General features: G+C 43.7%; 3 protein-coding genes across 6 annotated transcripts in view; 2 read left to right on the top strand and 1 right to left on the bottom strand.

The window, feature by feature from the left end:
- Positions 1 to 45,062, top strand: part of EEPD1 (endonuclease/exonuclease/phosphatase family domain containing 1) — a 76,056-nt gene extending 30,994 nt beyond the window's left edge. Inside the window, exons 2-7 of the mRNA XM_053261330.1 lie at positions 12,427 to 12,478; positions 32,468 to 32,578; positions 34,795 to 34,929; positions 37,128 to 37,260; positions 43,620 to 43,814; positions 44,582 to 45,062. Coding sequence (XP_053117305.1) covers positions 12,427 to 12,478; positions 32,468 to 32,578; positions 34,795 to 34,929; positions 37,128 to 37,260; positions 43,620 to 43,814; positions 44,582 to 44,781 — 826 coding nt within the window. The 3' untranslated portion in view covers positions 44,782 to 45,062. The remainder of the gene's footprint in view (positions 1 to 12,426; positions 12,479 to 32,467; positions 32,579 to 34,794; positions 34,930 to 37,127; positions 37,261 to 43,619; positions 43,815 to 44,581) is intronic.
- Positions 45,063 to 57,352: 12,290 nt separating this feature from the next.
- On the bottom strand, positions 57,353 to 94,583 carry MATCAP2 (microtubule associated tyrosine carboxypeptidase 2). Of its 3 annotated transcripts, XM_053261331.1 has the most exons (8): positions 94,210 to 94,583; positions 82,075 to 82,281; positions 73,825 to 74,519; positions 66,281 to 66,424; positions 64,496 to 64,628; positions 62,565 to 62,870; positions 59,344 to 59,453; positions 57,353 to 58,143 (listed from the first exon to the last, which is right to left on the bottom strand). In XM_053261331.1, the coding sequence occupies exons 2-8, from the start codon at positions 82,097 to 82,099 to the stop codon at positions 57,982 to 57,984; spliced, it is 1,575 nt and encodes a 524-aa protein (XP_053117306.1). In that variant the 5' UTR covers positions 82,100 to 82,281; positions 94,210 to 94,583; the 3' UTR covers positions 57,353 to 57,981. The 3 variants fall into 3 exon arrangements, with proteins under 3 accessions (XP_053117306.1, XP_053117307.1, XP_053117308.1); XM_053261332.1 differs by lacking the exons at positions 82,075 to 82,281; positions 94,210 to 94,583 and adding an exon at positions 80,278 to 80,763; XM_053261333.1 differs by lacking the exons at positions 82,075 to 82,281; positions 94,210 to 94,583 and adding an exon at positions 80,278 to 80,699 and having other exon boundaries at positions 59,356 to 59,453.
- A 7,292-nt stretch (positions 94,584 to 101,875) lies between these two features.
- Positions 101,876 to 143,017, top strand: ANLN (anillin, actin binding protein). 2 transcript variants are annotated; one of them, XM_053263227.1, is made up of 25 exons: positions 101,876 to 102,076; positions 106,213 to 106,360; positions 107,247 to 107,507; positions 109,209 to 109,546; positions 110,244 to 110,448; positions 112,002 to 112,192; positions 112,305 to 112,412; positions 113,848 to 113,983; positions 114,860 to 114,976; positions 115,702 to 115,931; positions 116,165 to 116,313; positions 116,652 to 116,799; positions 117,932 to 118,067; positions 119,057 to 119,239; positions 119,685 to 119,811; positions 121,067 to 121,115; positions 121,200 to 121,256; positions 128,378 to 128,416; positions 128,649 to 128,670; positions 129,732 to 129,844; positions 132,401 to 132,454; positions 137,149 to 137,235; positions 138,763 to 138,870; positions 139,191 to 139,363; positions 139,893 to 143,017. In XM_053263227.1, exons 1-25 carry the CDS (start codon positions 102,059 to 102,061, stop codon positions 140,014 to 140,016), a joined length of 3,321 nt encoding a protein of 1,106 aa, XP_053119202.1. In that variant the 5' UTR covers positions 101,876 to 102,058; the 3' UTR covers positions 140,017 to 143,017. The 2 variants fall into 2 exon arrangements, with proteins under 2 accessions (XP_053119202.1, XP_053119203.1); XM_053263228.1 differs by lacking the exon at positions 132,401 to 132,454 and having other exon boundaries at positions 101,877 to 102,076.
- The last annotated feature ends 1,162 nt before the right edge of the window (positions 143,018 to 144,179 follow it).

Here is a 144,179-nt window from a genome sequence, read left to right as displayed (position 1 = left end):
CTTCCTCTCTCTGCTGACCATCACCACACAAGCGTTGGGGTTTTTTGAGTTGCTAGGCTCCTCTGCCATCATTATTTGTTGAGAGGGTGACTGTGATATAATAGTTGCTGTTACTTTAAGAGCATAGATTCTTACTGAACTGTGACAGCTGCTGTGTAACTTAACATGCCTTTGCTCTCATAACACAGTAGCTTTATTAAGTTAAGTATAGTTGTTACTTTGATATGGAGATGCCGCATAGCAACACAGGAGTAATTTACATGTGTCTTTCTTTACTCTGATAGCTTATCTGATTGGGTCCCTTTGTAACTGTTACCAGAGGGGATTCTCACCCCCCTACCCCCCCCCACACACACACTTTCTTGCTGAGATATAGTAAATGAAGAGTGAGGTTGAATGAATCACAAGAGCAGAGCACAGGTCAAGGGTGTATCTGTGCTACACATTTATATTGGTTTTGTAACAGCTTAAATTTCATGGCTCCCCACCCAAAGAATTCTGGGAACTATAGTTTGTTGAAGGTACTAAAAGTCTCTTTGGAGATCTCTAGCTAGCCAACCTTATTGTTGTCTGTTTGGATTTCCTGGGGAGAAGGAATAACTTTTAAACTGTTTTAAGTTTATAATGGAAAAGATATTTCCCAAGTGTGTGAGAGCTTGAATTTTGGTCTGGAATCAACTTAACCTTCTCCAGGTAGCATTAACATAGAAGTGACTTGGAACCAGAGAGATTAATGCTGTCCTACAAATGGACTATGAGAAAAACATTACAGATTTGCGGGGGTGGGGATATAAAAAGACATAAAAACAATTCAAAACTATTTTAAACCAATTAAAATACACAAACAATTTACAAACCTTGGAAGGCCAGGCCAAACTAGTACAACAGCAACAAATATTTATATACCGCTTTTCAACAAAATTTTCCAATGCAGTTTATACAGAGATAGATAGGTAAGTAAGTTTTTAAGACTCTCTTAAAGGCCAACAGCGAGTACCGGTGGTAACTGGAGAGCAGTGTTCTCTCTAATATTTTTCCATCTGTGTGCGGAATGAGTTTTGTTTTGGGCGGCTGTATCAAGGCAGTGTGCGCACACATGCATTCAGAGTGGGGCCTTCCTGATTCAACCTGAGCGGGAACCAAAATTAACTGAGCAGGCATCAGAAAATGTGTGAGCGCACGCACATGCGCATGCCTTAGAGGGAATAGTGCTGGAGATGGACCCCTCCAGATTACCTCAACGTGCGATGGGGATCACACAGTAGGCAGTACTCTCTAAGGTATCCAAGCTGTTCAGGGCTTTAAAGTTAATAAACAGCACTTTGTGTTTCGCCCGGAAACATATCAGCAGCCAGTTCAACTGTTTTAAAACAGGCATAATATGGTCTCTATGGGTTACCCCAGAGACCAGTCTGGCTGCTGCATTTTTAACTAACTGAAGTTTCCAAACTATGTACAGAAGTACTTATTGCTGAACTACTTACGTTGTACAAGCCAACTCTAAAGGTACTACATGAATGTTAATTGTTTTTCCCAAATGGTCTTTCTTGAACACTTATTCAAAGAGAGCCGCCCATCCCCTTACCTTTTTCTCCTTGCACATTCAAATCCTAGTCCTCTTGTGTATACATGCTTACCTCTAGAACCTTTAGGAATATGCCCATCATCCTCCCTTTTGCTATATACCTCTAAATGTGCATTTTCTCTTTATTTTATGTTAAAACATCTGCATTCCACCTTTCTGTTTGGTTTACTAAACATCTATCTATATAAAAAGTCACAAAAGAAGATGTATAGCAAACAGGTCGATAGGCACAACTGTCCAGAGAACACCAATTAAGAGCAAGAACAAAACCAAGGCCCTGGCAGCAAGAACTGGATTTTAGTCTACCGTGAGTGCCCTCTGAAACCACAAAATGACAGAAGACAAGAAACGAGTCAAACAAGCCTCCTGGAGAAGGACTAGTAGACAAAAAGCCTGTTCCACAGACCCACCTGCTTTATCTCAAAAGGTGGGATGTGGGGGTGCAAGGAAACAACAGTGCCTCCGCCAAAGCTGTCAGTCAGCAGGTAGGTTCAGATAGGAGGAGGTCCTTAAGATATCTTGGCCTCAGCAGTAAGTAAGTAAATTTTATTTACAGTCTTAGATCAGTAAAACAGTAAATATGATAAACTACTTCACTCAGCTGGCACAAATACAGAACAATTTGCCATTGTTAACGTTGCTGCTATATCTAATCACTGATTTACTATACCCACATTCTCAAATGTTACCAAGATTTGTGGCTAACTCACAATGAATTCTACAGACCACCATGCAAAAGGGCTTTCATGGCATTTAAAGGGATTTAAATTCCCTTTCCCTGCTAAGGGCAGGAGGACCATTCTGGAAAGGTATGATAGTACTCGGCACGCCGCTTTTAAGATTGTAGCCAGTAGCTGCCACCCTGGAGACGTGCTGACACCTTGCTCACAGTCTGGTGACATGAGCACTATGGAGCTTGCTGGGATGTGGCTTTGGTGGACCACGGAGAAGCTCCTCTGCCCTGAAAACAGATGTTGACGGACCACGGTTGGACTAACGACTGCGATGTGATTCACGGTTTGAAAAATTAACCACAGGTCCAGCAATCTCCTGTTTACTGTTACGTGTGAATGTGGCCAGTGTTTGAAATGTGTTGCCTGAGGGTCAACCTAGCTTGCTCATATCCCAGGGCAGTCAGGGCTTCAGGGGGATATCCACATGCCTGAAGTTTTCTACTATAGCCAGTTTCCAGATTATTTGTAATTCATCGGCTAAGGTCATTGGGGCAAGACCAACAGGGGGAGAAGATCAACTTCAACCAAAAGTTAAAGATGATAATCCATACCCTAGTCTCTGTCTTCATTGACCCGGGCTTTAGCCGCAGGCCCACCTTTGGTACACAGCAGAGGCACCTGTAAAATATTTTTGCTCTCAAAAATTTCTTTTGTGTGACCTCCATTGGATTAAAATTAGAATATGTCCCTAGTTGAGTTCCATACCGAAGCTGAGAAAGAGATTTCGCCTCAAATAATTTGATGGCTGCAGGAACACAATGACCTTCTCTGGCTCGATAAAACCTCAAAATGACCGCAGCACGTTTTTGGGCCATCTGTACTACATATTCACATTGGGCCTTCTGCCTGCTGGTGGCATGGAAGACCACTCACAGGTGTTTAAAGCACTCAACTTGTTCTCTCCATTTTGGGCCTTTCCTCTTGTGATACATTCAGCCCTGTAGAGCCAGTGCTATAGGCCATCTTGAGTGGGGCGTGTTCAGTCCATTTTCAAATTTGAGGTGAGGCTTTCTCTGGCAGCCATACATTTTTCTTAGCATCTGCTTGCAGTGGGTGCAACTGCACAGATTTCCTCACCGGTATGTTGCACCTGGGTTTGTACCACCACTATAGGACCAAGCAGAACTGATTTCTTTTTAACCCTCCAAACCTCCCTTCTATTCTCTCAACACTAACCCCACCCCCCAAGTTCATTCTAGTCCTCTAAAGGGAATTCCTGACTTATTATGTAGCTGCTACGTCAAAGATCCATTTATTCTCTATATTGATGTCTATAATGTGCTCCCCAGAGAGGTGTGTCCTGGATTCTAGCAAGTCCCTTGGATGTTTCTGTGCATAAAATAGCTATGGGGGTGGGGGATCCCTTGAGATTAGATTTTTCCTGCACAGTTGCATTTGTGCTGCAGTGTAAGTTGGAGTAAATTGTATAATATGTAATTGCTGTCAGGATCTGGTCTTAGGATCAGGATCTGGTCTTACAAGACTATCTAGAAAAAGATGAGGCTATTCACACGGTCATACAAAATCAGGCTAAGGGAGCCTAGCCCGATTTTGTATGACTGTGAGAACCACCAGGCTCGCAGCCGAGCCCAGTCTCACCAAAGCGGGTCACCCGCTAAAACTACCCTCCCCTAAGCCCAGGTTAGTGGAGCGAGCGCTTCGCTAACCCGGTTTTTTGATCATGTGTTGCAGCAGCGCAGGTCCGCGCCACAGCAACTCACGAGTACACCCCCGACCGGGAGGCTTAAAAGCAGCCTCCCGCCTCGGGGGTCTCTCCAGCAAGCCCTGCGCGCTCACGGCCCCTGATCCCCGCGTGGCCCCAGATCCCCCCCCCAGCCCTCTCTGTAACAGAGCCAGCAGTTGTGTGGGTGGCCAATCCAGCTGCCCAGGGCTGCCTCCCTGCTCATCTGCGGGGAGAGTGGGCTAAGAGCGGGCCCGCTCTCCCTGATAACCCTCTCGAGGCTCACTGATCGTGAGACCCGCCTCAATGATGTCCCCCAGCATGCATGAGAGAACTTTGGCTTAGTTAGTAGAGACTCAGTCTGTTTTGTTGGCTTGTAGAACGGGGAGAAAATTGAATGGTACTCTTGGTTAGAATTACAGAGATAGCTGAACTATTCCTTGAACGTTTAAATCAAAAGTGCTTGACATTTGGCATTTAAAGCAGTGGTAATGCTTGTGTGCAGTACACAGAGCAATGTCTGTCTGAGCCTACCACTATTGGCTAATCTGAGGCTTGATTTTCATATATCAGTACCATTAAACTCCTCATTGGGGGCGGGGGCGGGGGCGGGTGGGAAACAGCAGCATCCCAATGGGCAAATCTACTTGTTTACTTCGTGGTTTTTAAACATTATAAAGGGGCATTGAGAATGGGCTGCAAGCTTAATTTTCCCCACTGTGGTTTTTAGCAGTCATGCAGCTCCTCGCATAAAACTAATAAGATGCTTGTGGAATTAGAAAGTTCTGTCTAAAAAACACTCATTAAAGAATTGGCACATGGGGTTCTGTTCCGACTACTTCTTTCAAGTGTCTGCAGGTATGAGGAACAAACGGATTGGGGTTGGTTTTCAGCTTCTGATGATGTTCCAGATAAACAGGCTAGCATCAATACTGATTTTATGTTGACTAGGGACTTGCAGCCTTCCTTATTTATAGTTTTATGTTGCACTTCGTCTTTCCTTCAAAAAGCTCAGAGCAGCATACACAGGGTTTTCGGGCCTAGCCAAACTTGGATCAATGACAGTTATATAGAGTCTTCTGGGTCAGCCAACCATACCCCTGTGGTTCCTCAGGTCACCTGGGCTGAAAGGTTACGGTACTGCCTCTGGCCATGATGTGGCTTGCCCTTCGCCGAACCAGGCCCAGTTTGGCAAGGGCCATTTCAGCCCATTTTTGGGACATTCAGGCCCTTTTCCTGGTGCTGATGGCCATTTTGGAGGCCACCAAGCATGCTCCTTGGCCATTTGTGAAATGGTCCTTACAGAACCCGGGGGAGGCCAGTTGGGGGTGGGAGTTGTCAGTGAGTAAAGTGTGTGTGTGTGTGTGTGTGTGTGTAGTTTTTTGTATCTTCTTTTTAGTTTAGAACCCCCAAACTGGCTCAAATTTGAGCCAGCCTGGGGTTAGGATTCGGTTCCACAAAACTGAAGATGCCCACTTCGGACTCGAACTGAACCAGGCAAACTGATTTTGTGCAGACCTCTACTCCTAGCTTAATTTATCTTGGGCTTGCCACCTGGCCCTGCTCACAGATGATACAAGCAAATCAAGCAAGTAAAGCTTTTGCTATCATTTTATCTCCCTGATGGAAAGAGCTTGCTCAGTTTATTTATGCCAGGCTGCTATTAAAGACACAGGAATCTGGTAAATAAACCCACCCACCCACTCCAAAACCAAGTAGTTACAGTCATAACTAATCTGCCTACTTTTCTTTCACTGTCCTTACAACTGGACTAAATTTGGTCCGGATCAATTAGGCAGTTCACAAGTTAACCCACTTGAACCTCAGACGTTTATGTGCTCGACAACTTGAATTGGGGTGGAAGACATCAGCACAAACTATGCCTTTGAGGTGTCCCTATGTGTCTTTACAGCTGTACCAAATTTAGTCCAAATCGGCCCCCATTTGCGCCTCAAACGTTCATGTGTCCACCAAATTGATTTGAGATGGATGACATCATTACAAACTATGCTCTTGAGCCATCCCTATGTGTCCCTACAGCTGTAGCAAATTTAGTTCAAATCATGCAGTTCATAAGTTAGCCCAGTTCCATCTCAAACATTCAGGCATTCGCCATCTTGAATGGTGTGGAGGGCATCGCCTCAAACTGTGCTGTTGAGGTATCCCTACAACTGTATCTGATTTGGCCGATAATGGTTTTGGCATTGTGATGTTGATTGGCGGGGGAGCACACACATTCACACTGACAGGTGATCTCATAAGCTTACTTAAGGTAAGTAGGCTAAAAAAAAGTAGCAACACTACTCTAAAAGTGGCTGTGAGGGCAAATGAAATACAGGAAGCACCTAGTGCACTAAAAAGTGGTAGGAAAATAACTAACAAGTTGGTGTTGATATTCATCATGCCTAATTATTATAAATATCTATTTAGTTCTATGCTGAGACTGTAGCTCCATAGTAGTATGCATTTGTTGCATACAGAAGGTGCTAGGTTCAGTCCCTGACATCGCCAGGTAGGGCTGGGAAAGATCCCTGTGTGAGACCATGGGGAGCCACTGCCAGTCAGTGTAGACAGTACTGAGCTAGATGGACCAAGGGTCTGACTCAGTTATGTGGCAGCTTCCTGTGTTCCTGTGCTTAGAAGCAGTAATGACTATAGCTCTGCCCTGTGTATACACAGGGTGAAAGCTGCACATCTGTCGTCAGCATATTTATTTAAAACATTTATACCCTGTTTCTCCAGCACAATGTTGCTCAGGATGGCTCCCAACAATATCTCACAACGAAGCAATATACAATAAAACTAAATGAGCAGCAACACAGTATAAATGTTGGGCTAAAGCTGGCTAAAAACGGGAATCCCAATTAAAATTAAGTTTAAAACTCAAAGATTGGACTAGTACAGACAGTAGGTTAAAACACTGGAAAGGCTGCTTCAAGAGGAGAGTCTTTAAATCCTTTTTCAAAAATCTGAAGAGAGGGAGGCTGGTGAAGCTCCTCTGGGAGAGCTTTCTAAAGCTGAGAGGTCACAGCCCAAGAAAACCATGTCCTTGGTCCCTGCCAACTGAATCTGATGCAGAACTGAGGGCCATGGCAGACTCCTATGGGCAAATGCAGCCATACCTCAGTTGGAAGAGCATCAGCTTTGCATGCAGGAAGTGCTGAAAGAGACCCCTGCAGGAAACCTTGGATAGCCGCTGCCAGTCAGTGTAGACCAGGGATTCTCAGCGTTGGGTCCCCAGATCTTATTGGACTTCAACTCCCGTAATCCCCAGCCCCAGTGGCATTTGGTTAGGGATTATGGGAGTTGAAGTCCAATAACATCTGAGGACCCAACGTTGAGAATCCCCGGTGTAGACAATACTGAGCTAGATGGACCAATGGCCTGACTCAATATAAGGGAGCTTCCTGTGTTCCTATAGCCCCAAGATGTGTAGGGCTTCAAAGTTCAAAACCAGGCTTTGAATCTAGCCTGGAAGCAAACTGGTAACCAGTGAAGCTGCCACAAGGTGGCTGTAATGCTCATGAAGTGATGATGGTAGCCACAAGCATCCTTTTCGCAGCATTCTGAACCAGGTGAAGCTTCTGAAGCTTCTTCATGGGCAGCCCTGCACAGAACATATTGCAGTGATTCAATCTGGATATAACACATCCGTGGGTGGCTGAGGTCAGGTCCAACTTCCCCAAATAGAGCCATAGCTGGTGAAAGACTCTCCTGGACACTGATGACCAGCGAGCAGTTTTATATTTTGTCCTACATGGAAGTTGCTTTGGTGTGTAGAAATCTGTAACATCTGAATTGGCCACAGTGTGGGGTCCTGGGAGACACATCTTTAAAAGACTGTGATGTAATGCGTAAGTGGATCAAAAAGGCACCTTAGGGAGCAAGAAACTGTTGGGAATTAATGGGAGATCAAAGTTTTCTCACTGAAAGAGCTGCATAGGATTTGACTGGGGCAGTCTTTTAAAACAGGGAATTAAAAAACACCTTAAACTACGTTTGATTGCTTTCAGGGTTTAAAGCAGTTTCGCAGGGATGCAGAACTAAGCCCCTCAGATTACAAATCCTGAAGAAAAACAATCCCTGCTGTTTCTGAGTTCCTCCCACAGCCCCTTAATTTTATTTTTCACTTTGTTTGTGTCAGGGAATGATGGTAAGTCATTGACTCTTTTTTATTTGCACATCCTCAACAACAACAAAAAAGTCACAATTTAATAAAGGGCTACCAGTAATGCAGAATCAGATGGAGGAAAAGATTCTTCAGAAGTATGTAAAAACAATCCATGAGGGAAATTAGACGAACAAAGCAAAGGAGCTCAACAGAAAATGTTATTTATTTGCAAAACAGTGTTCTATATTTGGAAGTCGTAAGCCAGCTATTGTTCTTACGCTCTTTGATTGAAATGCTGGCCCTTTTGCTTCCACTATGTATGATTCTTTTTAAATCAGTTAAATGAGTCATCCAGATTCAGTTTCTGTAAAGAGACACAGACACACAAGGCGCTTGCACATGATCAGAAGGGGGTGGTTTGAGGCTTGGATGAGTCCTTGCCCTATACTGGATAGACGAGCAGAGCCTTCTGCTCCCAAAGTGCCACGCCAACGAGCTTGGATCAGGGAAGTCCCTCCAAGGACCAGGAGAACCTTCCCACAATGCACTGCACAGCCAGGAGGCAGGGACCCCCATGACATCAGCAGCCATGTTCTGATTGGCCATGAGGGGACAGGAGGCAGGCCCAGCCCTATTCAAGCCATTGCTAGCACAGGTCCATAGAGTGTGCTATGCAAAGTGGCATATTCACAGCAAACAGCCCCTCAAGCTGCAGCACTCTTACAAACATGGCGACCAGCTGTCAGGACCTGAAAACACCAGGAACATGATTGACAAGCCTACGTACCGGGGGCCCTGCTCTTCACTAACCTGGGTTAAGAGCAAGGGTTAGAAGCAGGGTTACCTAGATTTGGACTACTAGGCCTTGGGGCATTTGTCCTGGTTCACATGTGCATGCAGCCCTGGTTTAGAGGCAGATAATCCAGATTTAGCTGCTTGTGTGAAGCGGTTTACAGACTGTTATTCCCAGTCTTCCTTGTCTGGCAAAAACTTCCAAAAACTGATGGCTCCTGTATCATTCATTCCCTGATCGTGGTTGCTTTTGTTGTTGTTGTTGTTTTGTTTAATGGAACATGTATAACACCGTGTATTTTCCATAATTAGAAATTATTTTAACTTCTGTAAGATAGGAATGCCCTTTATTAAATTAATATTAATATAATAAGTATGTGTTATTACAAATGCAGAACTTTCATAAAACAAAGTTCTACTATAAATTGATTAAATTCCAGTGCAGATGTAATGCTGGCTTCCTGCAAACAGTGGTTTGCAAATCAGGAGCCAGTCTCGGGAATGCTTGATCCTCCCACTCCGCTAAACCATGGTTAAAGCCCACAACAGGGCTGTTGAGTAGTGGAATGAGAGGGTAGGGCCATGCATTTCCCATGGCTGGTTCTTGGTGTGCAAACAGCATTATATCTGCACTAGGCCGGTGACTGCAGTTCCAAACTCACTCAGGAAGGAGCAAGTCCCATTGAACTCAGGGAAATTGAAAGCTGTTGTGTATGGTGGCTAGAAAAGACTTTAGCAAGACCATCTTATTTTGCTGGTTTCCAAATTGTTGTGTTTTTCTTTGATCATCAAACTTCATGCTGGTGACTGAGCAAAGAGGCACCTTTTTCAAATGATGATTCTCTTATATTTAGCAAGGGGAGAGCAACTGGCCCTGTCCAGCCCCAGCACAGCACCCTCCAGTGGCTGTTGCTGATGTCTGCCTTATGTTCTTATTTTTAATATTGTGAGCCCTTTGGAGACAGGGAAGCAGCTCACAGCATTCAGCAGAAAATCAACAAAACAAATGCAATATAGTGGGCCTTGACAAACCTTATTTGGCCCCAGAAGCCAGCTCAGAAAAAATTTAGGTGCCAAACTGCCCTCTGCTCTGTACGAGTGGATTGGACTCAGTGCTTGCCCCCATCAATGCCTTCTGCTGTGTGTTTGAGGTGGGGGAGCAGACTCCCTGCCTTGCTTGCTCCCTTCTCCTCCTGGTCACGTTCATCTGGCCCAGGCAGGCAATGGATAGATGCATCCAGGATGAGAAGGGAGCAAGCCAAGTGGGGCAGGTTGTGCCTTCCTCCTCCTGGTCATCTCATCCATCACTTGCCTGATCAGGAGGAGGAGAGAGCAACCTGCTTTGCCTTGCTTGGTCACTCCTCCTGTTTTGCATCCATCTGACCTGGCAGGGTGATGGATTGAAGTGACCAGGAGGAGGAGGAGGAGGGAGCAAACCCACTCCCACCATGCTTGATCATTCCTCCTGCCAGTTGTATCCATCCATTGCCTGGCTTGGGTGCCACACTTAAATTTTCAAGTGCCATGGCAAGCTGGTTCCTGGGAATTGTTGAATCCTGCAATACAAATGCAAACAAACAAACAAAAACACAAACACAATAAAAGGTCATATAAATATTTCCAGAGAAGCCACTCTCAAATACCAAATTGTACCTAAAAGACTGGTGGGATTTGGAGAGATGTATGTATATCCTAGTTTAGGGAATTCTACAGTTAATGTTTGGGATTAGAGGTATGAGTGAAACAAATTTGCTGTGGATGATTGATGTTTCTGTGGAGTTTGTTGTACATTCAAGGTTCCTTGGTGGAATGAGGCAAACTGCCAAGAAAGTGTGGATGGGTTGGCTTGGCTAGGACATATTACCCCAGTTCAAATGTTAGACAGAACCATTGTTTAATCCTGGTTCCTTGCAATGTGCATGAACCTTGGGCTTGTGTGCCCCCCAGCCACTTCTCCTACGAAGGACGTTTTGTGCTTCTGTTTTGATGAAGCCGGGATTTTCTGCGACATTTGAATTCAGCAAAGTCCAGATTAGTATAGCCAAAGTTTCTGAACCGGTCAGATATGAAACTGGGATCAGCTACTGGTTAGAACAAACCAGGATATGATATGCTGAGTTTGTGGATGTCACAGCAAATCCTGACTCGTCTTAATTGGGATGAAGAGTTACAACTTGCTCTGACTTACTGGTGTAAAGAGGCTTCTTTGCCAGCATGCCTGGTCTTTCTGCAGCTCCCTCCTTTTGCCAGAACTCACTCTTACCCCTGGACTTCTGGGCTGAAGTCCAGGGCCTCCACACCCCCTGGGGCCCCCCAAATCCTTTTTAGTCTGTCCCAAGAGCTGTGATTGCATTACAAATGTGTTTAAAATACTGTGTGGGTGGGGCCTCCAAAGGCCATTAGGTCCAGGCTCCAAAATTACCTAGGTGCACCTCTGCTTGACAGTTCAAAACACACTGCAGGCTTGTCTCCTGGCCCCTGTGTGATATATGGATGATCATTTTCCATGGCTGGCTATATCACGGGCACTAAACAACTTTTTTTTTTTTTTGCCAACCTTTGTAGTCCTTGGAAAAGTATAATATATTGGACAGCCAGCAATAACTGCCTCCTATTTTTAGATCAATTGCACTGCAAGTCCTGTAAAAACCACTGAAGATGTCCAATCAGTTCGGCTTTCTACATGAGGCACTGGTGCCAGGTTGCCATCTGCCATCTAGATATATTGATCTCTCCTTCACCATGCAGTGCTATAAATCCTGGCTTGGTGATCGTGCTTCTTTAAGAACCTCATGCTTTCCATGAGTCAGCACAAAAGCCTGGCTAAAGTTAACAGATAGAAAGGCCATCTTATTTCTTGTCCTCTTCTCTCTCTCTGCCACATTTTACAGCATAAGGCTATATTAAAACACTGCCAGACTAAAGCTCTCAAATATATTTCAAACAATCTACATAAACCTGTGAACCAACTTATTTAAAAGTCAAATGTCTGCCTGCCCCACCCCCACCCCCGTCTCATCCTGTATGCAGGTTTTGCTCTATGGTACAGTCTGTGTTTCAGCACAGAAGCATTTGAAGGGTGACTTGCATATTTATCAAATCTACATTTGTGAAGGGTGGGACTGTAGCTCAGGGGTGAAGCACATGCACATGTTTTGCATGCAGAAAGTCTCAGATTCACTCCTTGGCATCGCCTGGTAGGGCTGGGAAAAGATGCGTGTCTGAAAGTGCTGCCAGTCAATGTAGATAATACTGCTCTAGATGGACCAATAGCCTGACCTGATATGAGGCAGGTTCATATGTGTTCATGTGATGAGGATGATTACGCCATGTCACAACAAAATGTCGGCAGACTTAACTTGGTTATTAGACAGCAGTGTAGATTGGCTTATTTATTTTTAATTCTGATCTAAATTTTAAGAAATGATTTGCTTGATAGGAAGGAAGGAAGGAAGGAAGAAAACATCGATTTTTATCCACCCTGACTTTAAATGACACATTTTCTGTACTTCTCTCCCTATAGCATCAAGCTTTTGGCTGTGCAGGAGTTGGTTGACCGAGATGCACTGGAAAAGGTACTTTTAAGTTGTTCATAAATCACAAATCTGGGCAAGCACATATCTTATTTTAGCAGCAGGATTCCATATTAGCTGGGAATCATGTAATATAAATGACTGCCCCCCAACCCCTCCCCTGCTACCCTGCTTTGTATTATGCAAAATTTGTTTCCAACTTTAATGTGCTGTCTTTCTCTTCACTACTGTGCGGCAAACAAAGAATAAGTCCTCTCTTTTTTTGTTCTGTGGACATTTTCAAAATCATTATTAGTAGCCACTAGATTATGTCCTGTACATCTGCATTTTCAATAGGCCATAGGGTTGCAAACTGACTGAAGCTATTCCTGAAGATTCTCCCCTGTCCAATATTTTGTTCCAATATTTTTCACATTATCTATCACACCGCTAACTTTCCAGGATTACTTTCAGCAGTTAGCTGGAAATTGATGCTGATTCCTGGAGACTCCAGATCAATCCTGGAGGGTTGGCAACCCTAACAGGCCAAGATCCAAAGAACCATGCAGCTCTTTCTGCATGTTCAAGGAACTTTGAGCTTTCGTTTCTTCTCCCCCATGCTACATGGCAAGCCACTTTTAAAGATGAAATGAATTTCAAAGCAGTTTGTGAAATGACTGGGTTGTGTTTGTGCATGCATGTGTAACAGTGACCTGGTTCAGACATCCTCTGGAGCCATGGTTTAATCCTGGCTCTGCGTGATATTCATGAGTCGTGGGCTTGCTCATGCTCACTATCCATTTCCCTTTGTGGGTAAGTGAAAGAAATTTTAATCCCTGTTTAGAACAAACTGGGATTTATTGTGATGTCTGAACCCAGAAAATCCTGGTTTGTTCTAACCACAATATGAAAACAAACCAAGATGTAAAATTGGGATTCAGTATCATATCCTGGCTTGTTCAGATACCTTGGTTTAATTACACTTAGTGATGTGGGTTTCCCCAGAAAATTATGAATTATAAGCTTTTCTGATGACCTAAATAGATTCTGTTTAACTTATCACGTTTATTTTATATAGTAAACAAAACTAAAGCACACCCCTGGTTAATGTTATGAGCTATATAAATATCTCACAATTGTTCTTAATAGCCACAAGTACTTGAATTAAAATATCTGATTAGAAAAGAAATCAGTAAAGCACATTTAATGTTCAAAGCTCTATATGAAAAATTTTATTGTAATGTTATTTATTAACTCCGCCATCCCCAAATTAACTCACTCATTGGATCCTAGCCATAACAATGTTTTAAGTCACTTCTGTCCACTTCAAATGGTGTCATGTGAAAACCAACTTTTTGGTAGCTTCCTGATTCCTCTAGCTTTCTGCTTGATTATGCAAAGTACCCCAGAAGCCATGGTTGAGCCATACGTGTCAATGTATACAAATCTAAACTGATGCATGTAAGTTTTACAAGACTTTGAAAATGCTGTATTTTTATTACATACCTCATATTTTTTCCTCTAGCCTCATAAAATATAGCATTAGAAAAACAAGTTGAAGGTGTTTTGTTGTTTTCCCTTCTGTTATAATTTTCTTCCTGGCATATCTGGCATTGAATTGGGCAGCCCCAACTGCGTGTTTGAAAAATGTACAGTACAAATGCATGGCTTGCAATGGCTTTCTCTCTCTATTTCTCTCTCTTTTCCCACCCCAGTGAGCTTTGGAGTACATTTTAGCCAGATCAGTACTTTATCGTATTAAACCCATTGTTATCTTTGTTAGTTCTAAATCACTTTCATAGCAAAACAGACTGTTCATGAGATGACTGTTAAGCAGAAGAGAGAGTTATGCATTGCCCCCAAAATTTCTAGTTTCTGTTGACTTAAGTGAAGAGGTGGCAGTTCCTCTGCGAAAGACACTATTAATATGTACCTTTTTGTGCACAATCCATGCTGTGTGCAATATATGTATCACACATATATGCACAAATTAATAGGGATTGTGATCAAGTTTAAGTGGTGTGTAGCTGGGTGCATACTATCTATAGTATTAGGAGTGGCTTGTTGATCTTGTTACCACAGTAACTTGAGTTTATTACAACTTTTTTTTTAATGATGCATCTAGATGTGGAAGGGGAGATTGAGGCATTCTTAACCCCTGAAACAAGTCAACTTCGCTTTCAAGACAATTGTTTCAGTTAGGTCTTGTCAACTTTTCAACTTGTCAACTACCACTGACCCCTTTTCCTGAGAGCTGACCATGGTTGGATGGTGTCAGAGCCAAGCTGGTGTTGTAGGTGGCCATACTCAAATCTAGACTCGGAAGGTGCCTTTATAGCTCCTGAGGCCAGTGGCTGGAACGGAGAAGCTAAAGCAGGAGGAAGGCCAGGCTCTGAATATTTATACTAACTCTGGCCAAACCAGAGTCACCTTACTGCCTGTCAGTTACAGGAGCTGTAATGGACTATTCCCATTCTGTGTGTGAAGACATCTCTAAGAGTTGCTCATACATGGCCCCAGGTAGCTCACTAGACTAGGTCTCAGACAACCTAGGACCATGAGGCTTTTTGTTCAGGTTCTGAAGTCCCTGCCATGTACTGGCTTCAAACATATTCTGCGTGAACCTTTCCCCTCCCCTTTAGATCCTTTTAATATGCGGTGCCAGGAATGTAATCTCTGTCCTTAAGCATACAAAGTGTGCACCCTATGGCTGTAGGACTACCCATTTCCTCCCAGATTGCTAAACCATTCTTGCTCCAAATCCTCTATGAACAGATGTCATTTTACTCACTTAAAGCCAGCCACATTTACACACATCTAGGGCTGCGTAATCTTGGTTTCCCTCAATTCATACAACTATATTAAGGGGAGGGAGAAGTATCCCCCCCTTCCTTTTATCATGACTTAATATTATTTCTGCACACAGAGGTCCAAGTTAAAATATCTTTATCTTGGCAGTGCTGTGGTGGACAAATGACCTTGGCTCACACCATTGTCTTAGATTTGTTGCCAGTTGCTCTCTGAATACATAATTTATTTTAGATTAAAGCAGTTCTTGCATGGTATGAATGCAGTGCTCAGAGAGAAGATTTGAGTCAATACTGTGAACATATCTGCTAAGCTGCATTGCCATGTACAAATATGATTAAGATGTTCTGACTATGATTGAAGCCTTAAAGTATTCCAAAATAATTAGTAATTGTAACAAATGATTGGAATTGCATAACATCCAACAGTGTTTCATTATGAAACGGTTAAACAGGAAATTACAGTTTGAATGATATTCCAAAGCAGGAAGGCATAAACCATGTTCTGGAAATCTATGTTTAGCTGCTACAGAAGTACCTGATGTATTTCTGCTGGACACATTTGTACAAGGCATAGTGCTTCCCCAAAATGCCCCCAATATGGCCTTCCACAAATGAACAGTTTTTACTGTACAGTATTTCACAAAGCTAACCTGGGGATTGCATGACACTGCCTGCCAGAGTTGGTCAGGTTGATGATCCTATTTTTATACTTTTATGATGAAGGTTGCTTCATTGCCCTTTACAACTTTAGATAAAATAAATGTGTGTTATGACTTTCCAGTTACTGCGCAGCTAGTAGGAGGAGGGGCATAGCTCAGTAGCAAAACACATACTTTGCGTGCAGAAAGGCCAAGGTTCTTTGCCTGCCATCTCCAGGCAGAACTGGGCAAGGGCCCTGCCTGAAATCCCGGAGAGCCACTCCCAGTGAGAGTAGGCAGTACTGATCTAAATGGACCAATGATCTGACTCAGTAGGAAGCAGCTTCATGCATACCATGTATCTGTATGTACTGGTATAGCATAATGACTATTCTGACACAAGCTGGGTTGCTGGTTCCAGCAAGGGCCTCAGAAATACAGGAGAGGGAGGTGACTCTTTCAGTTCCTCTTCCTGTTGGACTTACTTCACCCTGACCTAACTTCTCTCTGGAGGTCCCAGACCCATCCTTTGTCCCATCCATTTCACCCCCGGCCTTGCTGAGTGAAATCAGAGCTGTACATCCTCCACACCCCTTGAAGTGCCTTCCAGGTCCCACCCCTACCACTGACCTCATCCAACTCATGCCAGACCTCCCTGTCTCTCTTGACCCACCCACTCCCCTTCTGTCCTCATCTCCAGCTCTCCCTCTGGGTCTAGTGGGCCTAGAAGACCACCTGCTTCCAGCTGTAGGCAGAGGTGGGATCCCACTTTTCCCAACACTGCCTTGTAAATCAGGCGTTGGTGGCGGTGCAGAATCCTGACAATGATTAAGAGTGTTAACCGGCGGGGGACTGTCCAAACCTTTCTTTACGTAATGTGTGTAGTAGATGACCTTAAGTAAGCCCCTGTCCTCAGCCCTTCATCTGCAATAGAAGGATAACAGCACCAGCCTGCCTTATAGAGCTGTTGTAAGGATGATTGAGATAATGGATGTGAAGTACTTTGAACCATTGAGGTGCAGTGTACAAATGCTGAGCAAAGGTCTTTGCTTAGTTCTATTTATTTTCAAATGGTTAGCTTCATATATGTATGTGACATGCAATGTTCTCTCTAATTTTTTTCCATCTGTGTATGGCATGAGTTTTGTTCTGGGTGGCAGTATCAAGGCAGTATGTGCACACATGCATTCAGAGTGGGGCCTTCCTGATTCAACCTGAGCGGGATCTAAAATGAACTGAGTGGACATCAAAAAAAGTGGGAGCGCACGCACATGCGCACGCCTTAGAGGAAACACTGGTGGTATGCTGTGCCCCCCCTAAAGTGCTATATCAGGGTGACCAACCTGTAGCTCTCCAGTTGTTGTTGGACTACAACTTTCCATCACCCTCAGTTGCAATTTGCAGTTGGGGATAATGGGAGTTGTAGTCCAGCAAGAGTTGAAGAGCCTCATGTTGGCTACTCCTGTGTTATATAAAAGTATATCGGCCTGTTGTCTGAGCAATTGGCTTGACACCAACTGGCCAGAATGTCTTGCTTATTGAGGATGCTCGGAGACATCTATGGGAAGATGTGTCTCAAATTTTACAAACTGTCATTTCTCATAGAAGCTGAATGCGATAGTAAGGTGGCATTTCAAATAAGAAACAAAATCCCAGGTGGATGGCAAGCATGCATTGACATTTTTGAGTTGGATTCCACGTAATTTAGAATGAAACTATTCTTGCATTTAAAACAAAATGCCAAAACGTTGGTTTGCCAGCAGCAATTCTCAGTATTCCTTCCAGGCTAGGTCTCTTGTCTTATAGGCTGGTTTTGTGGCCATCTGTCACTGAGAGAGAATGAACTGTGAGGGACTGAAAAGGCACCTTTCAGTATTCTCCCTGCATAAAGGGGAGGAAAGGATGTGTGAAGAGAAAGGAGCTGAGGAAGGGATTTAAGTACAGTTCCAGCATATTTCTTCCTTGATATTTGTCAAGGATGACAGCTAGTTTTACCAAGGCATTGTAAGTGTGTTTCTTGGGAATCCACATATAAGTCTTCCCCTGAAAAGCGAAGTGCTCTTTTGAATAGGGAGGGCAGACTTTTATTCCTGGAGGGGAGGCCTCTGGACAGTGGTCCAAGAGACAGAAGTGTATTTTGCCACTCAGTTCAGCCCCTACTATGTGAGAACTACTTAGTATCAGGCAAACCCCAATCTGAAACCCTGGAGAGCTGATAGTCAGGATAATGGGAGTGGTTGTCCAACAACATCTGAGGAACCCGGGGTTGGCACCCCCTCATAATACTGAGCTAGGTGAGCCAATGGCCTGACTCTGTAGAAGGCAGCTTCATGTATTTCTGTGAGAGCGAAGCCATATTCACTTAGGTTCAGCTCACTGGTAATTTGTGTGCAGGATATGCTCTTAGAGATCTGTACACAGATATACAGTTATTCACACATTATTTTCACACATTATTTTCAGTGCACATATAGGATACTTTTGAACCCTGCATTTGCTGCTCCAAACAACCTCACAACTCCCCCTCACTTTCACTGGGTGTCTCAGTGGAGGGGGAAGGAACAGAAATTCATAAAGGAAAAGGAAGGGAAAGGGAATGTTTCTTTAACTATAGAAGTGCCAGAGTGCTCATCGATTCTCCTTATCAAATAGCTGCATTCAGAACCAGAAAGGCACTCTCCAGGACTTGCCCCTCCCAAAATTGGTTACAGAGCCAGTAGCGCACCTCAATAATTTTGGAGCCCCGTCCTGAAGGGCTTTGGAGACCGCCACCCCCCCGGATTGAGGGGTGATGGGGGGGAAAGTTAAATCTTTATTTTAAAAAAACCTTTTTCAGATGCCGCAGGGATGTGAAGACAGGTGGCAGACGCCTTTGCGCATGCATGCAAAGGCCCCAAATGGGCCGGAAACGGTCCTACCATTTGGGCGGCAGGTGTGTTCAGGGAAGGAGGTCTTGCCCCCACCTCAGTCTGCACCCCGCCAGCTGCCCCCTGTCTCTGCTACCATCCCCACCGTACAGCGGCAGTTGAAACAAGTTTTTTTTTAAAGATTTAACTTGCCCCTGACCCCCCTCCTGTGGGCAGCAGTGGGGCAGGGCAGCGGCAGGCTCTGGGGATGCCTCCAAGAACATTTGGAGGGCCCCCCTGGAGACAGGAGGCCAAGGACCAAATCCCCAAGGTCCATGGCAAAGTGTGCCTCTGTTCAGAATCCTCAGTTGGCAAAATTGCTGATCCGTGACTTGTTATTAGGGAGACTTCAAAGCTAATAACTCAGGAAATACTGGATGGATACCCCTCCCCCCACCCCAATGCAGGACTATGCTTTGATGTATACTTAATTAAAAAACAACAACATTGAAAGGGATACTAAAAATATTAGAAGAGATGGACAAAAAACATTTTCTAAAGTTTGTCTCAGTTTTGAAAACTGTTGCACCTCAGGCATTTTACTTCAGAACTGCACCAGATTTGGAGGGGTGATGTTATTTGCCACCTATTGATGTCTGGAAACTTTCAAGCAGATTGAACAGATAGTTTTAGTTTTCTAACCCATAGAATGTTCAGAGCTTACAATGGTAGAATGCTGAAACAACTCCTCATCCTAACTATACTGGCATTACCATGCCAGTACAGTATAATGTTTAGCAGAATAATCTGTCATCTTGTGCTCAGGTTAATTGAAAGGTTTGTTTGGTGTTTTTAAGACAAATTTGAAAACTTGCTCACATCAGCTGTAGTCCCGTATAACTCATTTAGGTTGCTTGTATCATCAAGCCAAGATTAATTGTTTAGCCTTCAAGCCCAAACTAACTGAATTAGTACACATTGTCTCTGATATGTGCAATTTGCTGGTTTATCAGAGTTGAAGCAAATTGAAATTAATTAAACCAAGCTGACCTGAGAAAATTGCACAGTTCCAAATGTTCTCATAAATCTGTGCTTTAATTTAATGCTTGAGCCTGACTTCTGCCAGCAAACAAATGGGTTGTATAGACTGCTGTTGAAGCAGAATATTGCAGACAATGTTTAATGGGAGTGCAATTGTGTGAAAAGGAAAGATAACCATCTCTAAGCTGTTCTGTAACCAGTGAGCCAAAGATTTTTCTTTAATTCTTTTTGATGGCTGGTGACTACAAGAGGCATCTGATCTGCTTGGAGAAGAGCTGGTGACAAGAGAGGGGAGCTGGTCTTGTAGTAGCAAGCATGACTTATCCCCTTAGCTAAGCAGGGTCTACCCTGGTTGCATATGAATGGGAGACTTGATGTGTGACCACTGTAAGATATTCCCCTCAGGGAATGGAGCTGCTCTGGGAAGAGCATCTAGATTCCAAGTTTCCTCCCTGTCATCTCCAAGACAGGGCTGAGAAAGATTCCCGCCTGCAGCCTTGGAGAAGCCACTGCCAGTCTGTGTAGACAATACTGAGCTAGGTAGACCAATGGTCTGACTCAGTATATGGCAGGCAGGGGTATAGCTAGGGGAGAGGGGGCCGGTGTTCATCCCTCTCTCTGGCGTCCCCCCCAGAGTGAGGGAGATAATGAAGGAAAATAGGGAGGGATGGACCTGGAGGGCCCTCAGGAGCTGGGGGCCCGTGTTCTTTGAACCCTTTCGCTCAATTATAGCTACGCCTAAGCTCAGGAGGAAAACTGGAAGTCGGAAAGTGGAGACATAAGTCTGGATTTCCCAACTGAGTGGGGAAAAACAACCTGGGCTATATCAGTTTGGGAGCTGATGTTGCTTTAAAGCCCAGCCATCTCCAAGTCCTTGCTTGCTCAGCTGCCCCAGTCCAGAGAGGGCTGTGCACATATAAGAGCAGGGCTGTTGCCTATCCCTGTTTAGCAGGAGAGGGAAAATGTATGTGCAAACAGAAGCTGCATGTATGATTGCTCTTTCAATTCCAAAGCCAGAGCTGTGCACATGAAACCTTTTAAACACAGCTGAAATCCTACTGATTGACAGTTTGGGAGGGGGACTGAAGTGCTGGATTCAATGTCTGCCCCTCTCCCACACCCAGAACTCTGATCATTCCACACACCCCTTCCGCACCAAACTGCTGATTAGTGGATTGGCTATGCACATGTTGGCTGTGTCGTGTGTGTGTGTGTGTGTGTGTGTGTGTGCGCGCGCGCGCGCTCCACTGGAACAAAGCCAACCTGTATATTTGCAAATAAACGCATAAAAATGTATTAAGTCTTTGCTGAAAGGCATAATCTCATACTGCGTGGGAGGAGGCAATGGTAAACCCCTCCTGCATTCTACCAATGAAAACTACAGGGCTCTGTGGGCGCTAAGAGTCAAAATCGACTTGACGGCACACTTTACCTTACTGTCTCTTCAGAAAGAAACTGATCATATAAAACAGGGGTTCCCAACCTGAGTCACTCTAGAAGTTGCTGAACCACAACTCCCATCATTCCTAGCCACAATAAATTGTCCCTGAGGATGATTGGAGTTGTATTTCAGCAACATCTGGAGTACTACAGGTTAAGGAACCCCTGATATAAAAGATTGCCACTGAAACCTCTTACTGTTCGGGGAAGTTAGAGAGTGGGATGCAATATTTTGATGAAAATTGTGGGGTCATCATCCCAGTATTGTAAGCAGATTTTGTAAAAAATAAATCAGTATTTAGAACTGATGCCTCACGTGCTTGCTCTGCAAAGTGTGATTAGTGCAATGTGACTTGATTTATATGTTAATGTGTCTGCTTCTTCATCAAAGCCACTGTCACATAAATGGACTAATATATAAAATAGTTCTTTTGTAAATATTTTTCCATTCACTTTGTTGAACAGAACACAGTTGCCCAGACTAGTGGCCTCAAGGTGATGGTTTATGCAGTGCCTTGAGTGTCAATAGCACTTTATAGACTTATAGAAGTAAAGCAAAACAGGCCCTGCCCCTGAAGAGTTTACAGTCTATATTTCAACAGCTGGGGAGGCAAAAGCAGGAGGAAAGGCAAAGGTAACAAAACAGTGAAACTGGAGAGGCAAGAGTAAGGTAGGATGAAAAGGAGCTAATGCAGATAGACATACCTAAGCTTCTCTTCAGTTGCAGCAAAGATGAGGAGTTAAAGCTATGGAAGATTCTGAGGGATTTTAAGTAGATGAAGTCGTGGAAACTCTGAGTGGGAATTCCAGGCATAGGGAGAATGATATATTTATCATATTTATATACCACCTGAATAAATAAATATATGGGGGGGGGGCAGTGTACATAATCCAAATTACAATATAAAAATAAAACAATTAACACAGAATAACAGTTAAAACAATTTCAGAGTAAAACAATTAATCAGTTTCAAATTAATTTTAATTAAAAGCCTGAGAAAACAGATGTTTCTTAAGGATCTTTTAAAAAGCAATCGGAGATGGAGAAGCTCTTATTTTGACAGGGAGTGCATTCCAAAGCCCTGGGGTAGGGGTGTGCACAGAAACGGCGGGCCCGGTTCGGTCCGACACCCCTTCAAACCCCCCCAGTTCAGTTTGGCCCGGGGGGGATTCATGGACCTTAAAAAATTTTTTTTTTTACTTTACCCCCTTCGGGGGAGTTGTTGGAGGTGGCAGGGGGTTCTGTGGAGGTTCCCCCTCCCCTCGCCGGCCTCCCTTACAGCCCAAACTGGCCCAGTCGGGCCTTTCCCCTCCAGCATGGTGGCCATTTTGGAGACCACTGCATGTGCAATCGGCCTCTGCATGATCCAGGCCACACAGAGGCCAATTACACAGGTGCGGTGGACACCAAAACAGCCGCCATGCCGGAAGGGGAAGGCCCGAATGGGGCGGTTTGGGCTGTAAGGGAGGTCGGTGGGGGAGGGGGGACCTCCACAGACCCCCCTGCCACCTCCAACAACTCCCCCAAAGGGGGTAAGGTAAACACATTTTTAAAAATAAAATAAAAAATGGTCCAAGAACTCCCGAACAGTCAGGGTTGGACTGAACAGGGGATGGTTCAGTTCGACCCCGAATCATCGAACCCGTTCGACGTCAAACCTGTTTGCACATCCCTACCCTGGGGCATCCACAGAGAAGACCTGGCCCTGAGTTGCCACCAGGGTGGATTTGATTTAAATCAAACTGATTTAAATCACGATTTAAATCACTACCAGGGTGGATAAAAATCAATGATTTTTTTAAAAAAATAAAAAAATGGATTTTTTTGATTTAAATCAGATTTTTTTGATTTAAATCTGATTTTTTTATTTAAATCCAATTTTTTTGATTTTTTTAAAAAAATCATTGATTTTTATCCACCCTGCTAGTGATTTAAATCGTGATTTAAATCGTGATTTAAATCAGTTTGATTTAAATCAAATCCACCCTGGTTGCCACCAAACTGGCAAAAACTGTAACCAACCAGACAGGATTGATGACAAAGGAGGCGTTCTCTTAAGTACCCTGGACCTAAGCCTTTCAGGGCTTTATCAGTAATGACTAGCACTTTGTATTTTGCTTGGAAACATAGCAGCAACCAGTGCAATTCCTTCAGAATCAGTGTTATGTGGTCCCTTCAGGTTGTCCCAGAGACCAATCTGGCTGCCACATTTTGTACCAGTTGTAGTTTCCAGACTACATACAAAGGCAGCCCCATGCAGAGTGCATTGCAGAAGTCAGGCCTGGAGGTTTTAAGGTCATTTACCATAATATTTAAGGTATAGAAATAGAATAAATAAATAAATTTATTTCCAGAAATGGGCATAGCTGATGTATTGGCCAACACTGATAAAAAGCAGTCCTGGCCACTGCCTCAACCTAAGAAACCAGAGGGAGTTTTGGATCCAGAAGCACGCCCAAGCTATGTACCTGATCTTTCAGGGGGAGTGTCTAAACTATCTCAGGGAGAGCTAAACTATCTCTCGGGTCTTGACCCACGCCCAAATCAATACCTCCGTCATACTTTGATTCAACTTCAGTTGATTCTCCCTCATCTAGCCCATAACTGCCTCCAGGCAGGCATTTAGGGGAGTTATGATATTTCCTGATGAACTTGATAGGGAGAAATAGATGTGGGTGTTATCAGCATATTGATAACACCCTGCACCAAATCTCCTGGTGATCTCTCCCAGAGGTTTCATGTAGATGTCAAAGAGCACGAATTGCTTCTTTGCCATGCATATTGCCAGAGCATAGATCTTCAGATGTGCTCTATGTTGTAATCTGTGGATTCAAGTAGAGTCTTTCTCAATTTGCACTCTAGTTGTCTACCTCACCACTTCAGCTCCCGTAATTCTTCCAAATACTACAGGCTAATTTTAAAGCAGGTCAGAGAGGACACTTAGGAGCAATTGTGTCTACTTCTCTGGTGAGTTTGTTATTCCAAAGTTTGCACCAGAGCATCGACAGAATCATTGGCAGAGCCAACTCGAAACCCTTCCAAGGCTTCTTGGAATCCTTTTGGATCCAATAATCTTCTTGAGTGGACCAGCCTAATAGGTCCTTCATCCCTGCAGAGGTGGGTTGTCATTGCAAGCCCTACCTTGGTGGTCCAGCTGTTACAATGGGGAAATAACAGGAGCCCCTACCCATGGAACCCCACCCTGATCAGAGCAAAAGTCCAAATTGCATATGTGACCAGCAACATGCGCAAGAAATCCCTTAAAACCTATTTGTTTGGTCTGGCCTTCCAGGGTTTTTAATTGTTGAATGGTTTTAAACTGTTTTAAAATTGGTTTTGTATTGATTGTTTTTAAATGACTGATTCACGGGTTTTGGTTTATTGATGTGTACCACTCAGAGCCTTTTGGATAGGACAGTATAAAAATGTAATAAATAAATAAGCATGTATCGGTTCAGAGACTACTTGGGATAGGTCCATAGCAGTCATGAACTCCTGAGCCACTCCTAATAACCCAGTCCCTTTGTAAACATTGAAGCCCCTCACCACCAACAGTCTGGGCAACTGCAATGCCAGCCCTGCAACCAGGGACTTTGTTGAACAAGCGGGGTGATCTGAACACCAAAAGTGGTCCCAGTCTGTCCTTGGTCCCTAGGTTTAGGTACAGATACTCTATATGGGTCAATTCCCTGACAGGGAGCCTGGTAAGGAAGACAGTGTTCACAGCCACACCACCTCCACACCTATATCCTCTCACCTGCTCCATCACAGAGTATCCTGCCGGAAGAAGCTGGGACCAGCCTGGACCACTAGTTTCGCCTGACCAGGTCTCCGTAATGCATAGCAGGTCAGCTCCATCCAAAATCAAATCATGGATAATCTCCAGTTTGTTTTGCAAAATGAGGCTCTGTGGGAGATTGGCACTGCTCCCCAATATCAGAGAGCTGGAAGGAAAAACAGCTATCACGTTTCTGATTTACCTTCCCCTATAATGGCCCGCTGACCTACGTAGCAATGCCATGTCTTCACTGATTTCCCACCACCGCTGGAATGGCCACTCCAGAGTCACCTCCCATCTCTGGGCAACCCAAGACACAAACCTTTACCAGACACAACCAATAATAAGGTGACAATTCACCACTATCAGGAAGTCCTGCCCCAGCCCTCAGTCCCACCACCAAAGGCCTCCACCATGGGATGGCTCCCTTTGGCTGTGCCCCTGGCATGGCTCTCCTTTATAAGGGCCAAAAGTTAGCAAAAAAAACCCACCAGGGACTTCTACACACATGGCTTTTAGTTCGCATCCCCTCTGGAATGGAGGGTGTGAGTCTACATACTGTATCAGCTGGATTTCCCCTGAAGTCCCTGCGAGCTATCAGGGACCAGTACACACCCAATTCTGCTTTTCCCCAAATTACTGCTGCACATTCTAGCTTCCTCTATTTGCAGCAGCTTTTTGGGGGGGTGGGGGGCGAACCAAGCTTTCTGGTGTGTCCCGCCGCTTCTCCCACAATGTGTCAAGGGGCCATCATTGCCAGTAATTTGACTTTTTTCAAAACTTGCACTTTCGCAAGTGAATGAAGGGGAGTTTGACAGCTGTGTTGGTTAGGGTCTGCTCTGAGTGATTTTCAGTTGTGAGCGATGCGGGGAGAGGGTTTGTGGCAGATTGGTGAAATTCTGCGAAGAGGAGTCCAGAAGGGGAGGGAGAAATTCCTGAGTTACACGCAAGCCTTGCTATTACTGCTACTCCAGTCTTTATGAGTCTCTGGCTTTGTCTTATTGAAGCCTGGTCACCATAGGAACATAGGCTTTACATATGCCGACATTGTTGGAGGATGCCTGGAACTTAACAATGAAGAGCACAGGTTCGAGGTAACCTGAGCCCTTTGTGTCTGAGCTGATTCAGTGAGGCTGCATTTTTCTTCATCACGGAGAGAAAGCAATGATTCCTACTTTAAACTTCCATGGCCTCTTTAATGGTCTGGGGTGGGGTGGGGGGACATGAGGTGATGAAGGCAGAGTTCATTATAAAAATCAGCAAAGATCTGGGTCAGATTTGGCAGGTTCGGGTTAAGTGTTCTGTTGTTTGATCCGGATGCTTGGCAACTTGTCTTGCCGGTCTTCCACAACTAGCTGCCAAACTAACAAACAACAACAAAAGGTCTATTGCCACCTCCTCTGGGATGTGATTGGTTGGAGAAAAAACCTGGACCGAGCTGTGGGAATACACACAGGGAAAAGATCCGCAGGGAATGCTGAAAAGCACCGACCCTATATGAACAGCCCATCTAATCACCCAAATTAAACAGCTGCGAATCTGCTCTGAAGCAGATTCGCTCTTTGGATACCCCGAAGCATGAAGCCATGTCTGACTATCTCCCAGGTGACTCCCACTCAGTTGGCCCAAGTGCTTGATGTTAGAGCAGTTTGAAAGAGCAGAGCAATCAATAAGCAGCCAAGAGGGAGGCTGGGGCAGACTAGCCAATGATGGCAAGAATGAGCCAATTCTTAAAGTTAAAAAAATGTAGAGTAACAAAATCCCAGACTGTGGATTGCCAGATTAATGACTCTGTGGAGCATGGTCTACCAAGGAAGTAGCAGTAAACTCTGAAAAGCAAAATTAAGAAAGAACACCAGAGAGTGAGAGGCCTTGTTTCACTTTTGACTTTCCAAATAAGAACAAACGTTGCTTGAGCTTTAGTCAATTATTGAAGGGCACTTTCCCCAAACAAGTCGGATTGGTTGCAATAGATTGGATTTTACTTTGTTGTTGTTGTTGTTTCCTCATTAATGAATCATTAGCTGCCTCCAGGAACTACTTCCATGTATTATTTAGAATACTTCATATTGATTACCCACACCCTCATGTTCACAGTACAGTTTACATAGCAGAAGGAATGAGAAGATGGTTCCCCTGTCCCAAAGAGGCTCACAGTCGAAGAGAAACAGAGAAGCAACATCCTCTGGATAAGTTGCTATGCTGGGGTGAATAGGGACAATTGTTCTCCCCCTGCTAAATATAAGAGATCCACCACTTCAAAAGGTGCCTCTTTGCCACTTAGTAGGAATTGCTGCTTGTGACTAGATTACCATGTAATTTATTTATTTATTTATTTTATTCAATTTCTATACTGCCCTTCCAAAAATGGCTCAGGGCGGTTTACACAGAGAAAGAAATAATAAATAAATAAATTGAATTAAATGGATCATCTACAGTTATGCAGTGGCAGTTGTTCACTTGAACAACAGTGCCATAAGTTCCTCATCAGCCCAAACCTGTCCAAATATCAGTGCTTTCAAAACTTTATGGGAAGTCAACTGCTTTCTCATTGAATCGTGGTGTTTTAGAGTTGGAAGGAACATTAAGGGTCTTTTAGTCTATCTAGCCCCCTGCTCATTGCAGGGGATTTCTACAGCATATCTGACAGATGGCTGGCCAGCCTCTATCTGAAAACTGCTAGAAACGAAGAGCTCAGCACTGCAGGAGGCAGACTGTCCCACCTTCAAACAGCTCTTGCTGTCAAGAAGGCCTCCAAATGTCTGGGCTAAATCTGTTTTGCTTGCCATTGCAACCCATTGGTTTTGGTCCTACCTTTGGTGGGAGCAACAGGGAGCAAGTCTGCCTGTTCTTCTACATCACAGCCCTTCAGATATTTGAAGATGGTTATATCCCCCCTTAGTCTTCTGAAAGTGTTAACCAACCATGTGCCGTGGATGGAGAGAAAAAGACAATTTAAGCGAAGCAAGTGAAGATTCTTTACCCGTGATGTGTTCCTATACAAGTGTCCGTGGATGTAAGTGGAAAATGCTTACCATCATTTGTGAAGATTCATTCATTCATTCATTCATTCATTCATTCATTCGATTTTTATACCGCCCTTCCAAAATGGCTCAGGGCGGTTTACAATTTAAAAACAGAAATCATTAAAACCAATAACAATTAAAACAGAAATATGAATATGAACACCATTTTTAAAACATCTTAAAAAACAATTAAACTATCAGAACAATTAAAACCCTGAAAACCAGGTTAGCATTAAAACCTAATTAAAAACCCTGAAAGGCTAGGCCAAACAGATGGGTTTTAAGGGCTCTCTTGAAGGTCAATAAGGAATGAAGATTGCGAATTTCTGCTAGGAGTGCATTCCACAGCGCGGGAGCAGCTACAGAGAAGGCCGCCTCTGAGTCGCACACCAAATGAACCAGTAGTAACTGGTTTTGTTAATAATAAGATATATGATTTTGCACATACCTTATTTTACAATATGGGAACTTGATGGATGTGTGTGTGTGTGTGTGTGTGTGTGTGTGAGAGAGAGAGAGAGAGAGAGAGAGAGAGAGAGAGAGAGCGCGCGCATTGCACATGATAGTGTATAGTGCTGTATATATTCACTTAGAAAATGTATCTGGGGCCAACCAGGCACCCCATAGCTTGAGATCAGCACCCAGTCTAGACAACCTGTTTGGGACTGTTTGTGCTCAGGCCTCCAGACTCTTTTCAGGCACAGTATGGAGAAGAGATATATGAGACCAGTCTCTGCAACTGGCAAACAGTATGAAGGCCAAACCTGTTATAAATACTAGGAGTCTGTCCTTCTGTCTTTGGTCAACAGAGCAGTATCTTCTTTTTCCTGCATTTCAGCCCCCAGCCCTTGGCCTCACTCAAGGTTTGGATTCATTTGTGGCTGAAAGTGGCTCCAGTGTGGCCCAGAAAGGAAGAATTTCATTTGTGAATTTGCCCTAAGATTGGTTTTGAAAATGAAGGTGCCTTTGCTGCTAAGACATGGCTATCTGTAGCAAGCCAGTAGCACAATAGTCTATTCTCTTTGATAGTATCCAGTAAACCTTGATGTTCTCATCCTGAGGAGCCAAGTATTCTTTTGTCCTATTATTTCTATTTGAGCAAATCAGTCTCTTTAAAAAACAACAAACCATCCTGTTGTTCAAACCAAGGCCTTTGGCACAGCATTCTGCAGGTGCTCTGCTTAGTTGTGATGGATTGTGTTAACCAACAAGCAAACAGCACTATCAAATGCTGCTCGGTTTGTATTCTGGCTTGCTGTTTCAGAAGCCTGTGCCATAAAGATAAGTGCATTTCTTGTTCCAATTTATCACTCAGCTCCCCGATCTCAAATTGTGTTTCTTTTGATCAGTGTGCTATAAAAATATTAGAGGGGTGCTTCTGGGCCAAAATGATACTGGATGTAATGCCAAGGACAGCTCGCTCTATCTGTCTATCTATCTATCTATCTATCTATCTATCTATCTATCTATCTATCTATCTATCTATCTATCTATCTATCTATCTATCTATACCACCTGATATGTACATCTCTAGGAGATGTACATCTCTTTACCAAAAAAAATCACGAAACTGGGAGCTGCAGAGTATGTGATGATAAAGTGCTAATAAGTCTCCCAGTGTCACCTCTCCAATGAGATTGTTGAGCCCTTAACATCAGCGTGGGATACTTTTTTGAAGGTGGAAGGAATTCATAGAGTCATAGAAGGGATGCGGGGGGCAGTTAAGAAGGCAGCAGGTCATTCCTAGCAATAGGTTGCATCCGTTTCCCACAGAGGGGCTCTTGCATCCTAAGTTGCTGCAACTCCTGCCCAGCCACCTCCTTTCCAGTCTCTGAGGTCCTATTAAATCATTATGGAATCTACAGGTGCTGTACTGGTGCACGGAGTTCCCAAGAGCACACTGACAAGCCCCGTCCCAGTGTGCTCTGAAATCCGCCCCCCCCCTGCCACTTTCTACTGTTGCAGCATTTACAGAGACAAACATGGAGATACTTCCTGTGATGGGAACACTGGGGCATCCCAGCGTTCTGATCGTGGGGAGATTCTATAAAAACTGAACAGGACTTTTGTGTCGCAGTAGCTTGCTTGCTCTTCTCACTTTTGGCTGCACTGACATGTGTGCACGCACAACACATGCGTGTGTGTGTGTGCGCGCGCACACACACACACACACACCTCTTTTGCAGGGGAGGAGGGAAATGCAGACCAGCTTTCTATGAGTTTCTACCTGGAAGCAGAAAGCATGTAACTCTCTCAGATTTCCCTGTGGTGTCATCTTTCTCTCCAGGATGGAAGCTGTCCAGGATTGTTCCTAGTTGGGGGATGGGGTCATAGCTCAGTGGTAGAGCATCTGACCCAGTCTCAGGTTCAATCCCTGGCATCTCTAGATAGGACCAGGATTAGGAAAGGATCCTGCCCGCCGCCAATCAGTGTAGACAATACTGAGCTAGATGGACCAATGGTCCGACTCCGTATAAGGCAGCTAATCAACAGTGATTAACTTACAGATGTACAACCAGCCAGCTAAGTACCCCAAATTCACAACAATATGAAACTTTATACAAAACAAATTAGGGTACAATCCAGCCAAAGTTAATATATATGTTTTTACATTTACAGTGAGAGAGCACATGCTTAACTTTGGCTAGAGCTTGCTGTTTGGGTAACCTTATATTTATCGTATTTCCTTTAGCCTTTTAAGAGCAGTAGTTGACTTAATCTTGCTTCCTGTCTGTGTGTACAGATATTCTGGGTGTGTACTCTGAATTCTGCACATGCTGGTGGGGGTGTTGTGGAGGGGGAAAGAATTCAGTATTGGATGTACGATCCAGCATCTTGAATTTCCTCCTCATTTTAAAAAACGTGTGTTTCTAGCTGTCCTTATGGATGCAGAACAGGAGCAGCCATGTATGAGAAGAGTGTTGTTCAAGAGGATTTCCAAGAGTCAGGAGGCTAGATTTAACGCCCCCTGCATAGCTCATTGGCTCTCCTCATGACTTGCAAAGGCAGAATAAATTCTGTAAAATAAGCAGATGCCGATAACTTTGCCCAGCTTACTCAGGTGGTGGAACTCTGCTTCCCCCGCCCTTCTTGTTATAGAATTTGGCTTTCCCCCTTGGTGCAGAATTATTTATTTATTTTTTAAACTCGCAGCACATGCTTCAGAATGCTCCCCTCACTTCATCCTCCGAGGAGATCACTTACTGAATCTGCCTGAGTTGCTGCTTTGTAAGTCGTCTGGATTGGAAGAATGTATGTGTTTGCATAGGGATGTAGCAAGTAACCTTCTTTAAGGGTGGGTAATTCTGCCACAGTTCTGTGCTGGGCCATGCGGTCACTCCCACTGCAGAGCAGACCCAGCAGAATGACTTGGCCTCCTAGGAGGGCTGAGAGCCCCATGGGAGCCTTTACGTATTTGTTTAATGCACTTCCCATAGCATAAAAGTGCCATATGAAGATAGCAAGCTGTTTTAGATCAAATCAGATGGTTGGACAACCGGGGTCCATGTTGTCCACACTGACTGGCAGCATCTCTTCAGTGTTTCAGACAAGGGTCTTTCCCAGGCCTACTTGGAGTTACCCAGGCACATGAATAGAGATGTGCTGAACCGGTTTTCTGCCTCCTTAGGGAAGTGCTGTACTGGCTTGGGTGCCCACAGCCAAACCACTTGGGTGGGGCGGGAAGCAGTTCCCTTAAGAAGCAGGTCCTTACCTGCTTCGCTGCCACCCTGCTGCTTTTCTGGGCGCGGCAGTCACTCTACCAAAGGCCTTCACATGGCTGGGGCGCTGTTCCCTGAAGCCTGCGTGTGGCGCCGGCACGCACATGGCACCATTAGGTGGCTATATTGGCAACACCATGGGAAAGAACTAACAGACCTATAGGAGGACTGTTTTAAAAGGAAGATTTTCACCTGACTACAGAAGGCCAATATAGCCACCTAATGGTGCAGTGGGGAAATGATTTGACTAGCAAGCCAGAGGTTGCCGGTTTGAATCCCCGCTGGTATGTTTCCCAGACTATGGGCAGCAGCGATATAGGAAGGTGCTGAAAGGCATCATCTCATACTGTAGAGGAAATGGCAGTGGTAAACCCCTCCTGTATTCTACCAAAGACAACCACAGGACTCTGTGGTCGCCAGGACTCAACAGCACTCTTTACCTTTACAGAAGGCCAATAGAGAGAGCATGGTGTGCTTTCCTCAGTAGGCAGCTCCATAGCCAAGAGACACGCCAAGAAGGCCCTCTCAGTTGTTCCAGCCAAATGTACTACAGATGTTCGGAACAGCAAAGCAGCAATATGAATGCACTTTCAGGATGTGTAACAATTCTTTTGAAATATTTCTCGAAGGGGAGGGGTATGAGTCCTGTCCTCTCTCATATGCAGCTTAAGAGGATGCTTTTGCTTGTTTTGCAAAACTTATATATGTGTCCCTATGTAATGGCTGTTGCTTTGCTTTTTTGTCTCTTCACAGTTTTGCATGGAGTTAAACCAGCCAACTCTGCCAAACATCCGCAAGTGGAAGGGCCCTCGGGGGTGCTGGAAGGGGGTTGTTTCGGAGAAGCCCTCAGGTCAGCCGCAGAAGGTACCCAAACTCTTGTCCAGGCATCGTGACCTTTTACAAAGTGTTCTTTTCTTTTTGTCCAGCCAAGGACATAGTTGTGCTAGTTTCAACTATAACCTACTGCAGTTTTTCATTAAGGGCTGCATTTCCTTTCTGCTTTGAGCTGACTTCTCATAACTAGCTTTCCCCTCGACTCTGTTATTGATTTGGGGGATACATTTTTTTGTCAGATTGCGGCAGGTTTTGTGCCAGGAAAGTGAAGCGTTTTATCTAAATGCATTTTATATTTAAAGTGCATACGTGTGTGATATTTTCCTCTAGGTTATTTATGTCTTTATGGATTTTTAAATCAAGTCCAGAGACGCAAGGTAATTCATACACTGACTGACTAAAAATGCTGATGGAAATTGCCCGAGTGTAAGGAGACTCTCTAGAGATGTAAACACACAGTGGCCAACATCCAGAGCAAGGGACCGCATGTGGAACAAGCACCATTCTGCTAGCGCAAGAGGATGGCTTAGTTGCGCCATTGCGCACTTGTGCAGAATAAACGAAGCAAGCCCCCATTGCACAACACTACTCTGGAACATGAGCTCCAGGTGTCGTGCAACGGCTCTGCGTGTCGGCCAGTATTCTCGTGGAGCGCCTTACAAAGACACATATGTCGGGCGGGGGGGGGAATGGCAGAATAATTCATTACAATTCTAAACACAATCACACCAATTCAGTTTCTCTCTGTCACAATTACAGATATCAAAAGGCAGAATCCAGACTCAACGAGTTATGATGAAGCACTTTTGAAATCAGTGAGTCAAATTAGTTGTGACTTAAGTCCCATTCATATCAATGGGACTTGATCATTACTAACTCAGTCTGGATCCTGCTCAGAGTCTTTTATGCAAGACAGATTTAGTTCTCGCCGTGTTGACAGGCTCCCAGGCTAGTGCTTATCTCAGCATATGCCTTCTTTATAAAAATCCAATGAAATAATCAATTTAATCCTCAGAAGTCAGTTGGCAGCTATTTAATGTAGCAATAAGTAAGTCAAACAGCGGAGATAAGATGAAGTTCTAGGGCTGACCAATTAAAAATGAACAACGTGCTAGTCTGGATGGCACACACTTCATGATTTTAGATTTGTCCCTATACGTTGTAACATACTTAATTTAAGAAGTAGTTAAAACTTTAAAAATAGAATTCTTTTTTTCTTTTTTTTTTAAGGGACTTGAAATGTGAAATTATTGATCTTCTAACAACAACAGGCAACATTGCTAAAACTGGAAGTTTTTCACATGGGGCTTTTAAAGCCCTTTAACTCGCATCTCCTCCGGAATGGAGGGGGTGCGTTCACATATCAGGCAGATTTACCCCGAAGTCTCTGTGAGTTATCGGGGAGCAGTTCACACACAATTCAGATTTTTCACTGCACGTTAGAGTATAGCCCGACTGATATCCAGGGTTAAAAAATCCACAATTTGTGTCGATTTGGGGGGACAACTTTGAGTTCGCAGCAAAGCCTGCGGTGTGTAAATGTCCTGCTAGTCTTATGGCAGTATTAGGAGGTAGGGTGTCATTAGAACACCAGCTTTTAGAGATCCAGTGGGATTATTGCAGGCCTTTGCTCCATCGAAAGCAAAGGATTTTGAGGTGGTGGGGAACCTTTACAAGGAGTAGGTCCCCTGAGCTGAAGCTTGAGACAACATCACTGAGAATCTTGCTCTTTTTTTGGCAGTCCACAGTCAAAGTGAGCGGGGGTGGGTGTCACAGTGTAAGCGAGTCTGTGAGCCCTTTCTCACGGGGCTGCTAGCACTTACCTCTCTGCGGACAATCCCTCTGTCTTTCCTGGGTGGGCAGATTGCCTGCCCAGACTATTACCAGCTGCACTCGGCAGTGCATAGTTTCGGGGGCTGGCAAGCATCACCCTGCCCACCCCAGAACTCCCATAATGCACTGTGCGAGTGCACAGTGCATTATGGGGATTCCCCCGATGCCAGCTGGGAGCCCTGCAGTCTCCCAGTGCCAGCTGGCAGACAATTAAAAAAACCAGGGCTAAGAGAGAGCTAGTTCTCTTAACCCCATTTAAGAGGGTGGCCTCTTTGCAGGGTTCGCAGCCGTGCTGTAGCAAAGACCGGGGCTTGGCTTTCCTAGCCCAGTATTGGCTGATCGTAAGAACAAACTCTGTGCGTTTTGGAATGGCAAGTTGTCTGTCTTTACTAATTCTTCCCTTCTCCCTACAGGGCATGGAATATTCGGGCTTCCTGTGGGATACGACTGCAGGTATAGAGCTGAAGGATGTTGCCTCCTACGAGAACACCCACACAAATGGCAATGGGAGGCAGACGTTCCCTCCCCCTTGTGTTGCACACTTGAAGGTAACACTCAGTGCACAAGAGAGGCTTGCCTGTCCTGAGTTCAGGGCTTGGGAAACTGGATTATTTTATTTTATTTTTAAATGACATTCTTTAATTAGAGTTCTTTAATGTTTTAGTGGCCAATTAAAATAGCTGAGCAGTGTAGCATCTTAGGTACTGTTATCGGGTACATCCTCATAGCACATTATAGGAAGAGATTTCTCATAATCGGAACAGGCTGAAGAGTGCCACTGGCTATTAATAAGAAGGTCACTTTCTCTTTGCACATGCCAGGTGACAATCTTGATGTCATGTGCTGGACAGAGTGAGCAAGAGGGAGTTTTAATAAAGGGTGCCATGTTTGGCATCCTTGCCCTTCTGGTATACTGGGCAGTGACACTGATCACTGATATTTGCTGGTGCATACACATTTCCTAATAAGAGTGTGTGTTTGTGCAGTGTGCTGTCAGTATTTATGAGAATCAGGTTTTAAAACAAACAAACCTGAAATGGTGAGCCTAAATCTTGCCACTTTTTCATGGAAGACATGAATATTTCATTTTCCCAAGGTGTGGTATGCATCCTCCATTTTATCCTCACAACAGCCCTGTGAGGTCGATTAGGTTGAGAAATAAGCCCTCTTCAGGCGGATGCACTTGCGTGCAGTGTCTGCCTCCTGAAAGCATGTTTGCAAGTCTACTTCTGGGCTGATATACTCCAAAGCCGCCACCGCTCACTGTCCACGTTTCCAGCATTTGAAGAGGCAAGTGCCCCATCCTTTCAATCATGGCAAGAGACTGTCTCCACTTGCAGTGTTTGTTTCTACAGACAAATACTGTAAACTTGTTCGGGGGGGGGGGCGAGGCTTCTGAGCATGGCCGCATGGGAGCATCAGAATGCTGCCTGTGAATCCAGTGTCCTTGCTTTTTTTTAACATCTGAAGAAGGCAGTTGTGACTATCTCAAGGCCACCCAGTGAACATTATGGCTGAACAGGGGCTTGAGTCCGAATCTCCACAGTCCAAGTCCAGTCCACTCACTCCACTACTGACTCTCTTCAAATCACCTAAATGTAAAACCTCTGGATTTGAAATTTTAACTTATTTGATTGATAGTCCTTTTCAGAAAATGTTGTTTCTGTCGGTAAAAAGAATTCTTCATATGTAACAGAGTTGTGCATTAGAGGAGAGCTGGTCTTGTGGTAGCAAGCATGACTAGTCCCCTTTGCTAAGCAGGGTCTGCCCTGGTTGCAAATGAATGGGAGACTAGAAGTGTGAGCACTGTAAGATATTCCCCTCAGGGGATGGAGTCGCTCTGGGAAGAGCATCTAGGTTCCAAGTTCCCTCCCTGGCTTCTCCAAGATAGGGCTGAGACAGATTCCTGCCTGCAACCTTGGAGAAGCCACTGCCAGTCTGTGTAGACAATACTGAGCTAGATAGACCGAAGGTCTGACTTAGTATATGGCAGTTCGCACATTTCTAACTCAAGCCAGACAAGGCAAAAATACTGTTGGTTGGTAGTTCGGAGAGGAGAACTGGTCTTGTGGTAGCAAACATGACTTGTCCCCTTAGCTAAGCAGGGTCTGCCCTGGTTGCATATGAAAGGGAGACTAGAAGTGTGAGCACTGTAAGATATTCCCCTCAGGAGATGGAGCCGCTCTGGGAAGAGCAGAAGCAGGGGCGTAGCTAGGGGAGAGGGGGCCCTTGTTCGCCTTTCTCCCCAGTGGCCCCTGAGAGTGAGAGAAATAATGAAGGAAATAGGGAGGAGTGGAGCTGGGGGGCCCTCAGGAGATGAGGGGGCCTGTGTTCTTTGAACCCATCCACTCAGTTATAGCTACACCCATGAGCAGAAGGTTCCAAGTTCCCTCCCTGGCTTTTCCAAGACAGGGCTGAGAAAGATTCCTGCCTGAAACCTTGGAGGAGCCACTGCCAGTCTGGGTAGACAATACCGAGCTACATGGACCAGTGGTCTTACTCAGTATATGGCAGTTTCCTATGTACATAATTAAAGCCTATGCTGAGAATATATGGTGTGATGTTTGTGACATACTTTGCAGGAAGGTTCAGGGGGGATTTTTCTTGTACTGACACAACATAACAGAGGCTGAGGGTTAAATGTTCTTATAATTTTGTTATACTATATGCGGACACTCCCATTGAAACATTGCCCACCTTTTGAGCTACTAATCCTTTCTTTGTTACATTGCTTCCACCTGTCTAGGTTGGAATGAATGATCTAACACTAGTTAACCTTCATCTGGCTCCTTTGCCCTCAGTGGGAGAAAATGCTGTGAAAAACCATGATAGCCACAAATTAGCAGCATTTGCACAGACTCTGCAGGAAACTCTGAAAGGTAAGACACTGTTTTTGTGTGTGCATTTACAATGAATAAAACTAGCATGTGAGTCTTAGATCCATTTATTTTTTAAAACCCCATCAACGCTTGGCAGTTTTGCATATCCCAACATTGCTCTAATTTGGCTCCACACTTGGCTTCTTTCTCCAGGGAATACACAGCATGGCATTCACATAATCAGAAAAAGCACAATCAGCTGTTAAGAGCAGCTGTCACTTGATTAAATACAGCTTAATTAATCATATACATTTTAGTTGATTGATCCGTCCATTGATTTAATTGTAAAAGAATAGTTCAAAAGGGGGGGGAAGTGCTTTCTTTTTAGATAATGCCTCTTTTAAGATGATACTTGCCATATATTTAATATAAGCATAATAAATAAATACATAAATAAAAATCTAAGATCTGCTGATCACTTAGTTGGGGCATCTTTTTTTAATGAATCAAAACATTTGATTTTGATTCGTTTGAACCGCCCAGAGACAAAAGTTTGGGGCGGTATACAAATTTGAGAAATAGAAAATAAATAAATTGTATCTAATTGGTTAATTGACTAAATATTGCAGCCTTAGTGTCAGGATGGCATCTGAGTGCTGGGCAGGGTAAGAAATGCTGCTGGGACCGGTCAGGCCTTTCCCACCATTCAGAGGCTTTGGAGGAATGAGTGGGTAGGTTTAGACTTTGAGCTGTCCAGAGGTATGAGGATGAGGGTGGGCTTGGCCTGTCAGTTAGCAGAGTGGCATGCAAAGAGTTTTGCAGTCGTTGGGCAGTGGAAGATAAACTGTGCTTGGCCTATAAGTCTTGGGGCAACACAGAGGCTCTAAGTATGTTTCAGAATGAAGAGGAGTAGAAGAGTTGAACCAATCCACGTGTGCCTGTGAAATCTGTGTTCTCCTGTGACTGCGATACTTGTCTTTTGTGTGCCATCAAGCATGATCTGTGCTTGAACCTAGTTTGTAAGGTCCACCCATAGTGGGTGGTGTTAGGCAGGGTGCTGATTGAGTTTGCATGTGTTGAGCTGAACCTCTGTGGGGGGCATGATGAGTCACTGGCAAAGTGTGAAGTCTAAGTTGCTCTTGACTTTAAAGTACTCTAAGGACTGCTTTGGAAGGACATTTGTCTTGTCAGAGTCTGTGTATTTTGATGCTCTGCACTAGATATGCACAAAGCACAGCTGAAATGGGTGTTTCCAGGAGCATGCTTAAAAATAACACACTGGTGCTGGTTTGGTGATGTCTGTAAACATCCAACCAGAAATGATGAGAAACACATGCTCCATACATGCAATGAAACTGAGTGTAGGGAGCATTATGCATACAACTACCTATAGATTCTGATGTGATAAATGCACCCTAAGATTTGAGTTAAGCAAGGCATTGTCAGTTTCAGTGGAGCTATTCCATGACGTGTATGTGTTTAGCAACATACCATTTAGGGGCTCCCGACTGCCCTCGAGAGAATGGAGTACACAAGCTCTGGATTAGGTGGAAACAATTCAATTTTGCAGCGGTGGTCCCCTAACCATCATTTGGTGCCGTGTCAGGATGGAACGATACAACTGGTTTCAGTATTAGGAAGCAATAAAGATGAAGTACATCTTTATACAGTACAGCCAGCATAGCGTAGTGGTTAGTGTGTTAGATTAGGACTGGGAAGACCCAAGTTTGAATCCCCATTCAACCATGAAACTCACTGGGTGACTCTGGGCCAGTCAGGTATCTCTCAGCCTAACCTACCTCACAGGGTTGTTGCAAGAATAAAGATAACCAGGTATACTGCTCTGGGCTCCTCGGAGAAAAAGCAGCATATAAATGTAAAAAATAAATAATACAATAAGTAGTTTCAGGACCAGGTGGGGCTGTTGCAGAAACTACTCAGGAAGATCAAATAATCTGATGCATTTTGCATATCATTCTGAAGCTTGTTATAAGAACTGTAGTGGGGCTGTAGATTACTAAATCAGTCTGGTTTTAGACGGGTGTAACATGTCTAGAAATTTGAGTGTGTCTGTGTGCCTGTTGACTCAATTTCTAATCTTGACCCCACGTCCTGGCACTTAGGGTTAACTGGTAGGTAGATTCCTCTGATACCACTGTGATATCACCATAGTTCGTATTGTTACCGGGCCCCTAACGGGAGATAGGAGTAGCTAGTAGCCAGCCCTTTGTTTACGGTTTAACAAAGGCTAAAAGTGTTGCATGCTATCAGTGTCGGATGACTTCACTCAATTTTTCAAGGTCAGCAGCTCAAAATATTCTGGATCAACACCCATCTCCAGTTTCAGAAGAGGTGTGTGGAGGGGACACTTAAACATACAACCTACTGTTTTGGGTTGAGTTCCAAGGCACTAATCACATTTTGCTGACTTTGATCATCCTGTCATAAATGTGGAAAGAAAGTAGAGCAAGCTTCATAGGCCCAATTCAGACATGTCAGTCCTTTAAAACGACTGAATCTACTGGACTGAAGCCAGGCAGGCTGGGTCAAAATCTAGTTAGTGCTGCCTCCTGCTTTTTAAAAATGTGTATTTTCAAGTTAGAAAATAGCTTCTGGAGTGATTCTCTCCTTCTCCATTAGGCAAGTATTGATTTCTTCCTGGTTCAAATGGAGTTGAAAATAGCATTGCCCTTTCATTTAAATGGAAGCACTTTCAGCAACCTTCTATGATGCAAAGTGATCTTATGCACATTTCCTCAGAAGTAAGTCCCACTGGCTTCAGTGGAATTTACTCCTTAGAAAGCATGTATTACGGTTTAAAGTGAAGTGTGCCGTTGAGTCATGTCAACTCCTGGAGCTCACAGAGCCCTGTGGTTGTCTTTGGTAGAATACAGGAGGGGTTTACCATTGCCTCCTCCCGTGCAGTATGAGATGATGCCTTTCAGCATCTTCCTATATCGCTGCTGCCCGATATAGGCGTTTCCCATAGTCTGGGAAACATACCAGCAGGGATTCGAACCAGCAACCTCCTGCTTGCTACTGCCCTTCCATGCTCACAGACCTACCTGGCCATTTGCAGTTCCCTATGGCATCTCTTGCTCATCACGTCTGGGGTCTGACTCCTGGTTTTCACATTACTGGATCCAGCACGGTCAGCTCCCACACCATTCTGGCTGTTCTTTACATCTTCTGTCCTTGTGCTTGGGGCAGATTGCATGGTGATGTACCACTCTGGCAACACACACACACACACACACACACACACACACACACACACACAGCATGTGTGCACATGTGTGTGTTCCAGATTAGGCACAGTTAGTAAGGGCTAGCCCAACTGCATCTTCTCCACTTACAGCATCAGGAACCCATTCAATGCCATGGGGCTATGCCCAATGAGTGACCTGGAAAGAGGAAGCTCACCGCCCTCCTTCAGAATAAGAAGCCTCGGTTCTTGCTAGTCCTTGTAATACAATTTTAAACAACTCTGTGTTCAGCTCCAAGCCTGATGAAACCTGGCCTTAGATCTGGACTCTGATAACACTTCCTGGAGAACTGCCAAAAGCTCCCCAAAGGTCCAGCCTGCAAGGGCTTCACAGCCCCGAGAAGCAAATCATTTCTGTAGATTATCGTCTCGCATGTAGGAGGCAGCACAAAATGGGTGTGGGTGGACGGTGGCAATTGTATATGCAGTAGCTTCATGGTCAACCCCTTTGAGAACTGCTGTGTGGTTCCACTCTTATTTTTCATCCTTGTGATGCTTACAGTACCCTACATTTGCTTTTCCTACTGCTTATTAGTCAAATATTAATTTTGCCTTGTCCCCACAGCTTTTAGAGTGGGATCATTTTGGTATGTCATAGTTGTTGAAATTGGAAGTTACTTGGGGTTGTCTCTTTTTAAAGGCCCACTTCTTCTGCAAAGATGCATCCATGCCATACTAATTAAAAGATTGTGAGGATTTGCTGTTGAATGTGAGCTCCCTCTACTGACTGCACAAGTAACTCTAGGCTTATGAGTCAGAAGTAACTGTTTAAAATATTTTTGCTTCAAGCAGTAATAAACAACAACTCAAACAGGTAATCCATTGTCTGTTGGAGACAGCCACCTGGTTTTGTATGAGGTCAACATTTGTGCTGTGTGAGTACATCTCTAGCCTCTAACAGCTTAAAATATTATGGATTCTTAGCAAGTTAATTATTAATTTAATCAAATTTTGAGGCTTTGGTCTCCGTCAGTAAATCAGCATCATTGAGCCTAACATTTTGAGTTATCTGGCAGCTGAGCACAAGGATCGCTCTTGCTGAACAGATGGGCAAAACTGACCCCTCTGAGAACAAATAAAGAAACTTGACCAGAATTTATTTATATCAGTATCTCACCCTTCTGCCAAGGAATGTACAGCCCATGGTTCTTCTGTCTTCACAACAACCCTGTGAAGTAAGTTAGACTGAGAGAAAGTGGCTAACCTAATGTCACCCAATGAGCTCAGTAACTATGTGGGGATTTGAACCTAGGTTTCCCAAGTTCTGCTCTGGCACTCTAACCACTACTAGGGATGTGCAAACAGGGTCGGAACCGAACCATTTCGAAGGCTCGGGGTCGAGTCAAACCACCCCTGGTTCGGCTCAATCCTGGGCCGAACCCATTTGGGGGGTCCGCGAACATTTTTAGGTTTAGAATCCAGGCATCATGTTGCAATTGAAGGGATGGAGTGGAGTTGTTCATAGGAATTAGTAAAAAAGCTGACTCCTCTGATCTAAGAAAAATTACCAAAAATTGAAGTATCAAATGCCTTTGATAGCTGTAGAAACGTTAAGAATATTTATTGGATCGTTATCTGAGGGGTTTGTGGTGGTGGTGGGTTTTTGTTTTGTTTTTTACACTAGTAAAAAAAACCAAACTCTGCCAATATCCTCACAGAAGAAGCTTCTGCCATCCAAACCGAGGACCTCCTTTGGGGAGGCAAAAGTACATTACCTTTCTCCCTTGAATCCAGCTTGAGGGAGGAGAAGTATGCAAAACACACTATGGCCTTCACCCAACCAATATATGGACTCTGTGATCGATGCAGAGTGCAGATATCTGCCTCTTTCTCCTGAAGGCAATGCCCAGTGGAAAGGGAAGGGGTAGTGCAATTTCAGCTCTTCACCCCCAACCAGCTCGGACTCTCTACTAAAGAACTACAGCCACGTGTTCCCCTGATTATGTGGAATCAGTTTGTGAAGCTTTGTCCTGGCTGCATGTTCTACAGCAAATACACATTGCTTCCTGCTATTCACAATCTGTGTGTGGACATTTTACCCCCAAACCCAATCAATTATTGCCTTCCCTGCACTAATTATTGACAATGTATGACTGACCCTTCCTCCTCCTAGCTGTTAGAATCTGAACATTGTGACATCACAGCAGCTGAGCTCAGGGGACAGGAAGAAGCATCTAAGTTTTCTCAGGATGCATTATTTGCCTGTCCAGCTTCTTATATTGCTGGTTATGAGCTGTTTCCCACAGCTCCATTTGCATTATGTCAGCTTCCATTTGCATGGGTTTTTTCCCCTGTACAGTGCCCCCGCCCAATAGCTACGAGGTCTCTATAAAACTTTACGTATATACTCAAAGTGAAAAAGAAATCTAAATCATTAACAATATGGTGTTTAATTGCAGGACAATGAACAACCTAAGGAAAGCATTGTAGTGAGAGATTTGAAGCCAATTGTATCCCTTTATATAAACCCAGGGACCATTGTGATGCCTTGTCCGTAGCACAATTGAACTTTTTGTTATTTATGCAACTAGGATACATGTGCAAAAAAACCCTAAAGTTGGCCACTGCCCCCAAGGAGCTTACAATCTAAAGCAGACAGACAACAGAGGATGGGGAGAGAGAGAGGAGGGTAGGGTAGGATGAATGTGAGCAAATGCAGTTACCCATACGGAAACTCAGCTACAGTTGGGAATGCTGCTTAGGGGTCAAGCCAAAGGCACTGTAGAAAAGATGGGCCTTGAGAGAAGTGATGGCAGCAGTGTTCCCTCCAACAGGGAATCCCAGATGTTGTTGACTACACCTCCCATAATTCCCAGCCAAAGGCTATTGCAGCTGGGGATACTGGGAATTGTAGTAAACAACATCTGGAATTCCCGGTTAGAGGGAATGCTCTAACAGTCCTGCATACATCTTGTAGCTACTTATATATTGCTCCTCATCAAAAAGTTCTAAAATTGCAAAGCCAAAAGAATGAGAATATTAATAAGAGTTTCATGATGGGGCAGCAAGGGAAGACATACAGAGCTGTATTAGCAAGAGATTTTTGGGCAGCTGCTGGTGGGATCATTGGAGGAGTGAGGGTCGTGAATTAGCTGTCTTCATGTCATGCCCCACATGACTAATCCTCCATTTTTATTTTTACACCTTCTCCTAGGGGAAAAAGATGTGATCATTTTAGGAGATTTCGGCCAAGCACCAGATAGTAGCGACTATGACCTGCTGAAGAAGGAAAAATTTCACCATCTGGTCCCTGCCAATACATTTACGAACATCAGCACAAAGAACCCTCAGGGTTCAAAGTCACTGGATAACATCTGGATCAGTCGTAGCCTAAAAAAGGTTTTCACAGGTAAGGTTTCATTTCCTTCTGGAGGGAGGTGAACATTCAGAATCGATATGCGGTCGGGGTTCGGCTGTGTAACTTGTGCTTATGAGAACTGCCAGCTCTGAAACAAAATTTTGAGAGAGAGAAAAGAAAGTTCTCTTGTATGCAGAGTTGTTCAGCAGATTTATGGCAGCATTGCAAATGACATGCTAGTTTCCCCAAGTCTGTTTCAAACTTTACATGGGCACTTTATACACCAGTCAAGTTTACTGTGTTGTTTGCTGCAACAAGTAAATAAAGAGGAATCTGTGGCTCCAAACACCCAGTGTACATGCAGCAAGGACCTGCAGCCAGTCACAGCTCCTTGGGGCACGTTTACCACATGTTCTGAGTGTTTTGGGAATGCACTTCTCCCACTCACAGTTTACATGTATTCTTTCTCCAAGATTTCCCTCAGTATCATGAGAACTAGAAACTTAGTTTTTAATAAAGCCTAGAAATTCAGTAGTTGCCCAGGATGAGACAGTGATACACTCACAAATTTATTTAATATTGTACTTTATATTGTTCTCTTCTTTCAAAATATCACTTGGGTTTTCCCAGTGGTGCTCCCAGGCTCCAATTAGGTGTCTACATCCACTTGTAGTACCACAGCATCAGGTGCTCTTAGACCACCCTACTCCCTTGTTAAAATTAAACAGCCAGTTAACAGCTTTCTTGTGTCGCAGCTGCTTTTCCCCCTCCCAAGAATTTATGCTCATTTTTCTCCTTTGCAATATTTATTGACACAGGTTATTGGGCAGTTGTGAGAGAAGGCCTTACCAACCCGTGGATCCCTGATAACTGGTCGTGGGGTGGAGTAGCATCAAGCCATTGCCCGGTGTTGGCCGAATTTTACACGGAAAGAGACTGGAACAGAAAGGATATGACTAAAAATGGAAATGGGGTGATGGTGGAGCGTAGTGACTCAAATGCGAAACATGAGCGATGATGAACAGACATGCAAACCGCCATTCCCTCTCGTGGAAGGGATGGTCAGAAGATCCCTTTGCTTAAGGCCTGACTGTGAACCAGAACTGCCTTCTTTCTCATTTAAAAAGAATCAGCTTCTGCTTTTAACATCTCCCATCCCCACCTCTGTGCTCCTTTGTGGATGTTTTAGGGTATCCTGTTGCCATAGAGTGGTTTGTGACTTTTTATGGAAACATGGTGGACACTTTTGTGCTTGGATACCCGGATAACTGCAAATAAAATGCACTTTTTAATACAGTACATTCATGATTTCCCTCTCTGATTCCTGTAAAACACCACAATAATGGATTTTTAAAAAAAGATGACCAATCCATACAACTAATCTTTAAAACATTATGTGATTTTGTATGGTATAAATGAGACATACATACATATATATACCATAAGAGAAAATAAGTCTAGTGAGTTCTGTGACATAAGATGTCAGGATATCAACCAATCACACCCTGTAGAATTTTGGAGTTGGGGCACAGTGCCTGAATACCTATCAAACAATTCCCAAAATAAGTAAACCCCCAAGACCCTTGAAGAAACCGTTTTTTAAAAATCCATTGCGTTAATTGGCATTAAGGCACTGGAACTGCTGAATGAAACATTAAATTGAAAAAAGAATTAGATTAAGTATCACAACCTACCCCCGTGGCCAAGACTAAACACCAAGTGAGACGTACTTCTGCCCATTGAAACCAGTGAGTCGAAACATGCCAAACTCTTTGCTGGATTGTGACCTATATGTGCTGTTGTACACTATATAGTGTTGTACACTATAGCTGAACTGAGCCCTTTTCAGCCCCAGATCCAACATCTTCATGTACTCTTGAGGATGATGGCAATTACCCTGTCCATCTTTACAGCTTCACATAAGCAACTACTCTTGGAACTTCTCCCATCAACGTCCAAAATAGAAATCTGGGCAATCACTCCCTCTCCAGTTAAGTGCCCCAGTCTGTTTATAATACTCACTTTTTACTTCTTTAAAGTGTCAATGTAAGGAGAACCTTGTCCAATGAGTCAGTAGCTTTACTTCCACGAGAATCTCTTCAAATGTTCTGACATTAATATTCACCATGCATCATGTACTGCTCACACTGTTCTGTGTGTGTGTGTGTGTGTGTGTGTGTGTGTGTATAAACAAACAACCTTGGGTACCTTAAAGAAACACATTCGAAAACACAGAACTGTTTCCACAGTGTATATAAAGTTAGAATGGCCTAAAAGAATAAGGCATGCTGGCTGACATCTGCAGCGTACTGTCACCGGAATGCTCTGTCCTGGAGCTGCCAAAGACATGCAAGGCAGCCCCAATGCTTCTGAGAACCAGCAATTGCACAATCAGCGCTGTCACAGTTTTCTCCATTTGTTGCAATGCAAACAACTCAGCAATGCTGATTGTACAATGGCTGGCTCTCAACAGTGTTGGGGCTGCTTATTATTTATTTCTTTAACATATTTTTATACCGCCCAAAACTTACATCTCTGATGCTGTGCATCATGTTAACCAGTGTATATCCAGGAATGCATTCACATATACGAACCCAACAGTTTCCCAAGAACTGTAATGGAATCTTGGCCCATTGTTCATTGATTCAGGATGCTATACAGATGGGGATGAGGGCTGGATCCTTCTGTGCCATGCCTCTGGAACTTCCATATAGAAATCCATCTGAGTCGTTCCTGATATGCTTGTAGGAAGCAAGTGAAAACCTTTCTTTTTAAATCAGTATTTGGGCTCTAGTATAGAGTGTTAAGTATTAGAGAAAACAAACAAATGGATCATAGAACAAATCAATCCAGAATTTCCACTCGAGGCACAAATGACCATGCTCAAACTATCATACTTCAGACACATTATGTGAAGATCCAGCTCCCTTGAGAAGTCCACAATGCTGGGAAAGGTTGAAGGAAAGAGAAGAAGAGGATGATCAGCAGCAAGGTAGATGGACTCGATTACGACAGCAATGAATGCACCACTGAGAGACTTTAAAGGCCAAATTGAAGATAGATCATCCTGGAGAAAATCTATCTATGTGGTTGCTAAGAGTCAACACCAACTTGATGGCACTTAATCAATCAGTCAGACTGTGGTGTGGTGTTGCTTTTTTGCTTTTGTTGTGTATTGCTTTTGCCAGTTTTCCTGGGAAGTTGATAGATCAGACAAATAATATATAAAATGATAGATAAGACCAATACATACATTTTAAGGAGAGAGATATGCCCTTCAAAAGTACCTCTTAGCAGGTACACAACACAACTCTGTAAGACGCATCTGTTAAAACTGTAATACATGAAGGTGAACAGAATGCAGCATAATTTTCTGAACTGTAGACTAAGGTCTCCTCACAAACCCAATTGCTGAGATAAGACTTCCCATTTTAGCAAAGCAGCAGACGTTCTGGAAAAACAACCTAGACACAGACAAATAGAGATTTTCCTTTCTAAATATCTGCTATAAATTTAGCTCAAGATAGCCATCTTGTGGCTACTGAACAAAATGAAAACCCCAACTATACATGTTTTCACTGTGCTTGATAGTTTGCAAAATACCGTTCTGGGAAAGGCCATGAATGCTGAGGTATTTTATGAAGACAAAGTAATGTGAGAGGCCAAGATACCATCTTGACATATGATATCCAGATGTCAATTGTCTGTTGTTGGTCGGCAATTTGTCCCAAAGAAATATTTTCAAACAAAAGACTCCTTGTCTCATACAAACACTTGGTGAGGAAGGTGCTCCTGAAGTTTTCATGTCTAACAATTGTAACAGGTCGTAAACTAAAATTCATGGCTGACATGATAAAAATTACTCAAAAGTAACTCCATTGAAATTAAAAGGCCAAGTTAAGCATTGCCTGACTACATATCCTTTTATTTTCAACGGGATGACTTTGAGTAATTGTCCTCATAATTAAATCTAAGTATTTCGGGTTAACCCTTCCTTTGTCAGGAGCTACATTATCTAGCAGACAAGACTGCAAAGCATGTAGATAGATATATGTTCTCTGAGCCACCATGCTTCAAAAAGACAGTATCAGGATACAGAAGTGGTGTAAATCTAAAGACTTGCCATATGTAGCTGGGATCACAGATACCCATGTTTGTAACAGATACAGTAGAAAAACTCTTTTGGTTTTAACGACACCTCATTAGTATCATCAGTTGTTTGCATTTTTCACAGCTTGATCAATGAATACCAAGTGTATTCATCTGTCTTAGCAGTTCTCCAGAAAAATCAGTAAAGAGGCTCGGTCACCCGTAGATTTGCTCTCAAACTCTGAAAGTTGAATGGGAGCGCTAAGCTGATTAGCTACCAGCCATTGACTGCTGATAACTTTGGCCCTAACAATCTGTTTAACACTAAACACGCATTAATCCAATAACAGGATTATTGGAGACAGTTCCAGTCACTGTTCCCTCTAACAGGAATTCACAGATGTTGCTGACTACAACTCCCAGAATCCCCAAGCACAAGCCATTATAGCTGGAGATTCTGGGAGTTGTAGTTAACATCTGGGAATCCCTGTTAGAGGGAACACTGGTTTCAGTGTTTTCCTAAAACTGAAATACAGAGGTGCCTTGGGGCAGGAAGGCTGTGTCCATTACATACTGGCCGACATATTGACTAATGCTACGTTTTGCACAATGAACCCAGGTGTGCTAATGCAAGAAGATCACATTGCTGCACTATATAATGGTGGGGTGATTTTTTAAAAACAAAAATTTTAATTGTGCTCTTGCACAAAGGTACCTTGTAAAACAGGGATTCTTAATGTTGGGTCCCCAGATGTTATTGGACTTCAACTCTCAGTCGCCAGCCCCAGTGGCCTTTCGTTGGGGATTATGGGCGTTGATGCCAAACAACATCTGGGGACTCAAGGTTGAGATCCCCTTATGTAAAACATATGAAAGCTGTCACAGGTTGTGCAAAACTGCGAATATGTTTGCACTAGTGCAATACCCGTCTGAAACACAAGCTCTAGACTTGGCACATGTAACTAGTACAACAGCTTTGCATTTTTGCAATATCCTTGCACTAGCACAGCATTAGAATTTTGACCATTGTGCAGCTGTGGAGATTTCTGGATTAAATAGAAGAACTAAATTCAGAGGCTGAGAGAGTTTTCTGTAAAACTAAACTGCTGCTTTTGGATACTAGGACAGGTAAGGATATTAGATCACTCATTTTTCTTACTATGGTTATATTAAGATTTGTTTCTAGTCAATCTTGTTTTTCATTTTTGAAGGGCTGGGAAATTAGATTCAAGTCAGAACTGGGGGAGACAATGACAACTAACTTTCACACAAAAGAGTTTTGTCCTGTGAGAAGAATCAATTTCCATTACAGATGTCAAGACATAATCCAAAAGTAATGCATGACTTAAAATGTAATAAAAAGGAACAAGAGAGATTATTGTTGACAGAGGTGCCACTTCAGATTTTGATTGGGGAGAGTGGGGGAAGATTCAACAAGGCCCAACGCCTGATCTTGGATATACTCAAAGCTACATTGAGAACAAGTGTATTGAGAGCATTACTGTAATTATTTTCTGTCTCTTTAATGCATCAGAATATCTATAGCAATCTAAGCAACACAGGACAAATAGGCATCATCAGTGAGAAACACAGGAATTTCCGTCTTTGGCAGGCATGGTGTTCTGACCCAACCCACCGTCTCTTTTATACACTCTGAGCCCTGAGCCAAAACAATCTGCCCAAGAAGCCTCCCAGGCCCTGAATTTGCCAGATGGAGTCTGAGGTAGAATACCCCTTAGAGCTCTCCAAAGAGGAGGATGAATTACCATGTTCGGAACTCTCTGAGACACATCTCAGATCTTTTGGAATCTGAATTGAGCCACTGTCCCACCCAAGATGGTTCACTTACCAAGGGGTCCTTGGTGGGAGGGGCAATGGGAAAGCACTCAACTCCCTGAGACTCCACTTGAAGGGTTGGGTTCTGGCAGTCATCAGGTGAAGGCCTCCCTTATGCTCTGGAGTCTGTGGGTTCAGTATTGGTTTCCCTGTGAGTGCTCATAGGTCCTGCATGAAGAACCAATTACTCTGTTGGAATTTTTACTCAAGGCCTGTTACTGCTACTGGGTGACTTCAGCTGACAATCAGTACTTTTGCACATTATAGGCTCAGAGCTCATCCAGAACAGTACACACAGCTAGTATGTGCTCATCCAGAACAGTACACACAGCTAGTATGTGCGCTCTAATGCTTATAACCACCACCCCCACTCAGTGGACAGAACCAGTGAGAGGGCCAGAGGACAACTTGCTCCGGAGGTATAATTACATTTTGAAATCCTGGGGTAAGAGTAGGGGCTGCCACCGTAATGGTGTACCTGGTAACCTGGAAAATAGGAATGTGCACGAACCTCAGGTTCAGTGCCAACCGGTTTGTACCAGTCTGAACTGTTTTGGCACCATGGAGAGGGGAGCAGCAAGCAGGATATTTTAAGAGGAGGAGAGCAGGTCCTTACCTATGCTCTACCATGCATGCAGCTTCCTGCTGTGTCAGCACTGCCCCCAAGAACCCGCACATGGCACTGGCACACACACGACATCCGCTGCATGTGTGGCGGATTCCTCCTTTTTAAAGATCCCACTCGCCGCTTCCCTCCCTGTGGCACAGAACCGGTTTGGACCCCATCCAAACCGGTTTGGACCCCATCCAAACCGGTTTGGCAACAAACCTGTGCATGAACCTTGGTTTGTACACAGTCCTACTGGAAAAGACCTTGGAAAGCTGCTGTTAGAGTAAAGAGCACTAGACTTGATAAATATTGTTTTGGCAGCACAAGCTTAAATGAAGAACATGTTGGTATAATTGTTCTATTTATTTAAGGAATTACAGATTTGTTAAATTAAGTGATACATAAACATCATGAGACTTTCTAGTAAGACCCATTTGCATGCAGTATCACCCTTCAACTTCATAATTTAACTAGTACAACTTAATAACAAGTGTATCACAATAGAAGGAATCCAAAATGTTTACAAAAACCACCATTACGAATCTAAAACTCTTGTATAAAGAGAGGACAAAGTTGAACTACACCTATGGGCTAGACCACTATGTAGTGAATAGTAAGCATTAAATGGCACCAAATGTGGTTTGCTTTGTTAAAGGCCCACTGTCAACTCCAGTTTAAGACTGTTGTGTTTCCAACATGAAGTGGATCACAACATTTTAGGCTGGATTTGCACACACACGTACCATAGTTATTCTGTGTGCATTTAATGGTAATCTGTGACCCTGCCCACAAATAGCAGCACACAATCACGTGCGTCATTTAGTAGCATGCCAACTGAAATGTAGACTATGGTCAACATACCACACAGTGGAACACCGGTCCAGCACTGCCTACACTGCTGTGTGTGTATAAAACCACACAGGTACTTTTGTGGAACAGGACAGTTCTGTTCCGACTTAAAGTTGCACAGACACAATTGTGCGACATGACACCCAGTATTTCCAATGGGCATTACCTTGCACAACTGTGTTTGTGCAGCTTTGAGCTGAAGTGGGACTGCCCTGCTCTGCAGTGGGACTTTACACACACACAGTAGTAGCATGGGCAGTGTTGAACTGCCTGTGTTTCACCATGTGGTATGTGCACCAGTGTTTGAGGGGCAATACAGTAATGTCTGACTCAACCCCTGGTGAGCAAAGAGTGCTTTCTGTAGCTATCCAAATAGAAGATGACTGAATTTAAGCTAAACCCCTTAACAAATACAAGTTAAATATAGATTAAACCTGCATTTACCCAAGGAAGAGGATTCTGAATTTAAGATGGCTCCCAATTTCTATAATCAAAGAACCTTGGTTAAAAAATATTCTTAGTTTCAGGTAAATTCAGTAAGACAGAAACAGGCAGTCTGTTTTACTTTGTTTGTAGGAACCTCTGGGCTGGTCAAAAATACTGATGATTACTTACGATTCCTACTATTTACAGAAGGGATTCTCAGTGTTGGGTCCCCAGATGTTATTGGACTTCAACTCCCATAATCCCCAACCAAAAGCCACTGGGGCGGGGATTATGGGAGCTGAAGTCCAATAACATCTGGGGACCCAATGCTGAGAACCCCTGATTTACAGTATAGAAGAATCTGCTTGAGCCAAATTGATGTAAGCAAAACCAAGTTATTTAGTTGAATCTCTGAATCATGAACTATTTAAAGAAAAACTGCATGGTTGGCTTAATATTTCATTGATGCAAATCTTAATTTTCAGTGGCTGTATCCATTTAAAAAAACGTAGCCAGCTATTTTTGAAATGAGCCTAAAACTCCATATGATCATGCAAGTTATTGCTCCAATGAAGTGTTAGTGAAGTGGGGGGAAATGCACACTGCTATCACCCCACCCCCTTGGCTTTTTGCTCTCTGTCTTCTAGACTTTTCGAAGAGAAGACCACTAGGGAACTCATCTATGATGACATGAAAAATATGGTAGAACAGGGTTTCTTTAACCTTGGGCCCCCAGATGTTGATAGACTACAACTCCCATCATTCCCAGCCACAATGGACATGGCTGGGGATGATGGTAGTCCATCAGCATCTGGGGGCCCAAGGTTAAGAAACCCTGTGGTAGAACACTGATACAGTAGTGATTGGGGAGTGTGAAAAAAATTAGTTTATATATGCATTGCCCTCATTTCTCCATTATTGTTTGTCGTGAATCAGGTTGAAAAGAAGTACCTTAGTCCTTTTGAGCAACACTGTGGATGAACAATACATTACCCATACTGCTAAAACCATTAAATACTGAAGCAGTGGCTTATACCTTGCTGGTGCAGGCTCTGTTTCAATGACTTGTATGTGTAGAAGGCTGCTGGTCTATTTAGGTGTATCTGTAGTGATTGAATAATGGAGCATTCATTCAGTTATGGAATTGGATTGAAGCACGAAAACACAAAGATATCTATGAGGAACAGGTGATAGCCATATTTTCAAAGCTGAGCATTCAGCATGTGATGCTGAGGCACTGACTGACATCAATGGAAGCCTCCTTTTTTAATTCAATGAGTTCAAGTGTATCCTAACAGTTTAAGCTTTAAGTTGTATTAGCAATAAAAAAAATCCAGGCTACTGTATGTGTGTTCTTAGTCCACATTTTGTAAAACACTTTGGTCAAAACTTTAATTAATTATCCAAGCACATGAAGAATGCTATTTTAAAACAGTTGGCTTGGTGGACTATTAAATGTTTCCCAGCCCCCTTGCTAAGAGAGTTCTGTTACATATTGTCACATTAAATTGTACTCGCTTTCAAACTGGGATGAGCTTCATTGTGCTTGAATCCACTAAGAGTGGGTATTACTTTACTGAATCAACCAACACAGAGGGGCCATTCACACGACCGGGTAGGACGGTGGGTTCAACTCACCTTCCACCAAGATGAGCGCCTGAATGTTGCTTGGAGCAAGGATCACACTCCCGGATTATCTGTGCTGTGTGGCGCAGTGTAGAGATGTGGAGGCCAGGACGACATGTCTAGGCCTCCAGATATCCCACAATGCACTGCGCAACATAAATCTAGGAGATGGGTGCTCTAGAACCCCATCTCTGTGTCCACTGGGGATGAATGCAGCCCCAGCAAATACACTACCCCAGAGGCCAGTTTCAGGGCTCATTTGAACCCTTAACCTCGGCTAAGAGCCAAGTTTCAAAGCTGGACTAGGTGGTGCTGTCCCACTGGGATTGGGCCCGATCCCAGCAGTTCTCTCTCACGGCCTACCCCAGACTGGGCTCCGTAGCTTGGGTTAGGGTGCGTGTGAAAACAGCCTCAGATTATTCAAAATCATGCAAGCAACTTATAGAATCATCATCTTCATTAATTATTATCATTATTATTGGAAGGGTTGGGGAATTCCTTCTAGAATTCTTCAGTCATTGTGGCAGCTCACTCTAGCTCAGTATAGCATTTAAAACCGTTTTTTAAAAAATCCTCCAGATGATGGTGTGCTCTTTGCTTACTATGCTACCTGATCAGTAAATTAAACATGTGCAAGAAAAAAAGAGCTCTGCTGATGTAGTGCTCAGACAGCACCAAATTCCTAACAAGAAAACCCCTCTCCACCTACATTCAGTCAGTCTTGCATAACACTCTGATAGTGCAAATCCCATTCACGTTAAAAGATCCACCCACCAGGTTCAATAGGGCTTAGATGAGCATCACAATGTAGAGGAGGCATGCACAGAAAGCTGCTTAACAATGTGTGCCTCAACTGCTGGATTGGGATATTCGTCCCTTTGCCACCAAGTTTCCATCCTTGCATTCAGTGTCATTTAGTAAGTGCTTCTTACAGGATTGCCTCATTCTGAGGACACATTTGAAAGTAGTGCTAGTTCAGAAAAGGGAGTGAAGGCATGGTGAATCAAATGTAGACTATTTGGAGCTAAGGGAACTCATCTGAGAGGCAGTACTTGAGCTACCTGCTGGGAAAAGTGGTGGTGGGGTTTGAAACTTGAAGGTTTCTTCCTGGTTGGGTAAGGAACACATGTTGCTGGTAAAACCACTGTCAACACAATTTTAAAATTTCTTGTCTAAGAGAGGTGTGTAGCTAGAGAGGACTGTGTATGGCCATTTACTTTTTAGCTTAATATTTTAATTGTGTAGTTTTATAGTCTTGTTTTAATTTTTCTGTGAACCACCTTGGGATTGTTTTAATGAAAGGCAGTATATAAATTTAACAATAAAAACAAATATCCATACGCAGGACAATATAGTTTTTATCTTGTTTTATAATTGTGTTTTAATTCTGTACACCACCTAGATATGTACATATCCAGTGGTATAAAAATATGATAAATAAATAAAATTGTTAAACATATAGAAGAACGGGGCTTGCTGAAGGAGAACCAGCATGGCTTCTGCAAGGGCAAATCTTGCCTCACTAACCTTTTGGAGTTCTATTTTGGAGACTATTTCTTTGTTCTTTGAGTGTCCACAGGCATGTGGATAAAGGTGATCTGGTTGACATAGTGAGGCTCTACACACGATTGGTCTAGCCCGCTCTCCCCACAGACGATCAGATGTCGAGCCCTGGATGGCCAGATCAGCCACCCACACAACTACCAGCTCCGTCATGGAGCTGGTAGAGGTGGTGGGAATCGGGGGCTGCCTGGCCCCCAGAGGTCCCAGGAATCCCCACATGAGTGTGTGAGGCATTCTGGGGGGATCCCCCAAACCAGGAGGCTTTTTGTTGCCTCCCGGTCAGAGGTCTACTCATGTGTTGCTGTGGTGCAGAGCCACTCTGGCACACAATCACCAAAATGGGGGTAGCGGAGCGCTCACTCAGCAAACCTCGTTTAACCGGGGCGGGGGACAATTAGGCGGGCTAGCCACTGGGATTTGCCCGGTTTCCTCCATTTGTATGAATAGCCTCAGTATAGTTGAAGTTCCAAAATGTTTTTAACAAAACAAAAGGCCCATCAAAGGCTCTTGAGCAAACTTACCAGTCATGGAATAAGGGGACAGATTCAACTGTGGATTGGTAACTGCTTGAAGGACAGGAAACAGAGGATAGGAATAAATGGACAGTTCTCACAATGGAGGGAAGTAAGAAGCGGGGTCCCCCAGGGATCTGTACTGGGACCAGTGCTCTTTAATTCGTTCATAAAATTATCTAGAAGTTGAGGTAAATAGCGAAGTGGCCAAATTTGCAGATGACACCAAACTATTTAGGGTAGGAAAATCCAAAAGAGATTGTGAGGAGCTCCAAAAGGATCTCTCCAAACTGGGTGAGTGGGTGACAAAATGGCAAATGCAGTACAATGTATAGAAGTGTAAAGTGATACATGTTGGGGCAAAAAAACCCAACTTCACAGATGCACTGATGGGGTCTGAGCTGTCAGCGACTCACCAGAAGAGAGATCTTGGGGTCATGATGGACAGCTCATTGAAAATGTTGACACAGAGTGTGGCAGCTCTGAAAAAGGCAAATTCCATGCTAGGGATCATTAGGAAGGGGATTGAAAATAAAAATGCTAATATTATAATGCCCTTATAGAAATCTATGGTGTGTTCACATTTGGAGTACAGGTGGCCCTTGTTACCAGCAGGGGCCTTTCATACCACAAAATTATAAGAGCCTAGTACCTCTGCATGTTACATACACAAGGCAGAAAATTTTATTCCAGTAGTCATCCTCCCCTCCTTCCTGTTAGAATACTGCCATGTAAGATCAAAAATAAAATAGAGAAAGAAACATTTTCCTTCTTTGGATTTATATTTCCTGAAATGTACTGAGGGACAGAGGTAACTTACGCTATTATTGAAATACAGATGGGACAAGTTACTGGCCAATCTACTGGCATCAGTCGGACTATCCCATTATTGGGAAATTCCTGCAAAGCTATAATCTCCATACCACTGAATTCTGGAACAATTCAATAGATTCCAGCAAGAGTTTCAAGTATAAGTAATTTGACCACAATTGTATGATGTTGGAACCAGGCTTCCGCTAGCTTCCTTATATTTGGTGATAGTCATAGAACATAGAAAGCTGCCTTCTACGGAGTCAGACCATTGGTCTATCTCGCTCAGTATTGTCTACACAGACTGGCAGCGGCTTCTCCAAGGTTGCAGGCAGGAACCTCTCTCAGCCCTATCTTGGAGATGCCAGGGAGAGAACCTGGAACCTTCAGCTCTTCCCAGAGCAGCTCCATCCCATAAGGGTGGAGTGCTCACACTTCTAATCTCCCATTCATATGCAACCAGGGTGGACCCTGCTTAGCTAAGGGGACATGTCATGCTTGCTACCACAAGACCAGTTCTCCTCTCCTGTGATTTCATTTAAAAGGCACAGACTTCCTTGACTCTTGTGTGGTAAATGCACTGGGGAACATCCAAACTAGTCAGTCACAGCTAATCACCACAAAACAATAAGACAAGTTAGTCATAATTAATGTCAATGGCTGGCATGATGCTCAGCTGTATGGTGACCAATGGTGGATTGCAGGTCTGTAGGAACCTTTCTGTGTCCCTGTACTAAAGGCTTCTTGCACAGCGGCACAGGAGCGAGGGGGAGGAGGGGAGCAATGTTCACATTTCTCTCCTTGCTGCAAATGCCCTTTCCACTTACATAAATCTGTTCCTAAGAGCCGCATAGCCCTCAGGGACAGATTTGTGCATGTGGAAAGGGCGGCTGCAGCAAGGGGAGAGAGGTGAACATCGAACCCTCCCCCTTATCCCACCCTGGTCCACTGTGCAAGAAGTCTTCAGCACAGGGGAAGCTGAATGGCTTCTTGCAGGGATCGCCAAATGGCTGTGGAACATATGGACCAATGAGACTTAAGTCTTGATTGACAGTCTGGATATTCTTCATTGTTTTCAGTGGAAGCCCAGCCACAGCACATCGCACTGCATGCCTTCAGTTTCTAATGGCATTCTCTGAGAATAGCGACACGTCCACTATGACATGAATTAGCTTTTCATGCTTCCAACAGGGAAACATCCCAGCTGATGCTGAGCCAGGGGAAACCTGGCCAACATCTTAACATATGAACACAGCATCATCGTGAAATGTAGTAACAGAAGTCAACTCTTTATAGCAGGATTGAAAAATACACAGTTGTGCTCATAAACCTCCGGAGAAGAAAGCAGGACACATGAGGTTAGCATAGCAAAGTGTACAGAAGTTCCTTCTCTCTTTGAAAATGGCTAGGATATAACAATCAATATCCAAAACTAATAAACAGCCCAATGGGTTTAAGAAAGTAAGCTAAGCTTAATAAATAAATTTTAAAAAAGTATGCGAGGAGGCAAATAGTGTACCACAAAATAAAAATTCAAAACCCTGTTTCTCAGCACGTAGAAACTGTAAACAGCAATACAGAAGAATCTACACAACGATCTCTTAAAATAATGTGCTTGTGTTCCATCTATAATTTAATACTGAAAATCTTACAAAAGTTTATATAGCTTGAGACTGGGATGGAAATAAGCTTTTTTTCTCCCTTTAAAAGTAAAGGACTTCTTGATCCATACTTGGTTTTCTTTCTTAAAAACAAAACACAAGAAACAGATCTAAAGAGTATCCATTTTAACAGGCATCAAAAATAAGGCTAATTCATCCACTTCTGCAAGTTAGCACCGCCCACATTTCAGTTCTGGTATGAATGAAGCAGACAGCACCAAAAGAGAACGGCTAGCCTAAGGTACTAGAGCCTGAAGCTCTCTGTCAGACAGCTCATTGACTTGCATGATCTTCTCCAAGTGCTCCATGTACCGGGTGTAATCTTGCAAGAAGTGCGGCACCCTCATGTTTTCAGTCACTGCTAGGTCCTTTAGGCGATCCACATCCTCATAGGAGACCTACATACAAGAATGGGAGAGTTTGTTGGAGGGTGAGCTTGTTTCAGAGCATCTGATTCTCCTAACACCACTTTACCACTGTTCTGCATTGTCACTCTGACATGCTAGTACTTAAACCAAAAGCATGGGAAGAAGATTTTTAAAGGGTCGTAGATACACAGCAATATGGGAAAACACCACCCTAAACTGGATGGGCGGAGTGCTCTGTGTATCTGGCCAGCCTATCATCCCAGGAATTCAGATTAGCTTAAGCTCAATGTGCGGCTTGTGGTTGTGATGCACTGAATAAGCACAGTCAGCAGCTGGAAAAGGACTTGGACAGATGTGTTCAAGACCAACAACAAAAAAACCTTGTAAAGCTGTTTTTTAATTAAAAAAAACAGAGTGGTGTATGTGCTTTTTCCTCTCAAGCATTGGTAGTCTGGTTTAGATGATTCAACAAACCACGATTTGTTGGATTGGGAACAAGTGCTACTCCTCCCGCCCCCACCCCCACAACCTCAGCTTTCCTCCTCAGCTCAGGCACAAAGATGTGATGAAGAAATCCTGGCCTGTTAATCCACAGTTCTTGTGTCACCCAAACCTGAGACTCGTTTAACAGTGGCTTATATATCAGGTTATCACGTCAAGATCACATCCTAATTTCATATCCTGTTTTGCAGCCCAGAGTTAAACTACAGCTCCTGGGTTTGAAGCTGTACGTTACCAAGTCAGAATAACAAGGCACAGAAGAAAAATTGGGAGGAAGCACACAGGGCAGTGCTCATTTGACTTGCTTTCCTGATCCAACATACCATGGTTTGTTGGACTGACTGAACCAGGTCAGTGTGTAACAAAATGTAAGCTGGAAAGACATTTTTAAAAGCATAAAGATGAGAGGTGCAATTAATAGGAAGAGCCCTTTGCAAGCCCACTGAAAAGATTGGCAGCTGCGCAACAGCCGAGTGGGTGGTGTGGATACACCAATTGCTTACAACACTGAATATACAGTGAAAGCCAAAGAGAATAAGAGTTCTGAATGTGAGCCACGAACAATTTGTGTTGAAGTCCTGAAAACCCTGAAACCATGGTATTGAGCTTAAGATTGTCAATTTCTCCTGACCAGTCTATAATCTTCTCTGCCACTGCATTTCAAAATTCTTTTCTTCAACAATGTAATCTAGTAGAAAAGATAGTTCCATATGGGTCAACATTACATACTGGTTTACCCACTTTTCCTAGAGCTGTCAGTAAGTAGAAGTCAATGGATTCTCGGTATCTAAGAATTCGGAGGATGCCATCCAAGTAGACCTGATCTTTACTGAAGCAGCCTAAAAGAATCAGATTCATGATGGTGACCTCAAGTTTTGGAAAAAGCAAAGCATTCACCAGTGTTTTCTGCACAAAAATTATCTATCCTTCTATGCTTTCATCTTAGCATATAATTACAAGAATATTACCAGACTGAGGCTGGAATACTTAATATTTAAACCCTAATGGACACAGCAGGACTAACTTTGGAGTAAAGACATATTGGACTGCACTGCAATCCCAAACATATTCAAGCTCTGTAAATCCTAAACAAGTTCTAAACATATTCACAATGGGATTAAGTCCCACTGTAATTAGTCAGATTTGCTTTCGAGTAAACACCCTTGGGATCAGACTGCATATCATGAGATTCATAATCCAACTCACACTCCTGCAAAATGAAGAATCTGGATATATTTATTTATTTATTCGATTTTCATACCGCCCTTCTGAAATGGCTCAGGGCAGTTTGCAATTAAAACAGAAACCATTAAAACAGAAATACAAATATAAACCAATTTATAAACTAACAATATAACTGGCCCTATCCACCCCTAGCACAGAACCTCCAGTGACTGCTGCTGGTGTCTATCATATGATTTTTTTAGATTGTGTGCCCTTTGGGGTCAGGGGTCAATCTAGTTGATTGATTGATTGATTGATTGATTCTCTATGTAAACCGCTTTGGAAACTTTTGTTGAAAAGTGGTATATAAATATTTGTTGTTGTTGTTGTTGTTGTGTAAATCCTCCTGAAGAAAGTGGCTGGCATCCTGACACTGCATTTTGTGAAACAGCACTGCGCTAGTGCAAGGCTGCTATGCTCATTCTGGAAAACAAGCTCCAGAGGGGTGCAACTTGTGGCAGGCCTCAATGTTCTACAGGGAACTGTTGTGCAATGGCATGCTTTCAAACATCCCCATGATTTCACATAGCTATGCAAGCTTGCACTAGCATAGCTGTGTTTGTTGTGCAAACACAGCATTAGTCAGGATACTGGCCAATGAGACGAACATCTCAGAACTAAACATTCGATGCACCAGCATATAAATATGGGGTGGATTAACAACTATGCTGTTGGTTGAGTAAGTATGTCAGTGAAATACAGCTTTGTTATGGGACATGTTGCAGGCATTCATTCATGCAGATGCCTATATCTGGGGAGCTATTCCTTTTAAATCCTATCATTTCATCATAAATGAGTAGTGACAAGGAGCAAGGACTCTCCCTTAATGACATCTGAGGCAACATTTTGCTAATAGCTATTAAAGACTGCCAAGCTATGATCTTGAAGATCTCAACCGTGTCCTTTTCATATTGTACAGCCCTGTTCCCAACCAAGATCCCTTTTGTACTTCTCATTTAAGGCCTCCACATTTAAGGCTTATAAGGACATTTTCTGCCCTCAGTTGTTCTTTTGTCTCTGGAGCCTGCAGGGATCCTCATACGAATTACAGTTGGGAATTAACCATGTGATGTGAATAATACCCATCTGAATAATGGCGTTTGATTCCATCTCAAGAGGTATCCTTTGGTCTAAATTACTTAACACGTCAATTGACAAGAGATTATTACTACTATTATATAGGCTTCATGAAAATTCAACTCTCTGCGTCCGCCTCAGCCCTGCTGGTCATTTCTCAAATAAGATTCCAACAAATAAGGGAGTCAGACAGGGCTGCATTTTAGCGCCATTTTTAACTTTTATGTGAACAATTTAATCCAGCATCTACAACAAACAGATATTCATGCGCCCAAACGATCAGATAGACGCATACCAATCTTAATGTACGCTGATGACGCAGTGATTCTGTCTCAGAGTAGAATAGGCTTGAAGAAAGCCTTGGATGTGTTGGTTGGTTTTTGTAAAGAAGAACAGATAGTAATAAATTATACTAAAATGAAAATAGTTCGTTTTGGTAAGGGTAATAGAAGTTATAATTGGTCAATCGATGGTCACAAAATAGACCAGGTCAAACAATTTAAATATTTAGGGATGACCTTCCAGTCTAATGGCTTCAAGAATGCGCACATTAGCTCAATGGCCGAAGTGGCTAAGCGCAATATTGCAGCAATAATGAGATTTTTCTGGTCTAAGGAGGGGAATTATATCCCGGCAGCAATCAAACTTTACAAAATCAAGGTGGTTCCCCAAATACTTTATGGAGCCCAATTGGGGATGCATGCAAAATTTGGCGAACTAGAAAAAATCCAAACGGGTTTCTTGAGGAAGCTATTTGGCGCCCCCAACTGTGTGTCCAACGCAGTGATCCGCTCAGAGGCGGGCATTCTCAAAGTGGAGTCCAAGGCCTGGATGCTATCAATCAACTATTGGATAAAACTGCATCTTTCCCCAACAGGATTAATCCCCAAATTACTGGCAGCAGAGCCACAAGCATCCTGGTGCAAGGAAATAACGCACAAGCTTTCCTGCTGCGGATTATCTCCCGCTTTACTGTTGGAGGCTGGTACGACTACAGCTCGCAAATTGGTGCAGCAAAGACTGGTCGATATAGAAATACAAAATGAGAGGGCTATTTTACCTCAATTTTACAAATCTGTACAGCTAAAGACAGACTTAAGCCCAGCTACCTACTTGTTTACGATTACTCAATGCAGTCATAGATGGGCTTTCTCTAGGGCGAGGTTTAACGCCTTCCCTTCAGCGCTTTTATATGGGAAGTATAACAAATTGCCCTATGAAAAGCGCATATGTCCTTGTGGCCAGGAGATCGAGTCAATGGCCCATATTTTATTAAAGTGCCCACTTTACCAGGATGCAATGCAGCAATTAATCCATCCCTTGCTAAATAATTTGAAGGGGAAAACCGGGGATCTTCTTTTAAAGTACTTATTAGCCGATGAAGATTCAGTAATCTCCAGAACAGTTGCTAAGTACTGTTATGTGGCTTTTAAAATAAGAGTCTCAAACTCATGAGGGTATTCTTTTTTTAAAAAAACTTCCATTTTTAGGTATATATACATTTAAGGATTTTATGTGATTTTGAGTTATTAATGACTGTACATTTCTCTTTTGGTCACTGACAGTAAATAAATAAATAAAAATAAATAATCATTTGATTAAACAGCATTATTATTGAACAAATAATAAATAAATAAAATAACCTTTACCTGGTTCAGAAGTATCGGTCCAGCCTCTCTTGGCTCGTACACAATAGTCCCACCGAGTATTAGGGTCCTTCACAAACTTCCCAATGTCCTGAAAGAGCTGACTGAAGGACATTCGGCTGGCTTGGTACACAGTGTAATAGAGAAGGGCAGCCCTCCACAGAAAGGGATCCTTCCGGAGCAGGACACTGTGAATACTTGCCAGGCCTTCCTCAGTGGGGTTGATGGGTCTCAGCCCATGCTTTCTGCGTCCATTCCAGTTGTTCCATGGCTGGCTGTTGTTGTTAATACCTCTAAGATAATGAGTTCCTGTTTTTAAAAAAAAATTGATATGGCCATATGAAAATATATCCAGGCCTACATTTGCCAAGGCAATGTGAATTCGGCAGTGGGAGATATGGATGTGCACGAAACCATTTGGCGCTCCATCCTAGGAGTGCCGAACTGGTTCCATGGCCCAGCGTTTGAGCTGGTCTGAAGGTGGGGGGTGGATAACATTGAGGGCGGGGGGGGAGCCCTTACCCCTCCCGCCGCATTTCCCCCGCCAGCGCTGTATATTCAAATGGTCCAGCAGGGCAGCAGCATACCTCCCTGCTGCCCCATTGTTTCCTTGGACCGGAATTGACCAGAAGTTCCCGGTGCACGTGTAGACGTCATGCATGCGTGCACATGACGTACGCACGTGCACGTATGAACTTCAGGTCACTTCTGGTCCGAGGAAGCAATGGGGCAGCAGGGAGGTACGCTGCTGCCCTGCCAGACCATTTGAATACACAGCCCCAGTGTGGGGAATGCAGTGGGAGGGGTAAGAGCACCCTCCCCGCCCTTAAAGTTACCCACCCCACCACTTTGGACCGCCACTTTGAACCGGTCCGGTTCCATGCACATCCCTAGTGGGATAATCAGTGCAGATAGTAAATGCTTAACTCTTTTTGTTCCCCATTGGTTTCCCTCCTACAAATCCCCCCACTATGCCCTCTGCTTCCATTTGTGGAGTCTGACTAAGGGAGAAACAGGTTACAAATGGGAGGGTAGGGTCTGCAATGAAGGACTGGTAGGCAAAGGTTCAAACATTCCCCTCCTGCCCAGTCTTCCCCTGCAAATGTCATCCCCCAACTCTCCTGATGTGTGTACACAGAGGTCATTCACACAATCAAAAACTGGGTTCTACCCAGGTTTGGGAGCTGTGTGTGCTCCCAATTCTCAGTTGTGTGGAAGCAGGGTAGGAGGAAAACCTGGGTAGCTTTTCCTCCTACCTTGCTTCTACACAACCAAAAACTGGGAGCACACGTAGTTCCCAAACCGAGTAGAACACAGTTTTTGATTGTGTGAATGATCTCACAAGGTAGGATGTACACATTTGCCTCATAAGTGTAAGCTCTGTAGCTCGGTCACATTTTGGCTTGCTGAAATCTAGGTTTTGACTCATATGTTACCACAGTGATGTGGGAACTACTTCTCTGTATTCTTAACCCTCACCTCTTTGGCCAGGGCCACTGTTGCAATTCTCTCACTCCAGCACTGTCCAGTCTCTTAAGCAACTTTCCTGGACTAATTAAAATATCTTCCAGACCCTGACTAGCTTTTAACCTGGTCTTGTGATGGGCTAAAAGTCTATGGCCAAAAGTGACTTCTCTACTGCAGTCTTTGTTTTTTAATCTAACCCCTGGCTCCCATCATCCCTCCCCTGCTCTTCATCTGACTTCCAAACTGCCTCTAGATGTCAACCAGAACTTCCTGTTTCCCAAATGAAAGGACCTTTCTCAACCTCGAGGGAAAATCACTGGGAACCACCAAATCGATTCAGCTGTCAACCCCATCTCCTCGGTGAATGAATCCCTACATATCAGCCCAGTAGCAGTGGTGTTCATTAATAACAACAATAACAGTAGATGATCTTAATATGGAATAAAGCAGCCACATTATTTGTGTACCTATTTCATGCCTCAGCATTCCTTCTAGCCAGTGTTCACGTGCAGTAGAAATATTAATAGTAAGAGTTGGACGGCCATTCACCACAGTCATTGAGGCTCGAGAAAGCAAGTCTTCAGAGAGATGAACCACAATCTAAAGGAAAGCAGAAGTTTAGGTATTAAGGGATTTTTGGTCTTAGGCTTAGTCTTATTTCCTTTTCTTTAGTCATAGCTACAAAAAGCACCCCACGTTCTATAGGCACTTTCCAGGTAGCTACCATCTCAATTTTCCTTTCTAATATTTTGAAAGGGAAAATGCATGTTTCCTTTTTATCTGCTTCAGAAGCTACTGGGTGGAGTGAACTTGTCATACTGTTCTTTTTACCAGGCCAGAATTGATATGGCAATGACTCCATGGGGATGTGATCCTGGGCCTACATTACCCAATGTTAGTTCACACAAAAAATGCACAGCAAATGGATTGTAGGTAGACACAATGGGTAACTCACATTGCAAAGATTTCAAAGCAGATCCTCCCATTTTTCCAAGTCCACCACCCAGTTACTTGAATGTCATTTGTCAAATATAGATTGCTCATGTGACCACCTGTGCTCAACCTCGGGGCATCCTGAAAAATACAGCTGACTACAGAAAATATGGAGGTGGAGATAAGAGGGGCAGAGCCAGGTGTTACTTCTGCTTAGCAACAACACATTTTGAAAGTTCATAAGGGAGTCTATATTATTTCTGTAACATATTTTTGATTAACATGTGAACCATTTGGGTTTCAGTTGAAGTAAGGTGGTATACACGTGTTTTATTTTAAAATGAAAAACTACAAAACACGTTGCACATGACACTTTCATCACCTGATATGCTAAATATATGTGTAGTAGACATCTAGACGTGAAATAAGAATGCTAACTGGCTAACATGAGAAACAAACTGGAAGCATGCATAGATACTTTTTTCTAAAAATGGCAATAGAAAGAAAAATAAAACTGGATTTGTGCAAAGGTATGAGAAAGGAAATTAAACCAAGTGCTTATCTCAGACTGGCAAGGTGATGTACTAGTACAGGGTTGGGGAACCTTGGCCCTCCAGCTGTTTTTGAACTACAACTCCCATCATCCCCATCCCCAGTGGCTGGGGATGATGGGAATTGTAGTTCAAAAACAGCTGGAGGGCAAAGGTTCCCCAACCCTGTACTAGTAGATGATCTGCTAGAGCTGGCAGGTTGATGTGCTAATGTAGCCTCAACCCATCCCAGGTTCTGAAGGCTTGTACTTATTTTAACTTTGAACAAGACAACAGAAATACAGTTGCCACACTCATTTGCTGCTGCTGATGCACAAGTCTTCCCCAAACCTTTGTTGCCATAATATTTCAGTTTCTCAGGACTCAAATACCCATTGCCGGGGGGAAAATGTGTCCCCCACACAGCAGGCAAAATAATGAACTGCTGTATGGAAGCTTTAAATGTAAATGTCATGGGCATCCACCAAACGTTGCTAAGCAAGCCAGCTTCTCTTACTTGCGTCATTATTTGCACTTTTTCCTATTTACTTTTTTCTTCTCTGTCCTGCTCTTCTATGGAAGCACTGGTACAGAACCAGGCATCTCTCAGATAGGACTCCAGAACCTCACTCCATCATGCGACTCCATTGCTCAGAGCCAGCCACTATAGCAGTCTTCCCGTATTAGCAATCTGCTGGAGTCCTGCACTATGGGGTAGACATGACTGGGGAAGACAGGAACAAACCCCAACTCTATGGTTTAAGGAGACGCTTCTATAAGGGATCCAACCTCGCCTAGGCAGCCTTCTTTCACCATGTACTTCCGGACATGACTCCAGATGCGACTTCTGGGCAGCAAGCTGCCTCCGGTGGCCTGTTCAAAATGTTCGTAGCTTCCATATTTCTGCAAAGTCAGTTCCATAATTTTGACGGCCTGCAGAAGAGAAAAGAGCACACAGCTGACATACATGTAACTAAATGGTTGCTTACGACGGGAGGCAATGGGGACTGTGTGTAGGCTGCTGATTGTGGATTATACCAGCCTGGATAACAGGAATTGATGTGTCAGGGATAACTGTATGATACGAAAGAGAACCAGGGTGTTCAGAAATGGGCCTTTAGAGCAAGTGGTTGAACCCTGTGATCTTCGGGCATTTCCAGTCAGGAAAAGCAGTCTGGAGGCAAGTTAGTAGTCAAGCTCAGAAGGCGGCAGGCTGTACAGGAAACAGGAAGGGGCAATCCGAGGACAGTTCAGTCTGAGTCCCTTCTTGCTGAGGTGGGACAAAATCAGCAGCTTCATAGCACCCTATAAAGCAGAGCTGCTCAGATTCAGCACTCCTGCAGATGTTGGCCTACAGCTCCCATAATCCCTGACTATTGGCCACTGTGGTTGGGAACTAGGGGAGTTGTAGTCCAAAAACAGCTGGAGGGCCGAAGTTGAGCAGCCCTGCTACAAAGCCTTTGCATCATCTGATTCCTGTTGAGCCGATAGCTGCAATGCCACTCTTTGGCCATTGGAAGTGATAGAACAAATGTGCCACAGAGAGCAGACCAACAGCTCCCACAATGGCATAGAGAGTAAGGACCCCGAGTCCGTTCCAGGGACCCTTTGTGCCTGATACCCTATCTTTCTATAGTGGGTGTTCATATGGGGCAACTTAGATGATATCTGGATGTAGCATTAATTCCCCTTTTAATGTTGTTTCCAGACAAATTAGAAAGCAACCGCCTCCAAAAACCATCTGGGTCCTAAAGCAGAGCTATGTGTGTGCTCCATTGAGTCCTTGCATGTATGGGTTGCCCCATTCACTTCAAGGGAGAAGCAGATGCACAAGTGCAAAGGTACACAGAGCTGCCCCCTCCATCAAAGTGAATGGGGCTGCCTTTGCAGGCAGGGAAGGCCGATGTACACATCAGAGGCTCCATTACCTCATCCAATTCCAGGATTGGATGAGGAGCAGGAGAAGGTCACAGTTGAATGAGTTCCCTTTTCATTTGCTGCTTCTGACATGTATACCTTCTGATCTTATTTGATACTTACAGGGAAATGTGTGTTTCTTACAACGAAGTAGGAGGCCAGTGTACTTTCCACTCAATTGCCTAAATAATTCAGAGTGATAGTTCTTCTGTTTCTGTAACAAGGTCCCAGAACCTTGACAGACATTCAGGATACCCACAGGACACTACAGAGATCTAGTTTCTTCTGAACAATCTATTGTTTCATCTAAACAGCCTGTTCCCTTTAATATTTTATCCTCTGGCACAGCCCCTTTCTTCACTTCTTTCAAAAGCAAAAAAGAATCAGAGGAAAGCATGGAAAAACCCAGCTGTGGGTAGGTTGTCCAAGTTATTGGCACTTCATGCCCATTGGCTTCTACTGACACACAGGCTCTTGGGGCCAAACCAGATGAAACGGCAGTAGGCCCATAGTGGCGGCCCTCTCCCCACATACACAGCTCGCACCCTCCAATATAAAAAGTGAGTTTGGCAGAGAGAAGAGTGCCTAGAGGAGGAACTGTGGGGAGGTAAGCTGCAGGAGAGAGGAGGGTTCAACTCCTCTCACCTGGGTGCCCCTTTTGCTATTAAAAAGGGACTCCAACCATGTTTATACTTGATTGGGGCAGAGCTGGGTTTAAGCAGACAGGTCTACCACCACCATTTCTCCTTTTGCGTAGATCAGGGGTGGCCAACCTGGGACGCTGCAGCTGTGCTTGGACTACTGCACGGCTGGGGACGATCGAGTTATAGTCGCACAAGACTTGCAGTCTCAGGTCCGACACCCCGGTGCAGATGGAAAGCCACAGGACCAATATAAGTGTATTTGGGGGCCAATGTACCACTTAGAATAAGGAAATGGCATCAGCCATGTCTTGTAGGCTTGGCTGTGTAAATGTTGGCAGCAAGAGAGATACATTTAATGCTGTCAATGGGTGGACTCCTATGCTTAGTGCTAAAATATATATTCAGTGTAACAGCAAAATGGACATCAATCTCAGGCAGGAGTCATCAGGAAAATCCCTGCCAGTGGTTAAATGGAGGTTTGCATGAAAGACTGGACTTCCTGTGTGTGGACTGCAAGAAACGATGGTGAAAACAAGGAGCACCACTGACTGTACTCTGCTTCAAATACAGAAGGTAGCTTCTTGGAAAGATCACACATAGAGGCTATTCACACAATCGCAGAAAATTGAGCTAGCCTCCACTCAAGTAACTCGCTCAAGTAGTCCGCCCCTTAAACTGGGTTTGCGGAGTGAGTGCTCCACAAACCCGGTTTTTTTAATCGTGAGTAGCTGTGGCGCAGCTCCACGCTGCAGTTACTCATAAGCAGACCCCCGGCGGGAGGCTGAAAAGCAGCCTCCCAGCTTGGGGGTCTCCCCAGTATGCCCTGCGCACTCACACAGGGCAAACTGGAGCTTCTGGGGGCTACACGGCCCCGGAACTCCCCAGCCTGCTTTTTCAGTTGTGTGAGCAGCCAATCTGGCTCCCACCCTGCTCGTGTGTGGGGAGTGTGAGCTTAGCCCACTCTTCCCACTCACTCTTACAAACCAGGTCTCACTGATCGTGCTAAAGACTTAAACATTTAAAACCTAATGAGGCTGTTCTCACACACAGCCTAACCCAATCTGGGTTAGGCTGTGCATGAGAACCACCGGGATTGGGCTCCATCCCGGCGGGCCAGCACCACCTAGCCCGGCTTTTAAGCTGTTTTAAGCTTTTTAACCTGTTAACCCCCTGCTAACTTGGCAAAGAGGCACCTTTTAACATGGTGGTTCTCTTTATTTAGCAGGGGGAGAGTAACTGGCCCTATCTACCTCCAGTGACTGTTGCCGGTGTCTATCTTATGTTTCTTTTTAGATTGTGAGCCCGTTGGGGATAGGGATCCATCTTATTTATTTATTTATTATTCCTCTGTATAAACCGCCCTGAGCCATTTTTTGAAGGGCGGTATAGAAATTGAATAAATAATCATAATCACAATAAAATAGCTGAGATTTAAGAGAGGAAGCGGACCCTTACCACCAGCTATCTGCTCGTGTACGAGCACAGGCTGATTCCAGCCTGGCTGCACACAGAGACAGGCACCCAGAGGGCCCGTCTCTTGGGACAATCCCCCAATGTAGTGTATTGACACAACGTAGTATGTCACATGCTACATTGTGGGCTTTACGGAGGCCGGGAGAACAAGTCCAGGCCTCAGGTCAATCCGCCCTGCTCCATGCTACACAGAGCAGGGCTGTTCGTGTCAGAGTGAACTCCGCACTCCCACTGAACAACCAATGATCGTCTGGGGGGAAGGCAAGGTTTGGGAAGCCTTCCCCCTGCCCGCCCAGTAGGTTGTGTGAATGGCCCCAATGTCTGTGTTGAAACAAGTGGGAAGATTGGCTGAGACATCAAATCAATCATATTTGCCTTATCTACATCCCTCCAGAGCCAATGGTCTGTTTGGGAGTGGGAATCTGGAATTGTAACTCTAGGTTTCCTACTTGCAAGAGTTTCCCATCCACTTCAGCTCTTTGCATGCATCCCTGTTCAACTGCAGAGTTGTCTCCTCCATTGAAGTGAATGAGGAAGGCCACACATGCATGAGCAAGGCAGACTGAAAGGCTGCAGCTCTTCATACAGTGCTTTAAGGTTGCAATCCGAAGTATACTTACTTCTAAGCAAATACATGTGAAACCTTTTAATGGGAGCACATCAAAAAACTGTGCACAGATGGATGAGCAAGGCATGAAAACCATGGGGGATAAGGGGCGGATAAAGTTTTCAATTTTATGTTATAAACAGTGCAATCTGTGGCTAAACAGTAATGTTTCTCAACAAAGCCAGACTTGCATGCTACCAATCTCTGGCACAGACCTTCAATCACAATCAAGGGCACAGAAGCCAGTTCACTGCCCAAGTGAATAGAGTACATTATAGAGTACACTCATCAAAGTCAACAAGAAAATCAATACATGTTAATCCACTAACCATGACTGCAGGGCAAATAATAATGAATTTATTGTTTCCCTCTCTAATTCCTTGCATCAGTTGCATTCAGAACGTGTTCAGCATAACTGTCTTTCTCTAACGAGTGAGTAACCAGAGTCCTCATGGGTCTAAGAGTAACCGTTAACCTTCTAAGGCGAAGGACACAGCTTTAAGCCCCAACACCTCTCTTAGGAAATTAACCTCTGGGAAAGATACTTTGAGGCTAGTCTCACGGCCTCCCAAAAGTGGGCCAAGGGAGCCCAGCCTGGTTTTGGGAGGTCGTGTGCTGCAACGGGAACCGCCCGGCTCCTGGCAGCAAACCTTCTTAAACGTCCCCATCCTTCAATGAGCTTAGCAGAGCGAGTCGTGAGTCATCACGGCGCAACACCGTGCTGCAGCAACTCATGAGGAGACCCCCGACCAGGAGGATCCCCAGCATGCCCCGCACACTCACACAAGGCATGCTGGAACTTCTGGGGGCCAGAAGGTCCCCCCGCCGCCCCTACCAGCTCCGTGATGGAGCCGGTCATCGTGTGGGTGGTTGATCCAGCTGCCCAGAGCATGCTGAGTGTTTGTGTGCAGAGAGAGAGAGGGTCAAGCCCACTCTCCCCACCTAACCCCATCTGGCTCTCCACACTGCTTGTGTGGAGAGCCTCTTTCTTAGGGATGTGCCTGAATAGTTTCAGGCAGTCACGGGGCGGAGAACAGTAGCTTTAAGAATGAGGCATGAAGGTCCTTACCTGCTCCTCCTCTGCCCCGCTACTGTTTCAGTCATGGCACTGTCCTTCCCCAAAGGCCACATGTGGCTGTGTCACAGTGGCAGCCATTTGTGTGGTCAGCAACACCATGCTGACCACGCGAACAGCCACTGCACATGTGCGACAGCCCTGTATGTGCCACTGCTGCAACGCAACCACGAGGCCTTTTGGGAAGAACTGTGGTGGAGGGGCAGGTAAGGACCTGCATGTCTCATTCTTAAAGCTATCACTCACCCGCTGTCGAAATTTTTTGGATGCAGCCACCCAAATCTCTAATAAGGTGCTGAAACAATTCAGGCACATTCCTAATCTTTGTGTGGATTCTCCTAGTCACCTTTTGCACTGCAACCCATGATGACATTCAGATGCTAAGTCAGGTTTCTTATATGTTATCTGGTTGCCAGACCATCACAGAAACAGCAAGCATTATAAATCTATCTCATCATTCCATCCTGGCCTGGAACCCAACATGATTTATTGAACAGTGGCGCAGACACAGGGTGAGTTCATCCCACCTTCCACCTCATGGAGGGAGCCACCAAATTGCCAGGCAATGGCCATCTTCTGTCTGGTTTTAACAGGATTGAATGGCACGTCAATCCACGATGGCCATTCAATATTTACTACTACCAGACAATGAGGTAAGGGAGATCTATACCTGGGGCTTCTCAAACCTGTGGGAGGGAAGAGGAAGACACCTGCAGGGTACTGTGAGCGTTGACAAGATACCTTGAGTGGCCATTCACTAAGCAAGAAGAAGCCACACTGTTCTGTTTATTTTGGGTCACCATAGCCTAGAGGAACTGGGCAGAGTCCATTGCTTCATTCTGGCCGGTGAAGGGGGCTGTAGCTCAGTGGCAGAGCATCGGCTTTCCATGCAGAAGGTCCCAGGCATCTCCAGGCAGGGCTGGGAAAGACTCCTGCATGAAACCCTGGGAAGTCGCTGCCACTTAAGTGTAAACAATACTGAGCTAAATGAACCAAAGGGCTGATTTGGTATAAGGCAGCTTCCTCATCCCTGCAAAGCCTGCTTGGATGGGATGCTTTTTTCACCTCCCAATCGCCACAGAAGCCAGGCAAACAGGCTGGCTTAACTCCTCAGCTGGCACCTTTGCTAGCCCAGCCAACCTCCTTCCTTCCTAAGCTGGACATAACGGGTGAGTGAAAAGGACTGGCATTGGGCAGGAGACTGTGTCTGATGGAGAGAGAAAAGCAGTGCTTGTGCTAAATAAATATCTCTTCACTCCAATCCACAGATCCTCACAAGGACTAGGTTGTGTGCTACAAGTACAGCACATACACCAAACAGAGAGTTGATACACAATTATACATACAGTATATATATATCTGGCCAATCTATCAGCTTGGGGGATGGGAGCAGGGTGTCGATAAAGTCATCTCGGGTGCGTACATTCTGAAATACAAATGGCAAATCCCAGCAAAAGGTCTGTTTCACCCTCAGCCTCATGACTTTATCATAATTATTGCTGGATGTGGTGATGGTGGTGTAAGCAATATGATTTCACCCCTGACTGGGTTGATTAATATGTACTGACGTGAATTCCAGATTCTGCTGGTATAGTCTTTTTATCTGCAGTTTGTGTCATTTTCCAACCCCCCCCCCCCCAGGGGCTGGCCATTTCTTGTCCTTGCAAAGCAGTTTCTAAAAACTGCAGGGTTTTTTAAAAAAATGAAATCCAGCTTCTATTGCAGAAAGGGAGATCACAATAATTGTTCCGGTTATGACAGTCTCTCTAAATAAAGGTAAGCTGCATTAGCTACCTCTTGACAGATAATCACCAGCAAAAGTGTGTGTGTGTGTGTGTGTGTGTGTGTGTGTGTGTGTGTGTACACGTGCGCGCGCTATAATTCCTTGCAAGTCCATTCTGGTCCAGAGCCACTTCAGATTTTAGTCATATGATCCAGCAAAGTACAAAGATCCTCTCTTGGATACCTTCACAAATCTGCTATAGTAGATTTCTGCAGTGACCAAAGGGTTGGACTAGAACAGGGGTTCCCAACTGGTGGTCCTCCAGATGTTGCTGAATGACAACTTTCATTATACCCAGCCACAATTTACTGCGGCTGGGGGGTGATGGGAGTTGTAGTTCAGCAACAACTGGGGAGTACCACAGGTTGGGAGCCCCTGGATTAAAAGACTTCCAGGGTCCCCTTCTAATTCTAAAATTCTATGATATAGGACTAGGCTACTGGTTTGGGTACAGGTGGAAGGAAGAGCAAATTTAGAATGAGAGCCACTTCAGTTTAAGAAATGTCGGCATTAGGGACCTGCTCGGGCTGCAGCAGAAAGTGTGGCAGGCAGCTCTGATGGTGTAGTGCAACAGAGCAGCTGCAGAAGGTCTTGAAAGCAGCACTACACAACTGACCCAAAACTGTTTTACATCATTCTGCAGCTGCCCTGTCCAGCTATACTGTTGGGGGCTGCCCGCTAGGTTTCGCTGCAGCCCCGGCGGGTCCCTAACATTAGGCTATGCTGAATGGTGACCATTAGGCCTAAAACAAGGAGCAGGGGAGGGAGGGAAAAGGGTATGTGCAGCTATGGTGAAGGGAGTACAAGCAATATGTGCAGCAAAAGCATCTTTACCTGCTTAAGAAATGTGCTGGATGCTTGGCTGTGCTTAGCTAACACATTGGAGAGGGCTGGGCTCGCATATTCAAATTGCGGATTGTAGGTAAAATCCGACTTGAAGAACTTCACCTTCTCCTTCTCCACATTGGAAGGTCTGATGGCTGTGAGAATACAGAGTTTTCGCCCAGTGGCATCCCCTGCTTCTTTTAAATAGCTTTTCGACAACTGTAGCTGCTTTGGCTTGGTTAAGCTGGAGCAAGAATACCTTTTGGCCTTGGCCTTGGGCGGAGGCAGCAGTCCTATACTGTTCCCTGCCACCGAGATACTGTGTGTCAGCTTGATGCTGTTGGAGCCTGGGCTGGTGATGAAGAGGGAGGGCTGCCTATAGAGAGACTGCTGCCGGCTGAGGCAGCACCATCCATTCCCGAGGGCCTTGCTCTTGCGGCGCTCATTGCTTCGCGAAGCATTCGAGGCTTTTGTGGGCTTTCGCTGCTTTTTTTGGAAGGTCGAGGGATGCTTTTGCAAAAGGTGCTTTTTTTCCTCTTTGCTCTGCAGGAGGACATTATAACTGCTGGTCCCGGTGGTGAATGTGTCCTTAAGGATGCCAGACTGGGATAAACACTGGATGCTCTCTTCATTCTTAAGAATCAGTTCTTCAGGACTCAAAACTGTCTTTCTGGAGAGCTCTTGCTCTGGCCAATGAAGTTTTTCTGCATAAAAGACAGGAGGGAGAATGAAGCTAGAAAGGGACTAATTCAAAGAGGTTTGGATTCTATTGAGGTTGGAGTTAGCAAGGAACACATAATCTGAATGCAGCCAACTTAACAGGCAGGGAAGTATACAAAGGCAATTTTCATCTAAAACATACATGTCTCTGTGTGATATTTAACACACTTGAACATTCATATAAGCCAAGAGTACTATTATTTTCAGGGAAGTACATTCAGGGCTAACACATGATATACTGGTAGGTTCACCATGCAAGCAACGAAAAACCAATACTGGAACTGGCATCTTAAGAATCTGTTATTTTTTAAAAAAAAAATAATAATCAAGGTTTCCACCCCATATGGCTGCAAAATACCTTACTCAAAGGCAAAATCTGGAGAAGGCTCAAGATTTCTAGTGATTGGGGTGAGCCTTTGCAACCTTTTCTTCCTGGTCTTCTTTTTTTTTGTCCCTCTGAATCTAGTGATCTCTTACCTGATCAATACACACTGTTATTTTTTGGTTCTCTTACCTGAATCACCAAGCCTTTGTTCCCTCCACCAAAACGCTGGAGAGCCAGCGTGGTGTAGTGGTTAGAGTGGTGGACTAGGACTGGGGAGACCTGAGTTCAAATCCCCATTCAGCCATACTAGCTGGGTGACTCTGGGCCAGTCACTTCTCTCTCAGCCTAACCTACTTCACAGGGTTGTTGTGAGGAGAAATTCAAGTATGTAACACACCGCTCTGGGCTCCTTGGAGGAAGAGCGGGATATAAACGTAAAAATAAATAAATAAATAAATAAATAAAATAAAAAACAAGAAACAAAAACAAAACTGGGGGTGGGGAGAGGAAAAAATCTCAAGTTAATTGCCAACCTGAATCTGGAAAGGAAAATGAATTCAGTAAATATATGCACATTTGCATGAATTATTCTGAGCACCGGATTTTATGTTTCTTTGGCAAAGAACTTGGACCCCTTTTGTATAGACAATGCACAATCCTTGTGAATCCAACCATCTCCTCTGCGAACAGCACAAAATCAGAAAGGCTGTACACTAGTATCTCTTGGGGTCTGACTGCACCAGCTGGTTTATTTCATCTTTATTCTTTGCATTATCTTACAGGCTTCCTTGTGAGTGGCCTTCCTTGTGAAATGCCTAAACTGTATTTCCTTCCTTAAAGTAACATGGAAACTCGGCATTTGAACCCATATGAACACTGATCACTTTGATGCAGTGCACCAATTAAGGAAGAGAATGCTCGATGAGGAAATGTAAAGTAGCTGATTCTGGGATTACTTAATAGCTACATTAGCTTCTGTTTAAAGAAATTAGCAAGCTTACAGCATCTAGAGTACGTTAGTCATGATTAATTCCCATTGAAATTAATGAGACTTTAGTTAGTCATAACTAACTTGTCTCCTTGGTTTTAACGGTGCTTAGTCATGACTAGGTAGTCTGGAAGCTGTCCAGCGCTGCGCTGGCAAGTAACCTACATTAAATGGAAACACAGATGCAATGGTGTACATTCGGTTTTCAAAAGGAAAATAGAAAGACTAACACTGAATGAGGAGCTGTGAGACTGGGAGGAGAAGACAGCATGACATCTCTGTCGAGACCAATTTCAGGAAGGTTTGTACCTCTCTGATGAGGCACAAAGTTTGTGTTTTAGTCACAGAAGTGCTGAACAGGTACAACAGGGCGAGGCCACAGACTGTGTCATGGATTGTGGCCCCTTCACAATATAACATTGGTTGGAGTTTGTGGGGTGGAGTGGGGACAAGTTTGCATAGACTGGGTTCATCCTTGGGGGGGGGTGAAGTTGCCCAACCTTTGAGACCCCTGTCCTTCAAGAATATAGGATTTGAAAAAAGACTTGGACACTTGAAAGCTAGCGAGCACTTGTCAGTTAAGATGGATATAAAGAACTTGCCATGTGTGTCCTGGGGGTGTGAAAAGGAAAAAGGTTCATTGCCTTATCCACTTTACCAGAACAGATTCTATTGATTCAAAAAGAGTGTCACCTGAGGATTTCATCCACTACAGCAGGGCTTGACAATTCCCAGGTGCCATTCGCCATGGTGCCTGGAAATTTAAGTGTGTGGCACCTAAGTCAGGTGATGGACTAATGTGAACAGGAGGAGTGTGCAAGCAAAGCAAGGGGCTCCTTCCTCTTTCTGTTTTGTCTGGCTCAGGACGGTGACGGACCAATGTGACCAGGAGGAAGAGGGAGCAATCTGCCCTTTCTTGATCCCACCCCCCTCCTGCTCATGTCAATCCATCATCAGCCTGAGCCACATGGATGCAACCAGGAAGGGGGGGGGAGAACTGCACCCCACATACTTTCTTCTGCCGCCTCCTGGTCATGTCCATCTATCACTTCCCTGAACCAAACAGACGCAACCAGGAGGAGGAGGGAGCCAGCAAGTCAGGAGCAAGCAGGAGGAGGATCTGCCTCCCCATGAAGCAGAGAGTACTGTCGGGTATTGAACTTGCCCCACCATGGTTCAGAAGGCACTGCTGGCAGCGGTAAATCAATCTGCCCCTTCCACTGAACAGAGGGCAGTCTGCCTCCCAAATCTTTGGGCTGGCTCCTGGAGCCCAACAAAATTTGTCAAGGCCTGCTCTAGACTAGGACTAACAGAGAATCAGCACTAAATCAAGGGTAGCCAACCTGAGACTCCCCAGCTGTTGTTGGGACTACAATCCCCATAGGAGCTGTAGTCCAACAACAGCTGGAAAGCCTAACGTTGGCCATCCATGCACTAAATACTTCTGCTAAATACAGCTTAAGGGGGAAAGCCCTGCCTATTGCACCCACCCATCCTGGCCTTAGATTCACTTCAGTACCAAGTTGGCAGCTCCCACTTTTTCAGTTATATTTTTGAACAATATCATTGTTTATGAGCACATCACTCCAAACTGGAATCAAGCAACATAATGTAGAAACGGTTTGTAGGAAATGCCCTCCTGCTATCTTAAACTTCCTACAAATTTTACGATAGAACTCTTCACCCCACCTGACTGATATAGAATTCTGTTCTGTACAACTGAAAGTTGTTCCAATAAAAAGGCTTCACATTACCTGTGAACCATCTCATTATTTGAGATCAGCACAACTGTGTGCAACCAGATGCAAAACTGGAAGAAGAGTACCATGCAAACCCCTTGATTACCAGATCACCTCCTCTCCCACCTTTCACCTACAGTGCTGGCCCAAGACATTTTGCTGCCTCAAACACCAAATGACACCCCTTCCTTCCCCTTCCTACTAAAACCACACTCCCACTTGCTTCCTTTTTTCAAATCTCTCCTTCGGACGCAACCTGCCTAGAGAGCAGGAGGCTGTTGGTTTGAATCCCCAATGATGTGTTTCCCAGAATAAGGGAAACTCCTTTATTGGGCAGCAGTGATATAGAAAGGTGCTGAAAGCCATAATCTCATACTGATTATACGGAGAAGGCAATGGTAAACCCCTCCTGTATTCTACCAAGAAAACCACATGGCTCTGTGGTCGCCAGGAGTCAACTCATCGGCACAATCTTCCCTTTCCTTTCTCCCCTCTCCTTCATTTTCTATTATATTATCCCTCCTCTATTATATCTGCTATGGGGAGCAAATATGAAATCAAGGAGTTTCATTTTGTTGTCTCTATACATACAGACATGTAAGCAAGTTATGGCCAGCCTAATAATCAGGCTGGTTGAGGCAGGAGGAATATTGGTCGCGGTGGTGGACTGCCTAGTGGCTCCTCCTCTGCTCCTTGCTTTTGAAAAGCCAGTGGGTGAGGAAGGGACACTCCAGCTCAGCACTCGGCTTTCCCTCTCCACACACTTCCTTCTGCTCTAGAGTTGCCATGCCTCCAAAATTCCGGGTTTCACCCCGATTTTAAGCATCTCACCCAGATTCACCCAAATTTTCAGCTTTCATTTTTTTAAATTAAAAAAAAACCTCTAGCCCTTGCAGAAGTGGAGTTATGGAGCAAAACACGCAGTCACTATTCTGCTCAAAAATTATTTTCCAGCCAGTTTACATAATATGCAAATTAGGCACCTGGATTTGGAAAGCCTGGATATGGCAACCCTATTCTGCTCCTTTCCTTGGCCTCTGGCTTTTGAAAATTCCAGAGGTGGGAGAGGAGATGTAGAAGATCTGTGGCTGCAGCTGGCATACTGCCACCAGATAAGGGGGAGGGTCTGCATTGGTTGGTGGGGAAGAAAAGGGAGGCCTGCTGCTCCCACTGTGGTGCAGGAAAAGGGGGGGGGCACTGCTTCTGCCATCACTGCCAAAAAGGAGAGAAGGAAAGGTCTACAGGTAGGGAAGAGAGAAGAGTGGCACACTTTATCCACGGCAAGGAAGCTGGAGTGGACAGCTGGCTGCCTCAAGTGCTGGGGGCAGGGAGTTTGGGAGGCCCTGAAGCAAGTTCACTTACAAATGACTAAGCAAGCAGGTCAGCCAAATACTCCAAAATCTGCTCCTGAACAGACCTGCTTCATACAATGGCCATTTAAGAAGAGATCTTCCTTAGCTTTGGTATGAACCCACCTTCATGGTGAAATTACAGGCATGCACAACAGAAAGTTGAATGTTGGCTTAGCCTAACTCCTGCCCCTTACTTCAGGTAAGCTGTCCACTTGTCCATACGAGTGTGTGTGTGTGTGTGTGTGTGTGTGTGTGTGTGTGTGTATATATATCCTAAATAATGTGAATAGACTTTTTGAAATCTTAAAAAGGACATTTATGTGATCATAAATAAATAAGAACTACTGTGGGATGTATTATTAATTTATAGTCTCTCTTCTGCTGCAGTTATTCTCCATAGTTATTGCTATATAACTGTTTGAAAAATAATGTGTCAATAGAAAAAGAATGTGGTCTACACTTTTTCTCTCAGTTTTCATTGTTTGCCATTTTCTCTCTATTCTGTATGGCCTGCTGATAAGAACTCATTTTATTTCAGTACTCAAGATATAAGAATGATTCCTAACTGCAGTATTATTGAGCTTTTCATTTGAGTATTGTGAATGCTTCTTGCAATATTTGAAAGACTTGCATTATATGCAGCTCAGAGACACAGCACACTAAAATGAATGGCAGCCAACATAAACATGACAAGGTTCTCAAAACAAATGACTGTCTAGCATCTAGTTCTGCACAATTCCATGGGACTATACCTACCAAGTTTAACTGGCAGAAAAGAAAACACTTCTTTTGCTATTGTTTTCTAATATATTTTGCTTGGCAATGCCAAGCTTGAAAAGCAGAAAGATGAACATACCATTATTTATATGGGTGGGGGGAATCAATTATCTATGGCATTCTTGAAAAATCATTTCACGCAAATACACTCATGTCAGTTTTGGGTAAAGAAATCTCTCCACAAAAACCAGACAATGTCAAAAGATCAATTTTTCCAAGACACATCTTATCTCAACCCTAAATATTTACATACACAAAATGTTCTCTGTTAAAAATAAAATATGAACACTGTTTTTAGCAGAGATCTTTTTTTAACCACCACTAAATGTACTCTCTTCGTTTTTCATTAAGCCATCTCCCACATGAATCAGGATGTCAATGGGGACTAAAGGAACAAAATAATTACTCTTGAGTGTACTGTGAACTTTGATGAAGACAGGTTCCTTTTTAATTGCTGTAACACTAAATGCATACAATCCTGTGATTTTGCAACGGAAGCTGTCAACAGCTGCAAGATCTGGATGATTAAGAAACTAGTCAAAAAACAACAGCAATACTCACCAGTGACACGAATGGATTCAAGCATCCTTCCTAATGCTTTGTGTGTTTAGGATTCTGTCTCTTTCTGCCTCTTCCCCCTTTGCACCCTTAAGATCGCGCTACCCAGTTCCAGCATGGACAGCTGGGTAGACACAACCAAAACAAAGGGAGGAGGCGGGTCTCTTGTGTTTATATGCACAGGCTAAAGAAAATGCTGAGGCAACCAACGAAGAACTGGGTTGATTACAGCAAATCGAAAGGACGCCTGGCTTTGTGTCGGATGGGAGCCCCTGTTCCCTTCACCATCTCTCCTAACAGCAGCAGCAGCAACACCGACCACTTTCCTTCCTTCCTTCCTGCTGCAGCCGCTTCTTATAAAGGGACATTGGAGAGCGCGGCTCTGTCCGTTGCTAGGACACCTCCATCGTCTGTAGAACAGCCCTCTAGCGAAAGGAAACAAGCAGAGTTTGCGGCTACGCAATCGACGCTAGAAGGCTGGATCTCTTCGAAGACCACATTTCCCAATATACCTGGCTACCCTATCCAAGACTACAAATCCCAGAGTACCCCCGGTGCGCTCGGCGCGTGCTCTGGGACTTGTAGTCTCGGGAAGTCAGAGAGCTGGGTCGGCACAGCCCCCAGTGGAACTACGAGGAAATTGCAAACGCGCCAAGCAAAAGAAGCTAAATTATAGTAACCTGCATGCATTTTACTATATAATCCTATACATGCCTACTCAGGAGCAAGTAAGCCCCCTGAGTTTATTTTTGTTTATTTAGTTATCAAATTTGTACACCGCCCCAAACTTTCGTCTCTGGGCGGGTAACAATAGCATAAAACGAGTTAAAAACATACAAAAACTTAAAACAAGTTAAAAATTTTAAAAGCAACCACAGATTAAAACCTAAAAAAATTTAAAAGCTGAAAAAGCTTGGGTGAAGAGGTGGCTTTTCAAATGCTTTTTAAAAAATTGTCAGAGATGGGGAGGATCGTTAAATGAGAGTTACTCACAGATAAGCAGAGAAGGGGGCAGAATTCAGTTATAGAATGCATGTTTTGCATGCAGAAAGTCAGGCAGTCACAGGCTGGAGAACCATGTTTGAAACTCTGGATTCTGGAATGCTGCTACCAATCAGTATAGACAGTTGGTGTGCTCAGAAAGCCGTAGCTATGATACTGAGTTCAGTAATGGCTATGATCTGTAATGGCTGCCCTTTCATTTTCATGCTGATAAAGATAGTTGTGTGAATTGGCCTTTAAGCTGCATATTGGAAAAAGCAAAACATATTTTGGCCATATTTATGGCTATGTCTCTTCAGCAGTACAACACAAGTTTTATTTATACAAGTTGTAATTATAGAGTACCCCTAATGGCGCAGTGGGGAAGTAACTTGCCTAGGGTGCAAGAGGTTCCAGGTTTCCCCGCTAGTATGTTTCCCAGCCTATGGCTATGTCTCTTCAGCAGTACAACAGACAACAGTACAACAGTTTCCCAGACTATGGGAAACACCTATATTGGGCAGCAGCAATAGAGAAAAATGCTGAAAGGCTTCTCATACTGAGCAGGAGATAGCAATGGTAAACCCCTCCTGTATTCTACCAAAGAAAATCACATGGCTCTGTGGTTGCCAGGAGTCGACACTGACTCAATGGCACCACTTTACCTTTACACACAGTTACGGGGACAGACATTTGCTCAGGCTGGAATAGAGACAATCTAGATGACCTATGCCATTCCTTCATTCTAAACCTTTCTTTCTTGAGATTAGTAGTGAACAGTGGTGTATAAGTATATAAACAAACAGTATATCCGTATACCTGAAACTGTTTCATTGAGATCCATGAATCTGCTGAACCAATATCTTCAAATATACACTGGCAGAATTGTTCCACATAATGATGGTCATGTGTACATCATTTTCTTTTATAATCCTGGTTCTTGTGTCACCAGTCCATTTTAGGTACCTTGTTTTTTCACAGAAGCAGCTTTGTATTTTGGAAACCTCCAAGGCATTGACAAGACACCTGAAAAGAATGAAAGGACCAGATATTAGGTGTTTTTGTTTTTTTTTAAATTAAGCATCACAAGAGTATTCATAGATGTTTGATTAATAAGCACTACCTTATTTATTACTTCTGCTTTCATAATACTTCAAACAGAATTACTGTACCCTCTTGATGTTATCATACAACAAAGCCAAACAAACAGCACATGTAGCAATGGTTGGATATTGAGAAATACAGATCAGAATCCTGCAGAGAATACAGTTAACTAGCTTAACCTGCGCAGAGCATCTGCGCGCTAGTACTTGATTGCTCCCCTCACCCCCTGCCACAGCCCCCTTCACCCCAGAGATCTCCCCACCCTCACCTTAGCTGCACTCCTGCTGCTCCTCCTCCATCCCATTGCTTCCATCCCCCTCACCCCTCTTGGTCACTCATCCATCCCTTTACTCCATCCCCCTCACCCCCTCTTGGTCGTGGCTGCAGCGTTGCTGGCATCTACTGGCCAAGCTGCAACCCCCTATCCCTAGAGACCTCCCCACCGGAGCCCCGCTCCTGCTCCTCCCCACATGAGCAGCAGCTGCAGCAGTGGTTGACCGGGCCCTTCCTTGTGGCCGCCACCGCCATGGCTGCTCATTCCCCTCAGGCCGCTGATAGGGATGTGCACAGACTGGTCCGGAGCCCATTCTAAGGGCCTCCAGACCAGTCCACACGTGGGGCCGGTTCGGCACCGGGGGTGTGTGGATCTTTAAGGGCGGGGGAGGATGTACTTACCCCTCCCGCTGCTTTCCCCCCTCCAGCGCTCTCCGCTTGGTAAGCATTTGGGGCGGCAGGGTACCTTCCTGCTTCCCCTACCCCCGTTGCTTGTCCAAAGGCTTCAAAAGCCTCACTGCACACCCGCATGTTGCATGTGTGCGACACCTCTGGCGTCACGTGCAGTGCGCACACCATGTCCTGCGACACACAGAGGTGGCGTGCGTGACGTGTGCACGCGCAGTGAGGCTTTTGAAGCCTTTGGACTAGAAACGGGGGTAGGGGCGGCAGAAAGGTACCCTGCCGCCAGGGGCTGAGCTAGCCCACCAGCAGCCTGTGTGCGGCCGGGGTGCCCCGATAGCCCCGCCCCCTGTGTCTGATGTCAGACGCAGGGGATAGCCACACCCTGCGTCTGATGTCAGACGCAGGGGGGCGTGGTCTGCCGAACGAAGTCTTGAGGCTCCGTTCGGGAGAAGCAGCTTAACTGCTGAAGGGGCCGTGCACTCCCTTCGGCAGTTAGACAAAGGCTGGTGCTGCGTTCGCAGCACAGCCCAGGAGCGGCTCTTCCCTGCAGGGAAGAGCCGCTTCTGGGTGCACCAGTCTTAGCTCCTGAAGGGGCCGCGCGGCCCCTTCCAGAGCTAGTTAGGCTGGCATTGCGTTCGCAACTGTGTTCGCAACTCTTCCCTCCCTTTGTAGGGAAGAACCGCTCCTGGCTGGCGCTGCGAATGCAGCACCAGCCTTTGTTTAGCTCCCGAAGGAGCCGCATGGCCCTCGCTCGGGAGCTAAACTACCGCCCCCCGCGTCTGACGTCAGACGCGGGGGGCGTGTCAGGGCTGCGAATGGCGGCTCCTGATTGGGCACGGCTCGGGTTCTTTGAACCCGTTCGCCCAATTATAGCTACGCCCCTGCCTGCCACCCCAAATGCTTACCAAGCGGAGAGCGCTGGAGGGGGGGAAAGCAGTGGGAGGGGTAAGTACAAGTACCCTTAAAGAGCCCCCCTCCCCAGTGCCAGACTGGTTCCATGCACAGCACTAGCCGCTGACAGGCCCAGGCCTGTCCCTTGCCAGCCTGCTTCCCTCTGACAATGCCCTTGGTAGCCCCAAACAGCAGCAGTGGTTGACTGGACGCTTCCTTGCTGCTGGTGCCGCCATGGCCGCTCATTCCCCTCAGGCTGCTGACAGGCTCGGGCTCGTCCCTCGCCCTTCCTTCAGTCTCTCTTTCCCTCCTTTCTTTTTCTCTCCTCCACTCCTCTTCCCTTCTTTCTTCCCCCACCCTTCATGTTTTCCCTCCCTTCTTCCCTCCCTCCCTGAGTTAACAGATCTTGTTCATCTTATTTCCTCATCTAATTCACACAACGGCAGCCTCCTTCTCCTGAAGGGGCTCTTTCCTCCCTCACGACCCCTCTCTTCACAGACCCCTGCCTGCTATCCTTTTATATATATAGATAAGATATAGATTCCTTTCCTCTACAATCAAGAACACCTTTCGACCAGTAACAGTTGCATTCCAACTGACCTTAACCATCACAGGCTCCTCCTCCTTATCTGCATATGGAATCCCCACTGCCCAATCACCAGGGTGCCACAGGCTCTTCCTCCCTATCTGCATATGGAATCCCCACTGCCCAATCACCAGGGTGCCACAGGCTCTTCCTCCCTATCTGCATATGGAATCCCCACTGCCAAATCACCATGGTGCTTTTGCTCTTGCAGGCTCCTTCTCCCTATCTGCATATGGAATCCCCACTGCTTCTGTTTGCAAACTCTCGTGAGAGCTGCCACACATGAGATTAGCCATGGGTATGCCTTAGAGAATTAAATATATAGAAGATAGAAGAGTGGCAAAGAAATAGCTTCTTTCAACTTTATAAATAGGAGGAATATGTTTAGCTTTATCTCCATCATCTTTTGTGATCATATACATGGGTACATGACAGTGTGGTGTAGTGGTTAGAGTGCTGGACTAGGACCAGGGAGACCCGAGTTCAAATCCCCATTCAGCCATGAAACTAGCTGGGTGACTCTGGGCCAGTAACTTCTCTCTCAGCCTAACATACTTCACAGGGTTGTTGTGAAAGAGAAACTCAAGTATGTAATACACCGCTCTGGGCTCCTTGGAGGAAGAGCGGGATATAAATGTAAAATAATAATAATAATAATAATAATAATAATAATAATAATAATAATAATAGGTGGAAGAGGAATGCTGCAAGTCCATCAAACAGTAGAGGAGGAGAAAAGAGGCCTTGAAGAATATATCAAGGACACTGAAGAAGATGCACTTCAAATGGTCAATAACGCAAAACTATTCAACACCAATGAAACAAAGCAGGCCTACAAGAAAGAACAAGTCAAGAACCGAGCAGAAAAATGGAAAAATAATCCCCTGCATGGTCAATATTTGCACAATATAAGTGGAAAATCAGACATCACCAAGACCTGGCAATGGCTTAAGAATGGTTGCTTGAAGAAAGAAACAGAGGGTTTAATACTGGCTGCACAAGAACAGGCACTAAGAACAAATGCAATAAGAGCAAAAGTAGAAAAATCCACAACAAACAGCAAGTGCCGCCTTTGTAAAGAAGCAGATGAAAGAGTGGACCACCTAATCAGCTGTTGTAAAAAGATCGCACAGACTGACTACAAACAAAGGCATGACAAGGTAGCAGGGATGATACACTGGAACATCTGCAAAAAATACAAGCTACCCGTAGCCAAAAATTGGTGGGACCATAACATTGAAAAAGTGGTAGAAAATGAAGATGTAAAAATATTATGGGACTTCCGACTACAAACAGACAAACATCTGCCACACAATACACCAGATATAACTGTAGTCGAGAAGAAAGAAAAACAAGTTAAAATAATCAACATAGCAATACCAGGGGATAGCAGAATAGAAGAAAAAGAAATAGAAAAAATCACCAAATACAAAGATCTACAAATTGAAATTGAAAGGCTGTGGCAGAAAAAGACCAAAATAATCCCAGTGGTAATTGGCGCCCTGGGTGCAGTTCCAAAAGACCTTGAAGAGCACCTCAACACCATAGGGGCCACAGAAATCACCATCAGCCAATTACAAAAAGCAGCTTTACTGGGAACAGCCTATATTCTGCGATGATATCTATAACAACCAACAGTATTGATGATAAACTTCAGCTATCCCAGGTCCGTGGGAAGGACTCGATGTCTGGATAAAACAAACCAGTCAATAACACCTGTCTGACTGTGTAAACAAGAAATAACAACTGTGTGAACAAACATTAGCCTAGACTTTTTCTGCAGTTCTGGCTGCCTTTTTTAAAACTACCGTGAACATGGATTCCCTGTGTAAGCAATCCGTCAATATTTGTTTGTGTGAACTGGCCCTAATATATTCCTGATAGTAATCCTAATAGTAATAGTAAGCCAGGGCAATTTGCAGTGCCCTGGCAAATGGTTAAATGTCCCATTTTTGTGAGGAATAAATAACTGTCACCGTAATATATTGATATGTGTAGTGATTTCTTCCTGCCTCTTCTGGAGAAGGGAATCCTTATTTGAAGATAAAACAATGCAATAATTAGATCAACTTAGGAGTAAAATCCTATCTAGAAAATAGTTTTGACTTAAATGAAATATTGGTATCTTGTTTGGCATGTTTCTGTTAAAATCTTGTCTGTTTACTCTTTTCATCTGGTGAGGAAAGAGGGAATAAAACCAAAAATAGACATAATCATGCCAGTATCTAAACCTGGCTTTGCCTCATCACATATAAAGTGAGTGATGGTGGTGTGTGTGTGTGTGTGTGTGTGTGTGTGTGTGTGTGTGTGTAGGGTTTTTAGAGCAAAAAGTACATGGGAGAACAGACACCCAACCCACGAGGGAAATATCTTCGTGTTCACACATATACAGTAGAGGCTCTTCACATGATTAGTGTGAAGAGCCTCTAGGGGGTCTGCGGGGAGAGTGGGCTTAGCCCGCTCTCCCCACAGATGAGCAGACAGTCTGCTTTGGGTGGCCACAGCGGCCGCCCACACGACTGCCGACTCCATCACAGAGCCAGCCGGGGCTGGGGAGTTCAGGGACTGCACAGCCCCTGGAAGCTCCAGCATGTGCTGCGTGGGCGCACAGGGCATGCTGGAGAGACCCCCAAGCCGGGAGGCTGTTTTTCAGCCTCCCGGTCAGGGGTCTACTTGTGAGTAGCCATGGCATGGAGCTGCACCGCGGCCACTCACAATTTTAAAAACCGGGTTTGCGAAGCGCTCAGTCCGCAAACCTGGTTTAAGGGTTTAAACCAGGTTTAAGGGTTTAAGCGGGCTAGCCGCTTATTAGCCACCAGGCTCGCCTGTGAGCCCAATGGTTTACATGAGCAGCAAAAATCAGGCTAGGCTCTCCTAGCCCTATTTTTGCTGCTCGTGAGAATAGCCCCGTAGTCTCCCACTCAAATGCAAGCCAGGGTAGACCCTGCTTAGCAAAGGAGAAAATTCATACTTGCTCCCACAAGACCAGCTTGCCTTTCACTGTAATCACTGTTGTCTCAGCTGAGCTCATTTCTAGTCCTGGACTTTAAATGAGGAGAAAAGCACCTTGAGGGGCAGACTGTGGAATGTAAGCTTTTTAGTTCTCTAGTGCCTCTGTTGCTCAAAAAATTTGACACCTTCTCTCACTTCTTACATGATTGGAGCAGGCCTGGATTTAAAATGGATGTGTCAGGTTTGACCTTTTCACTGTAGGAATAATAAAGAGTTTTCCCAGCGCTGCTTTGGCCTTACTTAGTTTGTAGTGGCCCAATCTTATGCCAGTCTCACAGGGAAGTGTGCAGCCTTATAATACTGCTTACTTGTGGTAGCACAAGTGACTGTATCACTGCAAATAAAAAAAAAGTCTTCATGAGAAAGGGATGCTCATAAGACATCATTACTGCAGATGGCTTGTGTTTGTACAAGTGAGAGCCAGAAGTTGTTATCCCAGTCTTTTTCTACATTCTACACAAGCAAAGGATGTCAAGGGATTTCAGCCTCTGGCCTATTTCCTTGGGGCATTCATGGATGGTGTGAATTCCATCCATCAGGGATAAGAATATTGCTTACAGGAGTACTAAATGCTGGAATGAAAAAAGGATGGCTCAAGAGCCCCTGTTCTTTTCAGGGGGCTGTTAACTCTCTTGTGTCACTTTAACTTCTGATTCACTGCTCAGCAAAGCAGAGGATGAATTTAGTTCACACGTTTTAATCCCAGGATAAATGATGATGTAAACAGCCCAAGTTATACGATATTGTATAACTTTCGTAAAATAGACTTGCTCCACTATTGCACACTTTTTTGGTAGTGTGATTTAAGGATATGTTTCTTACCCCTTGGTGGTCTCCCAGTTATTTCATTTGCTTGCCTCCTTCTAGCAAATTAAAAAAGAATATATTCCGAAGCCATTGCACCATTTTGTTTAGTTTTCTTTTTATAGTTTACATTTCATGTAGTCTGGTGTATTTATTCTGGAACTGTATTTTATGATGCTAACTGGACAAAGAGGCTCCTTTTACCATGGTGATTCTCTTTATTTTGCAGGGGGAGAGTAACTGGCCCTATCCAGCCCCAGCACAGTACCTCCAGTGACTGTTGCTGGTGTCTATCTTGTGTGTTTTTTTTTAGATTGTGAGCCCTTTGGGGACAGGGATCCATCTTTGTTTGTTATTTCTTTATGTAAACCGCCCTGAGCCATTTTTGGAAGGGCGGTATAGAAATCAAATTAATAATAAACAATAATAATAATAATAATAAATAATGTTTTAAATGTTTTGCAATAGCACAAGCTAGGGGAGGGGGAAAACGAATGACATTATAAAATTATGTTCATTGTAGTTAAAACAGCTCAGCCAGGTTTCATTTTTTCTTAAAATGTATAAAACAATCATTTATAGATAAATTTCTGGAAGACATGCCTGCGCATGGAAGGAGCAGGTTAGAGGGCTTGACTTTTGCCCCCCCCCCCGCCCCGATTTCCATCCTTCAGCCCAGATGAGGGGCTGCCTGCCAGTGTGCTGTGTCGTTCCAGCCACGGAGTTCCAGCTGCTGCCTTTCAAGATTGCCTGATTTTTAACATCTGTTGTTAGCCCAGCAGTCTCTCGTGGGAGGAGGGGCTGCTGGAGGTTTAAATATCTGGAAGGCATGGCTGAAGCGTGGCCGGCGGCCTGCCTGTACGCAGCCGCTGAAGCTGGCTGCCAAATGGGGCCAGACCTTCGGGGTGGGATGGAGAGCTGGGGGGAGGTTATGCTGTGGGTGGGTGGAGGTTTGGGCTAGAGGTTATTGGGTTTTTAAAAAAAATTGTACTGAGTGGTGCCAGGCCTTTTTGCAGAGATGTGTTTGGGCTCTCTTGAGTGGGATGGTGTGGGGGGTGCATCCGGCAGTTCTGGGGCAGCTATTGCTGTAGTGGTGGGGAATAGAAGAATTGGCGCTGGCAGAGCAGCTGGCCATTATAGGGGAAGGGAAATCAGTGATTTAGTAACTTTCCACTTCCAACTGCCTTGTCAACTCTCAAGCCTCAGGGAGCAGCTCCAACTACCCAAAGAGCCTGGCCTTGCTCCTCTGTAATGCCAGGTCAGTTCAGAATAAGACCGAAATTGTCCATGATTTGATCATGGATGAGGGAGCTGACCTGGCATGTATAACTGAGACCTGGTTGGGGGAAGCAAGTGGCCCAGTGTGGGCTCAGCTTCTCCCTCCAGGTTACTCTGTTGTGGAGCAGGCTAGGGGAAGTGGGTGGGGTGTGTGTGGAGTGGCTGTGGTCTATAAGAATACCATTCCCCTTACCAGGGCCTATGTGAGACAACTTATTTTGAAGCTGGCAACTAGGGATAGATTGGTACACCATTCACCCCACTGCCCAACTGACTCCCTAACTGAGCTGACGGAGCTGGTCGCAGAGTTGGTGTTTGAGTCTCCTAGGCTTTTGGTGCTGGGGGACTTCAATATCCGCTCTGGGGCTGGTTTGACTGGTGTGGCTCAGGAGTTCATGACAACGATGGGCCTATCCCAATTAGTTTCTGAACCAACTCATGTTGCCAGTCACACACTCGATCTGGTCTTCTGTTCAAATCGGGGTGTTCCGTGGGTGGGGGATCCAGTGGTTTCCCCATTGTCATGGATGGACCACTACCTGGTTAAGGTTGGTTTCACGGCCACAAACCACCCCTGCAGGGGTGATGGACCTATTAGGATGGTCTGCCCAAAAAGTCTGCTGGACCCAGTAGGTTTCCAAAAGGCCTTGGAGGGTTTTGAAGTTGGTACGGCCAGTGATTCTGTCGATATCCTGGTGGGAACCTGGAATAGGAAACTCACCAAGGCAGTAGACATGATTACTCCTAAGTGTCCCTACCGGCCTGCTTCAAAAATGGCCCCCAGTATACCGAGTAGCTGAAAGGGCTGAAGTGGCTGGGTAGGCAGCTGGAACGCAAGTGGAGGCGAACTCGGCTTGAATTTGACAGGATGCAACATAGGACCCAATTGAAGGCCTACACGGTAGCAGTGTGTGCAGCAAAAAAGGGTTTTTGGTTAGCACGCATTGCGTCTGCAGGTTCGTGTTCAACAGAGCTATCCCAGGTTGTGAGGAGTATAATTTCTGCTCCTTCTGCCTCAAATCACTTCCCAGAAGTGCTCTGCTGTGACGCTTTTAGTGGGTTCTTTGTGGACAAAATCTCCTGTATTTGGGCTGACTTGGACTCCACTATTTCTGCAGGGTCTATGAAGGAGGTGTCCTGCGATGCCTCTTTGGATCAGTTTCAATCTGTGACTCTTGAGTATGTGGACAAGCTGCATGAGGTGGTGTGGCCTACCACAAGGATCCGTTCTCTGGATCCTTGTCCAACTTGGCTGCTTCGATCTAGCAGGGAGATTGTTGGAGGTGGCCTGGTTAATATCACAAATGCATCACTGAGGGACGGTGGGGTGCCTCCAGGTTTGAAGAAGGTAATAGTTAGACCTCTTCTTAAGAAGGCTTCCCTGGATCCCTTTGCGATGGATATAGGTCAATCTCCAGTCTCCCTTGGTTGGGCAATGTGATCGAGAGGGTGGTAGCCGACCAGATCCAGGCAGTTTTGGAGGAAACTGATTATCTAAACCCATTTCAAACTGGCTTTAGAGTGGGCTATGGGGTTGAGACAGCCTTGGTCGGCCTGATGGATGACCTCTACCGGGGAATCGACAGAGGGAGTGTGACTCTATTGGTTCTTTGGATCTCTCAGTGGCATTTGATACCATTGACCATGGTATCCTTCTGGGTCGCCTGGGGGAGCTGAGGATAGGGAGCACTGCCTTGCTCCTATCTCTCTGGTAGATTCCATATGGTGGAGCTTGGTGACAGTTGCTCCTCAAAATGGGAGCTGTTATATGGAGTCCTTCAGGGCTCCATTCTGTCACCAATGCTTTTTAATATCTACATGAAACCGCTGGGTGAGGACATCGGGAGATTTAGTGCTGGATGTTATCAGTATGCCAATGACACACAAATCTACTTTTCCTTTTCATCTGTATCATCAGGAAATGGTGTTCATTCCTTAAATACCTGCCTACAGGCAGTAATGGGTTGGATGAGGGATAACAAATTAAAACTGAATCCAAGCAAGATGAAGGTGCTCATTGTAGGGGCTCAGAATCTGAGGGATGAGTTAGATCTCCCTGTGCTGGATGGGGTCACAATCCTCCAAAAGGAACAGGTACGCAGCTTGGGAGTACTCCTGGACCCAGGCCTCACCCTGGTATCTCAGGTGGAGGCTATGGCCAGGAGTCCTTTCTATCAGCTTCGGCTGATTCGACAGCTGCATCCATTTCTTGAAGAGGATGACCTCAAAACAATGGTGCACCAGCTGGTAACCTCCAGGCTTGACTACTGCAATGCGCTCTATGTGAAGCTGCCTTTGTATGTAGTTTGGAAATTTCAGCTAGTTCAAAATGCGGCAGCCAGATTGGGCAACTCTGAGAGACCATATAAAGCCTGTTTTGAAACAGCTACACTGGCTGCCGATATGTTTCCAGGAAAATTACAAAGTGCTAGTTATTACCTTTAAAGCCCTGAACGGCTTAGGTCCAGGTTACCTTAGAGAGCACCTTTTTCTGCATGATCCCCACCGCACATTAAGGTAATCTGAGTTAGTCCGTCTCCAGTTACCACCTGGAGGTACGTCTGGTGGCAACTCAGAGGCGGGCCTTCTCTGTAGCTGCTCCTGGACTGTGGAATGTACTCCCTGCAGAAATCCATAATTTGAACTCTTTATTGGCTTTTAGGAGAGCCCTTAAAACCTATCTGTTTGGCCTGGCTTTCCAGGGTTTTAAAACTGTTGTAAAGAGGTTTTAATGTTGTAACCTGGTTTTAATACTGTAATGATTTTTAAATTTTTTTCATTGTTTTATGGTGTTTTTATAATCTCTGTTTTAATTGTTAATTGACTTTAATTGTGTTGTTTTAATTGTAAACCACCCTGAGCCATTTTGGAAGGGCAGTATAGAAATTGAATGAATGAATGAATGAATGAATAAATAAATATAGTAAAACTATCTTCCAGTAGTTTTTTCCACTTACTGTTGGGTGAGATCCAATATTATTTATTAGCTGGTGTACACTTCTGGCGTGTGTCTTGATTTGAAAGCTGCGGTTTGAAAATGCATCACCTCTATTTGGCAGTTAGATCCAATGCTACAAACCCTATATGGAAATGTTGCTTTCAGTTGTGTCTTACTCTGAATAACGTAAGGGAGTCTTCATTCCATTTTGCTTTATTTTGATTGCAAGGGTGAGCCTGCTTTTTGCTGGAGCTGAGCCAACATCCCAGCTTCTTTTGAAATATCTTGCCCCTCCATGAAAAGGGCCCCATTTCTAGGATATTTAGGGGAGCACATGAATAGGAATGAAATCTCTTTTAAAGTGGAAATTGCCATGTTAAAAAGTGGAAATCTGCAGCAATATACATAGCAGAGTGCTTCCCCTCACCTAGGCACTTTCCCGATTAAACCCTACAACAGGGGTAAAATGCTTCGGCTTGGCAGGATTGTACTGAAAATGGTCCCCAGAATCCCAAACGCCTATAACGGGAAAATACAGCTACTTTTTTGCGATGCATATGCAACACTGTAGCACTATATTGCAAAGATAAAATCTGAAAGGAGGCATAGGAAATGTGAACGGCACCTTGCTGTCATCGCAGGGACTGCGGTGTGTGTCACAGCACAGGAAGTATGGAAGCACACTTAGCAGACACTGTTGTAGGGTTTAATCTGGAAAGCGCCCTAACGATCTGCCAAGAAAGGAGAAGTATTGTCTCTTTTAAGATAGCCATTACAGAGCTTTGTTGGGGGATAAGGGAGGAATTGCAATTTTGCAGCAAGAGAATGGGGAGGGGGAGAATACGACACTTTCAGATATAATGTTGCATGTGTGCACGCACACACACATTCACATCCCTCACCTTTTGCTGTGGAAAATGAACCCCACATTGAGTGCTGTCACATTTTCTACTTTTCAGCATCATTTTGGACAGCACTCCCAAATAGAGATTTTAGCAGATTAGCAAGGCATTTATGGTAAATTAGTGTATTTGCATAAATCAGCTAAAATTTTTGTTTTGCGTGTGTGGGGTGGTGGTGGTGGTGTTGTTCAATAATGAGACATTTTCCATACTAATTATTGGAAAGTTTTTACCTCTTTAATGAGGTTCACGCTTGCACCCAAGAAACCAGGATGAAGGCACAACTGTGAGTAGAAGAAGAACAGTCTCTATCAGCTCCTTGTACTATTTTCAGCTCCAAATCATGCCAAAATGATCTGGGGCAGACATACTCCTAGAAGTAAATTTTTAATGAAAACTGCTGTATTATCTTCCAGAATCTGTTGGGAAGAAGTCATATTGTAAGGATCAATGCATTAGATTTTTACCAGTAATGGGCCATGACCTGGGAACCAGGGTTCAGCTCGGTTAGGCTTTTATGCGTTGCTTTTATTTCAAGCCAGTTTGGCGGCAATGATTTTGTGGGATCAGAGGCGTTGGCAGCAAAGCCCATCTCATGTCACATAAATCCTTATTTTGTTTTGTTCCTGGTCTGAATTAAGTTTAATGCAGTATGTTAATTCCTCTGTTTTCAAATTTAACATCTCACTTTCATGCTAAGTCAGAGATTTTGTCTCTCTGAATAAGATTACATATGGATATCTTATCTACATTTGACTTACCTGACCAAAATGAAATTACTTCACCAAATTAAAATGTGAGTTTTTCTGAAGCAGTATTCTCTGGAGCATATGAAGTCCAGAACTGCATAGATACATTCTTTTCCTCCCTGCTGTTCTGTCAAGTTAAATCTAGTTAAGAGTGCTATTTTACTTCAACTTTAAAACTATGTGAATCTTGCGTTCTTTTGCTCTTCTGGAATTCCTGTCTGTACTACATTCACAGGAAGGCTAGACCAGGACTAGGATAATTGTTGTTCCAAACAGGCTAAAAGTCCTCATTTTGTCAGATATATCTGTACTAGTAGGCCAGAACCTCATAAGCAGGTTCTAGTTGGTATGTTTCCAACTATACCTCTCAACTGACACTCCATACCTGCTTTCTAGAACATTGTGTTGAAGCTTTTATGATGTCACACTGTGACTCGTATGTCCTCTTCAGACATTAGCCCTCTTCAGACGTTATGAGCGTTATGGTTGGATCCAGGTTGCAGCTCATGGATTCACCACAATCCTGCTTATGGCGCCCCTTCAGATGAATGGTGCCGTAACTATGGTCATCGTAGGCGTGACAGGGTGATTGACAGCAGGGTGATGGGACTTACTCACGGCTTCGGCCCACTGTAAACTTGAGCACCCGTTGCACTCATAACATCTGAAGAGAGGGCTAATAAGTAACCTTATATACTGTACTTAGTTACAGTCCTTACAACAGCATATTGGCAAACTCCTCCCCGCACCTCCAACACACGATGTGGTCTTGGAGGCTGTTGTAGAAAACAAACAGGAAGAAGTAGGGTTGCCATTTCTTTCCCACCCCACTCTTTGGGGTTCAACAGCTGATATCCAGACTAGGTTACTCCTGAGTAGTCCTACTGAGATTAAGTAGTCATTTAGACTACTCCCTGAGTAGTACTACAGTATTCAGTACATTAGTCCGGATGTTAGCCAAGTGGCTTTCTCAGCCACACAACAGACAAAAGTTCTTCCTGTCTCTCAGGAGACGTTAGGACAGAAAAAGCTCCTTCTGTGAAATTTCTGGTTGTTATGAAGCTGTTGAAAGCAAAGGAACTGGAAAACCCTAGGAAGAAGGGAATGTTGAGAGTGCTGCCCAGGGCTGCAGAAAAGCAGCAGAACATAGTAGTTTGAGGGCCCTCCTCCCAGTGCAGGATTAAGACATGCTGAAGCCCTAAGCTATGGCAAGCTTAAAAGGCCCCATTACATTACAACATGGGTTGTAAGTTCCACTCTGGCATGTCACTCATCCCTCATCACCACACTGCTCACAGTTACAGCAGCATTAGTCTGAAGCAGTGTTCCCTGTAACAGGGAGTATTCCCAGATGTTGTTGACTGCAACTCCCAGCATCCACTGCTACCATGGCTGTTGGCTGGGGATTATGGGAGTTGTAGTCAACAACATCTGGGAATCCCTGTTACTGAGAACACTGGTCTGAAGAGGCAAACACTGTCTGTAACCATGATGGCCGGCATTAGACTAAACCGAACCCTGGTCTAATAAAATGTCAATATAATTTACAGTTATTTCTCCACAGATTTATATAAATATGATAAATAATTGTGTAGCCATATAAGTGTATTTTTGTCTTATGACATTGTCTGTTATAGAGACTCCCCCCCACCCTTCTCCTTTATTTTTCAAGCAATTACACAAGATATGAAATAGTGTCATTTTTTGGTATTCAGAGGCCCCTCAGAATATGAGGCCCTAAGTAGCTTACTTAGCTTGTGCCTAAATGCGGCACTGCCTCCTTCTGCAGCCTCCCAAACGCTTTCAATATAAACCAAAATGTTGTGGGGAGGGGTTGCCATGTAGATCCCTAGGGCAGTTTGTCCTGTCTGCACCCCTGAGAGTGTGTATGTAGGTACACAGGAAGCTGCCTTATACCGAGTCAGGCTGTTGGTCCATCTAGCTCAGTAGTGTCAACTCTGACTGGCAGCAGCTCTTTGGGGTTTCAGACAGGGTTCTTTCCCAGCCCTAGATGCGGGGGACTGAACTTGGGACCTTCTGAATGCAAAGCAGATGCTCCATCACTGAGTCCTGTCCCCAAGACAAGAACTTAAAGGCTCAGAGACTAGTACTTACAAAGTCACTCACTGCTGCTGTTGCAGTAGCCTTTTGACCTCACATTCATGAACATTTACTCATTTCTCAATTTCATTTCATTTGACAATGCACCTGCTCAGATTTGACCCTATGATCCTGATTTGCTGCTCCAGAACCCAGTTTATGTCTGACCATGCACCTCCTCATGACCCACTTGTACTGACACTCACCTCCACTGGGGCCTAGAACCTGATGGCCTGGAGTCTGATCTTTGTTGATAGAACTGATGTGGAAAGCCATGCCTGTTGAATTTGTTCAACAATTTTTATGGTGGGAGGGATTTCTAAAGGCAGAGGAGTAACTCAGAAACAATTGCCTGCTGCTCCAGAGCTAGTTTCCTATCTTTGGAAAACTGGAAGCTTTGGAGGAGAGCTGGTCTTGTGATAGCAAGCATGAATTGTCCCCTTTGCTAAGCAGGGTCTGCCCTAGTTTGCATTTGAATGGGAGACTATATGTGTGACCACTATAAGATATTCCTTTTTGGGGATGGAGCCACTCTGGGAAGGGCACCTGCTAGGGATGTGCACAAACCGGTTCGGAGGCCCTCCAAACCCGTTTGAAGGTCCGGCAGTTTAGCCAGTTTGATGGCGGCGGCGGGAGGGGGGCGTGTTACCTTTTAGTGGGCAGGGAGAGTGCTCTTACCCCCTCCCGCCCCCACACACATTTCCCCTGCTGGCACTGTGATTAAAAACAGTCCCGCAGGGCGGAAGCATACCTCCTTGCCACCCCGGTGTGCATTGGACTGGAAGTACACCCTCCCTGGTCCTTAAAGGTAATAACCACCCCCCGCACCACTGAACCAGCCATCGCCAGTTCCGTGCACATCCCTAGAACCTGCATTCCCGCATGCAGAAGGTTCCAAGTTCCCTTCCTGGCATCTCCAAGACAGGACTGAGTGACTCTTGCCTTCAACCTTGGAGAAGCTGCTGCCAGTCTGTGTAGACCATATTGAGCTAGGTGGACCAATGGTATGACTTGGTATGTATAAGGCAGCTTCCTATGTTCCTCTTGGTGGGTATACAGTATGAATAAATGAATACAGAATTCAGAGGTAACTGCATCAAGGGTTGAGTCTGCTCTCAAAAGTTATAATTTACATTCGAACATATTCAAATAGCAGTAAACGCTCACCTTTCAATGATCATTTCAACCCAACCATGATTATATATTTTAAAAGTATGGGTGGGGGGAGTAATTTCAGAAGTCTAAATTGTTAAAGTAATGCCCTCTGGTGTAAACATGATGTTATTGCATAAATGGTTCTGAGTATACTCAAGAAAATGACTGTAGTAGCTGGTTCATATTTTTATCATGTTATACGGTGCAAAATTGTTATTATACATGATATGGGTTTTTAATTTATTAATTTAAAATTGTTTGGGAAAGAGAAAACTGACTAATGTAGCAGCAAACTGATATATTAAGGAAGTACTTTTTCACACAGCACATAATCTATAGAATTCTCTGCCAAGGGATGTGATGATGGCCAATAGCTTGGATAGCTTTAAAGGGGGCTTATTTTATTGATTGATTGATTGAACATATTTTTATAATGCCAAAAACCCTACGTCTCTGGGTGGTTTACAACAAAAAATGACAACAGAAAATTTAAAATATTGGCTAAAACAAATAAGTGACAACAGAGAAATTAAAACATTGGTTAAAAAAATAACAAAGTTAAAACATTACAATAATTTAAAACCTTAAAACAATATATTAAAACAATGTTAAAACTATTAAAACGATAGATACGGGAGGGGTAAGTAAGCCCTCCCGCCACTCTTAAAGGTACCCACACACACACAGTTAGCGGTTCCGTGCACACCCCTAGGCCCCAATTCAGAACAACATATTCATTCCCTGCTCTGCCTTGTAACCTGAGTAGTTTGCAGGATATAAAATGTAAAAAATAAAAATAAATAAAAAGGGAGGCAATAAGCTATTTAAAAAGCAAAGACTTCTGAAAGAATGTCCTTCTTATCAGTATAAATAGTTACCAGTTTACTAATTGATAGTATTTATCATACTAATCAGTATGAATGGCCTTCATTATCAGATGGAATAAAATATTGCCTCCAGAAGACTTGGATCACTTTTTACATTATCTCCTGATTAAGCATTGCTTTGCCATCCTCCCCCACACGCCAACATGCTGTTCAGATTTGACTTTTTAGCCACAGAGGAGTACAAACTATTTTGAAAGCAGCGATTTCCCGAAAGCCAGCATGTGTTCATCATGTGAATAAAAGGACATCATGAACTGAAATTTGCTCATCCTTGTTAGGAAGGGAAACTGCCTAGGAGGCTTTCTTAGTGCTTCAAGCTGCATACCCCAGAAACTAGTTTCTAAAAGTGTGGTGTAGCCAAGGATAAGGGTGCAAGTGTGCCCTTAACCCAGGCTAACTGCTTGTGTGTCGGTGCTGGCTGCTCCCAGGACACAGGAGTAGGCTCCCAGGACCCGGCAAGGCCAGACAGGGGGCACCGAGAGGGCAGTGGAATGTATGTGGGGAGGGTGCCGGGTTTTCAGCAGAATGGGTACTTAAGGGTGGGAGTATTCACTGCTGCCGAGCGTGGCAAGGTGCACTGGGAATATGCCCTATTGCCCTGTGGGCCAGTTAGAGCCTGGTGCCCAGTCATCACTGGGGGAATCCACACAATGCACTGGCATGGTGCATTGTGGGATATCCGAGGCCTGGGATGACAAGTCCAGGCTCCCACGTTGCCTGGGGCAGCGGCAGACCACCTGGGTATGCAAATCTGCACATCCAGATGGTCCTGGGGATTATCTGCACTCTGCAGGGAAGGCGGGTTTTTGTAGCTTTCCCTGCCACCCAGCCCACTCACGGGATGGTGAGAAAGGGCTCTATTCCACTGACTTGTATAGCAGGGGGAGATTTCAAGCTTGTAAGTTCTGCTGTGTTTTTTACTAGAACCTTGAGGTCCACCAACTGGAGCTAGCTGCAACATAGAGGCTTGGGGGCAGGTACACACTCTATTGGTTTTGCCCTACCCTTTTTGTTTTTGTGTTGCAGCAGTCTAATTCAGAAAAGTGGGGAGCCTTTTTGTGCTGGCCACTGTTAAACAATGGAGAGTCAGAAACCCTTGCTGGTCTACTCCAAAATGCCCAGTGATCTACCAGCATATCCCGCTTTCTCCTTTGTCTACCCCGGTCTGTTGTTTAGGATGAGTGTATCTGTAAGCACATACTAGAGAATGGAAGGAACATTTTCCTTTGCTTTCCCTGAATTGTCTCCCCTCCTGCACTGTTATTTGGGAGCAGGGCTTGTGCCACGGTAGAGGACATAAATCATCATTTGTGTACAGTCGTAGCAACCAGTGCTCTTATGGGCCATTTCTATTTAAACCTTCTGATCAAGCAGCTTCATCCATGCAGAAGATGTTAACACACACATAAAATAGCCTTACTGTTTTCCAAATATACGCACATACAAAATACTTTGGTTAGAGCTCCTGGACAAGTGATCCAGAGCTGGCATCAAGGGTGCACTGCTGATCGCTGAGACTACCTCTGTGCCCATGTGGTAACAGAATGGCTTTGTTGGGGCCCACCCCTGCCAAGGCTCCCCTGAAGCCTGGAACTGACCCTGAAGGGGTTGTGGTGATGCCTCCCACCTTCAAACTCCCAAGATTATATAAAGAGAGCTTTTACCAGCTTCAAATCCCTGAATGACTCCACTGCCTTGGAGGGTCAAGGTCAAGTGGAGCCGTTCAGTTTCAGACACTGAAGTGATTGTCAGAGTATCTGCGATAGAACTGGAAGGCATATTCCCATGAATCTGTGTGATCTACACTGGCAAAGCTCTCTCTCTCAAATTTGTTTAAAGAGCTAATCAGATACACAATGCTGTCTTGGAAATGGAATTGTATCATTTTCAACAGAGCCATGAATGTGCATACAGTAAACTTGTCAGCAAAATCTCTTTTACTGAATGGCAAGGGGTGGAAAAGGAGAATTTTATTTTATTTCCCCCCTTCTGATGCAATCAAATCTGACACCGCCCCATCCAACGGCTCTGGGCGGTTTACATTTTGTTATGTCAGCCTTAGATTTGATTGCATCTGCAGCGGGGTGGGTGTGGGGGAAGCAAACTACACAGACACTTATACCAGATTTCTCTGGTGGAACCAGTTGGTTGTTTCAAGTGTGGAAACTGGCAATATAGGAGCCAGTGAGAGCTACAGAAGCCTTGAAACTGCCTTAAATGGTGTTGTTTTGTTTCAGCTGTTTTAGTTCTAAACTGAAGTATCTTGCCCTATCCCAGAAGTACAGTGCCTAATCACATATGAATAGCTGCTTCAAATGTGAAATATGCAATAGATATGTCTAAATTATTTTTAGACATTACAAAAATGTAATCTTCCTGTTGGAAAAAATGTGACAACCTTGTGTTTTCAGGAAAACAGGGCAAGATTTAATACAGGATAATGAATAACTCTTTAAAAACAATTTCTATCAAATTATTCTTAAAAACATACAGTACAGGTAAAGGCTCATGCAAATACTAATTATGTTTTAGAGCTAACTTATGCTTTCATTTACCGTAACTCAGCAAGTAGAAAATAACAAAACTAGTGGTAAATTAAGATTCTTTCCCTGTATTTCTAAAACTAACATAGTGCTCAGTGTCCTAGTGTTGAACATGAGGATGACTCTTGATGCTAACATTTTAATTACTAAGAAGATAACCTAATTCATGGCATCAATATTATACTGAATTTGTCAAGGACAAAGACTCCATAGCATTTTTTATTTTTAAAATAAAATATTTCTATTCTGGGATAAATGGGGCAGTCTGTTTATTTATTTATTTATTTGCTTTCTATACCGCCCTTCCAAAAATGGCTCAGGGCGGTGTTTCTTAGCTTACCTTTTCAGAACATCAAAGCTCTAATTTCGCATTTGAAATGCCCCCTTTATTTCTAGCAGGGCTCCTGCACCTGTTTGTGTTCGGATTCGGTATCTGAGCAATAGGAAGAAATTCAGCTGGCGTAGCCTTTCTTATAACTACGAGTACAATAGTTATCAAACGTGAAGTCTGATCCTATGCACTGGCTTAGGCGTCTCTTAACCGATTGAAATAAAGTCTTCCCTTGCGTGAAAACAAATCCCAATGACATCAATGGACTTTACTTTCGAGTAGATATCTCATCAGCTGTGCATAGCCATCCCGAAGAAAAACCACAACCGTTCGTTTGTTGTTGTTAAATGGCACAGGAGCCCTGTCAAACAATAAGATAGCAAGCCTAACTTTTGTTCCCGAAGAAGCAACCAACGAGAGAAGCTTGTGTTATAAGTAGGCGGTGCTAAGAATCAACTTTAGCAGAATAGGAGCCTTTAAATGGGTAATGTTTACATCAGTCAGTCTCTTCCCCGCCCCTACTTGCTCTCATTCATAGACAGACAACCAGAAAAACACCGAGTTAGGTTGCACTCAAGCGGGGGGCGGGGCGGGGCGGGGCGGGGGAGCGTATGTGGCATGCCCGAAGAACAAGAAGGCGGCGACTCCTTCGATTGAGTTGGTCTCCCACGTGATGAGGCTGGGCGGAGCGGAATCGGCTCGGTGGCGGGGCGCATGCGCAGTGAGGCTCCTGAAAGTGGCAGGCGCTGAAATTCAAATCTGAAGGGCGGTTTTTATTACCGTGGCAGCTTAGAAGCAGACGGGGAGCGAGCGAGGGGTGGGCGTCGCTGGTGTCACCCGCAGAGATGGACCCCTTCACGGAGGTTAGTGGTTCTGTGAAGTGTTCAGTGTCTGTCATAATAGAGGGAGGGGGAGCCATTTGGGTGTTTAAGAGCTGTGGCTGGGAGAACTAATTTGTGGAGGGGGGATGCTGTATCTTTAATATGCTTCAGTAGGGAGAGAAGTCACTGGGGTGGTCTCATGCAGTCTCCTTCTTGAAGGCTAAGTCCCAGTGGACTGTGAGAGACCTACTTCTGGGTAAACCTACATGAGTTTGAGTGGTAAATCCTTAAGAAGTGCCTCAACTTTTAAAGACTCGTATCTGAATTACGTCCTTTAGACTGCGATCCTGTGGTGCACTTACCTGGAAGTAAACCCCATTGTTACTGTTTAAGAATAAAATGCACAAGAGTGTACAGTTAGTCTGTTGTGTGTTTTTCTGCCCTCACCTCCCGCAAAAACGGCTTATTTCGGGTTCTGGGGTAACGGTTTAACGCGAAACTTGGTCTATTTTCTGTTTGCTCTCTGGCTTAGAGGCACTTAGGGTGTGGATGTCCACGTGGTTCAGTGAAAGGTATCGGTTACAAAGGCTACAGTCAATGACTTTAAGTCATCTGGGTGGTGGACAATGGGTCTTCGTTAACTATCGCTGTTCTGGATTCGAGCTTTTTATAGCTCTGTAAGGTTTGGGGCTCGTGGTCTACAGTTTCTTTTAGAGGGGAATTTCTCCCTTCCAGAGATCTTGGTGTAGAAGTCAGCACAGTAGAAGATACTCTGCATCGCGAAGGGAAAAAAAGCCACTCTTGAAATCGTAATTTGCAAGCATTGTACTGTACTACCATCCAGTATTATTTGCAGTTAGTTTTGCTTGTAGGAGTATACAGAAACTGCATCTCTCCCCCCCTCCCCTCCTGACTCACTGGGAAAAAATGAGACAAATGGGTGTGGTGTTTAGAATAGCTTTTTTTCTGGCTCTAGGATTCCTTTAGAAATATAGAATTTTGCAATTGACTCCCTCCCCCCCGAATTATTACATGATTTTACTCTTAAGGTTAAAATGTCTTTGTCTTAATATTTAAAAAGTTGACAAGGTGTCATTTTCAAAACTAATTTTGGAAAACTTGGGTGATTGTGATCAAACTATTCTAAGGCTGACTAAGAGTGATACCCCACAGAAATTGGCAGATCCTATTTCTGGGTAGACATTCATAAGATTATGCTGTAAGTGCCTTAATTAATTTGCTTTATTTAAGCAATATAAGAGTCTGTAAGCAACCTGGCTAAGTGATTTCATTCAAATTGTACGTTAGGGCAGTTTCCTTAGCTTACACAATGTGTGGTGTGCCAAAGCTGATGGCAATCTCTTCTTTTATGACACTGCATACAAACATCTAACATTTTCTCCTTAATTGGTAGTGGAAGACTTGACAAGACTAGTTCTGAAGCAATCTGTTTTCAAGTATCGTATAATTTGTTAAACTGAACATCAGTGTATTTTAGGTTTTGGAAGCCTTCCAGAGCTCTCACGCCCTTATAGATACAGCTGAACAACTTCTTCTTCTTCTTTTTAGTCCTGGTAGTTATCAAACATGTTTAGTTGAATTGACTGAAATATTTCACAATATTGGAGGATGTACAGATTTTTAAAGTATCTGGCTCAATGTCAATTCACTAGTTCTGACATGTATCTTAGTTTTGGTGAAATATGAACTACAAAGCACTGTTAGAATTAAAGTGGATCAATTAACCATGCCACTTTTCTGTCTGTATTAGTGTAATGGAAAAAGTAAATAGCTTTGACAGGCAAACTTTTAATCAATTCTTCCTGAATAAGTGTGGTGCTCTTAATTGTGAGTTAACCCCTATTTGTGTGAAGGAGTCAAATTTCAGACTCATGGGGAAAACTACTATCCTGATACTGCCTTCAGTATATTTATTTTTTTACAACTCTGTATTAATGTAACAAAGCAGAACAAAATACTTCAAGTATACATCAGTTAGTTCTATGCCCTTTGATATATTTCAGGATAACTAAATTGTCTCGTTTTCCAGTAAACTGGTAATTGAATACAAAGATTGGTTTATGGAAGATGCATGTTACTTTAATGCAATAATATTTATGTTTCTCTTGTTATAAACTTAAGGTAAAGATTGTGTTGTACAAAGTGGGGTTACTGTAATTGTTGGTCAGATAATAATATAGCTGGCTTTTATATTCCCTGCTGCTTATGCTTTGGGTACCATCATAATCTACACTGAAGCCACTGTGTACTACATTTGGGCACTTATAGTCTCAAACTAGTAAAACGGGTTCTCAGTTTGCAAGCATACCTCCTGTACCATAAAATCACAATGCACTCTCTCTTCACTCAGTGCTGGTTGATGACTAGAAGAGTTTGTGTTCAGAAAAATGCTTTTATCTTTAGTACTTGAGGTTTTTTGTGTTTTTTGATTGCTTAAGCGACTTTCATGGAAATCCAACGTGGACTGGCATGCAGTGAACTTAATATATAGCTTGTTCATTGTTTCATAATTCAGTGAAAGTCTGGATGTTCTGTCTCAAACTACCCGGGAAAACTGCCAGAGTTCATTGGAAGGTATTGTTCCCCAAGTGTTTCCAATGGGAGAAGTTTTCCATGTTCTTTGGCAAATTAAGCAATATTTCCAGGATTTTAGATTTTTTCGGGTAGTCTGGGTGAGGTCTGGAACCTACCTGTGAAAATGGCATATTTATATCTTTCATGGTATGGTCTGGGAGTTTCACACCAGTGAGGCCCAACCAGCTGTATGTATGTATATTTCTTGTATTCTTGTTAGTGCTTTCTGAAAGGCTAGTCACACATCTTAAAAATGATCCTTGTCCTCAAGAGGCAATAAATATCTTCATTGACTGCTCCTAGTTCTATGTACGTGGGATTTCAGCCTTGAAGTGCAGATGTGCACATATCTGGATACTCCTCTGAGATAAACGTGTTTGCCACTCTCCAGGTTCTCAGATCAGAAACAAATTATCCAGTGCAGAAGCTTAGGATCTATGTCTTACAAAAACCTTTGCCACTACTCTTATCTTATGCCCTGCTTTTCAGTTTCAATCATCTCCCAAAGCAGTTAACTGCTTAGTTAGTTGCACATACCCCTGCTAATTGAGCAAAGAGGCACCTTTTAAAGTGGTGATTCTTTAAGATTTAGCCAGGGGAGAGCAACTGGCCCCATCCAGCCCCAGCACAGCATCCCTCCTGTGGCTCTTGCTGGTGTCTGCGTTATGTTTCTTTTGAGATTGTGAGCCCTTTGGGGAGAGGGAGCCATCTTATTTATGTATTCTTTATTTTTCTGTGTAAACCGCTTTGAGAATTTTGTTAAAGAGTGGTATATAAATATCAATAGTAGTGGTATTACACACCCAAAAGTGGTTATGAGACAAGGTGTTTAGGTTTACGTTTGAGAACCAAATCAAAATAACTCCTGTTACAAGCTTTCTTTCTTTTCCTGAGGTGGACAGCTCCTTCAACTAGAGGAACTGCTGCCCTTGCTATATTGTTCTGTATTCATCCCCAGATACTCTGAAGGATATAGAGGATGGGGTCTCTCACACTCACTACAAATGAACTGATATACTTTGTATATTGTTTCAGAACCATATTATCCATTAGTGTAGCCGTTACCTTTTTGCTCTGGAACAGTGCTGAAAATCAACACTGCAGTTGATTTTATTTGCCTCTAGTGTCCACAGTTTCTCTAAAATCCAGGTGATCTCCTGTACCTATTAGTTCTTCGGAACCTCTATTGCCAAATGGGTTTCACAGTTATAGCTGGTTTAAATCTGGTTTTGACCACTGCTGCCCTCAGAGTGCACTATACAGATGCATTTTGCCCTTGAATTATGTCTATTCTGCATCCTGACCATTTGCAGCAAGGCCTTGCAATTTGCTGGTTGCAGGTACTCCATGCTTTTTCCAGTAGCCCAAATCCATTTCCTTCACTAGAAGGACAAGATGATATTGCAATTGGTAGTACAGTGAGACTATCTATCACTGCCCTGGACAGATTATTTCACGTTTGGTTTGCTTACAACAGGCTTCCAGCAGACTTGTTGTTGCTACTGTGTTTATATACCAATTGCAGATACTGAAATTGATTGTATTAACTTTATCGGGGACAATTTCTGTTATGAAATATTTAGAAACTCCTAGAACAAACCCGTGCCAGAAGAGAGAACCTACAGAAGAAGATGGCTGGGCGGCCAACAGCACGGCCTGCAATGCAAGCAAAAAGAAGCAGAGAACCATTATCGGAAGCTGGCAACCAGCCTCTTCAGCCTAGTGAAGAAGGTATTTTTCACAAGCATGACCCTGCCTTTGCCATTGTCATTAGGTCTGTGGTTTTATGTTAAAAAACCTCATGCATTTCTTGTTCTAGTTGACTAGCTCTTCTTTCAGCAGCAAACACTGAGTTAATATCACTAGTTTACTTCATTAAGGATAAGGCTATATCCTTTCCCTAGCAAGTATCAAAAACTGTATCGAGGTGTATAAAACTATGTATGGAGTGGAGAGGGTGGACAGAGAAAATTTTTTCTCCCTCTCTCATAACACTAGAACCAGTGGTAACCCCATGAAACTGAAGGTCGGGAAATTTAGGACCAACAAGAGGAAGTACTTTTTCACAGCACATAATTAATCTATAGAATTCTTTGCCATGGGATGTTTGTGGTGATGGCCATCAGCTTGGATGGCTTTAAAAGAGGCTTAGACAAATGGCTACTAGTCTGGTGGCTGTGGGCCACCTCCAGCCTCAGAAACAAGATACCTCTCAATACCAGTTGCAGGGGAGCGGGCATGTACATACCTCTTGCCTGTGGGCTCCCCAGGGGCATCTGGTGGGCCACTGTGTGAAACAGGATGCTGGACTAGATGGGTCTTGTGCCTGATCCAGCAGGGCTGTTCTTATGTACCCTGAGCATTAATACTAAAATATTCCAGAAGTTTTCCTTCCAGAACTGTTTTGATACTTAATTAGCTCCTTGTGAAGCCATTTTGTAAGCAAGGTAACGATGAAGATGAAGTGGAGAAATAGAAATTGTCTAATATAAGGGTGAAATCTTGTTCTTGTATGTGAAGTCTTGTGTTGATGGAGTGTTGTAGTTCTAGCCTGAAACTTTCCACAACTGATGTGTCCCGTCCCCCACCCTCACCCACCCCGGAAAATCTTCTGCAGCAAAACCAAGTACAAAGCCATCACCATCCAAAAGGCGTTGTTCAGACAACGTGGAGACTCCAGTCTCTAGTTCAGAGAATCGCCATCCCGTTAATTCACCTTCCATAAACCATGGTGCTCCTGAAATGGCTCCTGGCTCTCTAGTGGCTGCCCCATTGACAAAGAGAGAAGAGGAGGACCCTACATCTGAATCAGCTCCTGTTAACTCAGTTAAAACACGAATGCAAAAACTGGCTGAACAGCGACGCTACTGGGATAGTGGTATGTGCTTCATTATATGATAAATGTCTATATGATAGAGTTTTTTCACATGCTAATCAGGTGCTTGATTAGATTAGATTTAGGGAGAGCATCTGGGATATAAGAATGTGGATTTTAAACAGTGAGACATGGAACACTGAAGTTGAAGTCTGTATGTCAAAAGTCTGTTCTTTATTTGCAGTTTTTAATTTTCTTCTACGAATTAAAAAGGTCAGGAGAAAAGATTATGATAGATGTCACTAAAAAATAAATCTGTACCATTATCTAAGCAAGGAGGAATAGAAGTTGACTCTGTAACCTTATTATGATAATTATAATATAATATTATAATAAGTTCTGAAAGCTTATTATTGTGATATTAGCCTCTTATCCATATAAGTAATTTGTGACTGTTCTTTCATCTTATAAAAGTTTTGCAGCCTTGAGTACATGGAAGTGATTGCTAGTGAACATAGGTGACCTAGAAAGGCAGCTGCATGCAAATAATGTAGAAGCTAAGGATAAATTTATGCTATGTTTTGATTTATAATATCCTATTCATTAAAACCAGAATATTACAGAAGCCTGCTTTTGTGATATACCATATTTTACGGAGTATAAGACGCACTTTTTCCCTCAAAAAATATCTGCCCAAATTCAGGTGCGTCTTATACTCCGGAAAAGGAGGGAGGGCGGAGGGGAAGGCGTGGATGGGCCCTTCTGCGAAAAGCTTGATGCTGTTGCTGCTGCTGCTGCTGCTCCCTGTACCGGCTGCTTCGCCTCTAGCCCCGTCCTCCCCTCTCCACTCGCACCGCTTGGTCTCGTCCGCTCCTCACTCCCTGCTATGTTGGATTGTGCGGCCGGAGCTGGGGAGAAGTTGGAAGTTTAGGGCTTGTCGGGAAAGAGAGGGGGGAGGAGGAGGAAGGGCAAGCAGGGAGGATTCGCTTACCACCTCCCTTCCTCTCTCGTCGGGGCCTGCCGGGAGCGACCTAGTCAGCCTGCCTGCCGCCCCCTTCCCCGGGCTCCCTCCGGTTGCCACCCCGATGCTGCTGCAGTGAGGGAGGCTGCTGCGCTGCCGCCCTCTGAGGGGACGCGGGGCCCGACCCGGAGACGAGCCCGCGCAGGCGAGCGCCAGCCCGCAGGAGCCGCCGGAGGCACAAGAGGAGGTGGAGAAGGAGGTCCTGGGCGGGCCCTGCCCGCAATGAGCAACAACCAGCAGCAGCAGCCGCCGTGGTGGGTCACCAACGTGGGCTCGCTGCTGCTGGCAGAAAGAGGGAAAGGACAGAGCGGGGCGCGGTGGGAGGGCTTGGAGGGGAGATGGAGGCGAGAGGAGAAGGAAAGCTCGAAAACTGGAAAACTGGATTAAAATTAAGGTGCGTCTTATAGTCCATAGTGTCTTATAGTCTGTAAAATACGGTAAAGGCTACATGTCTGAAGTGTGAAAGAGGTCTCCCATGACTTCAGTTTCTTATATGGATCTCATTTGTGTGGTCTCAACAACAAGAGGTTAGGTGATAAGAAGGGTCATCCCCCTCCCCTCCCTTAGCTCCTATCTTCTCCCATGGGAGATGGGGTGGGTGAGAGGCGCCTGGGTTGCTGGGTGCTCCCAGTTTGCTTCAGAACATTCTGCATCTCATTGGTTATTTATAGCAAGAACTGCTTTAATTGTCAAGTGTCACATAGCTTTATAACACTAACGCTCTGTATTGCCTCCTTTTTCAGATTTGTCTGAAAGTTCTTGCGCATCTCCCATCCAATCAAAAGAATGTGCTGTTTCCCCACCCAAACTAGCCCTTACATCTGAGACCCCTATAGGGCGAAAAGGCCGTTTAGCCAACCTTGCTGCTACAATTGGTTCCTGGGAAGATGACCTAAGTCATCCATCTGCAAAGCAAAACAATACACAAGAACAGCCTGGCACTACTTGTTTATCCAAATTGTCCACTACAAGTGGAGCATCTGCTAGAATCAATAGTGGCAGTGTGAAGCAGAATGCTACATCCTGTTCACAAAGGCCTGTCGAGTCATCTGTGAATAAGTCAGCAATTTCTGGGATATCGGTAAGCGATCATATTTAGTCTGCTGTGTGTTTCCTATTTAGGTCTTTACAGTGATGATTTAAACCTGACAGTACTGGGCTGCAATCCTAACCACAATTATGAGGAAGTAAGTACCATTTTAATAAGTAAAGCTTACTTCTGTGTAAACCTGTTTAGTATCGTGCTGTAGGAGTGACAATGTCTCAGTAAAAGCATGAGTTTTGTCCTAAAAGCAATGGCATGCAGTCCTAAAATTTATGTTAATATAGTGTTGCAACCCAAATATGTTTACTCTGGTATAACAGAATTATAATGTGGGTCAGTCTTTGGAGAAACTGCACAATTGTAACTTGTCTAAAAAATGTAGAACTTAATTTATTGAAAAGGATAGTGTGTAATAGAAAGACATGCATGTGCATTTAAGCATACTTAGTGGAGTGCTAATAAGAGGCTTCTTTAAGTGGTACTGGAGATGATATTTACTCTAAATGTGGTGAAAGCTGATGATTCTTCACGCCCCCCCAAGTGCAAACTGGAGTAAAGGCACCATTTAGCTCTTCTGCTAGTAAAGTAAGCTGCAGTTTGGGAGTAGTAACTCTACTAATGCTAGTATTGCATTTAGTGAACACACTTTTTGTAGTAAGAAATTCTATGTAGAATAATGTGTGCTATCTCTGAATTGAAATAATTGACTATCCCCTCCCCCACCTTGCTCTAGGAGACTAATAATTTCATAACACAAAACTCAAGAGCAACTAAGCAGAATGCTAAAGAAACTGAAGTACCAAAACAACTGCCACAAGAAAAAGTCAATCTCAAACCATCGTTGAAACCAGTATTATCTCAACCACATCCTGCCAAAGAAGTGCCAATCGAAGGAACACATGTACAACTTAACTATAAGGATAAGCCAACCACACCAGGTGAAGGATTGCTTCATTATTTAAAATGGCTTTTATAGTAGTTAGACATTTTGCATGCAAATAGGCTTTCTACAAATATTGTGTAGGTGTTCAACTGTTAAGATAGTCGATGGGTATATTATTATTAGTAGTACTAGCCACCCTTAGGCAAGCTACACAAAAATGGTGAGAAGCCTTCTATTTGGGGCTATCTCTTGTAGTGTTAAAAGAACTCTGTCTCATAACAATTAAAAAGTTTTAGGAGTATTTCGTTCTGTAAAGGTCACGCAGGAATCTGAATATTATTCCAAAATTGGTAAGCTAAACCTAATTCAGGATTTGTTTTATTTCTAAACTTGTGTTTCAAAGTTAGCATCAACCTGCACAGCTAGGTTACTGCCAAGCTGCTTTTCTTTTTAAGTCAAATTGTATGATTTGATGTCTAGAATCTGTACGGTGGTATTGGTGTCCTAGAATGCTGCAAGTTTAGAAATGTGAATGCCACATGCCGAGGACCTTAAGTGTACATATAACAACCTTTTCCCATCTGTTTTGCTTTTGTATTGAGTCTTCAGGCTTTTTGCAAAGCAAGCTGTTTTACCTTCGCTTAGGTGATGAGGTCATTACTCTGTGGTAGAACATCTGCTTTGCATGCAGAAGGCCTCAGGCATTTCCAGGCAGGAGTGGAAAAGACTCCTGTCTGAAATCCTAGAGAATTGCTACCAGTCAGAGTAGTAGACAATACTCAGCTAAATGGACTCGAGGGTCTGACATAGGAGAAGGCAGCTATCTATGTACTGTTTGGCAAGAGAGCCTTCACTTATTTTATTTATTTATTTATTTTATGTATTTATTCATTCATTCACATTTATATTCCACTCTTCCTCCATGGAGCCCAGAGCAGTGTACATAGTTAAGTTTCTTTTCACAACAACCCTGTGAAGTAGGTTAGGCTGAGAGGGAAGTGACTGGCCCAGAGTCACCCAGCAAGTATCATGGTTGAATGGGGATTTGAACTCATGTCTCCCTGGTCCTAGTCCAACACTCTAACCTCTACACCATGCTGGCTCAGTTGCAACTCTTAAGGAAACAATATAATATATACCCCGATGAAAACTCAAAATGTGTATAGAAACTGCATTTTCTACAATAAGTTTTTTTCCTTTCTTGATAGAGGGTGTATTTTGGTTGAAAGTGACCTTCTTGTTGAACTACATGGGCAATAGCTTGAAAATCTTTTATTAAAGCTATGGAAATTGCATGTGGCCTCTTTAGAACTTTAGGAGAATTAATTTTAGTATATTTGTGTAACTCTTCAATTGTAACATTGGGATCTTTGTGTAATTCTCTGAGAAGGTACTAACTCCTGAAGTGTGTGCACACCATAAACTTGTAGACTTTTTTTTTTAAAGTCATCTTTTCAGCAGTGCCTTAGCACTTGCTTGGAATCTCATAGTTCACATGCAGATGCGTGATGCAGGAGGAAGTCTTTCCAGAACAGCTTTATGCTGCACTTCAGCATTTATTTCTAAATTATGAAGAACCTAATGAAGCAAACCCCATTGTTCTTATAGGAGGAGCAGGCATTAAGCCTTTTCTGGAGCGTTTTGGAGAGCGTTGCCAGGAGCATAGTACACAAAGTCCTGTTATCGTTGGAGGACACAGAACTCCCATTATTACTCCAAATACAAAGACAATCCAAGAAAGACTCTTCAGACAGAATGAAGCTTCCTCAACAGCCAGTCTAGCACAGCAGCTCAAGCAGGTATGCCATGATGTGCTTAATAGCATGTGCAATGTTCAGCATGTGCTGAACATTTATGGGAGAGTGAATTTAGAAGGTCAGGTTACACTTACTTTTGTCTTGGTATGTTCAGGAACGTGAAAGAGAACTTGCGTCCATTAGAGGTCGCTTTGACAGAGGCAGTTTGTGGAGTGCTGAAAGAGGACAGAACTCCAAGAACAAGTGGCAAGAAACAAAACAGGTGATTGTGGGAGTCTGTACATGGGTCACCGCTCCAGATATATGCAGCAGCTTCCTGTGTTCCCCCTACATGCAAAACACTTCTATATATAGGAAAAATGTATTGACTATCTCTCATGCAGGTAGTCAGTCCAGCAAAGTTAGTGATGTTGCACAGCTGCTACATACAGGTTTCATGAAACTGTTTAATCTTCTAAGTGACACACATTTTATCAACCCTGGATATTTCAGAATGCACAGAATTACAATAAGATATTGTAAAACTTGGCAAGGATAATTGATCTGTGGGTGACATAATCTTGAGCAGTGATCCACAAGTTTAGGCTTGGCTCACTAGCCATCTATTATTTGTAGTCACCACCAATCTCCTCTCTTCCCTCAGATCCTTTTCTGGCACACTTTTTAAGAGAGACGTGGGTCTTCTGTTGTTTGCACTGGAATATGGAGATAAGCAACAGTGGGAACCCTCTCCTACTGTTCAGAAAGGATTCCTGCTGTTTCTTACCTTTTCAAAAATGGCAGTGGAAATGAAATCTGTGTGGTGCTGGGTGTGCTGCTTGCTAGAGGGCTGGGGCACTCGCCACTGGCAAATGGATTTGTAGGTGCCTGACTGAGGCTCTAAAGTAATTTCACTATAAGCAACTGCTTTATTTTTAAAAGCCTTAGGACATATGTAACACATCGTGGTACATCTCGCGAGAGTTCTGGTAACATCTGGCGAAAGAGAGAGAAGGCACGGAGGAGGAGGCTGAGGAGAGAATGGAGGGGCAGCTGCTGCCAAGAAGGAGCAGGAGGGCTGAAGAAAAAGCAGCAGCATCACTCGCTCACTCCCTCAGCTCCAACCGCCAGCCTCTGACGCCTTGCCGAGTCTCCTCATGAGGAGGACGGCTGAGCTGGGACTTCCCATCCAGCCTGCATGGATGGCCCTCGGTACTCTCTCCCGCCCCGGCTTGGCCATCCTCCTCAGGAGGAGACTCGGCAGGATGTCAGAGGCCAGCAGTTGGAGCTGAGGGAGTGTGTGGCGGTTGGGTGAGCTGTGGGAGTAAAGGGGAGTGGGGTGGCTGAAAGTGGTTGTGGGGAGAAGTGGGGTGGCTGAAAGTGGTGGGGGAGGAAAGGGGGTGGCTGTGAGTGAGGTGTACACTGAGCAATAAAGCAGGGGCTGTGGCAGGACTTTAAGGGGAGCCAAAAAGTCCTAGCACACAGATGTTCTGCGCAGGGCCAGCGAGTATCCTATTAAGCTGCTTCTCACTTACCATGTGTCAATTTGTTCTAGGTGGTTATTGATGCTGGGGTGGAGGGAGAAAAAAGGGTTCTCACACTTGGATTCTAGTATACAATCTGGAATTATTTTAAAGCATTCTGGCATTCTAAGGATGCTGCTTTAATTCTTCTTGTTAATATAGGCTGAGCATACTTGTTCACGGTTTTTGTCCTAGGAGAGTAAAGCTACTCCAAAGCACCTCCCCAGTTCAGATGCCTCTTCCCAATTAGACGGAAAAGCTGCGGTACCTGAGAAAGTAGCAGAAGGAAAAGCTGCGGTACCTGAGAAAGTAGCAGAAAACACACCTTCAGGTAAGAATTCTCTTCCTTAAGAGTAATTCTGTGAACAAGAACGCATATTGTTTAGCATATGCAAGAATAGTATCTGAAATTGTGACCTTGTAAATTATTGCAAGAAGCATAGCTTATACTTCAAAAGAACAATATCTTGCTCTCTCATATTAGTGTCATGTGGAAATCTGGATTTTATTTTTTTTAATGTGGGAAAAATGGGTAGTAGCATTTGTGAGAGTTGGCATGACATCTTAGAGGAGAGTCCTTTTGTTGAGGGTCAAAATAAGTCTCTGTACTAGTTGGATCATGAAATACAGAACTTCAGTTTGTACATGACTAAACTCTGCCCTTCCCAATTTAGTAAAAGGAATCAATATGATTTTACTGACTCTTAAGATATGTCTCATTTATATACAAAGGGTCAAACTAGATGCTGTTTTATAGAACCTGTACAAAAATGGGCTCACACATTCACTTACCATGTTCCTTTCCCTGGATAGAAAAAGTCTGGTCCTGTTGAATGCCCTATTCATTTTAAATGCAGGATATTTTTGACCATGCTATCTTTTCCCAAGTCTTGTCTGCTGTGTACTGGATTTGGAAAGTATAAGCTTGTTCCTGTGTTGGTTTCCAACACAGGTTGGGGATACTTTGGACACTAACCATGATCCAGGTACAGACACCCTGAACATGAGGGCATGACGCTTGGGTTGGAAAATGCCAAACTGAGAAGACCATTGGACTCATTTGGCAGCATTACCTTTCTCATCCCAGTCTTTCAAGAAATCTAGACTAAATGCAAACAACTGTTACTTGCAAAAAGAATCCACTTAAGAGGTTTGAGCCTCGAAAGGTTTGCTCTTTTTGAGTTGCTTATTCTTTGGAAATGTCTAGGCACTTCAGAATACAAAAGGACAGAAAAACAGAGCCCTTTGAAAATCTTCTCACCAAAGACTCCTGTAAAAACAGTGTCGGACTCGAAGCCTGAGCAACTTCCTGCTGAGCAGAACAGTTTGTATTTCTTTACTTTTTATTCTGAATTGACCTCATTATATTGTTAATGCATGAACTGCATGGAAAAAATGCTTGAAATGTACTTGGTCATATTGCAAAGGATTTCTTGTATTCGGTGTCTTTACTGAAGACTTGGCTGGCAGCCAGATGAGTGGGAGAGCTTGAAGGACAGATCTCATTGTTGCAAGTCTGGAAAGCATGAATTTTAAATTTATCAATTCTCTAACTTCAAGAATGTGAGACAAAAATGGTATTAAGGTTAGTGAGTTAGGCTAAACCGTGCATTATGCAGAAGATCCATGACTGTATATTCCTACATCCTATGGAGCAACAACAGTTGAGAGGGTATGTGAGAGACTTTTAATTTTTTTAATCAGGAAGGGTTAAGTCTCGCTCAGTACTGTTGCTCCATTCAAATAGGTAGCCCTCTATGACCATTTCACTGAAAAGAAAACATGGGGAGATGCAGCTGCAGATCTCCTGTGTAATATGCAATTTGGGCCCACTTACTGGTTTCCAACTCTTCCCCATAGATTGCAAATGCAGTAGACCAGAGATCAAATTGCCAGATCACTTGTTTGTTGTTATCTTCTCTCAGTCCAAGGAGTTGGTAGCCTTCAGGTGCCCTCCACTCTTTGAACTTGGCTTCTGGTTTAATATGTTGCATTTTTCTGTTAATCTCTTGAAAACGGTATAAAGAACCTCTGGGTTTTACTTCCTAGACAGAGAACGCGAAACTGAGGTGAATGACGAGATGAATAGTTCAAAGGTGATAAACGACATCTTTGATGAGGTTCTGCAGGAAGATGGGCCTGACATAGAGAAACTTAAGAAAGAAATGAGTATGACGTTAGAAGCTGATGATGAATATGAACAGGAAGAGTCGCTGAACATTTCTTCAATGTCCCTCTTAACACCTTTAACTGAGTCTGTTGCTGTCGCAAGTCCTGAGGTAATATGAATATTAAATGGAGTACTATAACTTGTGTATGCTTGGGTTGTTAGGGTAGCCTCACAGCTAATTGGGGGGTGTGGGGGATGCATTTTGAAACGTCTAATGCTCTCAGTTGGGTATTGTTCAAATTCACACCAGAATCACTTTCTCATAATGCAACTTAACTCTGCTTCAGAACTTAGCTGCATTTGGAATGCTCAAACCTATTCCCCCCTCCTTCTGTTTTTCAGGTTTTTGCTTCCCCTAGTAAATCAGTTGGTGAGGGGAGCAGTACAAGTGATGACAGTCCAAAGACTGGCAAGTTTCAAAGAACTTCTGTCTGCAGAACAGAATCTGGGAGCAGCATTGGATCTCTGTCAGAGGAGCGTAATTTATATAGGTAATAAATCCTAGTCTAGTAGCTGCTTAGTTTAGTTGAATTATCTGGAATCTCTTGAAGTAATGGTGGTAGAACCTGGAGGAAAAAAATAAAATGGGTTATGGCAAACTTGGAAAATAGGAGGGCTTTCTGAAGAAGATAAACCACTTTGAGTGAGAGTTGGAAGTGCCCCCTACTCCCATTAAATTTGCTGCCTTAAGACAGGATCAGTCAACCACCTGCTTCTCCCAAGGTGCAGCCAATATTTTAAGCCTTTTCTTACCTCTCAGTATCCTGAAATGTGTTGAATTGAGTACTGAGTTTTGCCTCTTTCTAAAACTGAGCTTTTTATCCTGTAGCATTGATGCCTATCGGTCTCAACGATTTAAAGAAACTGACCGACCCTCAATAAAGCAAGTGATTGTTCGTAAAGAAGATGTTACTTCCAGACTTGAGGAGAGAAGAAATGGAACTTCTGATCAAATTAACATTAAACGCAAATTGCAGGTAGCTAGAATTCTGCCTTCCTGTTCCCAAGTTAAATAGTCTTGGAGTTAGTTCACTCTCATTTCCATTTTAATATCTCCTTCAAGCAGCATCGGCTACTTAACTTCTGAGCTTTTGAAAGCATCAAAACATAACTGCGCTAGCAGTTGGGAACTGGTTTTGAACACCTGTTTAGGAGCATCCCAGGACAAGGATTAATTATGGTTTCAGAGATTAATCGTCTCTGCGGACACTACTCTGTGGCTGAGAAAATTAACATGTGGGAAGGGAGGAGGAGTGCAGTCCTGTGTGGTCACATTGCTTCTCCATAGCCAAAAGATGAACAATGTGATATCTGTGTAGAATGTTGCTCTGTGAGCACCAATTGGCTTATGTCTGTGACATGACTAGTGATGAGTAAGAACCCCTTCTACTTCTCTTTCCTCCTGCATATTTTTTTCTCTTTAATATTGTTGGCAGCCTGCATATTTTCCTGCTGCCTCATTCAAGTGTAGAAACATGTTGTCTAGGTCAAGACTGCACAACTTCAGCCCTCCAGCTGTTTTTGGCTATCATCATCCCCAATCACAGTAACCAATAGTTAGAGATGATGGGAGTTGTAGTACAACATTTGCAGGAGGGCCAACATTGTGCAGCCCTGCTCTAGACATTCAAACAAAGTGCTAAACATTAAGCTATTTCCTTCAGGCAGTTATGCTTCTGCTGTGTGTCAGATCCTTTTCTCAAAATGTGTGTGTGAAGGCTGTATGCTTACCACTTTGAACTGTAATGCATAAGTCTTTCATGGTAAAAATGTCCATGTCATCTTTAAGCACATACTCAGCTATCCATTAGCATGGACAGTACCATCAACAGCACCTCTACCCCCCCACCCCCAAATCTGGATATTGTGCTATGAGGAACCTGTGTTTGAAATGCAGCAGGATATGGATACAGAATTCATGGTAAAGTTTCAGCCACAAGGCTTTATCTAGTTTGAAAGAGCTACTTATTCTGCTGCTATCTAATATCTTCCAAAGAAATGACACGGATAGAAATGTGACTAAAGAGTTTTTCAGAAGTCCTTTTGGTTTGCCTTCAAATGCTTGATATCCACTTGTTTTCACTAAGTGCTCTTGCTTTACTATATTAGGAGCTGAACAACGAAATCAATTTGCAGCAGACTGTCATCCATCAAGCCAGCCAGGCTCTGAATTGCTGTACTGATGAAGAACATGGGAAAGGGTCACAAGAAGAAGCAGAAGCTGAGAGACTTCTTCTCATTGCTAGTATGGCAGTTTTGTTTAAAAATGGCTTTGTATGTAGATTAGTATTTATTGGCGACAAATTTTATAACCCATAAATTGAACTGAATGCACAGTAACAATTCCATACTCTGAAAGAGCAGGCACTCCTCTGCTAACTAGCACAAAACTACAACATCCAGTTCCTCCTTGGATTCAAGTTTCCCACTGGATGCTTTATACTTGCATTATTCATTGTAACTGGCTTATGGAATTCTCTACCACCAGATGTAGTGGTGTCCACTAGGTTGGATGACTCATGAAGGATGGGTCTATGAATGTCTATTGGCTTAATGAAACTTCCATTTAGAAGCGAGATACTTCTCAGTACCAAAAGGTGGTAGTGAACCAAGAACAGCTATCTTTCCATGTCCTCCTTGGAATACCCAGAGGATGGTGGTTGCTGAAGATGGAATGCAGGACTAGATAGATCTTGCTGTGCTCCTGCAATACAATTATTGTGCAAAGCAGTGAGGCTATTCCATGATCACTGGAAAGCGGGCTAAGGGAGCTTAGCCCGCTTTCCAGGGATCGTAGGAACCACCGGGCTCACAGGTGAGCCCAGTGTTCCCAATGCGGCTAGCCCTCCTAATTCCCCCTCCCCTTAAATAAGGTTAACGGAGCAAGCGCTCCATTAACCTCATTTGGTTGCTTGTGTGTTGCCATTGCGTGCAGTGACACACAAGTAGACCCCAAACCGGGAGGCTGCAAGCAGCTTCCCGGGCTCGGGGGTATCTCCAGGATGCCCTGCGCGCTTGCACGGGGCATCCTGGACCTTCTGGGGGCCATATGGCCCCTGATTCCTGCGGCAGCTGAGCCGGCAGCCCAGCTGCCGTTTCACAAGTGTTGTGTGAAGCGCCTCAGTATATATCTGGAGAGAGGTGACTATGGCTTGGAGACCTCCAATAACTGGCAAGTGAGCATGCTGACAAAGGCAAAACCACCTTAATTCTAATCCTGTCATCTTTGTACAGCTGAAAAAAGAACAGCATTATTGGAAGTACTAAACAAACTAAAGAATGAAGGACCTCAAAGCAAGAAGAATAAAATTGATTCTATGCCTGGTGGATGCTCTCCATCCAAAGGATCTGTTACCCTGTCAGAAATGCGTCTACCTCTAAAAGCAGACTTTGTTTGCAGTACTGTCCAGAAACCAGGTAACACCTGCTGCTGTATTTTTACTCTGTTTTGCTGTTCTGTTCTTGGATGAATTGGTGCATGGGCTTTGCTTGCTTATGCTCAGAGTCTTATTGCTGTACTTTGAGTAAGAAGAATCCCCCCACCACCCCAAGCTGGATTGGCTAGAGTTTTGGGGAAGAGGTGCCCCCCACTGCCCCATATATCTTCAGTGTAGAAGAGAGTCACACTATTTCTGTTATGCTTCTTCAGTATTTCTGTCTTCTGCTTGTGGAGCACTGCTGCATAGGTTGATCTGGTGGTTGGGTGGTCTCGCATTAGGTTCAGCTTTGGACTGAAGAACTTGTAGATGCTTCCAGCGTCTCCTAATTTCTTTTTCCATTGGATAACCAGTCCCACACTTTTCTCTCTAAGCTGATGTAATCAACTTGATTTGTACAGCTAGACTGTGTCAATTGTCCACAGAAACAGCAAACTACTACTACATAATCATGTTAAGAGCGGGAGCAGAAAACATGGTTGCTACTCCATTAGCAAGTACTGCAAATTCCCTGAATGGAGATGCTCTTACTTTCACAACAACCTTTACACTGTAAGTACTACTTTGCTTGGGATCCCTTTTGAGAAAGAAGTAGCTGAAGAGTAGACATTGCTTCCCTTAAGACCCTTTTAAAGTTGGACTAGTTGCAATCCTTGCAGCCTGGCACATAAGAATTTGGTAGGTGCTTGCACCTAGCCCTAGTGCTACATTGCTGTCTTGGATGCTCCACAAGCCAATATAGCACAAGCTGCTGTAGTTGCTTTCGTAACCAATATAGTGCTGAACTTCTCTGCATTTTGCCATTTGGCTGGGAACAGTTGCAAACTGCTTCTGGTTAATGATGAATTGTGCAGGGGTTTAAAGTCTCTTCCCTATGACAAATATAGTTTGGTTTTAAACTCTCAAAGTCTAGAAGTGTAGGGATTGTACAGTGTATTTGCTGCAGAGTTTAATCCTATATGCTATGGAAAGTCTGTCTTGGGTGTTGGGGCTGGGCAGAGAGAAGCACAACAGTGCTGTGAAACAAGTATACCAGCGAATACTGGCCTAAAATGGTGTTCTAAAGGCCTTATACCTTACCCAAAACTAGGAAGCAAGCCTGAAATACCTGGATCTTGAAGATACTGGTGTGGCTGATAGCCCCTTCTGCTTTGTTGGCCCAGAGAACTTGGTGCTCTCTAGACATACAGGTGAAACTCGGAAAATTAGAATATCGTGCAAAAGTCCATTAATTTCAGTAATGCAAATTAAAAGGTGAAACTGATATGAGACGCATTACATGCAAAGCGAGATAAGTCAAGCCTTAATTTGTTATAATTGTGATGATCATGGCGTACAGCTCATGAAAACCCCAAATCCACAATCCCAGAAAATTAGAATATTACATGGAACCAAGAAGACAAGGATTGTAGAATAGAACAATATCGGAACAAAGGATTGTAGAATAGAACAATATCTGTAAGTGCAAGTGTGAGCTACCACAATCTCTATTCAGATTAGAGGTGGAAAACTTGATATTGCAGATTGTATTATAAAGATAAAGTGTGCCATCAAGTCGATTTCGACTCCTGGTGCCCACAGAGCCCTGTGGTTTTCTTTGGTAGAATACAGGAGGGGTTTACCATTGCCTTCTCCCACGCAGTATGAGATGATGCCTTTCAGCATCTTTCTATATTGCTGCTGCCCGATATAGTACCAGTGGCAACCTTCTGCTTGTCAGTCAAGCATTTCCTCACTGCACCACTTAAGGTGATGAGATTGTATTATACTTGGTGTTAAATCTAATATTTTTCCACATTTTTTAAAGGCAAGATGTATCCAGTGACTTTGAGATAAACATTGAAGTGTATAGCTTGGTACGTCTCTCTCTACTTTAATATGCTTCTCTTTTGAAAGAACACTTGATGGAGCAATAGACTAACTTTTCCCTTTGTAATTAGGTACAAAAGAGAGAATCTACGAGCACTGATAAAAGGAAAAAGTCAGCTAAATCAAAGGTAAAATGAACTGTCGTAATACCTAAGACACAGTCAGTCAGTCCTTTATTGCGGTCATAGACCAGTGCATAGTTAAAACATACATACTTACAAAAAAACCAAAAACTCAACATGATAAAACAAACAGATTATGACACAATACTGACAGGTTAAAATTAAGGCAGTAGTGGTGAACTCCAGATAGATCTTACTGAAAACTTTACTGAGCAGAACACCCTCCATTACAATCATAAAACAGGAATCACAGAAAAAAGAAAGCAGAACATTATTGAAAACCTAAGCGAATGGTGCAAATGATATAACAGTACCTTGCCATTTTACTGATTAGATTGTCATCAAGACAGGACAGTAAATACTTCAAACAGAAGTCATCCAAATGCCCAGGAAAACGTTGCAACAAAGGGGACACTAATCTTAAGCGGGTGTCCCTATAGAAGTTACAGTATAAAATGGCATGCGCAGTTGTCTCCACTTGACCAGACCCGCAAGGGCAAAGTCGAGCAGAAAAAGGGGTACCTTTAAATCTTTCCTCCATAACAGCAGATGGAAGTGCATTAAGACGGGTGAGCGTCAAAGCACGTCTAAATTTGGGAATGGTAATTAGACTTAAATAGCTGGCTGGTTTAATGTTAAACATTTGATCCCCCAGAAAGATATTCTTAGGCAAGGAAGCAACTTCTTCCTGCAGTTCCATGTCCATGATACGTTGTTTGATCTCAATCCTGGCTCGATCATATCCCAATTTTATAATCTCGTCCTGAGAGAAACCATAGTGAGCCAATTTGTCAACAATTTGGATCTTCCACTTAAATCGGAAACAATCAGTCTTAATAAGGGAGGCCAATCCTACACAAGAGAAGACAAATTTTAACCAGAATAATATGATATTCCTCCAATAACAAGTTTCCAATCTAATCATACCCACCTCTCGTCTTAGCGCAACATTGGGCACGCATCAGGGGACTAACAATATAGATCTCAGAAATTTAGACTGCAGAGCTTCTAAAGCCATAAAGTTGCTGACAGGTCCTATTTGGGCTCCGTACAGCACTTGAGAGTGGACTTTAGATACGAATAGTTTAACTGCAGCGGGAATATAAGAAGCCCCCCTCGAGAAATGAAAAGATGTAATACGGTTCGTAGTTAACTGTGCCGTCAACAATGTGGATTTGAAGTGGGCATTGCGTGAGCCTGATGAATGAAAAACCACTCCTAGATATTTGAAGGAGTTGACCTGTGCAATCCTATGACCATTGATGGACCAACAATATTGCCTAGGTCGTTTTGCAAAGACTAGGACTTTAGTTTTTCCATAATTTATCTCAATGGACTCTTGGGAGCAAAATTTTGAAAGGAGGCCTAAAGCACGTCTCAGACCAGTTGGGGTTTGGGACATGATTGCCATGTCATCTGCATATAAAAGAACAGATACATGCTTATTTGCTATTTTGGGAGGATGCGTGGAAGGTGTAGATACAAAGGAGACCACCGAGTTAATATATAGATTAAATAATAAGGGAGCTAAAATGCAGCCCTGCCTCACGCCCCTGTACGTAGGTATCACATTCGAAAGGGACCCCAGTGCATTACATCGAACTTTCAGAAGGGCACCTTCATACAAGGAAGAAATCAATAATAGCAACCTTCTGTCTATTGAAAGGTCCCACAGTTTGCGCCAAAGCCTTTCACGGGATATAAGATCAAATGCTGATTTAAGGTCAATAAAGGCGACATAAAGTCCGGAAGCTGGCTTACTGGAATATTTGTCAGATAAGAATTGCAGAATGAGGGCATGCTCCAGGGTGGACCGGCCCGCCCTAAAGCCAGCCTGCTCCTGGGCCAGAACATTATTTGACTCAATCCAATCCTCCAGTTTACAAAATAGGTGTTTAGCATAGATCTTACTAATCATGTTTAGAAGGCTGATTGGGCAATAATTTTTAGGGTCATCCCTATTGCCCTTTTTATAAATGGGTATAATAATGGCTACACCCCAGTCACAGGGGATGTTAGCCGTGGAGTCGATATAAGAAAAGAGAGAAGCGAGCAGGGGTACCCACCAATCAAGATTAGACCGAAGCGCATAAGTAGTAATAAAGTTGCTTCCCGGGGCCTTGCCTCTAGGCTTTCGACTTCGGAGCATGATACAGGGTCCCAACTGGGAATCATTGTATTATTTAATTCATGGATGATATTAACATCCATCCCGCTAACCCTTTGATAGAGGGATCGAAAATGCTCTTCCCAAGCAGCAGCTGAGATGCAATAAGAGGGGGCGGAGAGCTTTGCCCATTATGGGTGAGATCAGCCTCCAGAAGATAACTTGATTCTTTGATCTAGCCGCCTCAATTAATTTGGTCCAGTTTTCTCTGGCAGCTTTAAATTTCTTATCTCTAATTAGCTGTTTATATTCTGATTTTTTTTTTTTTTGAGACCACCTGCTTGGAGATTAACGAGGGATCAGCAACATGGCTTTTAAAGGCCCTTACCAAATCCCTTTTTGCATTCAGGCAATCAAGGTCGAACCATGGCTTAGATGAAGCCTTGAGATTATTAGTAGAATAAGAACGAGATTTAACTAGCACAGGAAGTAGAAGAGCCAAAATATCATGATAATAGGCGAAAATGGAATCCCTCTCCTGAATAGTACATGGGGCTAATATTGCCTCTCGCAAACCACTAGCTTTGTCTGAGTTCAGTATTGCAGAAAAACGAAAAGCGCATTCTTCTGTCCATTTTGCTCTGAGGGGCCCTTGCTCCAATTCTAAATGGGACAGCTGTCCATCCACCAAATGGATTGAGTCAGTTCACCATAATCATAGCTCAAGGGGAGAATGATCACTTTCTGGGCGGGGAACCACCTGAAAAGAGCTGACTCGCGAAGCCAAATTGCGTGAGATAGCCATGTAATCAATCAAAGAGGGGTTGGAACCAGTCCAATGGGAAAATTCAGTGGGAAAATCTGTTATAACGGAGCCATTAAGGAGATGAAGATCCTCCTTATGGCATAAGGACAGGAGACGGACACCACGGGTATTAGACCTAAGGTCCTTAGAGTACCTTGTAAGCAAGGGCGATGGAATAGGGATATAGACAGGATGGTAATGGAATTTATTACAAAGAGTGTCGTTATCAGAACCCAAACGAGCATTAAAGTCACCAGCCATTATCACAGAGGTCCCCAAATAGGCTGATTGAACAGAGGCTATAAAGGCCTCTAATTTATGCCATATCTCATCTATGTTTGTGCAGGAACCAGCTGGTGGTACATAAACAGAGATCACTATTATATTAAACGTTTTCAGGGTAATAAGAACGGCAAGGGCTAGCGGATCCAATTGCCCAATTAGGGACACTTTACCCCTAATCATGGTAGAAGTAAGAATAGCCAAACCCCCCTTTGGCCTACCCCTTCTTGTACCTGGTACAGCATCTAGAGAGTGTACCAAAAAACCAGAAAAGGAAATATTACCGACAGCCCATGTTTCCTGTAGCAAAAGAATATCAAAACTGCTAATAAAGGAGCGAAAATCTAAATCACAGATCTTCTGTTTCCAACTGGCCACATTCCAGGAAAGCACCCTGAGTTGCGCCGTGAACCCCACAAGTCAATTTTGTTCAGAGTGGGGACACTCTTTGTCCAAAGCAACAACACTCTCCTGCACAGGAGGGGATCTTTGTAGGGATTCACAGTTAGTAGCTGACGGCATGTCTAGCAGAACATGGGGTGTTAATGCAGGTTCCTGTGTAGTGTCAGCTGGTGGATCACAAAGAGGATTGGGATCCCCCGAGCGGCCAGAACATCCGAAGTCACCATAGGATTGTTTGTGGAGGACATATGGGTAGGGTCCAGAGTGGACAGTAAAGCATCAAAGTGCGGATCAGTGAGTATGCCTGCCCACCTGTTTTTCTCCAACAGAACATTCTCTTGAATGGCTATATCAACCAGCTTCAGTAGCTCCGAACTATATTTAGAGACATGAGAAGGTTGTGAGATGCTGAGTGAGTACAGCTCAGAATGAATAGGGAGGTCGTTAGTTGTCTGAGTTGAAACAGGGATTGAAGCCAGGGCATTTTTTTCTGTGTTGTTTCCCAGCAGAGCCAAATTATCCACAGTCTCAGGCAATAGTAGAGAACTCTCATGTAATTCAGAGGAGATCATATCAATGAGATCAGGAGACACTAAAAACCACACTAAAAGAATTTAATGCAGAGGAAAAAACAAACTAATATTGTACCTAACTGATCTTGTGTTGACTAAAACTCTTCCTAAAGCTTTTATTAGCACTGAATTTATCTCTGCTTTTGTAGGTTGTTCAGGCAGATCATGAAATGCTTCAGATTCACTTATTCAGTTGAAACATCTTGCATGGCATAGAACTATTATCAACTCTAAAGTTGTTGTTTCTAGCAAACCATCAAAGGGTCATGCTTTCCACACTTGTATCTATTAAAATAGCCCCTGGTGGCGCAGTGGTAAAACTGCCACCCTGTAACCAGAAGGTTACAAGTTCGATCCTGACCAGGGGCTCAAGGTTGACTCAGCCTTCCATCCTTCCGAGGTCGGTAAAATGAGTACCCAGAATGTTGGGGGCAATATGCTAAATCATTGTAAACCGCTTAGAGAGCTTCGGCTATAGAGCGGTATATAAATGTAAGTGCTATTGCTAAAATATGTTTTTGTTAGACTTCTAAAAGAATATTCTTCTGCATTATTTAGCATAGGCTAAGTATTTCAGAGAATTATTCTACCCATTCTGTTAAACGTATCTGATAATATTCTTTTACAAGCCTAGTTTGGTTAGCCTGACTTGCTGCTTAGGAAGTTCTTTTAGCCCGAGAACCAGAAGTCTCCCCACCTGTCACTTTCTTATTCGTCTCCCAAGGCATCAAGCAGAGACAGAATCCAGGCCATAACAAGCTGCCCCTCATCCTCAGAAGAGGGTGAGTCTGGGGGTGGGACCGGTTGACAGACTGAACATTTAGAAGCTGTTGCCATAGGTTTTCCCTTAGATTTACCAAGACTTCTTTTAGGAGTTATCTCTCTTTTTTATTTCATTACGAACCACCATGCAAGTGAATTACAAAAGAAATGCTAATTAAATTTACCCCAAATTTAACACCCCCTTTCTAACAATCTGACTTCAAATATTGTGTGCACAATTGTTCAGCATACCTAATTACATCACGCTTGTCAACCTTGTGTATCAAAGTCTCTCTTTTCTTTTGTAAAATTATATGACTTCACCTTCACACCACCAATACCCCCAAACCACAACCATTAATTATCAATGTCCAATATAATTATACCTTTAAGTTAATAAATATCAACAGTATGTTCCAAGAACGAGGCTAAGAGAAGCCAAAGGAACTGCTAATGGAGTATAACCGATAATAAACTGCATGACAAACTCAACACAAAACTAAGGAAGCAGACAAAAGGACATAGATATAAACACTCGTACCAGCTACTGTTTAAGAGAAACTTAGCAAAAAGACAGAGAAAGGAGGAACTGTCAACCGTAAGGGTTTAAAAGCTCTAAACCAGAGCAACAGTCTCCCTGACGAAGGGGGAGGATCCGCTGAATCACCCATTGGAAGCTGCCCCATCGTCCTGCTCCCAAACCACGCCCTTACCCTGTCACCCAAGGAACCACAGCCCATGAAGCCACTGTCACCGTCTTCGTGTTGCTAGAAGCCAACAGAGCCCCAAACAAGTTAGAAAACAGCAGCAAACCACACACTGCTCTGCTCTCAGAGTGACTGAGGGCGATTTAAGGGAGCCAGCTGCTTATGCAGCCACTCCATGGCTCCCATTGGATGGTCAGAGGCACATGACAGGGGAGTTAAGATGGCGACCCCCGTGTCTGCCTCAAAGGGGCAGGAGCACATTTCCTCCCCCCACAGAAGCCGCAGACAGCAATGGGGAGCGGCCTTTTCATAATACATCCTAGAGTGCACACCCCATTTGGTTTGACTTCATAGAAATTGCATCTGTTTCTTACACTGCATAGGGATGTGCATGGAACCGTGGCGGAGCAGTTCAAAGGCGGCAGGGGTGCTGCTTTAAGGGCAGGGGGAGGGTGCACTTATCCCTCCTGCTGCTTTCCCCCCCCACCAGTGCCAGGTTTTTTAAAAGCCCATTGGGGCGGCAGCGCACCTCCGTGCCACCCCATTGTCTTCCTGATGGGGCCAGATGTCACCTGCACACGCCAGCAGGGGCATGTGCACGAGCCCGTGACGTCCGGTCATATCAGGAAGACGAGGGCAACGGGGCAGCAGGGAGGTACGCTGCCACCCCGATGGGCTTTTAAAAAAACTGATGCCAGCGGAGGAAAAGCGGTGGGAGGGGTAAGTGCACCCTCCCCTCATTCGTAAAGGGAGACCCCTGCTGCCTTTGAACGGGCAGAACCACCGGTTCTGTGCACAACCCTAATGCTGCAGTCATATTGGTTAATGTCAAAGTTGTTTTAAGAATTGGAAATATGTTGTCATTGCAATGTCACTTGAAGAAATGCACACAAATATAAAGATGACAAATTTGTGAACACTTACCGTGCTTAGTGCAATGCGGTACACTTTGCTCTTTTGTGGAATTGGTGGAAGAGGGTGAGCTGCCAGTATACCTAGTGTGGTGAAAACTGCCTTGCTTCGCTTGACTTGGGTGAACAAATGCTCTGCCTTGCACAATGCTAGTCTATCAGGGAACAAATCGACTTAAAATGGAGCAAAACTCTTTGCTTGCATGATATTGTTCCTCCAATGCTAAGTGTATTAAAAAAGCATATGCTGCCTTTTACCTACAAACAAGGTCATGGAAGTTTACGTATATTTAAAAACACAACCGCCAATGATGCACCAATTCACCACAGTAACTTGAAAGCTGCAAATAAACAAATACAGATAAGGCACACTTGTGTATTGTGCAGTGTCCTCTTTCTATAGAGAAGAACCAGATTCTCTTTGTTTATAGGACTGTGCAATAGAATAATCTACATTAGCTATCCATTTGTTTTAGTCTTAAAACCAAAATGGTCCTATTTTGAAGTCCCGGCTTCAACTATATAATGTAAAAATTGGGGTATATTTGCCATTTAAAATTATCGTCTTTAATTTTATAGGCTATTACTCCAAAGAGATTGCTGACATCTATTACAACTGTAAGTACTACTATAAATAATTTCAATCTTGTAAAGCTGCAATTGGCTGTGATCAAGACTCTTGTTTTCTATAGCATGTACTTGAGATTTGTCATTCGTCTTAACCACACTGTTTCACTAAAAGGTCAGGAATTGGTCAGCCTTTCAAAATTCAAGTCCTTCAACTACTGGAAGCCTTCAGTATAAAATTTTGCTTGACTAATCTGTTTCCATGTATCTATCTTTCCTATAGAAGAGTAATCTTCTTGCACCAGGTAAGCAACACTTGAATTATTTTGGTATTAACTGTGCATATGGCAAGAGCTGAAATACCTTGACAGAGTTTGTGTCCACCTGATGACTTGAATTGTGAAAACTGTTACCCTTCTGTATTACAATGTCCCTGTGGGACAACTGGTCATTCTTTCAATTTATAGATGGAATGACAACTTGCCTAAATGTCAGAATGAGAGCTATAGAGGTGAAATCTATATAATTCCAAAATACTTGGTTGGGTTTTTGTCGGAAGATTTGGTGATACACCTATTATGTAGAGCCCCTGGTGGTGCAGTGAGCCCCTGATGGTGCAGTGGTAAAAAGAGCCCCTGGTGGTGCAGTGGTAAAACTGCTGCCCTGTAACCAGAAGGTTACAAGTTCAATCCTGACCAGGGGCTCAAGGTTGACTCAGCCTTCCATCCTTCCGAGGTCAGTAAAATGAGTACCCAGAATGTTGGGGGCAATATGCTAAATCATTGTAAACCGCTTAGAGAGCTTCGGCTATAGAGCGGTATATAAATGTAAGTGCTATTGCTATTGCTATTATGCAGAAAAAAAGAAGAACACTCTTTAATACATTCTGTTGTCCATAATCATTTTCAAATCAGAGTGCACACTGTTCTGATCCATAACTATTTCATTCAGAATGCCTGGAGGGGTTGGGGAAGAGCGATTGCTGGCATAATAACTTCTCTCTCTGAATAGCTCATTTTAATTTTGAAACATTGTGATGTACATGTAAGGGCTGTCACTTGATTAGAAAAATCTTAGTTGGATACATCTTATAGATCTGTATAATGGTTAAAGTAATTTTGAATAAGAAGCATTTCTTTAAAGCTGTGTATGTTGCAGCACGCACCATATTGGAGGTGTACTCTCTGTGTGTATGAAGGGGGAATGCCTCTTATAGGCTATCCGCAATTTTTAATAAGTTATATTACAATTGACTTTTTAAGTGTGTTGCCAGATGAATTGGGGATGTCCTTAGTCTGCTAAAAAGACTTTGACGTTAGTCTCAAGGTTATGGCCCTAATAATGTAGCTAACCCTTTTCTTTACAGCCATGGCTAGTCCAGGTGGACCCAATGCTGTGCGCACAAGTAACTTTGTTCTTGTTGGCTCGCACAAAATTTCACTGTCTTCAGTAGGAAGTACCAGATTCCTGTTGGACAAGGTAACAGATTTCAGTATTTTCCAAAGGCTACTTCAGTGCATAGCTCATAGCTTAGTGTTGCCTTCCTGCAATGCTGATTCAAAAGCAGCATTTCTGAAATACTCAAAGGATGCATGTGCCCAATGCATAGAGCTTTCTCTCCCTATAGGCAATGGAGGGAAATTTTCTGTGCTTTGTAACCACTGTACATAAATTATCTTCATGCACTGCTTAATGATTATATGATATAAATAATACTATATTATTTCTATGGCTTTCCATCATTTACTAAACTCAAATTAGTTGTCCTAGTTCAAGGGAAGGTTTTCCAAGTGGAAGGTGGGATATGTAACTTTACTATTATTAATTCCATACCACTACTTGTAACATTAACTTGCTCTTCTGAAGCATACTAGTGTCTGTCAACTTCTAAACTCTATAAACAAAAGCAAAAGCTTAAATTATAGCTTCAGTTCCCTGTGGTTGTTTTCTCTCCAAAGCCAATGTTGTTGGTATTTTAAACATTGCCTGCAGGGCTTAAGAAAACTACTTAGGATTTATTGTGTATCCCTAAGCATTCTTCTGAGAAGAGGCTGTACTAAGCATTACAAGGATCTTGAGCATCTATCCAGGTATTCACAATGCAGTCTAGACAAGACCTAGGAACTTGAATTGGGTAACTAGCATTCACACACTGGGTTGTAGACTAAGTGCTCAAAGTGTGAGCGGAAGATCTGCTCGTGCAATATTTAAATAATAATTTCTGTTCTTTGCTGATTCCTCGCCTTCCCCCACCCCCTGTACAACCTGGCACCCTTCCAATCTTCAAGAAGAGACTTCTTTCCTTAAGTAAACTTATGAGATCACCTGGCATTGATTGTGTCCCGTCCCCCCCATCACCCCCAATCAACTTCGCAATGCCTGGACCAATATGAACCAAATTGGGTATGATGGTAGGGATACCTTGGCGTAGTCTGTGGTGATGTCATCCACCCAGATTCAAGATGGCAGACATGTTTGAAGTGCAAGTGGATTAACTTGTGGGTTAACTTTATTGTCTAATGAATATGAAGCAAATTTGCTTCAGGTGTAGGGACACATAGGGACAGCTCAAGGATGTAGCTTGTGGAGATGTCTATCTTGATTCAAGATGGCAGACATGTGAACAGTTGAGGCACAAGGCCGATTTAAACCAAATTTGGTACAGATGTTGTAAGTGACACATACCTCAAGAGCCTAGTTTGCGATGCCATCCACCCCAATTCAAGATGGCAGATGTGTGAACGTTTAAGGCTGAAGTATGTTAACTTGTGAGAATGGTAATTATCAATTAAAGTTATAGTGAAAGGGAAGTAGGCAGACTAGTTCTTAACAGAACAACTTTTTAGGAATATGGTGCCACAAAGGGTAGCACCATATTCTACCCTTTGGGTAGGGGAAACTGGCAAAAAAAACCCCAACCCCTCTCTTCAAATACCATCCATTAGCTTTGAATAGGGGTGTGTCCGAACCGGTCCGGCGGCCATTCTAAAGAATGGCCGAACTGCTGGACCGGTTCGGCCCTGGCTGGTCCGGGTCCGGGTGGGGGGTATTGCTTGAAGGGCGGGGAGGGCTTACTTACCCCTCCCGCCTGTTTGCTCCCTCCAGCACCCGTATTCAACAGAATAACGGGGTGCTGGAAACCAGCCGTCCCCACCGCTGCCCCCCCCCCCACCGCGGGCAGATTTGGCCAAAAACTCAAGGTACAAATGCCGCCGCCGTCACCCGCCAGCCCTCCCTCCCTCCCTCCCAGCTGCCCGCCCACCCGCCCGAGTCCTCACCCGATCTCTTTGGAAAAAACGAGAGGAGCTAGCGAACAAAGCTCCTCTCGTTAGGGAGTCCTGTACCATACTGAAGAAGCTTCGCGCACGCCTCAAAGCACGCCGACCGCCGGAGGCCCGGTCTACCCGGCCTTTTCCCGGCGGGTAGACCGGGCCTCCGGCGGTCGGCGTGCTTTGCGGCACGCATGTGCGCGCGTGTGAAGCTTCTTCAGTATGGTACAGGACTCCCCAACGAGAGGAGCTTTGTTCGCTAGCTCCTCTCGTTTTTTTCAAAGAGATCGGGTGAGGACTCGGGCAGGCAGCTGGGAGGGAGGGAGGGCTGGCGGGCGACGGCATTTGTACCTTGAGTTTTTGGCCAAATCTGCCCGCGGGGGTGGGGGGCGGCGGGGGGGCTGGTTTCCAGCGCCCCGTTATTCTGTTGAATATGGGCGCTGGAGGGGACAAAGAGGCGGGAGGGGTAAGTAAGCCCTCCCCGCCCTTAAAGTAAGGCCCCCCTTCGGTGCCGGTCCGGACTGCTCCAGACCGTGCACATCCCTAGCTTTGAACTGCGAAATAGAAGCTTCATTGTAAATGTGTGTATTGTCTTCATTTACCCATTTCTGTAATTTGCTTTGCTCATCCTTCGTTGGGAACTGTCATTGTCTAGGTGTGTCACAATGATATATCAAAATGCACATTCATAGTGCTATGCTGCTATTTTTATCTCTCATCTTGCTTAGTTGCATTCAGCACTGCCCATTTCTTTTTTCACCTCTAGATAAGTTATGGAATTAAGGAAAGAGAACTACTGGGTTATATGTTCCAGGATAAGGTTGCTATCTTTATTTCAAAAAGAGTTCCCCAATGCATGCTGCTTATGTCTCTTGGTAAACTTTGCTCATGGGTATATTGACATGCTGCTTTAAGGACCACTTTATAAAGTTCTCAAACAGATTTGATTAATGCAAATAGCTACGGGGAAGTCTCTGCAGGAGCACTTGCTAACCTTCCAGGGTCAAGCAAATTTGAGAGAGGCTTTTGGACTCACTGTTTCTATATCTATATTCCATGCCTGTGTCAATGGAGGACAGCTTCAGTCAACTCTTGTTATACTAAGCAAGTATAACAATTTTTCCTTGCCAGTTCTGTGTCCATGGAAGCATACCTCCTAGCCTGATAGTTTGGTTTTGGCTTTTCCTAAAGCCACTTAGCTAAAACAAGGGATGCAGTAAAACTTTCAGAATTAAACTTACTACTCTTAACCCTCTTCTGAAATGTTGGCAGTGTCTTAAATGGCGTTGTCTAAACAGGGGATTCTAAACATTTGGATCCCCAGATGTAACTGGACTTCAACTCCCATAATTCCCAACCAAAGGCCACTGGGGCTGGGGATTATGGGAGTTGAAGTCCAATAACTTCTGGGGACCCACACGTTGAGAAACCCTACATTACTGGATAGTTAATTTAAAAACTAAAAAAGTATTTAGACACGACTGTTGTGTTTCTTAGAGAAACTTTCTTCGGTTCTCTAAAGGAGAACTTTTAAAATGCCATCTAGATTGCTAGTCATATGTTTAATCTGCACATCAAAAGGGAACTGTCTAGGAGGTGAGTGTAGAAGCTGCAAAAGGATTTGTTAAAGCATCTTGCTTCTCTGGAGGAGGGGGAGGGTATCCAGAGTGAGTTATCACCTCCCACTCTTGAAGCAGGGTTTATGCAGACTTGAACTGTCGGGTTTTTGTTTTTTGTTTTTGCTTCTGTAACCATTGGGATGAGGGCCCTTCTCACTCTTGGTTCGGCCTACTCTTCAGAGAAGGGGCTCACTCGGAGTTCTCACTGGCATAGAATTGATCAGAAAGTTTGTAAACTTTGTACATGTAGGGGACCTCCATTTCTTGTTCATTATTCATCCAGTACAGTATTGCGCTTCAGTTACAATATTGCAACTAATGATGGCCAGCTGCTCAAGTTTGTTTGTGTGTGTGTGTGTGTGATTTCAAGAATGATTGAATGCTGTATTTTAACATCTCAAGATGATGCAAGTAAGACTCCCATCGTACCAACAACAGTGTTAAATATTTTTGAAAATGAAATGCATAACAAAATGTTTCCGTATAGATGGTTCACTTCTAGACACGTTTATCTTGAGCATCAGGCAAATTGAGAATTCAGGCTTTTCAAGCTTTGCACCTATGCACAGTTTCCCATGTTCTTAAGGATGTGGTATTGTAAAGTAAATTTGTAGTTCCACCTTCTTTTGTGGTGGTGACAAAACAGCAAGCAATTTAAAAACAAAAGGAGGAACATTTTGAGGGGTCTGGAAGCCAGAAGGAACTTAATGATTATACTGAATAGTATTATCATGAGCTTGCAGTGTGAAGCAATTAGCCTCATGACCTCTTGAGCGCAGTCCTTCATTTGTGCCTATAGATTTATCCCTTGTTGGTAGCCACAGTGTAACTTGAGATTCTGGTGCCTCCTGGTAACCGTAAGCAGGAACTGAATGGGTTAGCTGAGTCCTCTTGTTTTGAGTGGGACTTCATCTGGATCCTAACCTTTGTTTTCTACTTAAACAAATTCTCTCTAGGAAGAGATGCAAGTGGCATCTACTGCAGATTCCACTAGTTCAGATTAATAATCGAGTTGTGTGTGACACAGACTGCAAACATGCCTGCCAGATTCTAAAACTGAAGATTCCCCAGTGCTTTTTTTCAAAATAGGGTGTGCAGAAGGAGGGAACCAGAGCAAACTTTTCTCTCTCTGCATTACTCCAGATTATTTTTCTAAATGTGTGTTAAAAGCAAAAGCACTTGCATGTTGTCTTGCCTTGCTCATAAGGCTGAGCAGTACATTGAAATGGATTACTTTTGTGTAAGTTCCTATCTAGGTGCACTCTGTTTAGTTTGCTGGTGAATAGATTTTGCTTGGCATGAGCTCTTAACTCGAATCTTAAAGGTATTGGAAGGGATCCAGTAGCTCAAGTTGGCATGCAAGGGATCTTCAGAGTTTGCAGGAAAGCAGAGCTGAGCATTATGTTCAATTTAGCAGCTTTTGCATGGCCTTAAGATGATATACCTAATTAAACTGACAGTCATGTTATGACATCGCAGTGAAGGTGAAACTTGCCAGAACAAAAGTAAAGTAGGAAGAGTTGTGTCAAATGGATGCAGAAGGGAATGTAATACAGGACTTGAGTAAATTCAGAAATATCTTTAAGAATACAATCTGGATCGGGAATAAAATGTTCTAACTAAGCAATATAAATGTGCCTTTCAAATATTGACAGTATTATTCTGCCTTAATCAGGGAACTTGGTATGTTTATACTATGGGGAACAAAGTCAACAAGTATTTACAGAAGAGTTAAAAGCATATTTTAAACTTTCTTAGGGTTGAATTCAGATTTGTCATTTTGGGAAAATGTATTTTATAAAAAATAGTAAATGTGCTAGCTTGTTCAGTGACAGAGTATCTAAAACTTGGGAAAACACATTTTGGTCCTTCAAGTGAGCTGTCCATATTCCTGGGGAAAATGGGCTTTTTGCTTTGTCCAGTAATGGGCAGGTTAAACCTTGCTGGAAGCAGGGATGTCCTCTGCTTGTGAACGTTGCTTGGCTGTACAGGTTGAATATCCCTAATCCGGACAGCCAAAATCCGGAATGCTCCAAAATCTGGAAACCACCAAGGTGTGAACCCGCAGCACCGACAAAACATTATTTTCACATGAAATCTGAATTCCATCTCCACCTAAAATGCCATGTTTGAGTCTAACATGGCCAGCAACATTATTGCGTTGAAAATTTTCTCACGATTAGTTTTCATTACGTTTACAGCTACCTGTAGTTATCGTAAATTCAGTGCTTATTTGTTTTTATACTTTAAATAAAACCTAAAAAAATAAAATACAGTGTACAGTAACCTTTTGTGTTTAGACTTAGATTCCATGCCAAAGATACCTCAATACAGTATACAAATATTCCAGAAACCAGAAAAGTCCGAAATCTGAAACACTTCTGATCCCAAGCAGTTCGGATAAGGGATACTCAGCCTGTACTGGATTTCTAAATAATGCACCCAACTACAACTAACACTACTAACAAAATGCTACCCACAGTGCCAAAGTTTCCTTCTCGAAGGCCTGCTTACCAGTCCTCCCAAGCTGACTGGCTGCAGGTCTCCACACCAGCGGTATTTGGTGGAGGCTGTGCTGGATCACCCAGCTATGTTTGGTTGGTGTCCCCCCCCCCATTTTTTCTTTGTTTTTGGGAGTGGTGGTCTTAAAATTAATGCAGGTAGTATGCCTGAGTGTGAAGCAAGGACAACCACAGTGAGCCTACAGCCAGTGTTCCCTCTAAGGCGTACACATGTGTGCACACTCACAAGTTTTTTTATGTCCGCTCAGTTAATTTTAGATCCCGCTCAGGTTGAATCGGGAAGGTCCCACTCTGAATGCATGTGTGCACACAGCAGCTTTGATACTGCTGCCCAGAACAAAACTCATTACGTACACAGATGAAAAAAATTAGAGAGAACCTTGCCTACAGCTGCAAAGACCTGGTTCCTGTGCCTATAGAAACCTCTTTGCCCGGACCCTTTATAACATATGGAAAAGGTCCCTGAGTCTGCAGAAAATTCACATAGCAGCACATAGATCAGATAGTCCTGGGGGCTGAACTGGTGCAGCTGGAAGTAATGTACCTGTAGCTGTCTTTGAGATTAAGCTGAAGATGTGTGTAAAATGAGAAGCCTGCATGTGGTAGTAAAGTGAATTCTACTGGACTTGTGGAATATAATGTAAACGAGCCTTCTACATATATTATAATGGACCAGTTCTGTCAACATTTTGCGCATTTCCTTCTCGCCCCCCCACCCGCCGCATCTCTCTAGTTTGGTAACAAGCAACCCTGGTGCCAACGTAAGGAATCTTGCGTCTAGCTCATTGGTTTTCTTGAGCCTCTAGCTATCAAGAATTGCCAAAATGGGATAACCTTTCCAAAATCTCTTAAAACACTCACCTTGAGTGTGCTCAAGTAAATGGTGTAAATGGTGACGAATGGCTTGCATACTTGGCAGTGAGCTGCAAATCCAAGAGGGGTGTGGGCTTGCTGCTTGCACCTCACTGACCAGCCTGTCTGCACTAGTGACAGTGGGGAAGGTTCTGTGCAAAAGATGCTATGTGTCATCGCTGTTGTGATGAACTCAATGGGAATCGGTCGTAGCAGCTATGGCACACAATGTTGTTCCCACAGAGCCTTCCCTACAGTTCCTAGGAGCACAGATGGGCAGGTGAGTGCTGTGGAAGGAGTGAGCCTGCATCCCTCTTGAATGCATGGTAAATAAGCCACTGTCTAGAGTCAAGTGGTATCAAATTGGCTCTTTTAGAGGTTCTAGAGCTGGATGTGTGACCTAAAGTAGTTGCAACTCAATAGAGAGAAATAAAAATAACCTTTACAATATCAAATCAACTTTATTATTACAATCCAAGACCAGCCTAACTTTGAAAATCTTCCACTGACTTATTTTTCAGGTTCCCTTTTTGTCTCCTTTGGAAGGCCATCTATACCTGAAGATCAAATGCCAGATAGATTCTTGTGTGGAGGAAAGAGGGTTTTTGGTAAGCTATCACTACAGATTTCCTTTTTGGCAGTGTGAATACTGATTATTTTCAGGACTGCTGAAGGAGCCAGCACAAGTAGCTGCAAGTTTCTAAGACATGTTTGTCTTCATAATTTATTTTTTACATTTATATCCTGTTTTTCCTCCAAAGAGCTCAGAGCAGTGTACATTCTTATGTTTATCGTCATAACAACCCTGTGAGATAGGTTAGGCTGAGAGATACATGACTGGTCCAGAGTCACCCAGTGAGTTTCATGCTTGAATAGGGATTTGAACTCCGGTCTTCCCAGTCCTAGTCCAACCCTCTAACCACTACGCTATGCTGGCTTTCATAACGAAATCACTTTATTTTCATGTGTGTTAAGATTGGAGCACAGCCCAATAATCCTAAAATTCTACTTTTAGAATTTTATGCCCTGACTTACTGAGCTCCTGTAGTTGTCCTTCTTCATAACTTCCTTACAAATAAGCTTGGCTACTAGCATACCACCCTGATTAGGGGCGAGACTTTAGAATTGTATGTAGAGTTTCTTCAAAAACCTAAGGTGTACTAAAGCTGCTTTAGTGAATAAAATGCTATTTTGTGAATAAAGGAAGCCAAGAGCCATATGTGAATTTTGTAGGTTTTGGCTGACAAAGGAGGCTTTGCCTAATATTAAAAGAAGATAATCGTGCAACAGCTGATAAATCACAACTGGCAGCTTGGGTAACTGGCTGTTGCTGAATCCAGCAGATGGCACTGTGTGCTATGAAAAGGTCTTGGTCAGTAACAACTGCTGCTGGCAAGCCTAGATAAACATTGCTTTTCTCTAAAGTATTTTGCTGTACTGATTATTTATTTATTTATTTATTAAATGTCTTGTATGAAAGATACAGAAAAGGGAATTTTTGCTGTGCTATAGGTACACTCTAGAAGTCTGCTTGGTTATTGATTTTGATGCTTCTGTACACTGCTTTTAGTTAGTAAAGTACAAGTTGGGTAGAAATAATTCAAATATTTGGCTATTTGACCCCTGCTAACTTGGCAAAGAGGCACCTTTTAACGTCGTGATTCTCTTTATTGAGCAGGGGGAGAGTAACTGGCCCTGTTCACCCCCAGTACAGTACCTCCAGTGACAGTTGCTGGTGTCTATCTTGTGTTCTTTTAGATTGTGAGCCCTTTGGGGACAGGGATCCATCTTATTTGTTTATTATTTCTCTGTGTAAACCGCCCTGAGCCATTTTTGGAAGGGCGGAATAGAAATTGATTTAATAATAATAAGTGCTATTTTAAATGTGGCAGGCATGGCACATTTTGGCCGGTTTGGTGTGGGACAGTGGCACTAAGGTGTGCCATGAAGGATGCATCTCTATGGGCTGGAGGGTAGTATGGGGGCAGGGGGAAACAGCACAAGGAGTGAAGGGTGCAGGTTCTGAACACACTGCAATGAAAGATTGTCACAAAAACAGTGATGTTAAGTTCCAATCAAATGTGTGTAGGAATCGAGTAGGTGAGAATTCTGTCTCTCTCCCTCTCTCTCTCCAGACTATGTTTGAAGATGTTAGTGGGTTTGGGGCTTGGCATCGGCGTTGGTGTGCACTTTCTGGAAACTGCATCTCTTACTGGACTTACCCAGATGATGAAAAGCGAAAGGTAACTAAAGTTCTGAAATCTACTGGAATTCCTGGTTAGATATAGTGCTGAAGTTGGAAACGTTTTAAAAAATTTCTGTACATACTCCAGTGATGCAATATGCCCTCTTTATATAACTAGTCAGTAATTCAGGGCAGACTTATACCTTTCTGGAGTGGCGTTATACTACCCTGATAGTTCACACATGAGTGGGATGAAGATGATACCATGTGCTGTTTTTCAGAGAAGGCTATAGGCTGCTTAGTAACAAGCGATCTCTAACCATGCAAATAATCTTTAAATACATTAATACTGTGTGTTGCACATTTTGTGACTTCCAGCATCCAATGGGATCCATAAACCTGGCAAACTGCACAAATCGCCGGATTGAACCAGCCAACCGAGAGTTCTGTGCTCGGCCCAACACTTTTGAACTAATCACTGTTCGGCCACAGAGGGAGGACGACAAGGAAACTCTAGTTAGCCAATGTAGAGACACGCTTTGTGTTACAAAGTAAGACTTTTGATTCCTTAATATCTGCCTCACTAACCTCCTGAAAATCTGAAAAATTGCATAAAAGTATTCTACTACTATGGACATTTATATACTGCCTTTCAACAAAAGTGCTCAAAGTGGTTCACATAGGAGAATAAACAAGATGGTCCCCTCTTCCAAAAAGGCTCACAATCTAAAAAGAAACATAAGGTAGACCCCAGCAATAACCACCAAAGGAATGCTGTGCTGGATTGGGATAGGAACAGTTGCTCTGCAAGATCTGATTATATCAAATTGTTACTTTGTCAGTTCCCGGGCATCTTAAATTTTCCCAGTGCAGTATCAAAGTTTTAGGCTCTCCATTTAGAAATAAGACTGGGATCTCCATTCTTTGCTCAACCACAATGTTGATTTTGGTAGGTAGAGTGTGTCAGTTGCACTTTCATGGACTAGTTCTGGAGGGTAGTCTCATTGCCTTTTTCTCCAGACCAGGGAGTCTGTGTGATACTTAATATGATATCTCCGTTTTCTGTTTTTTAAATTATAGGAACTGGCTATCTGCAGATACTAAAGATGAGCGAAATCTGTGGATGCAAAAACTCAACCAAGTTCTTGTAGACCTTCGTATGTGGCAACCTGATGCTTGCTATATCCCTGTTGGAAAGCTTTGAATTGTGAGGAAGTGTCCCCATGAGCTTGCTTACAAAACCAAATGCATACTATATCGCTCTTTAATATAGACTTTTGTATAAGATCCTTGGGATTATTTGTTACACTTCATGCTTTAAAATCTGGAAGGGAGTGTGTTGTTCTGGGTGCCTTGCTACATTTAGTAGCTTAACACACTTCCTAGCATTGGGGTATGATAGGTAGCTGTTTCAGCTCTATTCACTGTGCTAAATATTTTGTATATAATACCTTCTTGAAATCTGTAGCTGTTCATGCTGTTAAAATACCAGTCTCCATTTAACTAATAAATCATACCTTGGTTTATTTGAAGAATTTCAGCTCAGGAAAAACCTAGTGAGAGCTTTATCAGTACACACATGCTTTTTTCAAGCAAGGATGCTCAATGTTACTCATTTAGTGGGGAGCTGAAACAACAACTTCATAAATATGTTTAAAGTACCTAATTAGGTGCTTAAAACCATCTTCTGATATTTAACGTTCAACCTGTTTGGCACTTGCAAAAAGCATGTTCTGGATAAGAACGACATAGAATAGCCATCAAGCATGGCTGCACAACTTTGTTTCTCCAGCTTTTGTCAGACTAAACTCCCATCATCCCCAGCCACAGTGGCCAACTGTCAGGGATGATGGCAGTTGTAGTCTGCAGGAGGGCTGAAGCTGTGCAGTCCTGCCATAAAGCCTGAGAGCAAAATAAGTTTAAAAATCAAAGTGGTGCATGGTTTTGCACATGATGGTTTATGTTCAGTAATGCAGTGTGTTGCACATGTTCCTAGAAAACAAGCATCCTAGATATATTCTTGGAGCTGCTTCTTTTCAGAAGCAAATTTCCCTCTTTTGTTTCCTCAGTCATCTTCTATTTAAGGTTTTAAAATGCATTTTAAAACTTTCATTTATCTCTGAGCACTAGGAACAATACATTTTATTTAAACTCTACAGAGCTGCTGCTGCAAGGATCCAGGGTGTTTATAACTGAGATTTCTGATAACTTCAGCTGATCAGTTAAACATCAGATATGCAACTTTCCCAAGTGCTTTCCACTGGGTACCACAGTGTGCTATGCTGCTGCTTCCTATAATTTTAAATATCAGTAATGGGGCAGTTCTTCTAAACTGCTGTGGCTTTAAATACTTAAACACTAACACTTTGTCAACTGTTCCCTTTTCGTCATTTTGTGTGTTGTCACTTTCAAGATTTACTTTCCCCCTGATTTGTTTTTATAAACATCTTCTCAACATAAATAAAAACACTTTAAATATATCAAAGAGATTGACTGTCTACTGTACTAGAAAACTAAGGTTTGGGACCAGAGCATAAGTTTAAGATTCTAGAGCAGTAACCTTCAATCAGGGGTTACTTTAGCAAAAGAAAACAGCAGCAATGTGAGAGCCATTTCCCACTGTGTTAGCCTCTGCATGATATTGCTCTTTCCTTGGTGCTGGGAGGGCCCTTTAAGAGACCCTTCTCTTAAGAGCTCTATAGAGGAAATGCTGGGAAGGGCTACACTTCCCAGCACTTTCTGCATAGCTTCCAAGATGGTGCTGAAACTCAAGAGGATTCAGTCTCTCTTAAAGAAGTCCTACTAGTGCTGGACAAAGTGCAGCAATGCATGGTACCTCTGCATGGTGTTGGGGGACTGTGCAGAATATTTAGCTGAAGCTTCCCACAGGCTCAATAAACAATTATTGGGGAGCCGCCTTTAGGGTTGAGAGGAACTGCCACTGGTTCCTGGCTTTACAATGGTGAGTATTGTCTAGAGGTCAATGGCATTTACCAAGTTGATGATGATACTGATATAACCACTGCATTCACTGGATTTTTTTGGCTGCAGTAATTGGTCCTCCTGTTGTGCTGATCTATTGGATAAACTGAGTTGGTGAGCAAGATGAGTGAAATGAATAAGTGGAGCAGAAAAATGTATAAATTTAGTAAGTGGAAAAAACCAAAACAAACAAAGTTGGTGTCACAAGGTGGGGGACATGTTTGGACAGTAGAGGTCTTCTGGAGTGCCCATCTCAATGGATATATTATCCAAAGCAGAAGGTGGCTTCTCTTCTAGAGCTCGAAGGGATGCTTCTGCTATTCCCCTAAAATATTGCAGTAGACCAGGCAAGTGACTAAGGATATTGGAACAGGATGATAGAGCGATATCAAATCTCTTCCTGCCTGGTGATTTGGTACACAATTGCGTTACTTTCCTTCTCTCTTTTTTTAAATCGGTCCATTGACTAAGAACAAATACAAGCAAAGCAGCCGCAGATTTAAAAGATACGACTCAGGCTGCACTTAAATTTTGCTGCCCTTTCACTAGTTGGTCAATCTTAGTATGATAAAAGCAAAGCAATGGAAAACTCATTTAATCAACCTGGATATTCATGATGGATGACAAATATTTTATTTGCAACAAATATTTATATACCACTTTCAACAAAAGTTCCCCAAGCGGTTTACATAGATATAAATAAATAAAATGGTTCCCAAAGGGCTCACAATCTAAAAAAGAAACACAAGATAGACACCAGTCATTGGAGGGATGTTGTGCTGGGGATGGACAGGGCCAGTTGCTCTCCCCCTGCTCAATAAAGAGAACTGCCGCTTTTAAAAGGTGCCACTTTGCTCAGCAGGGGTTTAACGTTATTTATCACAATAGTAAAAACATAAAAATACATGGGAAACCAATTCAACAGCATCTGAACCACTGTGCAGACTCTCATCACAGGGGACATTGCATCTTCCCTCTAACAATTGAAGTAATACATGCCATGCCAGTGTGCCACTACTAGTGTAAGGGTAAAGCTCAAACCAGAGCAACTTGTCCACAGTGGTAAATGCTGCACCACTGTGGTCCACCCGGCTGATGCTGTATATGCTGTATCTATGTGCCTTCTCTGTGTGCCTTATGTATGTGAACGTGTAACCGGACCTTACTGAGACAATACATCACGTGAGTGTCCTCAACTTCAATATATTCCTTTGTTGAACTTTTACCTTTGTGTGGAGTGTTCTTACTCAAGCAAGTGGGACACAGGTGAATTACTCTGCTATAGGGCGCAGCACCCAACAAACAACAATGAAACAAAGCAGGCCTACAAGAAAGAACAAGTCAAGAACCGAGCAGAAAAATGGAGAAATAAGCCCCTGCATGGTCAATATTTGCACAATATAACTGGAAAATCAGACATCACCAAGACCTGACAATGGCTTAAGAATGGCAACTTGAAGAAAGAAACAGGGTTTAATACTGGCTGCACAAGAACAGGCACTAAGGACAAATGCAATAAGAGCAAAAGTTGAAAAATCCACCACAAACAGCAAGTGCCGCCTTTGTAAAGAAGCAGATGAAACAGTGGACCACCTAATCAGCTGTTGTAAAAAGATTGCACAGACTGACTACAAACAAAGGCATGACAAGGTAGCAGGGATGATACACTGGGACATTTGCAAAAAATACAAGCTACCTGTAGCCAACATAGCAATACCAGGGGATAGCAGAATAGAAGAAAAAGAAATAGAAAAAATCACCAAATACAAAGATCTACAAATTGCAATTGAAAGGCTGTGGCAGAAAAAGACCAAAATAATCCCAGTGGTAATTGGCGCCCTGGGTGCAGTCCCAAAAGACCTTGAAGAGCACCTCAACACCATAGGGGCCACAGAAATCACCATCAGCCAATTACAAAAAGCAGCTTTACTGGGAACAGCCTGTATTTTGCGACGGTATCTATAATAACCAACAGTATTGATGATAAAATTCAGCCATCCCAGGTCCTTGGGAAGGACTCGATGTCTGGATAAAACAAACCAGTCAATAACACCTGTCTGACTGTGTAAACAAGAAATAATAATTTGATTTCTATACCGCCCTTCCAAAAATGGTTCAGGGTGGTTTACACAGAAAAATGAAAGGACTTAAAGTGGATTCATGGTGTTTCATTGAAAATCTCATTAGCTATTATAGAATCCACACTCAGAATACCTCTGAAACAACAGAACCCTGTACCCCATGGGTTAGAAACCCATGGGGGTGGTTGGCACCCTATGTGCACTACACTTCCACTCGCTCTGGGCCACCCCAGCACTCCCCAAGTGCACTTATGGGGCTGCTGAAAGCTCCATGCATACCCTATGAGGAAAAACCTTAAAGACG

Source organism: Hemicordylus capensis, chromosome 6, assembly GCF_027244095.1.
Source record: "Hemicordylus capensis ecotype Gifberg chromosome 6, rHemCap1.1.pri, whole genome shotgun sequence".
Lineage (NCBI taxonomy): Eukaryota > Metazoa > Chordata > Lepidosauria > Squamata > Cordylidae > Hemicordylus > Hemicordylus capensis.
This window is presented reverse-complemented; position numbering and strand designations above follow the sequence as displayed.

Coding starts and splice junctions, on each gene's coding strand:
- MATCAP2 (XM_053261331.1), bottom strand. CDS start 82,099: ATGGATCTCAATGAAACAGTTTCAG. Junction 66,425..73,824: donor CCAGCACATTTCTTAAGCAG/GTAAAGATGCTT, acceptor TCTCTTCTGCAG/GCCGTCAAAATTATGGAACT. Junction 59,454..62,564: donor GACCGATACTTCTGAACCAG/GTAAAGGTTATT, acceptor TGATTCTTTTAG/GCTGCTTCAGTAAAGATCAG.
- ANLN (XM_053263227.1), top strand. Junction 112,413..113,847: donor AGTGGCAAGAAACAAAACAG/GTGATTGTGGGA, acceptor TTTTTGTCCTAG/GAGAGTAAAGCTACTCCAAA. Junction 128,671..129,731: donor GAGTAATCTTCTTGCACCAG/GTAAGCAACACT, acceptor TTTTCTTTACAG/CCATGGCTAGTCCAGGTGGA.